This window comes from Miniopterus schreibersii (genome assembly GCF_964146895.1).
Source record: "Miniopterus schreibersii genome assembly, chromosome: 16".
In the NCBI taxonomy this organism is placed as follows: Eukaryota; Metazoa; Chordata; class Mammalia; order Chiroptera; family Miniopteridae; genus Miniopterus; species Miniopterus schreibersii.
In genome coordinates, this window is record NC_138116.1 from 30,466,574 (window position 1) to 30,588,474 (window position 121,901).

Here is a 121,901-nt window from a genome sequence, read left to right on the forward strand (position 1 = left end):
CACTGCTTTCCCCTGCGTGGTGAAACGGGATGGTACTGACTGGCTGTCTTCCCACTCTCATTGCCCTCCTCCCCTTTACCATAGGGCCTGATTTCCACTTGGGGATGCGTGTAGTTCTTGGGAATCAGACCCCATCCCTGGCCCCAGCAATGGGGTTCATATCCTAAGCTAAGCCGACCAGCTTACACCGGCTCCCTGGCCATGGTGATTGGTTTAGGGGTACGCATGTGACCTAAGCTGATCCAATGTGAGTGAAACCCAGCAAAATTGACAAGACAAAAGCATCCTCTGTTTCTCGCTCAGTATGAATGAGAAAGCATGTGGCTTTGGGAGCTTCTGGCAGCCCTCTTGGGACCACAAGGGGAGTCAGGCTTAGAATAAATTCAACATTGTAGAAGGCAGGGCCAAGGGACAAAAAAGAAAGCAGGTGCTTGGTGACCATTCAGCCACAGGATAAAGCTGTGCTTGAATCCAGACTTCTCCTGTGAGCCAATAAATTCCATTTATTATTCAGACTGGAATGACTCAGGTTTTCTGATATGTACGACAGCAAATATTTGATACCTGCTCCCCTCCCACTCTGCCTCGTGAGAATAGAACTGCTGTCCACTTGGTGCCGGCTAATAGTCTTTGGGAAATACAGGCCAAAATCACCGTCATGGCCTCATGATTGGGCTGCAGCCTATCTGTGCCCTAGAAACAGGTTTAACTAAAATTTAAAACAGAATAGGCCCGCCTAACCAAGAACAAATTTTGAAAGAGATTTTGATAAACATCTTTAGTTTCTTTTTGGTCTGGAAAGATAAAGACTCCAAGGAAGTAAGAGCAAACTCTGTAAAAACAATAAATAAAAAGCCCAACTAAACAACAACAAAAACATAAAGCAAAATGTATTCCACCTAAGCCGTAGAGGGAAATACTATGGAGTTACATCGTACCGGGCTGTCTTAAGGCAGCTTCTTTAGAATCACAGTCTGAGAAAGGGACTCTTGTGTGAGTGATTTATTGAGGGAGTGCCCTTAAGAGAAACCTAGAAGGGGTTAAGGGGAACAAGATAGGGGAAGAAGGTAAGCAAGGGTGAAAGGACTCTTACCTCGGTCTCATTCCACAGCAAGCTCTGACAGCATTAATTGCTCCAAAGTTTGTCCCATCCAGAAGCAAGGGACCCTGCATCTGTGGGACTGTAGGAGGACCCTGGTGATAACAGGGGGCAGAAGGGAGGGCAGAGTGCAAGCAGTGTGTGTGACCTTGCAGGAATTTCTGGCAAAGCAGCTCCTGCTCACTAAGGACAATCTTCCGAAGAATAGTACAGATGCAAGCAGCCCGCTGGAGGGGCAGGCTGGCCTGGTAAAGAGGATCTGGGCTGGGGAACCAAGAGCACCGGCAAGAAGCGACGTGGTTGAAGTTTCTCTTGAAAATGCCCTTAATTCGTCCGTTTTCAGACTTCATGCCATTGAAAACAAATTCCTCTTCAGAAATCAAATCATTCTTGTTTTTTGCTGCTTAGGACACATCAGCTAATTTTTGAAAATCCTAATTGGACGCTGCTTGGTGTTCTCATCACCCTTGTCTCCTGTAGACAACTTTTTGTCAGTTCCTCTAATTCTTTAAGTTACTGTGTCTCTTCGCCCTTGGTTAATTCTTCCGTTTCTTCCTCCACAGGCATTAACCATGTGTCTGGTCACCTGAATAACGCATTTCATTTCTTTGTTAATGATTAGTGGTAAACCCTTAAAATTATTCCTGCATTCTTTCCACGGTTTTCACTAACATATACTTCTGTTTTAGGTGTGGTCACTTATTGCTTTTTCTCACTTGCTCTCATTGTAAATTAGATGGGCACACCACGTGCATGTAGCTCAGGCTGAGTTAAGCGCAATGAACCCCGGCATGTGATGACAGGAGCTCTGAAAAGATTTTGCAAATAGGGCTGCAGTTCCCAGCTCTGCTGTGTGTCTAGCTGGTTAGTGGCAGCTTAAAATTAGAACCTTTCTAGTCCTCAGAGCTGTTGTGAGCATTAAATAACAATACAGGAAATGCAGGTAAACGTATAAGGTGGTATTATTATATGCCCCAGACTGTGATTGACAAGATATTTATCTTTCACATCCCAAATTGAATTTCAGATGGTTGCTTTTAGGTTCTGAGGTGACTTAATCTCTTATTAGTGTTTCTTAGGCTGCAGGTTGCTAGGACTTGACTTTCTACTGCAGAGGCAATCCAGAGCAAGGGGCCACCGTCTAGGTGAGTTAACACTAGGGGGCCCTGAGCACGGAGCAAAACTGGAATGGAGGTTTTTAACTGTGATCCGGTCTTTCCTCTCCCTTGTCTATGTTCATCTTCTCGGGGACCTCCTAGCCCCACAGCTGGCTTTTCAGAACCCAATTATTTGGACTGCAACCACACTTTTCATGTTCCCAGACAGCCTCCTCAAAAACAAACCAAAACAAAACACCCACAAAAAAACCAAACAAACCCTCTGTTCCATGTCCTATTAGCTCTCAGCTCTAGATAACATGTGAGAAAACTGCTTCTTGGTCCCTATTGTCAATAGCTGAAAACTATTATTACGCTTCATTTCTCTCTTCCACTCTTTGAAGTGATTATTTCATAGTTTCTCCCTCTCCTCAAGCTTCCAACACCTACTCTAGGGCCCTTACTCTCAGCTGATGGCCTTACTTCCCATTTCATTAAGAAAATAAAGGCAATCAGCAAAGGACATCACCAGCTCCCACACTTGCCTACCCACTTACTTGTACCTGCGCCCATCTATTCTGTCTTTCCACCTGTGCTCCTACCTAAGACCAGTCCTCCCACTAGTATATTAGATCCTTTCCCTTCTCAGTGATTCATATTCAAAGGCATGGCTCCAGCAATTTCCCCCCCCCTCTCTAATGTATCATCAAATTTTCCCTCTACTAGATCATTCCCATCAGTATATAAACAACCCTTGATTTCTCCCCCCTCCCAGACCCAAACCCCGAAAAAACTCCCTGGGCCTTTCCATCTCCATAGAGCTTTCTCCCATTTTTTTTACTCCCCTTTATAGCAGGACGCCCAAAAGAATTCTTTCATCACCTCCACTTCATGACCTTCTTATCTCTCTTGAATCCACTCCATTCAGATTTTCCCTGGGCCATTCTATGACAACTGCTCTTATAAAGGTCATCAGCAACCTCTGCATTGCGAACCCAGTGGCCAATTCAATCTAGTCCACATCTCTGCTTCAAGTGCTCTTTTCTCCACTTTTTTTCCTGTTTGAGAATTCTTATCTAAAAAAAAGATAAAATTAATGATTTCTGAAAGCTTGTCATATGCTAACAAGCATTCCGTTAAAGGTTATAGGCCTATTATCACATTTAATTCTCAGAAAAATGAAATAACTTTCCCAAGTTAAAGCAGCTAGGAAATGGTCGATCTAAAATTTGAGTTCTGATGCCAAAACTCATGATCTAATGGTATTGGCAAAGCTTCCTCTGGCTTATCATAATTAGTTGTTTTTTATCTCTGTGTTCCAATAACATTTTTTTTTTTTTAATTTCGCTACATAGAACCAATTTTATTATAGAGATTAATCACACAGACTCTGAAGCCAGGCCCCCTGGGTTTGAGTCCTGGATCTGTGGCTTGCCCACTGTGAGACCTTGTGCCTCAGTCTCTTTATCTTTGAAATGAGAATAGGACCTACCTCAGGATTGTTGTGGGGATAAAGTGTATCAACCAATGTAAAAGGTTTAGCACGGTGCCTATCAAGTAGCACTGGCCCTGCAGACACATCCTGCCCTGTCTATGTTCTGTTTCCCCCTCTAGACTCTGGCCTCTTGGGGACAGAATCCCTCATTCATTTTCCAATCCTCCTGCACACAGTCCAGCAGACCTTTCACTAGAGGGGGTGCCCCATAAACATTTGTCAAGTTGAATGTGTCAGTCTGTGGGTGTTTCTGCCAGACAATGTGATATTTACAAGTTCAATTACCTACGAGTCTTGAAGGAAGTGGTTACGGAAGTCATGCAGGCCATCCAACAGCTCTGCCCCGTTTTCAAAAATCCAAGTCATAACCTCTCTGCTTCTGTGAACAACTTTGCCCTAAGTTTCCTTGCGTGTGAAGCCAAGACTTTGCTTGACCGGGGGGAAGAAAGGGATACCTGTCACAAGGTTCAAGACTTTTCAGGGGCAGCTGGAGGTGTTTAGTTTGGGGTTTCCCCTCTAGTGAGCAGTGACGAGGTCAGGGGCTGTGGGTTTCACTTCAAACCACTGGTAGGGTGTAGCAAGGATGGAGGCCCCAGACCCCAAAGAGGCTGCAAACGGACCACCTGAGGCCTGAGGGTTCCTGGGAGGCTGCAGGCTCAAGTTACTTCATATTATTTCACTGCCTTGGTGCTTGTTTATTTACATTTCAAGCCTGTCTCACTAGGTGAGGCTGTAGGAGTGATGTGGCAGGAAGAGGTTTCAAAGGTGACTGAGAATGCTAGAAAAGGAAATATTTGATTAGAGGTTAACATGTCCCCGGGGGCTTCTTTGATTTGGATTATTGTCAAAATGCATAGCGTAATGATTAAGCACTCTCGGGGGAGAGTGGTCTCTGCACAGAGTTGGTTTTGTTGTTGTTGTTGAATTGCAGCTGCTGTGTACGATCCAGACTAAGCCAACGGGGCATGGGGAAGCAGCAATCATAGGCCAGAGTCACTGTGCTAAGCTCAACAGCTTCACCTAAGCCCGTGCTTTCTCCTTGTCCTAAAAACCCTCAGGGAACACCTGCAAGTTGCTCAGGCTGTAACCTGGAGTCAGCCTACAATCCTCTCTGCCACCAGATCCTGTCCACTTTCCCTTGTAAATGTCTTTTCATTTTCACTTCCCTCTCTCCGCCTCCACTGACACTGCCCTCGGGGGTTCAGAGTCTCATAATGTCTCCTTGGATTATATCATTCTTCCCGCTTTCTCAGTCTTGAGTCTTAGGCCTTCTACGCCCCGCCATTCTCCGTGTTACTGTCACAGTGATTTTTCTAAACTAGCCTAAAATCTATCAGTGGCTCTCCACGGTCTTCTGGATCAAGTGCTCCCCAGGCCCCGGCGTGTGAGTTTCTTTAGGTCTGGTCCTGCTTTTTCTGCCTTGTGTCCTGCCAGGCCACTCGCACACCTATGAGCTCCTTCACGTCAGAAATCCAGACCTGTGCCCTGGCCGGCTCCGTTGGTTGGAGCATCCTCCCACACACCAAAAGGTTTCAGGTTCGATCTCCGGTCCGGGAGCATACGGGAGGCAACCAATCCATGTTTCTCTCTCTCTCCAGCCCTCCTCTCTCTCTAAAAATCAATAAACATTTCCTCCGGTGAGAAGAAAGAAAGGAAAGAAAGGAAGAAAGGAAGAAAGGAAGAAAGAAGGAAAGAAGGAAAGAAGGAAAGAAGGAAAGAAGGAAAGAAAGGAAGAAAGGAAGGAAGGAAGGAAGGAAGGAAGGAAGGAAGGAAGGAAGGAAGGAAGAAAGAAAGAAAGAAAGAAAGAAAGAAAGAAAGAAAGAAAGAAAGAAAGGATTCCTGATCTGCATGCAGCTGCCAGAACGTGCAGTATTTGCTCTCCAGCCTTGCAGCTGTTGGTCTGTGCTCCTCTTTCTGTCCAGAACTCCTCCCACCCCCGCTTCCTCTCCTTCCTTCCTTCCTCCTCAGGTTGAAGGAGGTTTCGCTGACCTGGGGCCCCCATATCTCCAACGGTAGCACGCATCACAAACTGTATCCAACCTCCAACTGCGTACAATGAATTGCTTACCAGACCCTGACTCTGGCGCACAGTAGTTGCTCAATAAATATTTGATAAATGACCCAAAGAGCTCTTTATTAGTCATATTAGGGTTTAACCATAGTTCAAGGAAGGGGCAGTGAACCGCCTGGCTCTGAAAGAAGGAAATACAAATTATTGCAATTATGTCGTTAAATGGGTAGGATTTCACACTTGATAAGAGGATTGTGAGGGTTTTTTGGTGTGTCTTCAAGCTAAACTGGTCTAAAGACCAGTTTAAAGGCCTGTTCAGAATGTAAAACATTGTATTCGCCTGCTCTGACAGCACACTGAGGAGTTCAGGAATCATACTCACCAAGCAAGCGTGTCCTGAAAGGTCATACCTGCTGCTTTTTAAAATGTCATTCTTATATTACACTTGGCTCGCTCAGGGGGGTTGTGAGAGGTGGCCGAGCGAGCTAGGACACGAAATCTGCCTGCAGAGGGCTGACACCAAGCACACCCAGGGACGAGTGGCCGTGAAATAATCTGGGGTGACACCACAGAGCTATATAAATGAACACAAAGGGAGCCTACTCCACAGCAGACATCCGCTAAACATAAAAGGAGACACCTTCGTTCGACACGGCAACGAAAATTGGAACGGGCTGCTTTGTGAGGTAGTGAGCCTTCTGCCGCTCGGAGCGTCCCAGCCTCTTCCGCGGCTTGCAGGGCGCTGGGCTCACGCCGAGGCAGAAGGACTCGGCTGAAAGGCGAAGGGCGGAAAGGGCTACGGCTTCCTTAGGCTTTCCCGAGGCACATTCTTTCGAACCTTCTGATTCTTTTGGATTCTCGGTTCTAAGCGTTCAAGAGCAGCCGGGGAAAAACTGTAACGAAGACGGTAAGGGAGCTAGTAAAAAGTACAGGGGAAGGGGTGAGCCGTAAGGAGCCTGAGCCAGGAGAGGAGGCGCGGAGAAAAAATGCGGGACGGACACTGGGGAGGAGGGAGAGAGAGCGAGGGGAACCTCGGGGAAGCTGGAGAGTAACCAAACTCTTCCCGGACAAGGGGAAGGCAGGAACCACGGGAATCGGCCGCTTTAAGGAAAGCCCCGCCCCCCGCGTGACGCCACAGAAGGCCCTTCCGCGATTGGCTGAGAGCGGAGGGTTGCTAGGCGCGGAGGGGAACCAGCCGGCCGCGGCTGCCCGGAGCTCGGAGCCGCGGGAGCGGAGCGGGGCTGGGCTGTGCGGCTGGAAGATGGCGAGCGGATGGGGCGCGCGGCCGCGCTGGCGGCCAGGGCGCCTCCCGCCGCTGTTGTGTCTTTTGCTGCTGCTGGGAAGCCCTGCGCGGGCAGCGCACATCAAGAAGGCGGAGGCGACGAGCGCGGGCTCCGAGGCGGGCGAGGGCCAGTTCGACCGCTACTACCACGAAGAGGAGCTGGGCTGGGCTCTGAGGGAGGCGGCGGCCGCGGGGCCCCCGGGCCTGGCCCGCCTCTTCAGCATAGGCACGTCGGTGGAGGGCCGGCCGCTGTGGGTGCTGCGCCTCACGGCCGGCCTGGGGCCGCCGCCCTCGGACGGGGCCGCGGGGCCGGACGCGGCGGGGCCGCTGCTGCCCGGCCGGCCGCAGGTGAAGCTGGTGGGCAACATGCACGGCGACGAGACGGTGTCGCGCCAGGTGCTGGTCTACCTGGCCCGCGAGCTGGCGGCCGGCTACCGCCGCGGCGACCCGCGCCTCGTCCGCCTGCTGAACACCACGGACGTGTACGTGCTGCCCAGCCTCAACCCCGATGGCTTCGAGCGCGCCCGCGAGGGCGAGTGCGACTTCGGCGACGGGGGACCTGCCGGGCCCAGCGGCCGCGACAATAGCCGGGGCCGCGACCTCAACCGCAGCTTCCCGGACCAGTTCAGCACAGGGGAGGCCCCGGCCCTGGACGAGGTGCCCGAGGTGCGCGCCCTCATCGACTGGATCCGCAGGAACAAGTGAGTGGCGCCCCCTACCCCACCCCACCCCACCCCCTCTCCGCACCATCCGCGCGGGTCTCGGGGCCGAGGCAGGGGGGCCCGCGCTCGGCCGATACTCGCAGCTTGGGGACCCAGCATAGGGGCGGAGGGCGACCGCCCTGCAGCGGCCCGGGGCCCAGGCCGCGTGGCCGCCGGTGCGCTCAGTGCCCCAGCAGCTCTGCCTGGAGGCTGTCATTTCCTTCAGCCGCTGGGAAGAGAGCAGTTTGGCTCGGGGAAGACTCCGCTCTGGCGGTCTGGTCCCTGTTTCCACAGGACCCTGGAATGAGAGTGATGGAAGAGACCTTAAGGACGACCTAGGTCAGCTCACTCATTTTACAGATAAGCTGTCAGGGCCGCGGTGAGCTCACTACCGTAGGCGCGGTGCTGAGCCCTTGCAGTGGCCACCACCTGATGGGACGGACACCATTAATATTCCTGTTTTCCATATGGGGAAATCGAGGGTCAGGTTGGTTCAGTAATTCACCTAGTACGGAGTGCAGCTGGGACTTAGACTCAGGCAGGTTGTTAGTTAGAGCTCTGAGCAGCCATAGAGGGAGACTGTGGCCCAGAAATGATAAAGGACACTCCCCAGGATCTTGCTCTTGGTTATTTCCCAGAGACTGGTTCTCTTCCAGTCTTGACTCCCTCTGACTCAGCTAAGGAGCATATGGATATGGCTGGAGAACTTGCACAGATCTGGAACCCTCACCTACACGCGGCTTCATTTTAAACTCTCCGAAGGGTTTCTGATGTCACATTTAACACACACCTGAAGTGTTATCGAGGTCCTTAAAACGACCTCAAGAAATTGGTGTATAACAAGAGAATATTATAAATATATGTGGGGGTGGGGGTGGTGTTTATGTACCCAGTAAAACTTCCTAGGAATTGTTCCTACTGCGACTGTGTGTGGGTTACAGTAATATGGATCATCCCTGTGGAAGGCTTAGGACTTATCCTGAGTCTTGAGCGATGGGTAGGATTTTCAGCAAAACAGAGGTAAGGAATGAAGGAAGAGGGAACTTGCTCCAGAGGCAGTAATGTCTGAAGTGAGCGCGCACCCCCTCCCTTTATCGAGGATCAGCTTTGCTAGCATGTTCCCATTTTGTTGTGTATCTTCGTGAGGCTAGTTACTCTTCCCATCTTGATTTGAAGAAGATCTTGGAGTGGCAGACAACGATAAAAGTAATAATCAGCGAAGAAGTTTCTCCGTGGGAGTTGGAATCATCTCTTCTCCAAGATTTCCGTATATAGAGCACCTAGAAAATGTGTGGGCAGTGTGACAATTCTAGATTCTTCTGCCTTCCATACATGCCCCAACCCTGGGTGGACTGAACCCGGAACTTGGGTATATATATGTCCTGCTGGGAATCGAACCCACCACTTTTTGGTGTATGGGGCAACGTTCCCACCAACCGAGCCGCACGGACCAGGGCGAACTTAATGTACATCTTATTGTCAGAAGCTGTGATGGCCAGGGCTTTTCTGAGATGTATCAAATGCACTGTTTGCATTGCTCTTTTTTTTTTTTTTTAAATCCTCACCCGAGGATATGCTTTCAGTGATTCCACAGAGAGAGGAAGGAAGGGGGGAAGAGGTGGAAAGAGAGAAAAACATGGATGTGAGAGAGAAACATTGATCGGTTGACTTCCTCCCAACCCTGACTGGGGATTGAACTGGCAACCTGGGTATGTGCCCTGATCAGGAATCAAACCCCCGACCCTTCGGTGCACCTGGGAGGATGCTCCAACCAACTGAGCCACACCAGCCAGGGCCATCACAGCTTAAGTGACATGTTTAAAATGCCCTGTCACAACCTTTGCAGGGATGTAAATTCTGTGACTAACAGATTCTTCAGTTCACTGTTGGTTCTGTTGTGACCAGAAATGAAAATGAGCTTTGTCTTGGTTCAAGTCACCTTGAGGCTATACAGAAAGCTTTAAACTTTAAAATTTGGAACCCAAAATGCACACTCTGGTTAACACTTTCATATCCCCTGTATTTAATGTTTATCAATTATGGTCTGGGCTAGTTGGTTCAATGATAGGAGCTTGTGAGAATTTTAAAAGCTCGTCTGTCTCAGTATTACATAGCAAGTCATTTTGTTCTGTGCCTATGGACTGCTCTAATCATACCCAACCATTCTTCAAACGTAGCTCTGATTAGAAGTGAAAGTAGGTGACTATATATAGGATGAAAAGTACACCCATCCATCGTCAGTTTTCAAAAATTAACTCAAAATTCATATTCTTTAATGATGGATAGGAAAGGACATTGATATGTAAACAAAATTAAAAACAAGCACACAAACAATTTGAGACTAATGCCTAACTATTCAGTCAGCTTTATGGATAGGAAACTTAAAAACCACAGACATTAGTCTGCATGGGGAAATGACTTTTCAGTGTATTTGTGAAATAAATCATTTGAATAATTTCTTGATACCCTATTCACTTAGCTATCTTTGGAAAAGATTTTTGTTGTTATTTGGAATATGTAAAATTTTAAGACTTACTTCCTTCTGCTTGGAAAAGTGAAGTTTATTTTCTTTGTCTCACTTTAAACTTCATCCAGGGGGACTTTTTTTACTCTTGATAATTGAGACGTATACTTAGGAAACTATACAACATTTTAACTATTATTAAAATATTTTATAATTTACTTGACTCATATTTTTTTTGTCACACTATGTCTTTAATGAAAAATAGCTGCTTGGATTTTAACAGATTAGCATATACATTTTTTGGTATCTTTGTGAAAAGCATTATATTGTTGGGGGTGGGTGCAGATTACTTTTGGAGGATTGTGTGTATATCTACAGTTTCCTCAATCTTTAGAATTTAGTTTATCAGACATCAAGTTCTCTTAATTTTTAAAAGTTATTTATAGGGTTATCTGTAGAGCATAATAGAGTTAACGTAGAGATTTACATTTTAGTATCTATAAACTCTTGTTTATAATATAATATATTTAGCAGCTATTTTAAATCTTACACAACGAATGATATATGATGCTGAAGTCAAGTATGAGAAATACTTAAGAGAATCAATTTGAATGGGAACCATAAAATACCTTTCAAACAAAATTGGATTGATATGCAAAGTTGTTTTGACAAAGAGTGGTATCGGCACTTGTAAATCTGTAAATAGAGTAAGGAAAATCTAATAATTGAATTTTATCATTCTAGTACATTGCAGATATTTCATTTTTTCTAAAAGTACCATATTTGGTGAGGCCATTTCTAAGAAGTTGCAAGAATTGTGGAACAAAGTAAAAAAACAGCATTTAGTAGAGAATCTTGGAATTTCAAGTTTTAATTAAAAATATGTAATTAAAATTGTATCTATCAGTTCTTTAGAATATTTATAGTTATTCATTTTATGTCACTGGAATATGAATGCCTTGAGGGCATTTTTGTGTCTGTTTCTTCACTGAGGTGTTCCCTAGCATGTTGAACGTTTGGTACATAGTTGACACGCATGAAAATTTGTTCCTGAATGGATTGCCTGAACTGGGCCCCTTCTTATAACTTTCCCAAAGTCAGTGGGGGGGAAATTATTTAAATTATTTTAGGCAGGCAAACCAGAAAGTAAATTGTTAATACCTTAAACTGTGGGGGAGGGATGATTAAGATAGAGTCAGAATGTTAGAATATGTAATTAGTTTTTGTTTCTGTATCATTGTGTCACCCAAGGTCTGAAGGTGGTACTGAGGAGTAGAACGATAGTCTGTAAGGCAGGGATTCCCCAAGCAAGATGCTAGATCTCTCCAAAACTTGAAATTCTATTTGTTGAGCAGGTGCTAAAACACAGTTGTTTTACTGGAGATGTTTCATGTGTATTATTTTATTTAATTTTTATAACAACCATGGGAAGCAGGTAGCATTAATCCCCATTTTGCAGATGAGAGAGAAACGGGGGTTCAACGAATGCAGCGGCAGTAACTTCTGATCATATTTTTAGTGAGACAGGTCTGGGAGACCGAGTGTTCTTACGCACATTTGGCTGGCTCCGTAGCCTGTGCTATCGCAGCTCTACCAAGTGGCATTCTCCTGTGGTGTCTGGAAGAGTGCTAATTATAATAATATTAGTTTTTAATTAGTCTCTTTTCATAGTCTATTTTAGTATTTAATCACTGTCTTAGTGGCTGAGTTCTTTCTACTGATGGACAGATTCCGTGTAATTTTCATTGTTTGATCTCTTCTGAGACATACCATAGGTTTAGTTTTCTTTCAAGCATATAGAAATAAATGCTATTTATCAACCGCCTTTAGAATTTCTGCATGTCAGTTCATTTCAACCACAAAAAAGCAGAATCGAGAAAATCCAGTTTCAAGTACAAAGAGAAAAGTAAGTGTTTAATCTCCACTTACAGTGTTGGTTTGAACTGTTAAATGAGGGATAGATGTATAAATAGGACTTCAGCCTGTTTTTGCCTTTAGCTTTCACCACAAAAGGAGTATTTCTGTATCTATAAATTTGACCAGATTGTAAATGGGTTCACTTAAAAGTAGAAACATAAAAAGGTAAAAATGTTTCTTTTATAGGAGCAGTTTTGTCTCCCTGTCAGTTTATTTTCTAATGGGCCAATCAGGAACCTTGGTCCTAGAAAGAGCTGCTTTTACAGTGATGCAATGGAGGACTAGTCTTTTATGTGCTGTATTGTTTTTCTCTGAAAGCAGCTCAGTGTATCTGGTTCCTTCCCCTACTCCCCACTCCCCCCCCTCCCCCACCACCAGTCTTCTCAGCTGTGGCTTTTCTCTTAAAAATGTAGTGTATGTAGTGTATTGTGAACCTGGAGCGAGGCAAAACACATCCTGTTTCGAATTAGACTCCCTATCTTAAAAAAGCATGGAAGTTATTAACCTAACTAATGTATTCAACAGATATTTCTTTATATACATCATGCTTTCTTTGAAATTAACACATTATGATATATAAGTTTTTGGTTGAACTATATGAAATTGTCATTTTTGTGGGTCAAAAAATGATTGAATATTGGCAAATTCATATTGTTTGACCTAACTACATATATTTAGAATTCCCTCAATGTCTCCTGAAAACATTAATTTATACTGTGCTATCCAGCTACTTTTTTAATGATGGGAAAATTTTTAAAGTTATTCGAAGTTAATTTGAATTGTAAAAACTATTTAAAATTTGTTAAATTGATAATGCTTTCTTTCCCTTTTTTGTTGTTGACCTACTTAGAACACTGATAGAATTGTCTTCTAGGTGTCAAGAGCGATACTGAACTTATTTATGAAAGATGTAAAAATGTTTTTTTAATCCTCACCTGAGGATATGCTTATTGATTTTAGAGAGAGTAGGAGGGAAGGAAAGAGAGAGAGAGAAAGCATCAATGTGAGAGAGAACATTGATTGGTTGTCTTCTTTACATGCCCAGACTCGACCAGGGATCAAACTCACAACCTAGGTATGTGCCCTGACCGGGGATTGAGCCCACAACCTAGGTATGTGCCTTGATCAGGAATCAAACCCACAACCTTCTAGTATATGAGATGATGCTCCAACCTACTGAGCTACACGGGCCAAAGCTGAACGATGTAAAATTTTTCAATGCATGGTGTTTTCTGTGTGTTGTTTTTTTTTTTGGTGACATGTGATTTGGTTGTATTTTCAAAGGTTCGTGCTTTCTGGAAATCTGCATGGTGGCTCAGTGGTAGCAAGCTATCCTTTTGATGATTCTCCAGAACATAAGGCCACTGGAATCTATAGCAAAACCTCAGATGATGAAGTATTTAAGTACTTGGCAAAAGCCTATGCTTCAAACCACCCTATCATGAAAACTGGGGCGCCTCATTGCCCCGGAGATGAAGACGAGACTTTCAAAGATGGGATCACGAATGGTGCACATTGGTATGATGTAGAAGGTATGTAGAGCACTGAATTTGCTATATTTTCCCCTTTGTTCATTTAGCTTCCTTAAGTATACTCTCAGTGGAAAAGAATTCTAATTTTTCTAATTTTTTTTTTATTTTTAAATTTTCAAACCCACAGTAAAATTGAAAGAAAATTGCCTGAGCACCTATATGTCCTTCATTTGAATTCACTATTATCTTACCCCAGATGTTCCAGCGTGCTCTCTCCCTCCCTCCCCAGCCTCTTATTCTCTTTTGTCAAACCTTCCAAAAGTAGTTGCAGATTTTGTGACACTGCACCTGTAAGTACCTCAGCATGTATTTCCTAAGTACAAGGACATTCTCTTGTATAACCATTATGCCATTACTATAAGTGAGAAATCCCACATGGTGCCTGTTATCTCCAGAACATTCTTTATAGCTCCTTTTCCTGCAGATCAGATCCAGTCAGGGTTCAAAAACTGCACTTGGCTCTTGTGGGTTTTTGTGGGGTTTTTTTTGGTTTCCCCAATCTACAACAGTCATCTCAACTCTCTTTTTTCTTAATGATGGTGAATCCTTTGAAGAGTCTAGGCCAGTTGTCCTACAGAACATTCCATATTCTAGATTTGTCACTTTCTTCATGATAAGATTCAGGTTAAGTTTTCCAATAAGATCATTATATAGATCACATCAGGAGGCACATCAAGTCAGGCTCCCAGTGCCCAAGGTGGACAGCTTGGTTAATGGTGATGACCACCAGTTCTCTCCATTTTATATAAAGGCACACTTTCCTTTTGTATTTTAGTCCATGTGGTGATCGTGGAATGCTGTTGTTTTAAAAAAAATTGTGGTAGTGTATGTATAGATCCAGATACATAAATATGTAAGTCATAAAATTTGCTGTTTTTACCATTTTATTTTTTAAATATATCTTTATTGATTTCAGAGAGAGAAAGAGTGAGTGAGAGAGAGAGAGAGAGAGAGAGAGAAACATCAATGATGAGAGAGTCGTCATTGATCGGCTGCCTCCTGCATGCCCTTGACCGGGGATTGAGCCCACAATCTGGGAGTGTGCCCTGACCGGACCGGGGATTGAGCCCACAATCTGGGAGTGTGCCCTGACCGTGGATTGAACCATGATCTCCTGGATCCTAGGATGATGTTCAACCCCAGAGCAACACCTGGCTGGGCCCGTTTTTACCATTTTTAAATGTAGAATTAAGTGGCATTAATTTATTCATCATGTGCAACTGTATCGCCACTGTCTATGAATAAAACCATTTCATCACCCCAAACAGAGAAACTGTAATCATTAGACATTAAGTACCTATTTCCTTCTCCCCAGCCCCTGGTAATTTTTTTTGAATTGTTCAGTTTATAATTGGCATACAATATTAGTTTCAGGTGTAGTATATAGTGATTAGACATTTATACACTGGTACCTCTAATCTTTCTATCTTTATAAATTTGCCTATTTTAGATATTACATAAAGCTGGAATCGTGTATTTGTCCTGCGTCTGCTTATTTCACTTAGCATAAAGTTTTCAAGGTTCATCCATTTTGTAGCATGTATCAGAACTTCTTTCCTATTTACGACTGAGAAATATTCCATTGTTATATATATGTATACTACGTTTTCTTCATTCATCTGTTGATGAGCACAGGGTCGTTTTCACCTTTTGGCTACTGTGAATAATGCTGCTATGAATGTTGGTGTACAAGTATCTGTTTAAGTCCTTATTTTTAAATATTTTGGGTATATACTCAGGAGTTGAGTTGCTGGGTCATATGGTAATTCTATGTCTAGCTTTTAAGGAACTGCCAAACTGTTTACCACATTAGCTGCACCATTTTATATTCTCACCAGCAATGTACAAGGCTCCCAATTTCTCATGGAATGCTATATTTAAAAGAATTGTTACAGTAAGCTTGAATTGTTTACCTTTTCTTTTAAATGTTATAAAAACAGCTATTGTTGACTTTAAACTTTTGGTATCCTTTGAATAATAACTTTTTTGTTTTTGTACACAGGCTTAGACTGTTTAATTAAGAGTAGCCAGAAAGAACATGTCAACCCGTGGAAATGTAATCAGTGTAAACTTTTTATCTTTTTAGAATTTGCCCGTGATGAAATGCCTTAGGTTTTCTTTTGTTTTTATTGGCAGTCACATTATAAAGCAGCTGATGACATTTCTCTTAATGTGCCTTATTTAAACTTTTAAATTATTCTTTGACTTTTTATGTCAAGCTATGTGTACACAGATTGGACCCTACGTGTGAGGACTCTGTACTTTTAGAGTTTTCTGATTCCCCTATAGTTTCTACCAATGTTTCTTATACAGGGTGGGGCAAAAGTAGGCTTACAGTTGTTTGTATGGAAAATAATACAGTAATAAATAATAATACAAAAATAAACTCTGTGTTTTGTGTACTCTCAACTGTAAACCTATCTTTGCCCCACCATGTATATAATAAGCTTCCGCAGAGAGTTTTGAAATATTTAGAAGTAAAACTTTCTGCCGTTAAGTATTTCTACAATAAATATAATTTCTACAATTATTTCTACTTAGAGGTGATTTGAAAACTATTTAAATTTTGTATGGATAAAGAACATAGTTTAATTCCATTTCAGTCTTCAGCAGGTATATTTAATAAAACCTGACTTCATGAACTAGTGACTTTGTGAGATAGTTAAGGTGTTCCATTATTTGAGATATTATTTAAAATAATGAGTTAAAAATAATGTATTTTTTCTTTTTGGAGAACATTGTAAAAGGTTAGGAAGTAATTTCTAATTAACAATTAATTATAGGAGATAAACCTCTGTTATACTATTTTAAAAATGTGTCTGTCCTTACAGTAAGATTATTTGGTTAAACCAGCTAACAGATTTTTCTCATTTTTCAAACATCTGAAGAAGCTAAATTTTGATGCTGCTATTGTTATTGTTTTTATGAGCATCACCTTCTCTCCTGTTTAAGCTGATTGTCAGGTATATTTTATGTTATATTATTTCTACAATAGCTAGCTTTTATTTCTTCCCACCTCAGCAGTATCAAGCCAGTTAAGTATTTTCAACAGGGCGAATTTGTTATTTATCTATGTGGGATTGCAGAAGTAAGATGTTGTAAGATGTATGAAACCTCGTGACTAGGCATGTATTCAGACCTGGATGTCGAAGAGTAATTTTACTGATGCTTTATATAATGTATTTGGAAATTCTAGCTCAAAGAAGTATGACTTTTAGAGCTGAAAGTGAATATATTGATCTAGTCCAACCCTTGTGCATTATAGGAAATCAAGGGCGGAGAGAAGAAACATTTTGTGAATAATCTGTGCAATATTCACTTAGCAACTATTTACTGAGTGCTTTACCTCCATGTCCCATACACTTTATTAGGTGATGGGAATCCAGTGGGAGCAAAACAGAAACATCTCCTGCTCTCAAGAATCAGACAGTATGTTAGTAGTGTGGATTCGAGGTGATCTGGTCCCACTTTCCTCACCTTCATCGCCAGTGTTGACTCAGCATATCTAGCTGCCTCTCTGAGTCAGCCTTGCTTCTCTCAACATGTCTCCCAAACCTACAGGATCCATTTAGGGAGTGATTATCCTAATAAGGCCTGTAAGTAGTTGTGTTCCTTTGCTAAAGCTTGTTATTGCGGGAGCCTAAGCTGAACTTATTCAGGGAACAGACCTTCCTTAAAACCACAGTGTACTGATTTATATGCCTTTTGTCTGCCACTCTTTATTATTTTTTTTCCTTCATGGAAAATATAAAAATCATCTGATGGTTTAGTATGTTCATTCCAAAGTAAATTTAATGAAACTGAATTGTAGTTTAAGTCAACATTTAAGAATTGCCTTGTTCAAACTTAGAAAATTTTTAAAAGGACAAGTAATCCCACTTTATTTTCCTGAAGATAGAAGGACTCTGGAAGGCAGTGTAGTATAGTGGCTAAGAGGAGAGCTTTGGAATCCTGCTGCCTTGGGTTTGAGTCCCAGCTCTGCCATTGAGTAACTGTGCGCGCGCGCGCGCGTGTGTGTGTGTGTGTGAGAGAGAGAGAGAGAGAGAGAGAGAGAGAGAGAGAGAGAGAGAGAGAGAGAGAGATGGAGATCTTAGACAAGTTAAATATGTGTCTGGTTCTATTGGTGTTTGTGTTACTTTGTTTAAAATTACATATTAAAAACAAGGTAGCGCCCGGCCAGTGTAGCTTAGTAGTTGAGCGTCCACCCATTCACCAAGAGATCACCAGTTCAATTCCCAGTCAGGGCACATGTCTGGGTTGTGGGCTCGATCCCCAGTAAGGGGCTTGCAGGAAGCAGCTGATTGATGTTGATGTTTCTCTCTCATCAGTGTTTCCAGCTCTCTTTCCCTCTCACTTCCTCTCTCTCTAAAATCAATAAAAACATTTTTAAAAAGCAACAAAGTAGCGAACATGCAAAAACTTAAAGCCTTCTTATATATTTGCTTTTCTCACATTTCAATAGGATCAAATCTAAACCTCTCTAGCATGACACTAAAGGTCTCACAGTCTGACCCAAGCATGCATTTCCAGTCTTCTCTCCTACTTCTTTCCTGTCACTGAACTTTTGTCCTTACCCAAAATGTGAACCTTCACACATTGGTCTGTTCTCAGTCTGGAATGCTCTTCCGCAGTTCAGCTGTAACCTCTGAAAGCTCCCCTGTAGTAACTGTTACTCTCTTGCTTTCAGAGAGCTTTTTGTTTTTACCATCAGTATAATGCTTATCCAATTACATTGTTAATAGTTTTTTGTGTCTTCTGCTGGAGTGTGAATTCTTTGATAATAAGGACAGTGTAGGGCTTTTCATTTTGGTGTTGTCTTTATATAAAATGTAATGGCAGGGAAGAAGTCCTAGAGGGAGAAAGACTAGGGAGATTTTACATCATTTGATGTGAGGCCTTTTTTGGAGATTAGAGCTTTATCTAGAGCAGCAATTTTCAACTTTTTTCATCTCATGGCACACATAAACTAGTTACTAAAATTCCGTGGCACCCCAAAAAATATATTTTTTGCTGATCTGACAAAAAATAAGTATAATTTTTTTTTTTTATCCTCACTCGATATTTTTTCCATTGCTTTTTAGAGAGAATGGAAAGGAGAAAGAAAGAAAGAGAGAGAAACATCGATGTGAGAGAGACATCAATGGTTGCCTCCTGCACTGCCCCCGACCATGGCTGGGGATTGAGCCTGCAACCGAGGCACATGCCCTTGGCCTGAATTGAACCCGGGACCCTTCAGTCTGCAGGCCGATGCTCCAACTGCTGACCCAAACCGGCCAGGGCCAGTCTGATTTTGATTCATTCACACTGAATGGCTACTGTTGGGTTGGCTGTTGTCATTTTTTTAAATTTGACAGTCTAAGGGGAAAAGAGATCAGTGCCCTTGACTAAATAGATATTGCATGTTTTAAAAATTCTTGTGGCGCACCAGTGTGTCTCCTGCAGCACACTGGTTGAAAATTGCTGATCTAGAGGGATGCTGTGGGAATGAAAAGGGAATATGAGATAGTATATAAAAAATTGTGTAAGAAAAATTAAGGATTGACCATCAGTTATATGGTAGAAAAGTGTCAAGGAAAAGAAGGGCCCAAAAATAAAACTTTGAAGTTTTGGAATTAGATAAGTAAGAATGATAATGGATTGGGGAAAAAGTAATTGGAAGAATGTGTGTGTGCGTGTGTGTGTGTGTGTGTGTGTCTGTGTGTGTTCCCTTTAGCTGGGAAAGGAGTCAAAATTGGAGGTGGTACTTGATATAATAGTTACAAGTACCCAATGGGCAGTTGGGAAATAGGCTCTGGAGCTTGAGGGGGAGTTCAAGGTGATAAAGAGATTTAGGAGTTATGAGGGATGTGGGAAGCAGATGGCAGTATATGTGATTTCGAAAATTGAATTGATATTGTTTCCTGGAGCCAGAAATTTATACACACACACAAACACACACACAGAGTTATGTGCTGTATAATTATGTTTAGGACAATGACAGGCCACATATGTGATGGTGTTCCCATAAGATTCTGATGGAGCTAAAATAGCGATGTTGTCGCCGTTGTAACATCGTAGTTCATTACTCCTTTGTTTGTGGTGATGCTGGTATAAACGAACCTACTGTGCTGCCAGCTGTATAAAAGTAGAGCACATACAACTATGTATAATACATAATGCTTTATAAGGATAGTAAGCAACTTTGTTACTGGCTTATTTATTTACTGTCCTATACAGTCAAACCTTGGTTCTTGAACATCTCCCATCTCGAACATTTTGGTTCTCGACCAAGTGGTTCACAGAAAGTTCACAGTTGTTAAACAACTTTGGTTCTTAACCCAACTACCCTTTCATGCTGATACCTGTATGATCAGTCACGTGTCTCTCAGGTGACAAAGTAGAGAATGCCCAAGTATCAGTCAATTTACTGCTAAACCTTGAGTTGTTAACATCTCAGGAAATTGTACTGTGCATATTTATTGAGAAATATCTGCCTTACAAAGAAGTAGCAAACCATGTGATAAACTTGTTCAATGACAATGCAGTGTTTCACTTCAGGCGAATGTTAAAATGCAGGCAAAAACAAACATCATTGGACATTAAAGATGGCATTGGACTGAGTGGGAGCTACACTGACACTGTCCAGGGACCAAACTGGAATTACACCTAAAATATAGAAAAACCATCCTAAATAATCAACTGCAACTGAAGATGAGCTGGAGAGCACCCTCATAACCAAGGAGGAAAAGTGAAGACCACATAGAGACTGGTAGGAAGTGTGAAGGTGCCAGAGGGCTGGCTGGGCTCCCACAGGCAGCAGCTGAAGGTCCCGAGCGATATCTCAGCTGTGGGGGGTTCCCCAGGATGGGCTTCCCAACCAAGAGTACCAGATCTGAGAAAGGTGCCCACATAACATCTGGCTGTGAAAAGCAGCAGGGTTTCTGTTTGCCAGGGAGATACAGCTGGAAATGCAGGCACCCTCTTAAAGGGACAATGCAAAAAGTTTTGTGTGCAGCCACTCACCTTGGGCTCTAGCAGAGGGAGGGAAGAGTGGACTGGAGCTGTGTGAGGAGAATCTAGGGTTGTGGGCTCTGGAGATAGAGATCATAAGGCACCCCCTGGATTTCTGTGCTGAGTCATTTCCCCATACTGCAGAGGATGTCTTTCCCAGACAGACATTTACTTTCCAAGCAGCTTTTGCCTGGGGGAGGGGGGCAGTTGCCCCACCCTGCTGGAAAACCTCTTGCCCTACCCAGAGGAGTTTCTACAGTTGAGACTCATAACAGTAGCCCCACCCTGTGGAGTTTCTATAGCCTGAGGCTCATTAAGAGAATCAGATTAATCAGCCTACAGCCAGAGGCAGACCTCAGAGTGCTTTGAGTCTTTGCCTGATCTGCTTCTGGACCTGGGCCTTCGAAAAGCAGACTTGGTGGGCATCTTGGTCCTGTCCAACTGCACCCAGCCCCAGCAGAGGAGACCTCAAGCCCAGTGTTGTTGATAGCTCCAAACAGGGTACTCAGGGCCAGTCACAAACTGTGTCTGACATTAGCCTGCATCAGAGACCCTCCAAAAAGACTGAGTGTCCTAGCAGATCTACCTGATACATAGAAGGAAACCCAAACAGGCAGCCAGAATGGGGAGACAAAAAAACCCTAAATGAAAGAGCAAGAGAAGTCTCCAGAAAAAGAGATAAATGAAATGGAGATAAGCAATCTACCAGATATAGAGTTCAGAATACTGATTGTAAGGATGCTCAACAGCATGAAAAAAAGATATGGAAACTATGAAGGAAATTAAGAATGACATAGCAGAAATAAAGAATACATTGGAAGGAATAAACAGCTGATTAGAGGAAGCTGAGGATCAGATCAGTGAATTAGAAGATAAGGGAGAAAAAAATTACTCAGAGAACCAAAAAGAAAAATCAATTTAAAAACCGGAGGACAGTCTAAGGGAGTTGTGGGACAACATGAAACGTAACAACATTCACATCATAGGAGTACCAGAAGATGTCAAAAGCAAGCAGGAGTTAAAGAATCTGCTTGAAGAAATAATGGCAGAAAACTTCCCTAACCTGGCCAAGGAAAAAAAATCACACAAGTTCAGGAGGAACAGAGTCCCAAGCAAGAAGAACCCAAAGAGGCTGATGTGCAGACACATCATAATTAAAATGCCAAAAATTTAAGACAGAATATTAAGGGCAGTAAGAGAAAAGCAATCTGTTACCTACAAAGGAGCCCCCGTAAGGTTGTCAGCTGACTTCTCATCAGAAACTCTACTGGCCAGAAGGGAATGGCATGAAGTATTCAAGGTAATGCAAAACAAGGATCTGAAACCAAGACTACTCTATCCAGCAAGGCTATCATTCAAAATAGATGGTGAAATAAAAAGCTTCCCAGACACAGAAAGGCTAAAGGAGTTTATCACCACCAAACCAGCATTGCAAGAAATGTTAAAGGGACTGATGTAATACGAAGAAGAAATAGAGAAACATAGGCATAAAGAATTAAAATGGCAACAAATAAGGACCTATCAATAATAACCTTAAGGACTTTTAAGGGAGAAACCAACAGCAATACAGTCACAGTCATGGACTTTATCACCCTACTGACTTCACTGGATAGATCTTCCAGACAAAAAGTCAACACAGAAACAGTGACTCTAAATGGCACACTAGATCAGATGGATTTAATTGATATTTACAGAACATTTCACCCCAAAGCTGCAGAATATACATTCCTCTCAAGTGCACGTGGATCATGCTCAAAGATAAGACCACATGTTTGGGCACAAAACAAGTCTCTACAAATTCAAGAAGATTGAAATAGCAAGCATCTCAGATCACAATGGCATGAAATTAGAAATCAACTACAGTTAAAACACTCAAAAACATTAAAACGCATGGAGGCTAAATAGCATGTTATTAAACAATAAATGGGTTACTAGTAAGATCAAGAGAGAAATCAAAAACTTCCTGGAAACAAATGAAAATGAACACACAGCCACCTAAAATTTATGGGACAAAGTGAAAGCAGTCCTAAGAGGGAAGTTCATAGCACTGCAGGCCTACCTCAAAGAGCAAGAAAAATTTTTAGTAAACTAACCCTACAACTTAAAGAATTAGAAAGCTCCCCTGTGAGGCCATCTGGACCAGAGCTTTTGTTTGCTGCGAGTTTTTTTAATTACTGCTTCGATTTCATCACTTGTTATTAGCCTATTCAGGTTTTCTGATTCTTCCTGATTCAGTTTTACATGGTCTCACTCATATGTGGAATCTAATAAACAAAATAGACCCAGAGACATAGAAGTATGGAACAGACTGACAAATCTCAGTGGGAAGGTGGGGGCAGGGGAGTGGGTGGGGAGAGATTAACCAAAGAATTTATTTGCACATATGCATAACCCATGGACACAGACAATAGTGTGGTAAAGACCTGGGGAGGGGGGGAGGGGCTGCAGGGTTGAGGGGGGTCAATGGGTGAAAAAAAGGGGGATATCTGTAATACTTTCAACAGTAAAGATAAATTTAAAAAAACAACACAACATTGGATAGGTTTTTAGTGAGAGAGACCCAGTGAGCCTGAAGCAAGTTCTAGTGGAGCAGAGACAAAAGAGAGAAAGAACCCCAGGAGAAGAACTACTTGATGTTTTTATGGAAGGGGACTCCCCTTCCAAACAACAGCATCCCTCCATCCCCCTACCCCTCCTCTCCGTAGTCATCAATAGCCCTCAACATTAAAGATAAGTTCTAATATGTATGTAAATTTTCATTTTTTACTATACATTTCATGTCCTTTTTGTTAAACAGTACATTAGACATGTATTGTATGTAAGAAAGGTTAAAACGGAATCATTTGGGGGTCTGGAATGGATTAATTCAATTTACATTATTTCTAATGGGAAAAAATGATTCAATTTTCTAACAAATCGCTTCTCGAACAGCCTCCTGGAACGAATTAGATTTGAGCAACTGAGGTTCCACGGTACTTTTTATCATTATTTTAGAGTGTACTCTTCCTACTTATAACAGGTTTGCTGTAAAACAGCATACCCTGTTACACTGGAGGCAGCCTCATGCATCAGGTGCTTACTAAGTTTCTCGATTGCATCATTTTTCTGTGCTTGATTTAATCTCGTGCTGTTTTGTATAGTAACATTCTGTACAGGTTTGTAGCGTAGGAGCAATAGGCTGTACTACATAGCCTAGTTGTGTAGTAGGCTAGACCATTTGGGTTTGTGTAAGTGCACCCTATGATGTCTGCACAATAAAATCACCTAACAACACATCTCTCAGGATGTATACCCATCATTAAGCAGCACATGACTGTCTGTCTGTCTGAGACTGTATATATATGTAATATACACACACGCACACTTACACATACACATACACACATGGGTGCCTTTTCACCTCCAAAGTGAATGTACTGGCATTTTATACTGGGGTATTTTCTTTAAAGAATGTGATCTAAAAAATAAAAGAGAATCCTGATAGTTCAGTCCTGGCTGGCATGGCTCATTTGATTGGGCATTGTCCTGTGCCCCAAAAGGTTGCCCGTTTGATTCCCAGCCAGGGCATGTGCCTGGGTTGTGGGCTCAATCCCCAGTGGAGCACGTGCCTGAGGCAGCCAATCGATGTTTCGTTCTCACATCAGTGTTTCTCTCTCTCCCTCTCCCTTCCTCTCTCTAAACGGCAATAAATCAATAAAACTATTGTTTTAAAAGAATGCCGGTAGTTCAGGTATTCTCAGCCTGTTCATTTTTTAAGAATATTATTGATAAATGTGCATTAATAAAGTGCATTTGGTCTCACCTGATCTTATACATTAAGGAGCTGATTGGATCTCCTTCTTCCTGTTTCTGTCTTACTCAGAGTGCCACCTAATTTAAAAGGAAAACAGGTTAAAGCAACACTCAGAAGATTTGCTTCTGTTTGAGTCATGAGTTTGCTTAGTAAATTGAAATAGAGCCTAATATAAAATCTGACCTCCAGGAGGAGTGTAGTTGTGTATTTGGTAATGTGGTCTTAAGACTTGCATGAAAGATTGAGAACCAAATGCTAAACAGCATTTTAGGATTTGGCTCCTACACCATCAGATCTGATGTCCAAAATCAGATGTGCTTTTCCCCCTATTTTCTATTTAACTCAGGTAGTAGAGAATTGGAAAGTACTTTTTTTTTTTTTTAATGAAAATGGAAAATTCAGTTCAGAGAACTGTGTGTGAGAGAGTGTTGACTTAGATAAAACTGAAAACAGATGCAGGACTGTGTAATTTAGTTTAACTTGGTAGAATCATATCATTAGCAAATATATGTTCAGTGGGAGTGGTGAAGGAGTGGGAGTGGTGAAGGAAGTAGATTTCCATAAGATAAGTTTCTCAGAATAGAAAAACCATGTGCAGTTCAGACTTGGTCAAAATGAAGTTGAATTTAAAGACCAAAAGTGTGGCATTTTTAAATTCTTTATTCTTTGCTGTTTCTCAGTCTGCTTGTTTTGTTGATTCCTGAGAGAGGAGTGTGAAGTCTGCAATCATAATTGTGGATTTGTCCATTTTTTCTTTTAGAACTATCAGTTTTTTATTTAATGTACTTTGAAGGTCTGTTGTTAGAACTGTTTGTTCTGTTCTGTTGGAGTTCCATTTAAGATTGTTATGTCATCTTGGTGAGTTGGCCTTTTATCACTGGGTAAATTTCCTCTTTATCCCTGCCACTTTTTCTTGCTCCTGAAGTCTACTTTGTCTGATAGCAATATACCCACACCTTTCTTTTGATTTGTGTTTGCATGGTGTTTTTTTTTTCATTCCTTTACTTTTTACTTGTCTATACCTTTATATTTAAGGTGAGTTTCTTGTAGACAGCAAGGGTCTTGTTTTTTAATTCTGTTTGACAGTTTCTGTCTTCTAGTTGGTGTAAATGTTTGCACCATTTACATTGGATATAATTATTGATATGTTTGGATTTAGATCTACCTTTTTATTTTTCTGTTTGTCACTCAGTTTTTTTTATTTCATTTCTTTCTATTTCCCTGCCTCCATTGGATTGCTTGAATGTTTAGTAGTTCTTTTTTTTCCTATAGTGTTTTTATTATACTGTATCTCTTTGTAGAGTTTGTTTTGGTGGTTGCTCTAGAATTACATACTTAAATTTTTGCAGTTCTACCTAGAATTAATGTTTTACCACTTCAAGGTAAATGTAGAAATCTTACCTCCACCCTTTACCTCTCCCCTTTATGTTGTAGTTGTCATATGTGTTATATGTATATACATAGAAAACCCCAGCAGACAATGTTACGGTTTTTGCCTTCACTGTCATACATATTTTAAAGAATTTTAGATGAGACAAATAGTTTACTATATATTTACCATTTCTTTTTTTTTTTAATACTCACCCGAGGACATGTTTATTGATTTGAGAGAGAGAGAAACATCGATTGGTTGCCTTCTGTATGGGCCCCTGCTGGGGATCGAACCCTCACCCTAGGTATGTGCCCTGACAGGGAATCGTACCCACAACCTTTTTGTGTACAGGACAGTGCTCCAGTCAACGGAGCCACCTGGCTGGGGCTACCTTTTTTGTTGTTGTTGTTGCAGTTCCAAGTTTTTCTCTGGCATCATTCTCTTCTGCCTGAAGTACGTTCTTTAGCATTTCTTTAAAACAGGTCTGCTTGTGGCAGATGCTTGTGGTTTTCCTTCACTGAGAATGTCTTTTTGCCTGCGTTCCCTGAAAGATAGTTTCACTGAATATAAAACTGTGTTCTGGGTTGACGATTCTGATTCTTTTTCTACTTTTTTCTTTTTAAAAAAACATGTGCCTTCTGGCCTCTGATGAGGAATTCACTGTCATTTTCATTGTTATTCCCTTTATAAACATAGCATTTTCTCTACTTTTAAGATTTTCCCCCCTTTATCTTTAGTTTTCAGCAGTTTGATTGTGAAGTATCTAGGCATGAATTTCTTTGAGTTTATCCTGGTTGGGATTTGCTGAGCTGCTTGAAATGTAAGTCTTTGTCTTTTGCCAAATTTGGGGAGTTTTTAGCCATATTTCTTCCAATATATTTTTCACCATGGCACATTTTTCTCTCTTTCTAAGACTAATGACAAGAATGTTACACCTTTTGTTGTTACCCCTAAAACACTGTTTTTTAAAAAGATTTTCTCTTTCTCTGATGTGCAGAGTGGGTAATTTCTACTTACCTATCTTCAAGTGAACTCACTCTTTCCCCTTGTCATTTCCACTCCTCTGTTGAACTCATCCAGTAAATTTTAAAATTTTGGTTATTATAGTTGTGATTGTGGGGGGTGAGGGACATGGAGGTGGAAGAGGGTATAAGCAGGATAAATGGTGAAAGGGGGAGAAATAAAATAAACAATGAAATTTCCATTTTGTTGTTTTTTGTCTTCTGTTTCTTTTTTTCATTTCAAGAATGTTTAATCTTCCTTAGAGCATGGCTATCATAATTGCTTTAAAGGTTAGTCTGATAATTCCAACATCTGTGTCATCTTGGGGTTGTTATCTATTGATTATTTTTTCCTTGCAAGTTGTTGACATTTTCATGGTTCTTTGAATGTCAAATAATTTTGGATTATACCCTGGACATTTTGAGTCTTGTGAGAGCTGAGCCTTGTTTAAGTATTATAGAAACTAGTAATGTTTCTGTTAGTGCGTCCTAGCAGTGAATGGCCCAGTTAGGTTTTGCGAGTTTTGACTCACCTTCTGTGGGCTGCAGTTCTCACATCAGCTCAGGTTTCAAAGCCTTTGTGCCGCCTGTTCAGGCCTGTCCTGTGTATGTACCACCCAGACCAGCCTGGGGTAGGGGCAGTGGCCTGTACTGCACTTCAGTGCTTTTGGTGTGCTCTTCAGTCTGACCCACGCGTGCATTTCAGGGTTGAGCCCAGGAGTTCATAGAAAACTTCACCCGATCCCGTTCTTGGGCCCCCTCCTCTCTATAATCTCACTTGTGGTCTGTGGTTTCCAGGGTCTTCCAAAATAGATGATAAGTAAACGCATGAGAGGGGAATACAGGTTAAAACCACAGTGAGATGTTACTACAGCCCCACGAGTGTACTTAAAATGGAAAGGGCTGGTGACCAGTTGCTTGACCATCTTGTTGGAGGAGTTGCAGAGCAACTGGAACATTCGTACATTGCTGATGGGAATGTGAAATAACACAGCCACTTTCGAAAGCAGTGTGTGATCTCGGACTAGTGACCTCTCAATATAGTTTCCTCTCTTGGAATTAAGTCTTTTTTTAAAAAAAACTTCTGTCCTTCCCTACCCCCTATCCTGGGAGTATGTTGGTTTGAATCATTGATTGGAGCTGGCTAGTTACAATCCTATTAAGTTACTCTAAAAGGCTGATTAGATAACACTATGACTGTAAACTTAGTCTTCTTATTGCTCTTAGCTATTATTTCTTAAATTGTTACTGAAGTGAAACAATTAAGAGAGAGAGAAAAGAATGCTAGGGCTCACACCTGGTGATTATAGTGTTATAAGTAGTCTACTGCCTCTGGCATAATTAAAATGTGAATTCACCATTTTTGTAATTTAGCATAGCTATTAAGTTTTACATATGCAGAAAACTTAGATTAGTTCACACTTACATTGCTCTGAAATTGTCATTTTTGTGTTCTGTGTTCTGTTTCCTCACTAAGACTCTAAACTCTGAAAGTATGTTTATTTATACATCTCTATAATCTTAGTATAATGTGTTATACACAGTGACCATTGTATTGTGACTAATATCATAATAAAATAGAAAAGATTAATAAATATGTACAATGAATAGCATGTATATGTCCATATGTGTACATACAAGTAAGAGTTAGCAAAGATTATTTTAGGTCAACTATGACTAAACGTGACTAACATCACTTAATGAATAATATGACTGGGTAGGGATATGAAACTCAGCATCTCACCAGTTTCCTGCGAGACCCAAAGTGAGTGCAAGATAATAGAATATAAGAGAAAGCCAAAAGATGGGTACTTTGCTTCTAATAAAAAAAGGTTACTGAGCTTGTGGTGGTTATAAACCTGCATGTGTATATTCTGGGAAGAGGAAGTCTATTTGATATCTCCACATGGGTGCTTACTGGGCATCTCAAATTTAATACATTCAAAACAGAAGTCTTACTTTCCCACTGCCTTCTACTTACTTTTCCCACTACTTTTTTTTTTCTTCAATTTATTGATTTAAGAGAGAGAGAGAAACACTTATTTGTTGTTTCACTTATGCATTCACTGGTTGGTTTCTTGTATGTGCCCTGACTGGAGATTGAATCTGCAATCTTGGCATTCTAGAACGATTCTCTAACCAACTGAGCTATCCGGCCAGGTATTTCCACTACTTACTTTCATTCCTCCAACAAATATTTATTGAAGAACTACTATGTGCCAGGTACTGTTCTAGTGTTTGGAATATCCATAGTGGGCATAACAAATGTCTCCACCCTTGCTTAAAATCTAGCAAGGAAAAACAGGCAGTAAATAATAAACATAGTAGGTAAATTATTAAGTATTATAGAAAAAATACAAAAGTAGAAAAGTGTGAGAGGAATTCCGAGTGTTGATGGGATGGGCCTTGGATAGTCATGGGAAGAAGTAACTAGCAACTTTAAATGAGGAGGTAAAGGTAAGGCTCATTGTCAAGTTGAAATTAGAGCAAAGAGCTGGAGGTGAGGGAGTCAAGTATGGATATCTGGGGGGAAAGCATTCCAGACAAAGGAAACAGAGCAAAGACCCAAAGTTAAGAGGTACCTGGTCTATCCGGTGAACAGCAAGGAGGCCATGTGGCTGGTGCCAAGCCAGTAGTGGAACAGTAAGGTTAAAGATGGGAGGGGGTGTCGGAGGACAAATCCCGTAGGGCTTTAGGCCACTGTGAAGACTTTGGCTTTTAGTCTGAGTGAAATAGGAAGTCGCTGTACAGAGGAGTAGCATCTGACTTATATTTCAACAGAATTACTCTGGCATCTCCTTTGAGAAGAGACTATAGAGAGCAAGGGCAGGAACAGGAAGGTCTATTAAGAGTGATTGCAGAGTCCAACTGGGGAAAGGAAACGGTGGCTTGTACCAGAGCAGCGGCAGTGGGAATCAGGAGAAACACAAATCTTTAGGTTCTGGGTATACTGGCCTGAGCAACTAGAAGGGTGGAAGTGCTGTTAACCACGATGGGAGGGACTGGGTGGGCAGGTTTGGGGAAGATGAGGATATGTGGAGTTTGCAGTTTCCAAGTAGGAATATTGAAGACGCAATTAGATGTACAAGACTGGAGTCTGGGAAAGAGGCCTAGACTGGAGATAGAAATTTGAGAGTTGTCAGTTTCTCAATCCAAAATCCTAGAAGTCATCCTTGATTCCCTACAAACAAGTCCTTTGAACACCCAGATCTGTTCACTTCATCTCCACTACCACCAGCCTAGTCTAAGTCACCATACTCTTCTAATCCATCTTTCTTCTTCCCTTTGTGCACCCCCAGTGATTTTCCACCCAGCAGTCAGAATGATCGTTTAAAAAGGCAGTTCAGATCATACCACACCTCTTCTCAGAACCTTCAGTGTTCTGTGCAGCAAAGGAAACAATCAACAGAGTAAAAGCAACTTAGGGAAAATATTTGCAAACCATATATCTGATAGGGGGTTAATATTCAGAATATATAAAGAACTACAACTCAACAACCACAAAAAACAAGTAATCCAATTAATGCACGAGCAAAGGACGTGAATAGGCATTTCTTCAAAGAAGATATACAGATGGACAAGAAGCATATGAAAAGATGCTTAGCATCATTAATCATCAGGGAATTGCAAATCAAAACCACGATGAGATATCACCTCTAAGGATGGCCACTATAAAAACAAAACAGAACAAAAAAAACACACCAAGTGTTGGTGAGGATGTGGAGAATTTGGAATTCTTGGCATGGCTGGTGGAAATATAAAAACAGTGCAGCCACTATGGAAAACAGTATGGAACTGGCTCACAAAGTTAAAAATAGAATTATCATATGATTCAGCAATCCCAATATATACAGAAGAATTGAAAATAGCACCTTGAAAAGATATTCGCACACCCATGTTGACAGTACCATTATTCACAATTGCCAAGAAGCAACCTAAATGTGTATTGACATATGAATGGAAAAAAATGCAGTATATGCATAAAATGGAATGTTATTCAGCCCCCAAACAAAGAAAATCACATCTGATAAAGGGCTTATCCAAAATATACAAAAAAAAACCCTAACAATAAAAAAAAACAAACCCACCAGGCCCTGGCCAGGTAGCTCAGTTGGTTAGAGTGTCGTTCCAGTACACCAAGGTTGCGGGTTTTATCCCCAATCAGGGCACATACAAGAAACAACCAATGAATATCAATAAGTGGAACAACAAATCTATGTTTCGATGTTTTCCTCTCTCTCTCTCCCCCCCCTCGTTAATCCTCACCGGAGGATATTTTTTCCACAGATTTTTTTTTTTTTAAGAGAGAGTGGAAGGGAGGGTGAGGGGAGAGAGAGGGAGAGAAACATGAATGTGTCAAATCGGTTGGTTGCCTCCCACACACACCCTGATCAGTGTGGAGGAAGGAACTGGAAACCCAGGTACGTGCCCTTGATCACACTGGCTAGGGCTCGCTCTCTTTCTCTCTCCTCTTCGACCCACCCTGTCTCTAAAATCAATAAGAAAAAACCACCAGATTTTAAAACAGGCCAAAGGCATTAACAGACTCCTCACCAAAACGATATACAGATGGCAAATAAACATGAAGATGGCTCTGAGCAGCTGGCTCTCTGAGGGTCACCGGCACCAAGATCTTCCCCATGACAATGTCTTCCATTAAGATTGAGTGTGTCCTGCCTGAGAACTGCTGGTATGGGGAGTCTCCGGTGTGGGAGGAAGAGTCCAGCTTTCTGCTTTTCATAGATATTCCTGTAAAAAAGTTTGCCATTGGGATTCTCTCAGCAAGCAAGGTCAGCAAGTGATCTCTGCATGCCCCAGTCAGCTCTGTGGCCCTCTGCCGATCGCCAGTTGGGAGGCTTCGTTACCACAATTGGAACAAAGTTCTGTGCTTTGAGCTGGGAAGATCATTCAGCCATTGTCCTGGCCACAGTAGATAAAGACAAGAAAAACAATCTGATAGGAAGGTGGGTCCTGCTGGGAGATACTTTGCTGACACCAAGCCTGAGGAAACAGCCCTAGCAGTTCTGGAGCTGTATTCCCTCTTTACTGACCACCATGTGTAAAAGTGCTTTGACCAGGTGGATATCTCCAATGAGTTGGATTGGTTCCTGGACCACAAAATCTTCTGTTGCATTGATAGCCTGTCCTACTCTGTGGATGCCTTTGACTGTGACCTGCAGACAGGAAAGATCTCCAATCAGAAGTGTTTAACAAGCTGGAGAAAGAAGAACAAATCCCAGATGTAATGTGTATTGATGCTGATGGGAAGCTCTGGGTGGCCTGTTACAATGGAGGAAGAGTGATTCGTTTAGATCCTGAGAGGGAAAAGACTTCAAGCTGTAAAGCTCTCTGGAAATACTTCAGAGGAAAGGATTCTGAAATGTACGTGACACTGTGCCTGGGATGGAATGGACCCTGAGGGTCTATTGTGGCAATCTGGACGCTGGTGGAGTTTTCAGTTTTCAAAATAACTGGCCTGGAGGTCAAAAGAATTCCTCCCTACCCTTATGTAGGATAAGTGACAGGCCTTCTTTCCTACTAGAGGAAACTTTGAAGACAACTAGAAAATTCTGGAGCTGAAATATCAATCTAGTTCCCAAAAAATGAGGCAATTATATAATGGTTAAGTTTTTATTTACTATTTTTAAAATGTAGAGATTTTTAAGAAGGGTGGCAGGTGGGTTTGATAATATGCTATATATAAGGCCTTCTGCAAAGTTCCTATAGAAATGCCAAAAGTTGTTCAGTTCTCAGCCAGCCTCTTGATTCTTTGCAAATTGGTGGTGGGCAGGGGGAAAGGGAAGAGCCTACCTGTTCTTTATTCCGCATTCCGTACTTACTATACCTAAAGCTTCAGACAAACTAATAAATAGTAACCTGGTAATAACTTATTTAAAAAAAGAGGACACCACTCCACATTGTATGTCATTAGGGAAATGCAAATTAAAACAATGAGTTACCACTACACACCTGTCAGAATAGCCAAAATCTGGGACACTGCCAACAAGCAAACGCTGGCGAGGATTTGAGCAACAGAATTCTCACTCTTTGGAGGAAATGCAAAATGGTACAGACACTTTGGAAGACAGTTTGGTTGTTTCTTACAAAACTAACATTCTTACCATACAATCCAGCAGTTGAGCTCCTTGGTATTCACCCAAAGGAATTGGAAACTTATATCCACACAAAAACCTGCATGCAGATGTTTATAGCAGCTTTGTTCATAATTTCGAAAACGTGGAAACAACCAAGATGTCCTTCAGTAGGTGAATGAGTAAACAAACTGTGGTACACCCAAACAATGGTGTATTATTCAGCACTAAAAGAAATGAGCTATCGAGCCATAAAAAGACGTGGAGGAACCTTAAGTACTTATTACCAAATGAAAGAGACCAATGTGAAAAGGTTACATGCTGTATGATTCCATCTATATGACATTCTGGAAAAGGCAAAACCATATGGAGATAGTAAAAAGATCAGTGGTTGGCAAGGTTAGGGGGAGGGAGGGGTGATAGGCAGAGCACAGAGGATTTTTAGGGCAGTGAAACTACTCTGTATGGTGCTATACTGGTGGAAACATGGCATTATACATTTGTCCAAACCCATAGAATGTACAAGAGTGAGCCCTAGTACAAACAGTGGACTTTGGGTGGTAGTGATGTATCGATGTAGGTTCATCAGTTGTAACAAGTGTACCTTCTGGTGGGGGTGGGGGTAATGGAGACTCTGCGTGTGTGGGAGCAGGGGGGTTAGGAAAAATCTCTGTACCTTCTGCCTCAGTTTTCCTGTGAACCTAAAATTGCCCTAAAAAAGCCTATTTTAAAGAATCAAGTGACAGGAATGATAGAGTAATAGGCTTTCTACAGAATGAATGTATGGGCTCATAAAGGCGTTAGAGGTAGTGAAGGTGGCCGACTGTGGGTGCTTATGCCCCTTTTTGCTTCCCTCTTTCATTAAACACATTTTGAAAGGGTTGTGTCTCCCTCCCCCCCAATTTGTATAGCTGTACCACCCTATATACAGCCTTTTTTTTTCTTTTGCCACCTTGATAAAAGTAGGACAGTTAGAATGGTAGGCACTTAATAATGCTTTGGCATGAATATCCTTGACAACTTTAAGATCAATCACATGGTACCCTTCATGTTCTTTCTGTCAAAAACCTTAACCTGTCTGTGCCTCACATTTGTAAAATGGGGGAAATGATCATACCTACCTCAAGCTTGCAGAACATGCCTGGCATGTAGAGCTGTTATCATTATTGCTATTGTTATTAACTGATACGTTCATGCTATTAAAACTCTTTATTCTGTCAATCAGATATTTTCCTTTATGCATATTCATTTTCAATGTATATGCCTTTAACCTTCCTTCTTCGTCTCCTCTGTAACTCAAGAACCTTCTCTAAGTTCAAACCATTTCATGAAAATTTGTACGAGCAGAGATGGCAGGTTTAGTTTCTTTGGTCTTTTTGAGAGTAGACTCCTGAGAGTAAAGTATTTTTCCCTTCATGTTACAGGTGGAATGCAGGATTATAACTATGTGTGGGCCAGCTGTTTTGAGATCACATTAGAACTGTCTTGTTGCAAGTACCCACCTGCTTCGCAGCTTCTACAGGAATGGGAGAACAATCGTGAGTCTTTGATCACGTTGATTGAAAAGGTAAAGCAGCTGACTGGAAGGTTTGGAAGGGAGGGATATGGAAATAATGGGCTAAATAAGGGGGAAAATCAGTTGTATATGAACAACAATCTAAACTAGATACCCTTTATCTGTTTTGATTATTTAAAGTTGTAGATTATCTTTAGAAACTGTTAAGTTAGCAATCTGTTACAACATATTTTAGTTGTGCCTCCTTGCCCTCTCCCCCAGCTCTTTTCCTCCTTAGCGTTTCCTTTGTCTTAGAACACTTTTGCAAACTGAAATAATTAACCAGGTTCTTACAATGTCATGTGATTTTTTTTTTTTTTAATGTTTTTATTTCAGAGAGAAGAAGGGAGAGGAAGAGGGAGAGAGAGAAACATCAGTGATGGGAGAGAATCATTGATCGGCTGCCTCCTGCATGCCCCCTACTGGGGATTGAGCCTGCAACCCAGGCATGTGCCCTGACCGGGAATCAAACTTTGATCTCCTGGTTCACGGGTCAATGCTCAACCGCTGTACCACGCTTGCTGCGCTCATGTGATCATATTTGCTAGAGAGCTTTTATCACTATAGGCTCCATGAACATAAGTTTAATTTTAAACATCAGGCAGGCTAATACACTAGTGTATATATCAGAAATGATTACTTATGCCTTGTTGAGAAAATTAGAAGTCTGGCTTTGAACAGAGAAAATTTCAAAAGCATATTACCAGTGTAGTTTTCAGGCACATATGATTTAAGTTTAAGGATTTAATATTTTTGTCTACAGTTTTTTTTAACTTGGAGGGATTGAAAACTATTTCTGGGAGATAGAGGAGTTAACTTATTTTTTTTAGGAATTCTATATCAACACAAAGAGGTTATGCTCTCTTACCTTCCAAATTGATTGTCTCTGAGCAGTCTGCTTTGATTCTTATTATTTCAGGTCCACATTGGAGTTGCAGGATTTGTTAAAGATTCAGTAACGGGATCTGGCTTAGAGAATGCAACCATCTCAGTGGCTGGTATTGATCATAATATTACAACAGGCAGATTTGGTGATTTCCATAGATTACTTGTTCCTGGAACTTATAACATTACAGCAGCTTTAACTGGGTAAGAATTTAAATTAGGATCATTAAATACCAAATCTTTGTTTATATGTAAGACAGAAATATAGTCTAGGAAATGTTATTTATTGTATCTGGCTTTTATTTTTCCTTGTTTTCTGATTTTTCTCCCCTTTTATAATGAGAAAATACTATCGTGGAGTCTTTTGTCATATAGTAGAATAGTACAGCTAAATAGGAAGCATAACTGAAAAACTGGGAAGAAAGACAGTTTTAAAAGCTTGGAAAGATGGTGATCTGTGGAGAGCACTGCTCGAAGGCTAACTGAATGCCAGAGTACAAGAAGCTCAGAGCTCTGGAAAAGGCATTTTGAGAGTTGTCTTTATCATGTGCTTTCTAATATATGAAATGAGTGGCAGTGGCTCCTTACCTCCCCTGGAAACCTTCCTGTACGATCACTTTGCTAAGGATGTAGTTGATAACCTTTCATTTAATTTTTAGCTTTCCTATTTGGAATAGTTGGAATGTCAGTTTATAAGGTACTGCAAAGAACTGGGTAATTTGCCCCTTCTTTGAGTATTGTAGCAGTGGTTACAGCGGATTAATGACCTCCATCCCTCATCATATTCTCTCCTTGGAATGTGAGCTTTTGGTAGTGTTCTAATCTGTGGTACCTGGGATGATGGCAAGAGAAATAGTTCTCTAAAGATGTAATTGGGGATTTTCTGTGAGATAATATTCTCAAAGTCTTGAATTTACACATTTATGTTTATGTAGTTGAGTTTTGATAGACCACCAAGTGCTAGAGTATGAAAAGTGTTGTGAGTATTGTGCTTTTATAATGTTAAAGCAGTGTGTGTTTTAATTTAACTCCAAGCCATCTACTTTTTCAAATATATATTTTTTCAGATATATGCCACTGACTATTAATAATATAATAGTGAAAGAAGGCCCAGCTACAAAGGTGAATTTTACCCTTCGATCAACTGCGGCTTCAGCAATCCCTGACACAACTGAGGTTGTAGCAACTGCTAGCACAGTTGCTCTACTTAATCTTTCTCCTGGAACACAGTCCTCCCACCAGCCAATTCAGCCAAAGGACTTTCGCCACCACCACTTCCCTGATATGGAAATCTTCTTGAGAAGGTTTGCCAATGAATATCCTAACATCACCCGGCTTTATTCATTGGGTAAATCAGTAGAGTCAAGAGAACTTTATGTAATGGAGATATCTGATAATCCAGGTGTCCATGAACCAGGTAATTGGTGTGGTCTTATACATAATTTTAGTAGTGCCTCTCAGATCTATGTAATACAGTATTGCTATGTTTCGTCTGAAAGGTCACATATAGTATATATAACTGAAACAAAGAAAATGTAACCAATCTTGCCAGAAAATAAAATTCATTTAATATGTATTAGGCACAGTATTTAACATATTGCATAGATCTGATTCTTTCTGCTAATAGTACTTTTATTTTCATAGCATATGGCTTATATACATGGTTTGAGCTTGCTCAGACATATATATTAGTAAGGAAGCTGCTTTATAACATGTTTTTTTCTTGCTGCTTTTATTGAAATATATCTTTTTTTAACAGCTACAATTTTTATTTATTTTTATTTTTAATTTTTATTTTTATATATCTTTATTGATTTCAGAGAGAGGAAGGGAAAGGGGGAGAGAGAGGTAGAAACATCAGTGATGAGAGAGACATTGATTGGCTGCCTCCTGCACGCCCCAGACTGGGGATCGAGCCTGCAACCTGGGCATGTGCCCTGACCAGGAAGCGAACCATAATCTCCTGGATCCTAGGTCAATGCTCAACCGCTGAGCCACACCTGACTGGGCAAAATATATCTTTTCTTAAATTTTTGGTTCAGTGTCTTTGCATACGTTGGGGGAAAAGTAGAGTTCATGATAAATGGAAAGAAAAAAGTCTTCTATGTAATTATTTTGTTTTCAGGTGAACCAGAATTTAAGTACATTGGAAACATGCATGGAAATGAAGTGGTTGGCAGAGAATTGCTGTTGAACCTCATCGAATACCTTTGTAAGAACTTTGGAACAGACCCTGAAGTTACAGATTTGGTTCGTAGCACTAGAATTCACCTTATGCCATCCATGAATCCTGATGGGTACGAAAAGGCCCAGGAAGGTAAAGAATAGCTGTTTATTAATGCTTCATCTTTATTATTATTATATGGTAAGAGAATTTGAATTGGTTGTTTCCCTTGAATTTCTTCCTATTTTATTCTTATAGCTTATAATTGGTTCCAGCTTTTATATTCTTGTAAGACCAGTTCCTTCAACAATAATGTGATCAAGTTTATTTAAATGGAGTTCTCTACTTTGGTAATTTCTCTTATCTACTAAAAATAATTAAGGTTTTTACAAATTGTTTCACTTTAACACTCATTATTGTTTAATTATTATATCAGGAACTTTTATCATAAGTAAAAACTCAAACCAAATATCTTTTGAAGCAGGTGACTCTGTTTTGAGTCCCATTTCTACTCATGCACATTTTAAATCTGTTGAGTTATCGACTTTCCATTCTTCTGCCTCCTCTGGGCTAGCCCATCTCTCCTGGGGCCCCGAGAGCAACTTGCTCACACAGGCCACCTTATGCAGAACACTGGGAGAGAGAGAACCCATCTTTCCCATTTCCCAGGCTGTGGTTCCTTCCAGGCAGTGACACCAGTGAGTAGAATATGTACCACAGTATGAATACGCAGCCACGTGATTTATTACTCTCCCTGACTGCCCACTGAATCAACTAATGAATCACTAGGTTAGCTCTTAGATATATATTATTCAGATTCCTTCCCTCAGGACCTCATCGTTTGTAGCTTCACAAATCCCTCTCACATTCCTCCCTTGAGACCTTACCAGAAGGTGGAACTACTTACTACTAGTAAGCCCTCCAGCATGTCTTCTTCATTCACTTGCAGTTATTTTCTCGTTATAAGAACAATAATAGGGCTCCCATAAAATGGAATAAACTTGAATTAAACCCTTTCTCCCCGATCAGGTTAAACTTCCAACTATATTCTTGGCTGACTTTACCTTTTTGTGATCACTTTAATGTGATCCACAGTTTTCTTCTTTTTAAATCGTCTGTTTCTTTATGCTGTTTTAGTCACCTGTATACCAGTACAGTAGAGTCCCCGTCGGATCAGTCATGCCCACTCAGTATCATGATCACGTCATTGTATGTGGACTGCTGATAGTTGAGCAGTACTTTAATATAATGTGTATAGTTGGATTCCACTCTCCCAAAGTATGAACAGAGGGCAGGAACGAAAAGAAAATGGTTTTACATCTCTGTTCAAAAGATTTGGAAGAGGTAGATTTTTAAAGTGTATAATATAAAAAAGATGTGAATTTTAATTATAGTGTGATAGATCATAGTGAAGCCTGATGTGTTCACACTTACCTTTGAGTTAAGATAGCTGAAGCAGTATGTGTTTGATCAAACTGTAAGTGAAACATGGCTTAAATTTTAATCCTTTATCATATAGGAGATTCAATAAGTGTAATCGGCAGAAACAACAGCAACAACTTTGACTTGAACCGAAATTTCCCAGACCAGTTTGTTCAGATCGCAGATCCTACCCAACCAGAAACTATTGCTGTAATGAGCTGGATGAAGGCCTATCCATTTGTACTATCAGCAAACCTGCATGGAGGTAATAGCAACTTGATACTCTACTAATTAATTCTCGTTGAGAGCATTTGAAAATCCTGGTGGAATTTTATCTATTTATAGTTTTAGGCTGTCTTAAAATGGGTATCCTGTTATTGCTTTTATGGCAGACAACAATGAAGTTCCCTTTTATTACTTTTTAAGCCAATTTCCTGGCTGCTTTGCCCCTCCCCTCCCCTCTCCTCCCCTTCCCTCCCCTCCCCTCCCCTCCCTTCCCCTCTCCTCCCCTCCCCTCTGGTACTGCACCCGCCTTGGGTTCTGCTTTCACACTCTCCTCACCTCCCCCGCCTTCTCTCTCTCTCTCTCTCTCTTTCTCTCTCACTTAGTTCTTCAAGTGTTTTATATTTATCCCTCACAAGTGTTTTATATTTATCTCTGCACTGGGAGTTTGGTAACATTCTTTTTGTCACCTATAAACGTAAACACTAGGAGAGCCAGATGTTTAGTCCTCTTTGTCCCTGACGTTTTAATAAGCTCGTCTGTGTAGGTTTAAATTGTGACGTGTGCTTATCTGTTACTTGCTGTGTATATTGAACTGCAGCACAGTGGCCTCATGCTCATGCAGTGTTCATGTAGCTCAGCAGGAGCTGATCAGTTGACGGGGATGAGAGGTGACGATGAAAAGTCACCACAGCGTCCAGCTAGGGTTGTGTGAACAGGGCCACAGTGTCAGCACCCGCAGAACTGAACCCATGTCCACACATAAACTTGTACGTGAATGTTCGTCGTAGCATTCAGATTTAAGAAGTAAATCGAGAGTCTCTAAAAATTGCCTTGAAAGCTTGCCAGTAGTAGGAAAAAATACTGCCACAGTTGGTAATCATGGGTGATTCTCAAAGACCCAACCGGTAATTGTGAAGTTACAGCCTGTTTGGCACAATAACTTTAAAAAATATTTTATGCCATATTTGATAGAAAATATTTTTTTCATTTTTAGCTTTTAAAAATAATCTCAGAATGCATCACATGTCATGTTGGCTAAATTTGAAAACTTAATTACTAGTTACATTCCAGCGAAAATAATTTTCAAATTTACACATGTGTTATCAAGACCTTAGCATGGTGGGAGATTCACCTTCAATCATGTAGACATGTTTCTTTCCATGACATGTTTTGTTTTCTCATCTTAAAATCTTGAAATGGGTTTTGGAATATTGCTCAAGAAATTTAAAAGAGGATTTCATTTTAGAAGGCTAGTGAAGGAATATAGAGAAAAGTAAGGTTCCTTTTTGTAAATTTTTAATTTTTTATTGAGGTGAAATTTATATAACAAAATTAACCATGTTAAAGTGAACAACTCAGTAATGTTTTTAGTGAACTCACAGTGTTGTGCAACTGCCATCTCTATCCAGTTCCGCAGCGTTTTTCTCTCCTTTCCCGTTAAGCAGTTGCTTCTACTCCCCCTTCACTCGAGCCCTGTTCTGTCTCTGTGGACTTGCCTATTTGGTTATTTCACAGAAATGGAATCATACAATATGTCACCTTTGTTGTCTGTCTTCTTTCATTTAGCATAATGTTTTCAAGGTTTGTTTACATTGTAGCATGTATTAGTACTTTATTCCTTTTTATGGCTGAATAATGTCCCATTGTATGCTTATACCACAATTTCTTTATTTATTTCTATGTCGGTGGATATATAGGCTGTTTCTACTTTTTTAGTATTATGAATAATACTGTTGTGGACATTGGCATACAGTATCTAGTTGAATTTCTGTTTTCAATTCTTTTGGGTAATTTTATGTTTAGCTTTTCAGGCACTGCGAAACTGTTTTCCACAGTAACTGAACTATTTTACATTTCAACTAGCAATGCATAAAAGTTTCAGTTACTCCACATCTTCACATTTTCACCAATACTTGTTGTTTTTCTTTCTTTTTTTTTTATTATAGCAATTCTAGTGGGTGAAAAGTAGTATCTCATTATGGTTTTTTAAAATTGGTTTTAGAGAGAGAGTGAAACATCGATTTGTTGTTCCACTTATTGATGCACTCATTGGTTGCTTCTTGTGTGTGCCCTGACTGCAGATGGAACCCGCTACCTTGGCATAACGGGATGACCCTCTAACCAGCTGAGCTACCCTGCCAGGGCCTCTCATTATGGCTTTGATTTTAATTTCCCTATTGACTAAATATGTTGAACATCTCCTCATATGCTTGTGGGACATTTGGATATCTTATTTGGAGACATAGCTGTTCAAGTCTTTTGCCTACTTTTAATTTTTTTTTGTCTTGTTGAGTTGTAATAGTTCTTTATATAGTCTGGATTCTATAACCTTGTCAGATTGCTGATTTGAAAATATTTTCTCCTGTTCCATAGGCTGTATTTTTACTTTCTAATAATGTCCTGTGATACACAAAAGTTCTTAATTATGATGAAGTCAAGTTTTGCTATTTTTCCTTTTGTTGCTCATCCTTTTTATGTCGATACTAATATTTTTTTAAAATAAACTGTTTTGTAGCATTATTTTAAGTCTTTTATAACCTCTTTTTTATCCATTTGAAAGACAGTATTGAGTAGGAGTTGACTTTTTTTTTGTTTGAATTTTTAAATGTGGGTCATAGGTCCACGGTGAAATTAAATTTTTTCAGAAATTTGTTTAAGGTGTTGAAGTACACTTGTTCTTGTTAGAATTATCTGGGGAAATAGAATGAGCATAGTTCTTCATACTTGCTTCTTAAAGAACATTTTAAAAAATATATAAATGTTTACTGGTATTTGATATCACAGAATTACCTCATCTGAGTTCAAGTTGAATATGTTCCTTCATTTCCGTTTTCATGAAGTGGCATGGTAAACTTAAAAAAAGGCAAAGGTGAATGGCTCAGTAGAGGCAGAATAAATGGACAGATGGACAAAGGAAAATAGTGTGACTAATAGGAAAATAAAGGATTCCATCCTGTGGTGGGGGAGTGGGCGTGGGTAGCTCAGGGCTCTTCTCTGAGAAGCACCCTGCTTTATGCCCTGTGGGGAGCATGAAGGGAATTGATACCCTTTACACATGTCTTAAAGCATCACTTTCTTTACTGTAGGTCATGAATAATCATAGGATATAATTCCAATTGACTGATTTTTCATGTGAGCATAAGATATTTTTAGCTTTTTTTTTCTGAGTATAGGTCAGAGCTGGCTCTACTCTCCATACATAGTCCAATTACCTCTCTGTTTTAGATTCCATATTGTCAAAATGAGATGGGAGGATTAATTGGACATCAAGGGCCCCCCCCGCTTTTTTTTACCCCGAGTTCAGCTCTTTATTGAACATGTCACAAAAGAGGTTTAGTCAAAAAGACTAAGACCCTTGTCATCATCAGACTCCTCAGATTCTTCTTTCTTTGCCTCTCCTTTCTTCCCCTCAGCAGGGCAGCAGCAGTGGAGGGGGCAGGGCCTCCTGCTCTTGCAGCACCAGCTGCTGGGGCAGGTCCACCAGCCCCTACATTGCAGATGAGGCTCCTGATGTTGACATTGGCCAGCGCCTTTGCAAACAAGCCTGGCCAGAAAGGTTCAACATTTACACTGGCTGCTTTAATGAGGACATTGATCTTATCCTTTGTCATTGTCACCTCATGGTCATGCAGGATGAGGGCTGAGGGTCCCAGTAGATGTAGGTGAGCTCTGCTAGAAGGAGGCCATGGTCTGGGTGAGTGCTGGGCTAGTGCCTGGCAGCCTGATGAAGTGAGGGCCTCAGGCCAGTGTGGCCTTGGCTTCCTCAGAAGAACCAAGCACCTTACTGGCAGCTGAGGAAAGGAGCCAAGGATTCCTTATTTTAAAATGTCATGGCCTTATAAATGTCTGAATTTTACTGAGAAAATATCAAATTTTGCTCAATTTTTCTAATCCTAAGTATTATAAAAGTAAAATTGTTTAAATTAAGCCTGTATACTTCTGGTTTCTGCTTTGACATGTAAATTATACCTACAAGTTCCCAAGACCTTTCCAGTTAAGACAACCTTTAATAGCTACTTACTATTTTACTTATCTACTTTGATTTTCTGTTGAGGAAATTTGCCTTGGAAAATTGTTTTTGTTTCCTGTCTCTAGCAGTATTGTGAAAAGTTTATGTTAATGATTCATCTTGAAACAGATAACATGATACCTTTTCCTCTCTCTTCTTGTAGGTTCTCTGGTGGTTAACTACCCTTTTGATGATGATGAACAAGGGATTGCCACGTACAGTAAATCACCAGATGATGCTGTGTTTCAACAGATAGCACTTTCTTATTCCAAGGTAGGCTTGTGCTTAGACATAACATGCTGTATAACTAACTTTGTCATTTAAAAATTAATGTGAGAGCAAAATATCTATTGGCTGCCTCCTGCATGCCCCCCACCAGGAATTGAGCCCACAACCAGGGCATGGGCCCTGACTGGGAATCAAACCATGACCTCCTGGTTCATGGACCTACATCCACTGAGCCACACTGGCTGGGTGGCTTTGGTCCATTTTTACCATTATTATCAGAATAAACTTCCTAGTGCCATGAATATATCACCCTTTCTTCAGATATCTTCGTTGGCTTCTTATTGCTCTGAGAATAAAGTCGAAATGTTAGTACTGCCTAGAACTATGGTGTCCAGAATGGGATTTATACTAGATCATCTAGTAAAATGTAGAAGGGTATAGTAGAAAATCTATTATTTTAAAATTTATTCTTAAAAATTTTTTTATTTTTATGCAGGTTTATAATATATATATATTAGTACAGTAATATATAAATAATTTATAATTAGATTGATATATAGACATTGATGGAAATGGAGATAGACACACAGAAGATGTATGCAAGTCTTTAGTGGAAAAACCAGGAAGCAAGAGAGCATCACAGTAATCTAAAATAATTTTTTTTTGATAAGAAAGCATTGGGATCATAAGCCTGTAATTGGTATGTTAAACTTATGGGAGTTGTTTATATGTTTTTAAAGTTAAATGGTTAATTCTCAGTGGTGGAAAATGGGAAATTGTTATTTTTCCCCTATGCTTTTTTCTAGTTTTCTGTTTCCAAAAGAGAAAAATGAAGTGTTGACTATCTTTTAAGGCTTATTTTCTTCAGAGAACTTCCCCTGCCACTCTAGTCAGAAGTAATCTTTCTCTTTTCTAGATTTCGGTAGCATATATTTGTGCCTCCATGGCAGTTTTGTTGTTTACTCTTCATTGCGCAAGGTGTTATTGCACATGTATGATGCTACACACTGTGCTAGATACTGAGCACACCAAGACAACTGTTTTGAGGAGTAGTGTATTTTCTTTAGGGGAAAAAGGGTGCAACCAGTTGTAACAGGATAAGATAATTATACAGAGTGGAGTCAAAGCATAGAGGGGCTGTCTTAGCCCCCCTCAAGACTTTGCATAGAGGGGCCACCTTAGCCCCCCTCAAGTCAGAGAAAGCTGCCTACTACATGTTGTATGTGAATTCTCTTTTCTGGACTTTAAGGTTCTTGAAAGTATGAAATGAAAATATGAATATGAAGTCTTTTTTTAGAGGAGTTGTGTTGGTTTACGTACTTTAATTGTGAGTGAGAAATAAAATCCAATTTTTTTACAGAGCACATTTAATTTTGATTCAGTAAATAGACAATAAAATTGTACATCAAAAATCAAAATGGCATAGAAAGCTATGCATTGAAAAGCCTCATTGCTTCCTATGGCTCCATGCATCTCATTTTCACCCCCACATACACCCTATTAGTAACTACTTTTTTTTTCATTATTTTCCTGTGTTTTTGATACATATACAAATACAAATAAAGATTCTATTTTCCCCCCTCAGGAAAATTCCCAGATGTTTCAAGGTAGACCTTGCAAGAATATATACCCTAATGAATACTTTCCTCATGGAATAACAAATGGAGCTAATTGGTATAATGTCCCAGGTAAACATTCTTTTATATTAAGGTCATATAATTTGATGGATTTTCTGTTCCCCTGGATGGTACTGCTTTGTTACTAATTTTTTAATTTGGGGGAAAGAATCATTCCTTTAAAGATATTGTTTAAATAGTTTACAACATTCAAATAACCTTTTCAACTGTTTTTACATTTGGTGCACATTGAATAAAAATAATGTTCTAAAACTTGATAAAAGTATTTTTTTATCTGGCTATTTTAGTTCTGGCTATACAAAGAACCTTAGACGAGGGTAAGCTGTGCTTGAATTCTTAAACATGAAAGTACGAGTGTTTTACCTGTACCACAAGCATCAAACAGCTCTCAAATGAACACATTACTGCTTTTCAGCCGATGCTGAGGAAAAATGAATTTGGTTTTTCCCTGGGAATGTTGCTTACCTTTTGGGATCTGAGCTGGTTAGAATTTCTTCAGTGAATGATTTTAATTTTTTATCCTTTAGGTGGTATGCAGGACTGGAACTATTTACAAACAAATTGCTTAGAAGTGACTATTGAACTAGGTTGTGTGAAATACCCGTTTGAGAAGGATCTGCCAAAATTTTGGGAACAGAACCGAAGATCTCTAATCCAGTTTATGAAACAGGTGAGTACTCAGGAGCGAAGTATGAAATCTCTCCCAAGAACAAGGAGGTACATGTGGTTTTCATGCCGTGATTTTAAAATATACCCTTTTGAATTCCAGTTTGGCCTGACCTTGTTTTAGTACATTTATCTAGAAAATTCGTGGATGGAAATTAGTTTAATTTGTGTGCATGGGGGTTGAAAATGATTAAACAGTGTAGTGATGTTTTGCTCTTAATGGTCAGTGGTCACTTTTTACCCTGTCTTTATAAAAGGCTAACTTTAATTGGATACGCACATAAGCATTTGTCAAGTGATAGAAAGATGGGTTATGGGGTTAATATTTTTATTTATTTATTATTTATTTATTTATTTATTTATTTTAATATTTATTGATTGATTTCAGACAGAGGAAGGGAGAGGGAGAGAGAGATAGAAACATCAATGATGAGAGAGTCATTGATCGGCTGCCTCCTGCATGCCCCTGACTAGGGATCGAGCCCGCAACCCGGGCATGCGCCCTGACCAGGAATCGAACCCTGATCGCCTGGATCCTAGGTCGACACTCAACCTCTGAGCCATGCCCGGCCAGGCAATATTTTTTTTTCCCCCCAGTGGTTTAATGTGAAATGATTTATTTCCTTTTGTTTGGATATTCATGGTGGCCAATAGGTAAAGGCTATAAGAAATATGCTAATAATGGTTAATTATTAGGAAAATCGAACTAATGCTTTTATGTCAGTACTTTTCTGCTTTATTCTTTTTGCTGAGTGGAATGGCATAAAGGCTCTGTGTTTGCATACTAATTTTTAAGAACATCTTATTCTAAAAAATTTTAAATATACAGATGTTATAAGACAAATACAATAAACACTATTATTCCTTCACCTAGATTTAACAATTTTTAACATTTTGCTATATTTGCTTTATTTAATATAAATTATACACACACACATTTTTGCTGTACTATTTCAGTGTAAATTACAGCTGTTATGATATTTTACACCTAAATATTTCATAATGCATCTTCTGAAAGTAAGGATATTCTCCTATATGCCATCCCCAAGTACCATTATCTCACCTAAGATAATTAACAGTAATTCCCTGCTATTACCTAGTACCTAGTCTATATTTAAATTTCTCCTTCTTGTCCCCCAAACACTTTCTTATAGCTATATATTAGAACCAGAATCAAGTCAAGTTTCATGCATTACATTTGATTATTACATCTTTTACTCTCTTTAATCTAGAATAATCCTTCTATTTTTTCAAATGACATTTTTCTTTTAAAGAAGCCAGGCCAGTTTCTTGTAGAATGTCTGTATTCTGAAATTGTCAGATGTGCTGAAGTTTAAACTGTATTTTGTAATCCTTGTGATAAAGACAAATCTAGCCTATGAAAAATTGGCCTTTCAGAAACTAAAATATTTTGTTCAACGGGCATTTACATTAAGCTTTACTTTGAACTCCTAAATTCCTTTTTGTTCCACATGTTTACATTATCAACAATCTGTTATTTTGGATATGAGCTCTCAAAATAATAACAATAGATAATGATTTTGGGGTCCTTGTACTTCTATCCAGGTTCACCAGGGTGTCAAAGGATTTGTCCTAGATGCCACAGATGGCAGGGGTATATTTAATGCCACCATTAGTGTTGCTGAAATCAATCACCCAGTGACTACTTACAAAACTGGAGATTACTGGCGTCTCTTGGTTCCAGGAACTTACAAAATCACAGCATCTGCTCAAGGGTGAGTAACTGAATACTTTGAAATTGAGCGCTTGGGAACAAGACAAACATAGTTCCATTCTGCAAGATTATTGCAGGAAAGCCCTAAAGAGGTTAAGCAACCTTGAGTTTAACACTGGGAAGTTTAGAGCTGGTTACACATTTGACTCTCCTCTGTTTGCAAAGTGAGTATACAAACTATCAGATGTAAGAAATCTGTGAAATTATGCACCTTGAACAGTGGCCTCATCAGCCCTCCCCCTCTCAGATCAGCTGCCCCGTCCAGATGTAAAGCCATATAGTAAGTGATTTCCTTCACTATTGGTAACTATTCTGGGAAGTACCTGTTCGTTGGGGGAAAAAGACTCCTGTTCTGCTGCATACTTTAATCATGTAGTCCAATAAATACTATTTCATAGGCAAAAATTTATTATTGTACATTTAATGCCTTATTGCTTCAGTGAAATTTTATTTCTTATTGCATATTCTCTAAGAAAGGCCATTTTAATCTTTTTTTACAGGTTTTCTTTCCACAAAGATATATTTACTTAAAAAGAGAAAATGAACTTATGACTTTTATTTTCTTGGAAGAAAATTAATTTTTTTTATTTCCCCCTCCTTTACAAACAGAATTGGAACCACCTGACTGTTCAATCTGAAGCTTAACATTTTTACCCTCATAGTTTTCTTTTTTATATTTTGATAAGAGTAGATATTACCACAGGATATTTTTCCCTCCCCCAGTAGCTGTCTTATTTCTAAAGAGTTAGTCTGAACACCTGTTGAAGTAAGGGTAAGTATATGAAAACATTTATATTATCATCACCTTTTTTAAAAAAATGACTTTCAAATATCTAGTAGTCCATAAGTTGATGGGTTAGAACTTCTCACTAATGAGTAAGAGGTCTTTTCTATTTTTCTTCCTTTTTGGCATAGCATTGGAAAAACTAAAGCAGCCAGGTATTTGAAAAATAGGGTGAGAATCATGTGTTTGGTAGACAATGTGCTAAGTTAGTACCTCAAACTTTTTCAACCATATGTACTGATGACGGACTAAAGTGAAATTCCAATTCTAGGAGACATGGGGTATCCAGTGCAAGTGCAAACTTGCTTTTGAAGTCATATATTTAAACTTAAGAACTCATTTATATTTTATAGTCTACCCATGCCTGTTCTTTGTTTAATGTTTGAAATAAATATTAAATTATCACAGAGTTAAAAATTTGACTCTTTTAGGAAGATGTGCCACGTTTATCTCAAGGATTCACATGTCATCTGCACCTCTATTTCCCCAGGGCTGGTGCACTCCAGCTGCAGAAATGGGGCTCTGACCTATCTCCTTTATCACAGGTATAATCCACTTACCAAGAATGTGACAGTGAAGAGTGAAGGTGCTGTTCAGGTCAACTTCACACTCGTTCGATCTTCAACAAACATTGAATCAAAGAAAGGAAAGGGAGCTAGCACCAACACTGACGATTCCAGTGACCCAACTACCAAAGAGTTTGAAACTTTAATTAAAGACCTTTCAGCTGAGAATGGTTTGGAAGGCCTCATGTTACGCTCGTCCTCAAACCTGGCTCTTTATCGATATCATTCATACAAAGACTTATCAGAGTTTTTGAGAGGACTTGTGATGAACTATCCACATATTACAAATCTTACCAAGTAAGTATCACCTTCTTACTGCCTACCTTTTTCTTTCTTTCTTTTTTTTCCAAAAAAAGAATTTACATTCAGCATAAGCTATGTTGAATGGTTCTTGTAATTTATTTGGGAGCTTAATGTATAGAGAGTCAGAGTTCACTTATTTTGAAACATATTTGCTTTCTAACAGTGAATCTTGGAAACTTTTATGAGGAACTTTGGAGAATTACTTGCTAGATTAGCAATGCATGTCTTGTGCCTCCAGGAAATGTAAAATTGCTCTTTTTAATGATTGCTTTGACTGATTTAAAACCCCTTTTCACTTCTTAGCTGCAGATTCATGTTCTAACTACTTATTACTTAGTTTGTTTTATTTTGCTGGGGCAAGGGGCAAATTTGGAACTATGAGGGATCATCTTTTTTTCCAGTTAGAAAATGAAGCCTGGTTACTGTCATTTTCTGTACTCTAGTCCAGTGATTTTCAACCAGTGTGTCACGAGAATTTTTAAAACATGCAGTACCCGACTATTTATTCAGGGCACTGACTTCTAATCCCTTAGACTGTCAAAGAAAAAAATAATAATAGTAACAGCCAACACAATAATAGCCATCTGGTATGAATGAATCAAAATTATACCTATTTTTGTCAGATTGGCAAAAAATAAAATATATTTTCGGTGTGCTGCAGAATTTATTAGTTAATTCATGTGGACAATGAGAGGAAGGCTGAAAATCAATGCTCTAATCTATTCACAGTTGAACATATGCTATCCCCTGAGGCCTTAGGGACACATGTGAATGACGATCTCGGGAAAATATGCGGTACTGCCTTATGTAGAACTGGTGGCTGAGACAGCCTTTACCTTCACTTTCTGGACTTTATCTCCCTTTCACTGTTTCATTAAAATCCTCTTTAGGTCTTGTTACAGTTACTCTAAAATTATTTCCTTGATTTGTTGATTTCTGTTGTTTGCCTGTTGAGGGTCTTTACATGCTGCTTGCATTTATAGTTCCCGGCTATAGACCTAATGAATATTGTCTAGCTTGTGACTTCTTCGCTTTCTTTTTCTTCATTGGTCCTTTTCATTTTACCAGCAAATTTAGTTCCTCAGATTCTGGTTGATAATCTTCATGGATGCAAGGAGTGATATTTACTTTGGCAACATCAATTATCTCTCTTTCTCAACTGATTCTTGAATATTACTATACTACCCTGTTTAGGTTTTTAAAAAAATATTTTTTGAATTTTAGAGAGAGAGAGAGGAAGGCAGAGGGAGAAAGAAAAACATCAATGTGAGAGCTGAACATTGATCGGCTGCCTCCTGCACGTCCCCAACCAGGGATCAAGCCTGAAACCTGGGCTGCGCCCCAACCGGGAATCAAACCAGCAACCTTTTGGTGCCCGGGATGATGCCCAGCCATCTGAGCCACACCAGCTAGGGCCTAGTTTAGGTTTTAATATTGTCTGTCTTAGTATCATATAGAGATTGTAGACTTTCTTATTTTTAAAATATAAAATAGGAAATTATTTTGCTATCCATTTACTTAGTTCATTCAAGTTTTTTTTACCTTCCAATTCAAGATAACTTTTTAGTTAAATATTTCCCCCAAAATATACAATACCTGCCAATGGTGGGCCACAAGATAGTTTTAGGTGGCCCACCAAACGATGCTAGGTATCATTGAATAGCATTGTCAGAAAGCAATAATTTTTCTATTTTATTAATACTTCTTAATTTAATGTGAATATATTTTTTTCTATCTCTTATAAGTCTCCCTTTATATCAAAGAAAGCAGGCCATAAAATCAGAGCTCTTGGGCAAGCAGAGCATTTTAAATCATTTTTAATGTGATACTGGTATTGCCTTTTTAGTAAAGTATAAAGTGTCTAAATTTAGATTTAAAAAGTAAGATTTTCTGTATTTGTCAATATTTATATTTTTGCACAATAAAAATTTAAGTGAGTTAATGTAAAAGACATGTTAACTAAATATTAGTGTGGATTGTAGAGGATAGAGATATTGTGAAAATGGTATGGGAATGACTGAATTTGGAGGATTGCCAAACTAAATCATAATCTTTGTCACTTCTCTTTGGTCAATGAAAACTAATTTTCTTAAGGTCTTCTGGCACAATGATTTATTCTTTAAAGACTTTTCATGTTTTATTTTCATTTCTTGTTTTAAAAAATTTTATGTCAGCATTAACATTATGTAATGCTTGATTACTTGATGAATTTTTGTTTCTGATTTTTGAAAGTCTGGGACACAGTGCTGAATATCGTCAAATTTGGTCCCTTGAAATATCCAATAAGCCCAACGTATCTGAGCCTGAAGAACCAAAGATTCGCTTTGTTGCTGGTATCCATGGAAATGCTCCAGTTGGAACTGAACTGCTTTTGGCTCTGGCAGAATTTCTCTGCCTAAACTACAAAAGGAACCCAGCTGTTACCCAAGTAAGAGGATAGCCTGTTTTGACATGTTTTAAAAGGGAAAAGCTCAGTGATAAACACTGATATCAAGGCACCATTTTGAAAATTTAATTTGTTAGATTTTACACAGAGGCACTTTTAGTGCATTATAAACTTTACTCTTTAAAAACAGACCATCTTTTATATACTCATTGTTAATAGTGTCTATTATATGTCTTTGGATACAAAATATTAAAGATGGTCATTCAGTTCTCTACTCGCTTATTTGTCAACCTGTCCTTCCAGTCTTACAGTCTCGTACATTCTAACTTGTGGGACGTCCATTCCTAATTACTTATAACCAGGATACTATAGTGAAAAATGAGGAAAAGACAGTTTTCCCTTTTCTTTTCATTTAATAAATTCAGAATTGTTGGACATCTTGGCTGACTAGAGATTTTAGAAAAAGCAATATGATATCGTCCACTTTAACCATCCATGACTACAAAAAAGAACTTTGATTCATAGGCTTGGTCGTGTATGATTAAGCAACCTACTTCTGTGCTGTCCTGGAGAATGGAAGGAAAGAGTGCCTCCGACTAGAACACTCACTCATTGGCACTATCATATAGAATTTAGGAAAGAAGAAAGGAACTAGTATTTGTCTAATACCTACTGTCTGCCAGGTTCTATATCAAGTACTTTACATCCATCATAATTTAATCATCAACCCTGTAATTATGTTATCTCCATTTCTTACATGCAAAAACTGAGACACAGATGTTTGATAACTTACAGGAGGTCACACAGCCAGTAAGTGGTAAAACTGGGATTTAACCCAGTTGTGTCTCACTCTGAAGCCTGTGCTGTTTTGTTATACCATACTGCCTCCCCTAAAAGATTTTGGAAAGAACTGATGTCATAATTAGGACCAGAAGGAAACTGTGGGATTAAGTGAGATTAATTTATATCAGACTCGATCAAAAAGTATTTTACAATCTTTGGCAAAGTCAATTCCATTGACTTTGCCATGTGAGTTGCAAGGAGTATCTCAAAGACATTTTTTTTTTTTTTTTAATCCTCACTCCAGGATATTTTTTCATTGCTTTTCAGAGAGAGTGGAAGGGAGAGAGAGAAAGAGAGAGAGAAACATCGATGTGAGAGAGAGAGATCAATTGGTTTCCTCCCTCATGTGTCCTGACCGAGGCCGGCGATTGAACCTGCAGCCAAGGTATATGCCCTTGGCTAGAATCGAATCCGGGACCCTTCAGTCAGTGGGCAGACGCTCTAACCACTGAGCCACACCGGCCAGGGCTTTTGTTCTTTTTTTAAAATGAGAGAATACCTAGGACAGTGGTTCTCAACCCTGCTACACATTGGAAACATCTGGGAAGTTTTTAAAAATACCCATGACTGGGCCCCACCCCCAGAGGCATCAGTATTCCTTGAAAAGCTACATAGGTTATTCTAATATTTGGGCAGATTTTCTACTTAACCTACTGATCTTATGATTATAGGAGACTATTCCCTAAGGTAAAACACCTACCAGGAATTTCAGAACCCCTCGTTTATGAGAATTTTCCTCACTGGTCTTATTGGGCTTAAACTAGATCACTTTAGATTATCATTTGTTTTGAGCTAAGGGTCAGAATTGTCTGGCAAGTTCAAGAAATTGTACACATAGCCAGAGACCTGGGGTGAAGCTAAAGTATGTATACTTCAGGGAAAAAATCTCCCTGGAAGAGAGATTTAAGAACCAATTAATTAAAGGGTCTCAAATATTTTCAATCTATAGACTATTTTACCAGAATAAATAAACCAGGGATCACTTATTCTGATTTTCTGTTAGAAATGTATAGGATGAAGTATATCAGAAATTAGTTCATGCCACATATGTAGCTACTGATGCCTATAAAGTATCTAGAGAAGAAATTATTGTGGGTAAGACAGATCTCCTCCTCTCTTCCTCTCTTCCTTCTTCATACTGATTTCAACTCTTTGTCTCATTGTTTCCAAACATACATTGATATTTGTCAGATTATACATTCCAGTTTTTAACCTGGAAAATACAGCCTTACCATTATTATTGATTTAAGCCTGTGGTCAGCAAACTTTTTCTACAAAGGGCCACATAGTATATATTTCAGGCTTTGTGGGGCAGATGTTCTGTTACAGCTACTCAGCTTGACCCTTGCAGCACAAAAGTGTCATGGCATGGGCATGACTATGTGCCAATAAAACTTCATTTACAATAGCTAACAACAGGCTGAAGTTAGCCTGCAGGCAGTGGTTTCTCACCCCTGTTGAAAGTCATCAGGAAGTCTCTGTGAACATTAGTTCTATGATAGTTTTTTGTTTCTTTTTTTAACGTACCTTAAGCAAGAGATAATTTTATTTTTATTTTTTTAGTTTTGCCATTTAAATCTGTGTTTAAAACAATAAAGATTTTCCATTTGAGGCATGGTAGGTACCTTTTGATTCCACATACAGCTAATAAACTCATTGACTTCTGTTTCTGTTTTAGTTGGTTGACAGGACTAGAATTGTGATTGTCCCTTCTCTAAATCCAGATGGACGAGAGAGAGCACAAGAGAAAGACTGTACTTCAAAGATAGGACAAGCAAATGCTCGTGACAAAGACCTGGATACAGACTTTACAAGTAAGACTAATTTTTAGGCCAGTAAAGTACTTTGCAATAATTTTATTTCTCTTTGCTAAGATATCAGTTGATCCTATTTTGTAGATGAGTAATGTATACTTTTTTCTAGGTGATAGATGTAAGGTATAAATAAATACAGACATCTGAAAAAATTTTCGAGTTTATCTTTTATAATTTGCAAAAGTAATTCAAGTTCTTTCTTAGAAATTTAATCAGTAATATTGGGGGTTCCATCATTAGTCACACAGTCATGTTTATTATCTCTCTCTACCCTCCCACATATGTGCGTGCACACAGATGTGTGTATGTTGATTTGAAGGGGCCTGTTTCTTTCTTACTTAGATAGGGTCACCTACTATACATATTGTTCTGCAACCTTTTTCATTGACTGTATCATGGACATCTTTTCATTTTAGTACTTATAGATCTCTAACATTCTTACTAATGGCGTCTTGGTGTGCTGTTAACGTGTAGCAGCACTATAGTTCATGCAACCATTTCTGTACTGATAGACATTTAGTTTCTTTTTAATTATTTGCCCTTGGAAACAATGCTGCAGAAAACACCCTGCTTTCTGAAAATATTTTCCTTCAAAGATAGGTTATATATTCCCTAAATTACTTTTGTTTATTTTCTTAATCCTCACCCAAGGATATGCTTTTGTTGATTTTAGAGAGAGAGGGAGGGGGGAGAGGGGGAGAGAGAGACAGAGAGAGAGGAAGAGAGAAAAACATCAATGTGAGAGAGAAACGCTGACTGGTTGCCTCCCGTATACGCCCCAGCCAGGGATGGGACCCGCAATCTAGGCATGTGCCCTGGCTAGGACTCGAACCCACAACCTTCTGGTGTACAGATGGTGCTCCAACTGACTGAGCCACCGGCTGGGCTCCCTAAATGATCTTTTAAAGAGGGATATGTTTCTCCCTTTTTGTTTCCAGTAAGAATTTTCTTAAACTTGCTTAGAGTCATTAATCTTTCCACAATTATCTTGAAGTATGTAAACTCAAAATAACCTGCCTTTTGAAATGAATCCTTCTTACTCGAGATAGTGGCCTATGGAGTAATAAAGTATTCACTACAGATTTTGTAAGTTAGTCCTCTGATTGTGTTCAAGTAGAGAATATTTTCTTAGCTACTCATACTAAAATTTTAAAACTTATTTGATATTTTACTTTTTTGTTTTTTAGATAATGCTTCCCAGCCTGAGACCAAAGCCATCATTGAAAATTTGATTCAAAAACAGGACTTCAGTCTTTCCGTGGCTTTAGATGGTGGTTCAGTGCTGGTCACATACCCATATGACAAGCCAGTACAAACAGGTATGTAGACTATCACTTTACATATGTACTGTTTGAACTTTGATAGGAAATTCCAATTAAGTAATGTCCCTTCAAAATTTTTTTAAATGGCGAGCATTTGAGCACACTCCCTGAGCAAATAACCAACCTGATATGATTATAGATATATCAACAGTTTAGACAGTTCCTTGTAAGAGAGAGGTCAGACCTAATGATGGCCTGGCTTTGTTGAGTGTAGCCCTCTTTGCACATCTGTTCAATTTAGTCCACAAGCATTTATAGATCAATTATTATGACTGTATACATTGGGAATATAAAAGTGAATGAGACACAATGCCTGCCTCAAGAAATGCCTCTGTAACCAAATATTAACAATACAGAATTGCCCTTCCCTGCTTTAAACCTTGACTGACTGGTTGTACCTTATGGTGAGTTAAGCAATTGCTTGTTCACTCTCTTTGGGGCCACTGTATGTGGAGACAGTTTGTGTCATTTTCAATGCAGCTTACAAGGAAATATTATTATTAGACCACAGTTGCCCCAAAATGTAATAAAACAGACCAAAGCAAGTTTTATTTTGGTGTGATAGCCTGTTTCCTAAACTAACCACTAGTGCCTTTTAATGTAAGGAAGATGTGTGTCTTTCTAGTCTGATGATTTTTAGCTAAACAGAACCATGTGGCTAATTCCAATAACCCTTCAATAAACTTCAGTGGGGTGCAAGGAGGAGAGAAAGATGACTTGTATTCATGAAGTTGAACTTGGAGAAAAACCTTTTAGATTTCTCCACTGCTGAATTTTTCTTTTGTAGTGGAAAACAAAGAGACTCTGAAGCATTTGGCATCGCTTTATGCAAATAATCACCCATCGATGCACTTGGGTCAGCCCAGTTGCCCAAATAAGTCAGGTAGGTATTTTCCCTACCCCTTCTTATTGTCGTCGCTGCTTTGGGCAGGGGAAGGGGTCTTGCCGTATGTTTTGTTGATCCTACATCTCTTAATGCTTCTATAGATGAGAATATTCCAGGAGGAGTTATGCGTGGAGCGGAATGGCACAGTCACCTGGGCAGCATGAAGGTATGCTTTATAGAATACAGTGAGCATGGGATTATAAATATTGGCCATTGAGTTTTCTGATACAAGCAAAATAAATGACATCTGCTTCATGGGTTTCTTGACATGATTGCCCTCAATTTAATCTATGATGGCATTTGTGGGGTTTTTGGCATTTTAATAATTTTTAATTGTGCAATTTAGTGACATTAATTACATTTACAATGCTGTGCAGTCATCACCGGTCCAAACCATGTATTTCCAAAACTTTTCCATTACCCCCAAGAGAAACTTTGCACCCACTAAGCAATAGCTCCTCGTTCCCCTCAGGCCGTTAACCTCCAGTCTACTTTCTATCTCTATGTGTGTTCCTAGTCTAGATATTTTATATAAGTGGAATCATACAATATTTGTCTTTTTGTGTCTGGCTTCTTTCACTTAGCATAATGTTTTCAGAGTTCATTTCTTTGATAGCATGTATTACTTTATTCCTCTTTAGCTGAATAGTGTTCTGTTGTACGTATACACCACAAGTTGTTCATGAGTTCCTCTGTTGATGGATACTTGAGTTGTTTCCACCTTTTGTCTCTTGACAGTAATGCTGCAGTGGACATTTGTGTACAAGTATCTGTCTGAACCTGTGTTTTTAATTCTTTCGGGTATATACCTGGAAGTGGAATTGCTGGTCATATTCTAATACTAAGTTTAACTCTTTGAGGAACCACCAAACTGTTTTTCATATCAGCCAAACCATTTTACATTCCCACCAGTAGCGTACAGGGTTTCCAGTTTCTTCACATCCTCGCCAGTACTTTCTATTTTCTGTTTTTTAAATTATAGTCCTTCTTGTGAGCATGAAGTAGTACCTTGTTATCGTTTTGGTTTGCTTTTCTATGACGTCTGATGGTGTTGAGCATCTTTTCATGTGCTCATTGGCCACATGTATATCTTCTTTGGGAAATCTATTCAGATCTATTGCCCATTTTAAAATTGGGTTGTTTTTCTTTTTGTTGAGTTATAAGAATTCTTTATATATTTTGGATTTAAACCCTTATCAGATGTTTGATATTTCAGTTGTTTGTTCCATTTTATAGGTTGTTTCACTTTATTGATAATGTCCTTTGATGCACAAAAGTTTTTAATTTTGATTAAGTCATACTTAACTATTTTTTTCTTTTGTTGCTCATACTTTTGTTATATCTAAGAATTCATTGCGAAATCTAAGGTAATGAAGTTTTACCCCTATGTTTTCTTCTAGTGAGTTTTATGGATGTAGCTCTTATATTTGAGTTGAGTTGATTTTTGTGTATGATATGAAGTAGGAGTTCAACTTCATTTATTTGTATGTAGAAATCTAGTTATTTGAGCACCATTTGTTGAAAAGACTATTCTTTCCCCATTGAATGGTCTTGGCACCCTTCTCAAAAATCAGTTGACCATAGATAAACCCCCTCTACCTGCCAGACACTGTGGGAAGCACTGGAGATAGAAAAATGAATTAGACATAGTCCTTGGTTTCAATGGCCCTTTTAGGAGCAGCCATGTTGGTGACTGATTACAATACAGAGTGATTTATTTATCTTTGCTGTAAAATGCTTTACTGATTCTTTATTTATATCACCCAGGTTTTCTTTTTATTCTGTTTCTTCTATTTGTTGCATTACAAAGCCTCACTCTTATTAATTTTCTTACATTTGCTTTTGAATTTTATATTCCAGGATTATAGTGTCACCTATGGCCACTGTCCGGAAATCACAGTATACACAAGCTGCTGCTACTTTCCTAGCGCAACACAGCTCCCTTCCTTGTGGGCAGAAAATAAAAAATCTCTTCTTAGCATGTTGGTCGAGGTGAGTCTCTTCTTTTAACTAGAAGCAAACTCCCAGGACTGTGTTCAGTGAAAAGCCGTATCAAAACATTTTCTTAATCGTTTACCAAAAGTTTATATTATTTATTTTAAATGTGTATAGAGAGGAGAATTTTGTTGCATTTATATTGCCTAAATAGATGCCCCGAGTTCACATATCTGGAATCTGCTGTCATCTAAGTGATTTAACCCTGAGAGATGTCACAGGTTCTTTCACTTGAATATCACACAGAGCTACTGGAGACAGTGAACTGTGGTGGGAAGTAAATCATTAAAGTCCTCAGAAGATTTGCGCTCTAAAACCTTTGGCTTTGACTCCGTTAAGGTTCTCTTCTCCCTTATCTATCTCTGTGCCTCTGAGCAGCGGAAGAGTAGCAAACAAGGTCAGAGTCCTCGGGGAAGGACAGAAAAACCCCTCTTATGGGGATTTTCATTTTGTTTGTAAATATTTTTTCAGGTTCACAAGGGAGTTCATGGATTTGTTAAAGATAAGACTGGAAAACCAATCTCTAATGCAGTCATTGTACTCAATGAAGGAATAAAGGTCCACACAAAAGAAGGAGGCCACTTCCACGTCCTGTTAGCCCCAGGTGTCCATAACATCAATGCCATCGCAGATGGGTATCAGCAACAACATTCGCAGGTAAGAGACTCAAGCTGAGTGGTATCATGTAAATACTTACTCTTAATAGTACTTTGTTTTGAAACTCTTATTAGAAAGCTTGTGAGGAAATAAATAAAAAGCATGACCAACTCTTGATTATAATATCTTGCTATCTTTCTATCTTTTAGCAACAAAAGGGACATTTTTATAGCATTTTGTATACTTTAGATGACAATTTCTTTGGTTTGCTATAAAGGCCCTAGGAATACAGCAGGGATACAATATACCTTAAATAAACTTTTTCATGATTCTTGTACTTATCTTTCTAGGTCTTTGTGCATCATGATGCAGCTAGTTCTGTGGTCATAGTCTTTGACACAGATAACCAGATATTTGGTTTGCCACGGGAGCTCGTGGTAACTGTATCAGGTAAAGAAACTTAAATTTTTGGTAGTTGAAATTAACACCAGTTCTGACATTTTGAGAGTGGATCACCTCTCTAATCACCTGAAGCTAATCCCTTTTCTTCTAATGTCTCCTTATCTCAACATGTTTTTTTCTGGAACAGTGTTCTCCCATGTGTTTTCATGGCTTGCTTCCTCACGTTTTCAGGTCTGTACTCAAATGTCATCTCCACAGAGAGGCCTTCCCTGATCACCCTAGGTAAAATAGTACCCCTGTCACTATCTCCAACCCACTTGCTTCTGTTATAGCATTTATCACTACCTGACATTATATTTTATATTTAATCATTTATTTATCTGTATTCAGTCTCTCCCACTAAAACATAAGTTCTGAGAGAGCAGGGAGTTTACCTGCATCCCCAGTGCCTAGAACCATGATTGCCATGTAGTGGGTCTTAATGAAGAGTTGTTGACTCAATGATTTGCTTTATATTAAGATCATAAGCCCCTTGGACTATGACATATATTATTTCTGTTTTTCCATGATCCTGGAAGGAGGAAATAGTTGTTTTCTCCAAGATTAATGTGTGCCATTGCTTGAATTACTGAAAGGTTAGAAATAAAAAATTATGTGGTAAAATAAGTATTGTGTCATATCTTTTTGACACAAAGAGCCTTGGTTCATTTCTAAGAGCTACTTGGATTTGACACAAAATAACCAAGTTTTATTACAGGGTGTGTGGGGGAGAGATCCCTAGTTGAAGGAGAGTGGTATATTGGAAACATGGTCATATCATAGGGCCTGTTGTGGAGTGTTTAAAGTAAAGATTTGTTAGCTTGAACCAAATAAAGTATGGATCACTTAGTGGTTAGAAACACAGGAGGATTCAGCCATGGTTTAAATCTGGCTCTGCCACCTATTTGCTGTCATGAACTTGATTTAAATTATGATTTTATTATTTCATGTTATTAAGACTTATTCTGATAACCTTATGTACAAATCTTTTAAAAAATGAGGTGTTTTAGATGACTTGAAAATTTACTGGAAAGGAAAAGAAGCCTCTGATAAATTGCAGAACGGTGGACACCATTTGATTTAATTTTGGTAAAATGTATATACACACACATGCATGAAGAAAAATCTGGAAAAATATGCACTAGGGTTGTTAAAAATGATCTTGAGGTAACAGAAATGTGAAGCTGTGGGGTTTTGGGTTTGGGTTTTTAGCATTTTTGCTATCTGTGCTTTTCAGATTTTGCATACTATAAATATACTACTTCTGTAATAATAAAAGGTTGTTTTTAAGTACATGAAATAAAATAAAATAAATGAATGGCATATTATTAAAAGTGTCACTGTAAGTAGCTGTTTGCTTATATCCTTAAAGTAAAACACCATGTGGTGGTTTGTTTGGCAGGTGCCACCATGTCGGCATTGGTCCTAACAGCTTGCATCATTTGGTGCATCTGCTCAATCAAGTCTAACAGACACAAGGATGGCTTCCACCGGCTCAGGCAGCACCACGATGAGTATGAAGACGAAATTCGCTTGATGTCGACCGGCTCCAAGAAGTCCCTCTTAAGCCACGAGTTCCAGGATGAAACGGACACTGAAGAGGAAACGTTATATTCTAGCAAACATTGAAACACACGCCTTGCATATCTCCCAGCGTAAGAACCAAGCAAAATCACAGTTCCTTTGGGGAGACACTGCATTAAGAAGAGAGACTATCTTGCTGCTTCAAAGAGCTTTGGGAAGTTAACTTGCTAAATTTGCATTCTCTGTGAAGTTGGCTGGCAGTTTTGAACTTCCCCTCCTTAAAGTACTCTTACTTTTCTTTAAAAAAAAAAAAAAAACCTGCTTTCTATTCATGCAGCAGAGATGGGACAGCACTTTATTTTTCTTCTTTTTAATTTAAGATGAGCTGTTTGGAGCTTATGTTATAACTGCATAAAGCCAACTGGTGGATGTTGTATTTTGCACATCAAGTATTTCCTAGTGGCTTTAGCTTTTGTTCTTTATTTTAAATGGCCAAAAGAATCCAGAAACATTAAGGCAGGGACAGCAGTCAGAATCTGACATAAAGCTTTAAAACTCAAGGTTTTCTCAACCTACTGAGGAGTACTTTTCTCTAGTTATTAAATAGCTGGAGTTTCTCTTATTATTCAGGTTTAGTGGAGGCTGAGTTGATTTTTAAACATATAACATTAGGAAATGAATAAATGGGCTTCCGCATTTGCTTTCTACCTGTTCCAAGGCTAGATCAGAACTGGTGGCCTGTGCTCTCAGCAGGATTTCACTACCTCTCGTGTAAGGTTTAGCAAAGTTTTAAAGATCCCCATTTTCAGGGAGAACTTGCTGACTTTGTTGTAAAAGATCTAAATGTCCGTTTGAATGGAGCTAAGAGGAAGATCTAGCAAAAGCTAAAACTCATGTTGCCTATCTTTTAACTTGGTAAAAACCCATAGGTGCTGCTGCGTTTATCTGTGAAACACTAGTTATTCTAGGAATGCCTAATTCTTTAATATTCCCAAAATTGGAACCTTTTTCTATGTTTTACATGTACGGTTTTCAGATTACCCAGCAATCTACAAGATCTGAATTCTACTGAAAGTATCTGGAAGTGTGGAAGAAACCTACTTGGCACATTCTTAACCTGTATTTTAACACAAAATATCGACACTTCATGCTGTAATAGCATACTGTTATTGAGATGGCTTGGCCAGTCTAATCCATATAGACCTCTGCAGGTGATTGGGTTCTTTGTCCTAATGTTTCATTTGACAGTCTCTTTTTTTTATTAACCAATTTTGTTAAAAGTTAAGTTGAAATCATTTAAATATGGCTTTCCATTAAAAAACAACAACTATGAACCGCTGTGCAATATAAAAAGTATCATCTTCACTGCCAGTTGGGTTATTGCAAAGACCTGAAAGATTTGCATTTTATTGTGTCTGTAATATCATGTTATTCAGTGGAAATGATGCTTTTTTTAAGTATGAGTCTTACCAATGATCTAATGGTTTGAATGTTTTAACAGCCAAGTTGCTGCTGAACTTGTACCAAATCAGGGGATCAAAAAACTTGCTCTCATCTTTTTAAATTGTATCCTATATCCATTGATGTATCAGTCATCCCAAAGCCTTCGTGTGGAGTTTACCATCCACCTAAGTAATTCAGCCAAGTTTTGTGAGGAATGCACCCAAAATGCTTTATAAAAAGCAGAGATTTGGTTCCACAGGAATAATGAAGTCATGACATTTATTAATGAGTACCTGTGATACACTTGGGGGGTTCAAGGTTAGCCATTCTGGTGTTAATCCTGTTATTAGCAACTCTAAATTTTGAGCCCTTGCCATTCCATTCTTGCCCTACCACATACATAGAACACTGTTTGTGGGGTGTTAATACTTAATGAGATGTATATGATTTAATTTCTCCTAATAATACCTTTCATTTCCCTTAAGAGGTTGATGCGGTGATATTGCTGTTTTCAGCTTTCTTTTTAAGAATGAAAACTCAGAAAACCAACAAAGGGCCTATGAGTGGCCGGCTCTGCTTGACACATTGCAGGAAGAAATTAAAGTTGATGTGACAGCCTTTGCTTAATTAGGTCTTCACTCAAGGATACCTTTTAAAGTCACATCTCTCCTGAATTAAACGTGTCTTTAACTGTACATCACAATGGCTGGAGTCCATGCCTTTTAAACATGTGTAAATTTTTTTAGAAATGAACGTACAAGTATTTCTTTTCATAATTTTTCCTGAAAAGAAAACCAAATTCTGCTATAAATCTTTAATCTTGAATGAATTTCTAAATAATGCATTGTTCTGGAAAACAAGGCCTCTCAGCCTGCATTACCTATTAACATGAATGTACAGGATCATGACTACTAAGACAGTGTTCTCTGCCCTGCTTTGTTTTTTACTTGTGAATCTAATCTGGTAATAGACCACATTAACTGCATAAGGCATTGAAGCCATATGGGATGGGGAATGCATTTTTCAGTGTTTCTCCCAGAGACTTTCCATTTCCTTGGAGTCATGGAGGCAAGTAAGTATTATGAAATTTGACCAAACCTGAGTTGTGCCTTTCTTTACTCAGAAGGCATGTTTTCCCCCCCCGATGATCAGTTTGTAAACCTCCTTCCCTCCCAGCTCCTTAATAAAAGCAAAGTAATTGAGCAGGTAATGTTCAAAGTGTCTGCCTGTGTAAATGTATTGATTATGCAGTTCAGTAAGATGGACTTAAGTTCATTTCAGGAGGAAAAACCCTTTGGTTTTGATGTATTTTGCTGAACATTTGGATAGTGATTGGGATCCCATCCTGTTGAGGAATGCTTGCAACTCTCAATGGAAGGAATTTGCTTTGGGACTGTCATCCTCCAGAAAGGAAACATAATGTATAGTTGGCCCAGCGTGATTGATCGGTTTACCTTTGGTAACTCACCTGAATGGGATTTGCTGAATCAATGAATATTGGACTTAAAACTAATTATGAGTTGACAAATAAAGAAAAGGTAGTGCTTATGCCTGAGCTTATTTTGTTTCTGAGCTAACACCAGGTTACTCAGTAACAGTGACCTGTTCCTCCATTTTCATTTATTCTTAGCAGTAAATAGTTTTATCTTCTTATTGCCAGAAATGCACTTGTACCAGTTTTTGTCCCCGCTATATTAAAAGCTTCTTGGCTGTGAATGCTGTACCTAGTGCCCTATGTTATGGTTCTCTGGTAGAATTGTTTTTAACAGAAGCAACTTTATTATTATTACAAAAAAAATTCTGTGTTTGATGTTCAGTGATTTTCTATCTAGCAACTTTTTGATAACTCTCTGGGTTTCTGATTTGTTTTAATTAAAGCAGACTTTTGGGGGGCGATTAGGGTCCTTGACTAATGTCAACTGAACTTGTATTTATAATTCATGAATATCTCCTAACACCCATTTCTTTTGTGTTTTAGCAATAATTAATACTCCACTTGACTTTCAGAACATTGTCCTAGTTGGTTTTGATTTGACAGAATATATTACGATATTTGAAAGTAGACTACCATTTTTAGGCCATTGGGCAAAAATTATGTAAAAGTATGACTATGACTTTTATAAATGGCATAACGTGAGTGTCCTAGCTACATTCTATGTTGGCCATGCTGCAGATTTTATGGAGGTATGACATAATGGTATTTTTTTATACTCAGATTAAAAATCCATTTTTCACCTCCATTTTTTTCAGTGACATTCCCCAATTCCAGAAAAATCTATAGCTATTTATATGAGGTGCCTAACACTCATTCATCTCAAGTGCTTCTGTCTTTGGTTTATTTCATGCACTGTGCCTTCAAAATGAAAATCTTAAAAGGGACTTTAAACAAAGTTGAATCGTAGTTTTAAAAAGTCAATCTGTGTAATTTATGTGAAATCTAACTGTAATGAGGTCCTTTCTGTTTTTTTATATGTAAACAGATCTAATCCTGTATAAAAGTTATTTTATGATGTTTGTCTATTTTGTGTTTTGTCTCATAATCTCTTTTCAAAAGCAATAGTCCAGGAAAAGTTGTTGTTCCAACTTGAAAGTTTGTATTTAGCTTTTCTACCTATTACTAGGAGAAAAATAGGACCAGGCCAGAAATACAGGGGGTTACCTGTAGAGTATGTCTGTCTCAAATTGACTCAAAAGAAACCTAGTTTTCTGAAATAATTACATCAGCCCCGGCTGGTTTGGCTCAGTGGTTAGAGCATCGGCCCGTGGACCGAAGGGTCCCAGCTTCGATTCCGGCCAAGGGCACGTACCTCAGTTGGAGGCTTGATCCCCGGCCCCAGTCAGGGCGCGATCGGGAGGCAGCGAATCCATGTCTCTCACATCGATGTTTCTCTCTCCCCCTCCTTCCACTCTCTCCGTAAAGCAATGGAAAAAATACCCTCAGGTGAGGATTAAAAAACAACAAAGTAGAATGAAATAATTACATCATATAGTAGCCACATTTCTCCCTCCTGTTTGTAGCCCAGCTGGGTTGATATATGTCTAATTACACAACGAACACCGAAAAACTGGCCTTGAAAGGTTTATGTGCCCATTTTAAACTTGTTTGTTAAAAATGTAGTCTTTTATACAAATGAGCTCAGTTAGAATAATTTGTCTTGGCGTTTCTCTGCACAGTGGAGATGAATTCATTTTGCAATAATATGTTGATACTGTTGTTCTAGTAAGAACTGGGAAAGCAAATTTATACAAGGAACATGTGCTCTGCTGACAAGGAACTAAGTCCAGACCAGAGAAAGAGAAATGGAACTAAGCTGTCTGTGCATAGTGACTAGTCCCTTTAAAAAGAAAGTCTGCTCTAGAAGAAGTATAGCATAGAGATAGAGCATGGACTTTGGAGCTGGATCAATCTGTGATTGATTCTTGGCTCTGCTACTTGCTCCCTATGAGACTTTGTTTTGTAAAAGTTTCTGAACATTCTCTGAGCCTCGATCTCTGTACTGGTTAAGGAATAATTCCTGATAGGATTGGAATGGGAACTAAGTGAAATAATGTTAGCAAAGGGCCCAACGTAATAGTTTACTCAGAACTGAGTAACCGTGGTAACCAGTATCATTTGCTGTTTCCTGATCCCTTTGAGAGAAAGTTACTCTATCAACTATATGAACAAACAAAGATCTGTGTATGAGGTAGTCTTTTTAATTTAGAAGAAATCCCTAGATATGAATACTTAAGAAAAACCAAAAAGCTATGAAATTTTCCATTATGTGATCCCATAGATTGTCTACAGCATGGCAGTAAAGTTTTTAAAATTGTGTTCATATTTGTTTATAAATAAGACTGCATTTATGCTTAGTTAGTAAAAACAGCCTTAACTGCTGCAAGACGTCTGAACAGTGATGATGTTTCTTTGTCCCCCAGTGTTTGAAATGCTTTCCTGAATTTTTGTCAGGAGTTTTCTCATAACTAAATCAAGACCCTTTTGATTTGTAACACGAACAGTAATCTGGTTATGTTCGGTTTTTCAGATTTCTAGAAGCTGATTGTTCTCAGCAAACGTGAGTGCTCAGTGCTAATACACTACTCAGCTGTGAATAAATGCCATCGTGTAGGTCTTCATCTCTTACTCTCACTCACAGAATGCTAATGGTTCCATGGTACTTATTGCATACCTCAGATAAATACATCATTATTTATTACCCACAGTTGAAAAGCAAACATATAAAGCCCAGTTTTTAACTTTGATATTATAATTTCCACCTTACATTAATCAGTAGACTGTTAAAAGAAAGCATGATATTTCTTTGGCATTTTGGCTGGAGTTGGATGGAACCCTATTTCCTATTACTGTGTAAACAAATGTAGACAAGGCAAGCAAGAACTGGAGTAGAAAGGTGTTCGAGGCTAGAGGCCAGCCTGGAAGAAGTTTGACTACAGGAGGGTGGGAAGGTTGATTAGACTGAAAAATTTGGTAACTGGTAGGGGGAGTGCTATGTTGAGATAGAGGCCTCATTAGAAGCAATATGAAGAGGCCATGATATAGTTCAAACTGTAGGTAGGAAATAAAAGCAGGTGGAGAAATCTTTAATGGAACATGTACAAAGAGATTGCAGATTAAATGGAAATTGTTAATGGATTATACTCTGTGATTGAGCCAAAGTGAAGGGGTAAAGGGGGAGGTCTAGATTGCTAGATCTGAACCACCATTAATTTTAAGTTATTCCAACATTTACAATTATTATTGGCACACTGTATTGTATGGTTTCTAGCAGAGTTTTCAAGATCAGAGAGGTTTTTTGTTTTGCACTTGAAAGATGCTTAGGGAATTGATAGGGAATGGGATGGATGGGGAGTGGACTGATAATGGTAATGGCTGAATTGGACGACTGCTGGATTTTTAAAAAATAATTTTGGAATAGTTTTTGATTTGCAAAAAAAAATAGTTGCAAAGATAATACAGAGTTGGCTGCTGAGTTTTCATTTGAAGAATATGGATGTTGGAAGGGCAAAAGAGGAAGGGATGTACCTACAGCTTTCTATCCAGGAGGACTGGCCCGGGACACACCTGAAAGGGGCTGGGCGTAGGAAACGTCTAGAGCCCAGCCAGGCACGCGTAGCCTAGGTGGTCCGCGTAGCCGAAAACATTAGCGGCAACCTAAGCTACCTGTCTCCTGATATTTCATTACAAAATAATGCTAAAAACAAGAAGGGAAAAGTAAATTTACAGAAATCACGTTCAGTATAACTTAAACTCAGAATTCTGGAAACATCAAACTGACTTAGTAAAATGAGAAAAACCACCAAATCTCAGCATGTACTCTTGCCTGCCTGCCCCAGGCAGACGGAAACAAACTGCAGGAAAGACAGAAGAGGGACGCCAGGAAAAGGGCTTAAAGTTGGTCTAAAACTACTGCCAGAAAGAGTAACTCCACCTTGAGTCTGAATGATCTAAAAATCACGTCCATGCAGGTCAGAGCACAAAGCTCCAGAAGGGACTTCAAAGTGAGCAGGCCTGCTTTAAGGGGCAGTCTTTGATAGCTTCTGGGGAAGGAAAACCGTGAAAAAGAATGGAGAGGCACCCCTTGACTGTTAGGTGATGAAAGAGAAAAGAAACAGAAGAGGAAAACTTAGAGTCCTGCAAGATAAATGAGAACTGCAAAATAGGAGCACTTCCCATTCCTCCCTCCCACCAAAACAAGCAGAAACCACACTCCAGGACCTAAACTTCGCTATATTGACAGAAGAGATCTCAGCCACGAACCCTGAAAATATAAACAACATATCATTGGTAAGGGAGAAACACATTTGTTATTACTGGTAGGTAGAATTGTGTGTGCGGAAAATAAAATAACCTACAGGTGAATTAGAAATAAGATAATTCAGTTCTCCTTCCAGCTATGAGTGTATTGGATTGAAACAGAAACACCTTCCCATCAAGAATAATTAGAAAAGCTGGATTTAAAAAAAACACAACTGAAGGATTGGAGAGCTACTAAGGTAACAAGGACGGATGGGGTCTAGATGTAAACGGAGTTCAGGTTCAGGTGAAGTTTTCTCCTTGAGGCACTTGTTGATTCGTAAGTGGTGACTAAGAGGACGCCTGGCAGCAGAGAAGCTGGCAAGAGGCGGAGAACAAGCAGAAGCTTTAGGCAGTGTGGGTGGGTCACGGGAAATAGGCGTTCAGGGCCTATCGAACAGGGCGCTGATCAACAGACTTCCAGTTAGGACACGTAAGTGGCTACACATGAGAAGTAAGGGCTCATCAGAAACAGACCCATTTGGACAGAAATACAATTCCACCTGGTCTTAGTCCCACCCCTTACTGGTAAGCTGATGAGCCCCTACCTGAACTCCTGCAAGAAGTAGCAGTAAACGGCCTGGAGGAAGATAGTATCTGAAGCCTCAAGTGTTATTGCTACAAAATTTATAATATACAGCATCCAAGCAAAAGGTACTTTTATTATCAAAAGACAATATCAAATAATGAAAGATCAGGGGAAAAATAGGGACAGTCCCACAGGGGTTACAGATTTCTCAGTTATCAGTCAGAAACTTTAAAATAATGGTGATGAATACAAGAAAATAGAAGACATGAGGAATTTTAGCAGAGAATTAAAATATATTAAAAATTAAATGGAGGCTTTTATTCTGGACAAAAATGGAGTAGATGTATTTCTCTTCTATTCCACCCACTGAGCACAGCAAAAAATCGTTATACGTTATACGGGGGGGGCAAAAGTAGGTTAACAGTTGTGCGTATGGAAAATAATAATAATACAAGAGTAAACTCTGTGTTTCACTTACAACTGTAAAGCTACTTTTGCCCCACCCTGTATATAAAACAAAAAATAAGACTCAGAATGGTGGAGAGAAGACGACAGAATAGCTAGGGACCTCAGGATCCAAGAAACGACACAGTGGTGAGTTCTCTGAGTTATCTCTTACCTCATATATCCCCCATAATGGGTACTAGAGAAACTGGCAACCCAGAAATGCCAAAGAGTGCAGACCAAAAAAAAAAAAAAAGCCTACAGAAAAGACTTAGCTGGCCAAAGAACCAGGAAAGGGGCAGCCTTCCAAGACAGGGTAGTTTTAGAGAATTGCATTACTCCAGCTATATTCTCGGGGGGAAAACTGAGGCCTGTCTCTACCCCTGGCAGCAAAGGCTGAGTGGGGAGCCTACACTCCATGCTCACCTGGCGGTAATGAAGGCATTCCTCCCCACCTCCTGGGTGGTGTCGAAGAAGGCCAAGTGAGGAACTAGGACTTCCACGGTCACACGGGTAAGGAGGCCTCCTGCCACGGTGTCAGTGGAGGCCATGTGGGGAGCAGTAACAAGGCACCCACCCTCCTGGGGTATCAAGAGGCCAAGGGAAAGCCTGAACTTCCACTCCCCCCTGCTAGTAACAAGGAAGTTCCCCACCTCCCCTACAAGCACACAGTCAGAGAAGTTCTGCTTAAATGGAGATTTAAATAAGGTCCAGAGTCGTCTTATACCTCAAATATCCAGGATACAATTTTCAAAATCATTATACTAAGAACCCCCCAAATTTCAACTTGAATGGAAAAAGACAATCAACAGATGCCAACATCAAGATGACACAGATGTTGGAATCATCTGACAAGGCTATAATAAAACTAAGCAATTAGAAATAAACTTAGGAAAAAATAATAGTGTCTCAGCAAAGAAACAGAAGATACAAGGAACCACATGGAAATTTTAGATCTGAAAAATACAATAATTAAAAAAACTCAGTGAATGGGCTCAACAGCAGAATAGAGGGGACAGAGGAAAGACATGCCTGTCAGTGAACATGAAGACAAAGAAAAAAAGAAAATGATAAAAGAAGAAATACTGGAACATCAGGAAGAAAGAAAAACGGAAAGAGTAAAATAGGGATAAACACCTTGGCAGGGGGGCTTTCCTTCTCTTCGGATTCTATCAATTATGTCTGACAGTTGAAACAAAATATATAACATCTGAAGTAGTTCTCAATGCACGTAGAGAAAAATATTAAAGACAAGTATAGATGGGAGTGGGTAAAGGGACAAGCGTGATCCGAATACATTTACAGGATGTAAGGTTTCTACATTTCGCTGGAACTGGTAAAATGTGGACCCGAGTAGGCTGTGATCATTTATGCATCTATAAAGGATGGGTTTGGACAGCCGATTTTAACAGGTCGAGGTGTCAGGATGAGGCACATGGAAGCAATCAGCACACACTTTCTAGATCTGGGGGCTGGAAAGGAAGGGGGGCTGGGGCTGTGCCTACCGCAGACAGAGGCGAAGGCGGCCAGGGGAGAAGAGCAAGCGTGTCAGAGACCCCGGGATAAGCGAGGCCTTGCGAGAAGGTGAGGCCGACAGGGAGTTGTGTCTGCGGGTCCTGCTGAGAGAGGGGTTAAGCCGAGATGAAGGCGATGATGCGATGATGAAACGAGCGCAGAGAATGGATGTGAGCCCCAGACAGACAGGGAGAGTCAGGCGCCAAGCCTGAGATGGTCAGTCTCCCTACTCCAAAGGTGTAAAACGATCCGTTGACCACCAGATGGCGGTGTCTGTGGAAGCTCACGTATCCCATCGGCCCTGGCGCCAGGGCGGAAGAAGGCGCGGAGGTGACTCTCTGGCTCGCAGCCCCTCTACTCTCCTGTCCCCACTGACGTTGGACAACAAAGATGGCGGCAGGAACCAGCAATTACTGGGAAGGTAAGGGCGAGGCCTCCGGGTGGGTCTCGCCTAGGGGCAGGGGGGCTGAGTGAGGATGGGCCTGCGGCGAGGCAGCAGAGGAAAGAGGCCGGCCTCCGGAGCGGCCGAGCTGAGGCGCAGGGCCGGCTAGTGGGAGCCCGAGGCCTGGGGGGTTGAGGGGAGCGAACGGTCTGGGGCAAGGGGCTGACCCGGGAGGCAGCGGGACCTGCGGCCGAGAGAGGCCTGAGCAGGGATGGAGAGGAAGACGGGCCCGAGGAGCCGGAGCTAGGTTGAGAGGGTAGCGGAGCTCGGACGGGGGGGTTTGGGGTATGAACTCTGAGGTCGGAGAGGAGACGAGTGTTGGGCGAGACTGTGCCGGGTCCGGGAGCCCGGAGGAGTCGGCGCCTCAGGCGACTGAGTGGGAAAAGAGAAAGGAGGAACTCGTCGGTCCGGTCCATCGAGGGGAAGTTGGATGAGCGGCATGGCTCCTCCTGGGTCCGCTCGGCTGCTTCAGGCTGGGACTTCGAGGGTCGGGTGTCGACTCGCGGTCGGGGGCCGAGGAAATCATTGTACCCTCTGTTCCGGAGATCCGTGTTGTTCCGCAGAGGACGCTGAGAGAACCAGTGTGCATTGTAATTATTGCATTTGCTATACCTTCCTCCTTCCACCAGAAAAAAGAAGAAAAAAAAATCATCTTGTGATTTGACTAGTTATGTTTATGTAATTCCTGAAAATGTGGTGGGGCAAAGTGGGCTCGTGTAAAAGCCATTTCCTGGACCGCGATGGTAACAAAGATTCTTTCAAGTGTCTCTCTGCTTTACTGCAACACAGAAACTGCTCTCCGAATTCTTTTTTTCCCTTTTAACCCAGTTCTTGTTGCGACCCCCCTGAAGCCTCTGGAAACCACCACACAAATAGCAGTATAGCCAAGATAACGTAGTGCTAAGATACTTAATGCTAAGTTCACCCATACTTGCCTGTTGTGCTTCCAGAATGCTTTTTACTTGACGTTTTCTACTGGCGAAGACAGTTACTAATTACAGAGAAGTGGGCGTTAGTTTAAAACGTATTTAAAAGAGCCATTTGAAATGTGCATACTAGCTAGAAAATATTTTTAAATTATGTATGTAGAAGTGGCTGTTGGTATCTTTAACACTAGTCATTGGGCTGTAGTTTTTTGAAGCATCAGGCTGTAATAATTATAGCAGCTTATTATTGACAACCTACTCTGTGCCAGGTGCTTCAAATACATGATTTCTAAGGCACAGAAAACCCCTGAAGATAGAGGTGGGAAAAGACAAAAAGCTGAGGTTTATAGGTTAAGTAGATTGTCAATAATTCTCAGAGCCCAGTTCTCAGAATCTCAGAACTTTAGGTTTGGTGTCTGGGAAAATATGCTCCACTGTATTACGCTGCTTCCTGCATCTGGTTGCTGATAAGCATATTGAAATAATGTTTTTTATTCCTTGTTACTGAAGGATGAGATCCTTAACACGATTCTTCCTATGTTTCAGCCCCTTCATTTTGACTTACACTTCACCATGAATGAGTTTACTTACTTCTAGATGGGGGGTCTTGAACTGCACCTTCTCTCACTCAACCGCTTAGACGCCAAACTCCGATACCAATTTCTCTACTTGCGTGTTTGCTTTGGTTCTTTTAAAACTTACGCTGTTATTTTGCTAAACCTACATTTGTCCTTGTTGGTAGCACATTATCGTCTTTCATTTCAGCGTCTCCAAATTTGAGTAAGCTTATTGAAAGACAATTTTTTTGTCTTTGTCAGTGATTATTTTTTCTTTATGCTTAATCACTAAGTCATTCTACTGTTAAGAATTTCATAATCCTAATAAAGTTTTGGCACATAAAGAGATAGAAAAATCCCTGTCAAAAACAGTGATGGTTTCTTTTTTATAAAGTTAGATGGTAAATTGATATAATGCTGGTCATAAACCATAGTCAGTTTCTTTGTGATTTGTACTTTCTTGTGTTTTCCCCTGAATTACAAAAGTTATTGCTATAGAAATAATTTCAGGAATGTTAGAACAACATTTGTTGTCTAGTTGTCTTTGGGATAAAGTCAAAAATTTGTGTTCCCTCCCCTTTTTGCCCCACCTGAAGTTTAAAATAACTGACAGTTTGCTTTGCTGGGTACATCTTTTTTTTTTTTTTCCTTTTAAAACTTTTCTTTATTGAACCTAGATCAATATGTGATCATTTTCATATTTTGTTTTCTTCAGAATAGTTTTGTGAGTTTTATGTCTACTGATGGACTTTTTGTGTCTAAATTATTTGCTTTTATAATTTTGTTAAAGATCTCCGGAAACAGGCTCGACAGCTGGAAAATGAACTTGACCTGAAACTAGTTTCTTTCAGTAAACTGTGTACGAGTTACAGTCACAGCAGTGCCCGAGATGGAAGACGCGACAGGTATAGGTACTACCAAATTCTCTTTTATGCCTTAAACTATATACTGTTTTTAAAGCATTAAAAAATAAACTAAAATATATAACTGTAATTTGTTATATTGGTGAATTTTGGGTATTTTATTTTATGTTATTGTTTTGTTTTTAGTGATCTATAAAAATTCTTAATCCTTGAGACTAGCATTTATTTGGCATTCTTAGGCAAAGATTGTCACAGTGTCAGGAGGAAAAGGCTAAGGCTTAAGAATGAGCTTGTGTCAGAAATAAGTTTCTAGGTCAGTCATTTCATTTTAAGAAAATGTGGTTGAATTGTCCACATTGTTTTTCATTCTTTTTTTTTTTTTTTTTATATAATAATGTTTTTATTAATTTTTTGAGAGAGGAAGGGAGGAAGAGAGAGAAACATCAATGAGAAACACTGATCGGCCGCCTCCTGCATGCCCCCTACTGGGGATCAAGCAACCTGGGCACCTGCCCTGACCAGGAATCGAACCATTGACCTCTTGGTTCATGGGTCGGTTCTCAACCACTGAGCCACACTGGCTGGGCCACATTATATTTCTTATATCTTCTGATTGCTATATGGATGTGAGGAACTACACATATGCCAAGTATATATCCTGCTATTCTAGTGTTTTGAATTAATCTAATGCAGTGTGTATCCTCGCTATTAATCATCTAAGCTATTTTTAATTTTGGTTCTTTTATGAGAAACCAATATACTACTATATTGAACATATAGAAAATGTTTTTTAATTGAGGTAACATTGATAACATTATATAAGCTTCAGATGTACAATATTATAATTAGATATCTGTGTGCACTATAATGTGTTCACTACCAAAAGTCTAGTTTCCGTCCATCACCATACATTTAACCCCCTTTACCCATGTTTGCCCTCCTCCTACTCTCCTTTCTCTCTGTTAACTGCCCATCTGTTGTCTGTATCTATGAGTGTTTGTTTGTTTGTTTTGTTTGTTGGTTTCTTTTTTGTTTTTTACTTTACATATGAGTGAAATCATATGGTTTTTGTCCTTTTCAGCCTGACTTAATTCACTTAGCATAATACCCTCAAGGTCCATCCATGTTGCCATAAATGGCAGTAGCCCATCTTTTTCATGGCTGAATAGTATTCCATTGAGTACATACACCACATTTTCTTTATTCATTCATCAGTGGACACTTAGATTATTTCCTCTATTGTAAATAATGCTGCAGTGAACATGGGGATGCATATATCTTTTCAAATTGTTTTCATGTTCTTCAGAGAAATACCCAGAAGAGGAATTGCTGGGTCATATGGCAGTTTTGTTGGAAAGTGTATTCTTATCTTTGAATCTTATGCTCACTTTAGGCCCTTTCACTTGTTTCAAAAAGTATTAGGAAATATTTAAGACACATGGAAAGATATAAAGCAATAAAAATACCTCAGTTGAGGATTAAAAATAAAGAGCTAGATACTTTGATATATTTTAAGGGAAATAAACTGAAATGTTTCAAGAAGAAATAAAAATTTGGACCTAGTTAAATATTTTGACATAAAATTGTTATTAGCTACTTTTTGGCTGTTTCATTGCTTGTTATTATTGCTATAAAAGGTATATGATATGGAGAACGAAAGTGGTAGTAGCTAAAGTACTTTTTATGTTGAACTGATAACTTATATTTTCATTTGCCATACATACACAATCACTGTCACAGGGCAGGACAAAGTCTTCAGTAAGATTGGAAAGTATAGCCATTGCTTGGGTATTTATCTGTGTTCATTATAATTAAGATCTGTATTGAGCTGCTTATGTGATAATACATACCACTTGGAGATCTAATGAAGTTTAGTGGTCTTTCAGGACATGGTTTTCCGTGCTGGACATACTCTGTCAAATATAAGTTTCACTTGTAAAAAGATTTTTTTTACTGACCATTCAGGTTTTAAAAGATAGTTCAGGCCCTGGCCGGGTAGCTCAGTTGGTTAGAGTGTCATCCTGATACCAGGGTTGGGTAACCTTTTTTCTACCAAGGGCCATTTGGATATTTATAACATCATTTGTAGGCCATACAAAATTATCAACTTAAAAATCAACTATGAAAAAAGCTCCTAGATTTGTTGGATTTCGAGTTCCGCCTGTGGTTGCCTTGGCAGGGCAAGACCTATTCGGCCCATGGGCCGGATGTCCCCCACCCCTGCTATACATCAAGATTGCAAGTTTGATCCCTGGTCAGGGCACATATAAGAATCAGCCAATGAATGCATAAATAAGTGAAACAACAAATTGATGTTTCTCTGTTCCCCCCCCTTTCTCTAAAATCAGTCAAATAAAAAATTTTTAAAAAGGTAGTTCAACACATTTTTGCAAAACAAAACTGAAACAATTGTGTAATATAAGTGGAAATGTGGAGGGTTGGTACTAAAATTTCCGTGCTGGACATACATAGCTATCTATATTAGACTTAAAGCCCGTTCCTAATTATTTAATAACTAATTATCCAATCTGTGGATCATTTAAATCGCTTTTATTTCTTCTTGGTAAGAGTCAAGGAAAGAAGCAAGAACTTAACATAAGGTCTAAATAACCATAGTTGCTTTGGGGTATAAATTTTAAAGATTATTTCTGACAGATCCCAAAGCATAATTTATAATACATTTTGTGGCTCCCATCATATGACATACTACATAGTTCTACAGTTTTTTTTCAGATAATTTTTTCTTTTACAGTCAGCATTTAATTGAGCACTGCCATAGCTTAGTTTAAGTTACTTCCATTTGGGAAACAGTAAAAAGCTTTGGGAATTTCTTTACGTTACTAAGATTGAATGTATTCAAGCTTGGGAAAATCTTACATTCAGTTATATTTTATATAATGAATTTAATATTTAGGATATGTGTGATCTGTATAGGAAAACTTCTACAAAAACCGTTATCTTCTGCCCTGATCAGTGTGGCTCAGTTGGATGTCATCCCGTGTACCTGCGGGTTGCCGGTTCGATTCCTGGTCTTGGTACATGCTCAGGTTGCCAGCTCAATACCTGGTGGTGGGGCATGCAGGAGGCAGCTGATCAGTGTTCCACTCTCACATTGATGTTTTTCTCTCTCTTCTCCTTTCCCTCTAAAAATCAATGGGGAAAAAAATCTTAAGAAACAGAAAGAGTGTCTTAGGGATTCTACTTGACCTTTTTAAGGATAATTACACTATTTTAAGTATCTTTTAAAGGATTAGGTTTAAGTGATGGATTCTCTTTATTTGAACTTCTCTTTAGCTCTGACACAACACCCCTTTTAAATGGATCAAGCCAAGACAGAATGTTTGAAACAATGGCAATTGAGATTGAACAACTTTTGGCAAGGGTAAGCACTCTCTGTTAATTGGCTATTTTGCTAGTAACTGTGTACTTGTTAGATGTGATACTAGATTATATTAATGTAGACATGTTTATTGAAGTCACTCTTTGAAGATGTGTGCTTCCCAGACCACTTGAATTTTGATGACAGGCATTTCTATGTCCCATGAGAGTTATTTTAGCTTTTATATATTACTTGGTGGAAGTGCTTTCTAAAATATTTTTAATATATATTTTTTCCTTTCTCTTTTTTTGTTTTTTAGCTTACAGGAATAAATGATAAAATGGCAGAATATACCAACAGCGCGGGCGTCCCCTCCTTGAATGCGGCACTGATGCATACATTACAGCGACATAGAGACATATTACAGGTGATGTATTGAGCTTGAGATTTTTATGTTATAGGGTTTTCTAAATCCCTGAATAGAATACATCACATGTATTTAAGAGAACAAAAGGGAAAATCTTCTGAGAGGATAAATGCCATGCTATAGAAGTTTGTCTTGTTTTACTTTTTTTTCTTGGTATTATAAAATTCTGAAACTGTCTAATACCTAAGAGCTCTTACTTTTGCCTGGTAAAACTGAATAATAATCATTGGTATGTAAATATTTCATGGGACACCTCACTAACTCTCACAGTGCAATAGCCAGTGGTCATGCAAAGGCAATAATGAGGTGGTTTAGAGTATACTTGCATTAGCCTTCAAAGATAACATGGGTGAGGAGAATTTACCATATTTAGTATATTGTTTGAGAAAGTATTAAAAGTGTATCAATAAAATGAAATAAACTCATAAAGATTTATATATGAAGTGTTAATATATAGTATACAAATAGGAAGGCAAATCTTTTTAATATTGAAAAAATTCAGCAACCATTTCTAATTTTAAAAACTCTTGTTAAAAATAGGAATAGAAGGATACTTTAGTTGCCTAATGCAAAACTGTGTATATCAGATTAAAAGCTAGCATCATGCTTAATAATAGAGCGCTAAAAGTATTCCCATTAAAGAAAAATAAAAACAAGAATACCCACTATCACCACGATGTTTAACATTGTTTTGAAAGTTCTTTGTGGTGCAATTAGACAGTAAAAAGAAATAAGATAAAGGAAGAGACAAAATTTGTATTATGTGGCAGTGATAAGATTATATAGCTAATACAACCAAGAAAACGAAAAAATACATTAGAAACAAATTCAATGAGACGGTAGATCACATAAATTAATATATAAAAGCAAGTAGTTTTTCTCATATAAACAATAACCTGTTAGAAAATACAATGGAAGAAACTAAAATCCTATGTATAAATTTAATAAGAATGTATAGGGCCCAGCCGGCATGGCTCAGCGGTTGAGCATCAACCTATGATCCAGGAGATCACGGTTCGATTCCCAGTCAGGGTACATGCCCGGGGTTTGGGCTCAATCCCCAGCAGAGGGCGTGCAGGAAGCAGCCAATCATGACTCTATCTCATCATTGATGTTACTGTCTCTCTCTCCCTCTCCCTTCCTCTCTCTGAAATCAATAAAAACATTAAAAAAAAAAAAAAAAAAGGTATACAGCAGAATATAGTATGATTTCTTTAGCATAAATGAAATAATAGATAAGCTTATTTATGCAAATACATATTTCCTGAAAGAAAATTAAAGTGATGATAATGTTAGAAACTGTGGAACAGAATGGTTTTTACTTCTATTTTTTTGGTGCTCTTTTAATATTCTCCCCATGTTCATGTATTATTTTTGGTTTTTAAAGGATCAATAGGGACTTTCTGGGAGATGGGATTGATTTTCATCTCTTTATACTTCTCTGATTTTAAAAAAATAATTAATAATCCTTAATAATTTTAAAGTATGGTAGTAGAAAAAGAAAGTATTTAAAGCTTATTTTGTTCTTTACGTTTCTCTTGCTTCTGTTCTTCCTTTGATTGGTTTAAAAATTAAATTTCTGTGGGAGTTCCAAAAGGGTGAGCTTTTAAAATAAGCCTGTTGGGTGCACTAGTGAGTAGAAAAAGCCCCTTAAGTTTTATCCTAGGCTGTTTGAAGTTATTTTATCTTAGAATTGTTTTTTACCTCACAACTCTGGTACATAAGACAAGGTAATAGAAGATACGAAGGATAGTGATTTAGCAGCACTGTTACCTTACTACCATTCAGGAAAGTGATTATAATGTTATTTTTACCTCTTGGTAGTTTGATTTCTTAAATAGCAGTTTTCTTGACAGAAGTTTATAATATAACAATACATAACTGGTTCAGTAAGATGAAAATATATAATTAGCTTACATTGAGACTGGATATTGATTTATTGCAGGATTATACACATGAATTCCATAAAACCAAAGCAAACTTTATGGCGATACGGGAAAGGGAAAATCTAATGGGATCAGTACGAAAGGATATTGAGTAAGTTACCTTTTATATTGTTTTGTAGGATATTTGTTCAGATTTAGATTTAGAGTATACCCATGATGATTTGCAAATTGAGTAACAGAATCATGGTTTAGATTTCAAGGTTTCTAATGTTCATTTCACTGTTCTTTAAACATTGCTGCTACAATATGGTCCTAGTTTACTTTGCTGGTCTTAACTCCAGCTTCCCCTAGTTTTATCATTGTTCCTGCCAACCTTGGCTTTCCTGTCTTAATTCAAAGTCCAGCTTAGATGATGACATCTTCATGAATTTTTCTCTGATCCCCTACCACCCACCTTAAGAATTATAACATTACCAGTAACTGAAGCTCTCTGTGTTTTCCTCCCTGATGACCACCTATCTTTCTACCTTGCCCCTACAATTATATATTCAGGTAACTATCAAAGTAGCTTTTACTTTCCTGGAATCTGAAATATCTGTTTTTTCCCCCTGATTTTATACAAACTCATAGCCTTATGTAAAATTATTTAAGGACTCCTAGTGTTTTTATGCTGATCTCAATCCATAATTTTAAAGATTGGTTCTTTTCTTACATCCCTTTATCTCACCTTCAATAATATATTCTAGCACTTCATACACATTTTTGACATTTTTTTCCACAACTGAACACAGCCAACAAGGCTGAATCTGTTGAGCATCTAATTAAAGCTGAAGACTTCCCACTTTTGGACCATCTATTGATGCCTCTCATTGTCTCACTTGTAATAAGTTTATGATACTTATATTTCATAAGCATGGTACTTATGTTTCATAAACTATGATATACATTACCAGTCATAAGCTGATATAAATCGTGTACTCTGAGAAACATTTTCCTCAAGATTATTTTGTAACAGTAAGACAGTTTTGCAGCAGAAATAATTTAATTCTCATCGCATTCAAAACTTTTGTTCATAACTCTAACCCAGGATTATCCAGCCATCAAAGTTATATTTCTACCTCCAGAAATTATTAGAAAAATAATTTTTACTGATTGTCTCTGTTTTATTTATGTTTTTATTTTTAGTCGTATGTACTTTGTGTAACATATAGGAGTTAGAAAACTAAACATTTTTAACATAATTAGGAATTTTGTAATATTTTAGTTCTTAGGAACATATAACTCTTGTGTTTAATTTCTGTACAGCCTATTTACATATATCTCTTAAGGAATGCCTTGAGGACCAGTGTAGGGAACAGCCTTTAATATATAGGCATTTAGCTCCCTTGCAGTTTGTGGAAATGTCTAGAATACAGCCCACTATAATAACTTGCTTTCTGAAAGATGATGATAAAAGAAACATGTTCATTTTCATTAAACTATTTTCTGATTATCAACCATGAGTAAGACACTATGTCAGTCACTGTAAAGGTAGAAATGAAAAGACCAACTCTGCCCTCTAGGTGTTTATAATCTGGGTATTAGAGGGCAGTAAGGCACTCCCTCAAATTAACATAATACGAGGCAGAATACAATTAGTGAGAGGAGATATAGTAGTAATGAATGACATTTTCAAGTTTTTTGCAATTACATGCCACTTTTTTGGTTTCTTATAATATTTTGGTATTTATAGCAATTATTAGTTCTGTTTTATAAAACTAGATATTAAGAGACTTGTCTAAGGTTGTTAACTGGCTAATAAGTGATGGAATTTGGACTTAAATCTAAGCCATCAGTCTTCAAAGTCCAATGTGTTCTAGTTATAACATTCTGCTTTTCCTGGTGGAAAAGGCTTCAGTTGATGAACTGCATGTACCATTGTGAAGGAAACATTCTATTTCAGTAGCTTTTCCATCCCATGTGTTGTATAATAATCAGTCCAAGTTTTACTTCCACTTGGAGGAAATAAAGATACTGTATAGGAGATAATAGACAAAGAAAGGAAAAGTAAGATTTTTGTTTGTTTAAGAATGTTGAGTTATTTTGGTAAAAAGTAATAAACTCTTAAGTCCTAAATTAGAGTGGTCCATTCATATTTATTTAAAATAGATGTCATTTTTAGAAGAAGATGAAAAGGAATATGCATTTTAATTGTTAATTTGAAACTATGGAGAGGCTCAGTTTGTCCACTTTGGATATTACTAGAGTTAGTCACTTAATCTTTTTTTTTTTTTTTTTGCAGTGTCTGCCAAAAAATGTTCTTGAATCTGCCACGAATGTTCTCAAATTTTCTCTATTTTGTTCTAGGTCATATAAAAGTGGATCTGGAGTAAACAACAGAAGAACTGAACTATTTTTGAAAGAACACGAGCACCTTCGAAAGTAGGTATTACTGAATATATGCATACTATGTAGTTTCCCATACTTATTAATTCACTTGCTTATATAAGAAATTTTAGTGGTGTTTATTATAATAAGTGCTTTATCAGTGCTAATTCATTTAATTCTTCTAACTGACCCTGCTCAGTAGAAATGGAATTGCGACTGGTTCCGACCGTAATTAGGAAAGATATGCAGTCAATATCAAAAATCTGCATTCACATCACTTAATTGTTACCTGAAATGTCTTTTATTGCCTGTTTTTTTTTCTTTAGCACGTCTATTGCTCTAATAATTTTGACCACTTCTATAGGTTATTAGTAATAATAATGGTAATAATACTGATGACTTATGTTTGAATGGCCTGATGCCACTTATCTATGTCAAGAAGTGTTATAAAGGGTAATTAGCCATCCATCAAATGCAAAGAAAATATCTTATTTTCTAAGAATTCAAAAGAAAAACCCTAAAAACTTGAATAAACTTTATATCTTAATGCAAGTCACCATACTCTGTCCCTGCTTCATCTATTTTTTTCTCTGATATGTTATGATTTCTTTATTTATTTTCTCTTTGTTATAGAACTTTTAAGGGTCAGAAAATTACTTACTTTGTGAGCTCAGCCTCTAAGCACTTGAGCCGCTAGTATCCATGATGGTTAAATGTTATGAATTATGTTGATATTTGCTGCTGAATGTCATAAATTAGTCATGTTCACATGAACTTAATGTACTGTTCAATTTTTTTTTTTTTTTTAAGATTACCTCTTTAAGTATAAACTTGAAATCAGAACATGGAAAGATCAAGACCTTTTTAGAAGTCTGGGTGCTTCTAGTGTCAGAAATAGTTTTTCATGTTCTTAATCTGTTGAATATTATTGATTGGCACAAGGGGGCAGTCTTTCCTAGAGTATGTTTAGTTTATAGTTATTCATAGCTTGGGTTGATAAAGACCACCATAAAGAGATTTTTTTTTTTTTTTTTTTTTTTTTTTTTTTTTAGTATATCTTTATTGATTTCACAGAGAGGGAGGGAGAGAGAGAGATAGAAACATCAATGATGAGGGAGTTGTCATTGATGGGCTGCCTCCTGCATTCCCCCTACTAGTGATCAAGCCCACAACCCAGGCATGTGCCCTGACTGGGAATCGAACCACGATTTCCTGGATCCTTGGTCAGTGCTCAACCGCTGAGCTACACCTGGCTAGGCAAGAGAATTTTTGCATTATATTTATTAATAATGTTAACCTAGATTGCTTAGTTAAGGTGGTATTTGCTAGGTCTCTCCACTATAAATTTCCTATTGTAATTAATTAATATAGGGAAAGATGCTTTGAGACTGTATAAATACTCTGTTTCTCCTCAAACTTCTTCCACTAATTTTAGCATCTTGCTTCCTGAGTTATTACTGTGGTGCTTGCCTACTGATGATTTTCTATTTCCATCAGTCCTTGCACACTTATTAATTATAATTCTATGAGGAAGAGCTAGCTGTTCTTTCTTCATTATTTTATTATCAGTGTGGCATACAATTATTTTCTTTCCTTAATGAGTTGAGGGTTTTTGCATTTTCACTTAAAGGAAGCACTCTACAGCCTCTCTTTGGCATGTCCTAATTGCCAGCATTACTACTCGAATTTTGGGGCCATTATTAAGTAAACTAAGGGTTACTTGAACATTAGCATTGCATTCCATGACAGTCAATCTGATAACCGGAATGGCTACTAAGAGATTAACAGGTGGGTAGCATGTAAGAGACTCATGGGTGGATAGCATTATAGAGCATGGATATACTGGACAGAGGGATAATTCACATCCCAGGTGGGACAGAGCAAACAAAGCAAGATTTCATCATGCTTTTCAGCATGCAATTTAAAACTTATGAATTAATTATTTCTGGAATTTTCCATTTAATATTTTCAGACCATGGTTGACCATGGGTAACTGAAACTGCAAAAGTAAAACCATGCATAAGTGGGGACTGCTGTATATGTCCTCCTCACCCCCCCATGGAAATTTATAAGGATTATTTCAGTGTTTACTCTGATTGCTGTTTTATTATTCTAACAAGTGTCTCATTCATTCATTCATTTATTAAGTATTTAATGAGTGTCCCCTGTGTGCTAGGTCTTGTACTAGACTCTGGGGAATCAAAGATGAATCATACTCAGTCTCTATCCCATGGAAACTCATTCTGGTTAGAGAAATAATAAACATATGATATTCTGTGAAATATATTTTTTAAAGCATTAAGTGAGATAATGTATATGGAAAAACTGAAATTTTGCAAATTTAAGATATTTTTCCTCCAGCACATATTTCAATGTCTGACATATCTTAAATGCTTGTTATATTCTTGAATGAGTTGATGAAGAGCAAAGAACATGAAAACACAGTATTATAAAGAGGAATTAGTTCTGCCTGGATGTATAGATGGAATGGGGAAGGCTTCACAAAGGGTGTAACTTTTGAGCTGGACTTTGAAATATAAGTAATTTCTGTTGAGAATTAGGAAAGGGGATGGCAGAACAAGAGACTATGAGACAAAAAATTACTTTAATCTATGTCAACCATATAACTGTAGACTTACACGGTTTACAAGATGCTTTTGTTTACATTATCTCTTTTGAGTCTTATAACAGTCCCATGAGGCAGGTTCATACAGTGAAGTGCTTGAGCCTTGACTAAAACTCAGATTCTAGGGCGTAAGAGAGCATAACTAGTCATTTTATTCTTTATAGTTTCATGAATGTCATGATTGCTAATACTGAATTTCTATGATTATATTTATTTAAAAATTTTTTCTGAGTTACAAGTATGTGAAAGAAACATATAATGAAATATATAGTGTCTTTTTTTTATGTAAGCAGATTAACTTTATTGATACACATGTTGTTTTTTAGAGGTTTCAGAAACAAATTAGAAAATGCTTACTAAATATTTCATAGATTCTTTATGATTCAGGTAGTTTTTAAGGATTTCAATCCTCCTTATACCATTTATCTAAAGGACAACAAATGGCATCTGTGATTCCCCGCATTATTTCTTATGCTTCCTGCTTCTACTATAGTTGAACAAATTCTTTGACATAAAAAATTTATTTGCACCAAAATGTTTGGTTAAAATACTTTGGGGAAAAAAGAAATAAAAACTTCTTCCCCACTTAAACTTGATTTCCTGTTGCATATATGTTGTATGTAATCAAGACAGTGTGACATTGTTGAAAGAATACCCAAATAGATCAACGAACAGAATAGAGAGAGCTCAGATAACCAAAATTGATAGAGCCAGCATGCAGTAGTCACACAGTCTGGCTCTTAATCCTTTGAAATTCTTAATTATAGGATTTATATAAGATATTTATGACATTTTTGAAGCTCATCTTTGTTCCCTACTTCATGCAGTAAATTAGATTTCCTGGTCCACTATTTTATAATGAAACTTCAACCTCTTGGTTTATAGAAAGACTGTATTTATTTATTTATTTATTTTTGAGGTGACAGTTATATAACTTTAAGGATTATATTATAATTTGATGTATACTGTATACTGGAGCTTGCTCGCTACTAAAAGTCTAGTTTCCATCCGTCGCCATATATTTGAACCCCTCTAGCCATTTCACCCCAGCCCCTTCTCTGGTAACCACAATCTGTTGTCCATACCTATGAGTTAGTTTTTGTTTTGTTTTGTTTAGAAATTCTTTTGGAAAGAAGTATTTGGAAAAAATATGCAAGTATTTATTTGAATGCCTACTGTTTACCATGCACCGTGCCAAATGGATACAGATATCTAGGAGTTATTTCCCTACTTTCTGTTTGTAAAGCTGCCCCTTTTACCAAACTTAGCTACCTATAAATTCCTCCCTAAAATAGCTTCTTGGAGGAATTCCTTTCTTTCCAGTGTGTGATGCAAAAGGCAAACATTTTACAGATCAAAGGAGCACTTGTTTTCTTTATTCAGATTCTAAAGTGTAATAAGCTGAGGTTTGGTTTAGTTTCCCAGAAAAGGAAGGAACTTTAAGGTGTAAATAATTACTAGTTATAGCCATCAGAACTGTATTTACCTATCCTGCCTCAACAAGTTGGTTATAATTCTTAAGCTTAGAATAGATAATAGTGACAGCTTTGAGCTATCTAAATTAAAGAAGTTCCATTTATTTATGCTGACACTAAAACTGTCCTGATTTCAAGTTTCTCTGTGGAAGAAATAGAGTTAAGCCAACAAATAAAAGTAAGATGAAAATTATATATGTGGATAAATTAAATTTTATTTCAGAGTCTAGAATCTTCTTGAGATGTTTTCAAAAGTCTGGATATTTTGTTTAATAAATGGCTAGAAAGTTAATCTACCAAGAAAATCAAGAAAAATTAAGTACAAGTTTTAAATGTGCTTTTAATAATTCCAGAATTTGAATTTTCTTTTTATTGCAGCTCAGATCGTCTGATAGAAGAGACAATAAGGTAGGAATAATTTTTTGTTTTACTTTATTGTGGTTTTTTGTTTGCATGTAAATGAACAGATCAGGTTAACTCCAACTAGAGCTGAAGTTAATTTATCCTCTTTAAAGATGAGAATTTAATTAGCTCTTCATGTATTTTTACTATATTTTTTTCTGTAAGAGACATTTGAAGCCCAGGCTGTTTTACTTAGGTTGACTTTTCTGATTAATTTATACTCAGTTTTTTTCAGCCTCAATCTTTTTATTCTCATTTTTTAATGGAAAACAATCTTAAACATGTGATTTGGTAAATGTCTTATTTATACCATTTATGTGGACTTCGTTTCAGTGGCTGTAGAGAATCTACTTCAGTAATATTTAGTGTTACCTGTAATAACATTAAAGTAGTTTCTTAATAAGTTCTAACCTTTTATAATACAAAGTCATGTCGTGGAATTTTGTTTAAATTGCATGCACTTGAGTTTTCCATCTGAACTTAGTTTTCATAGAATTGCCTGTCAACTGAAGTATCTTCTTGTGATGCTTTTCTTTTCATCAGCACATAAAGTCAGATCACATTTTGCCAGAGATTTTTTTAATTTAACCCTTTTCTTTTTTTTCTTTCTTTTTTCCCCCTCCTCTTTCTGCCTGATCTTCTAGGGCCAGGCTGCCTTAATAAGGTTTTAAATTCAAAGCTGGCCTATAAAAATGTGGAGTACTTCATAGGACAGGAACATTTGAGAACCATTGAATCACTGCTACTATATTATTTTGCTAATTAAAAAGCAAAAAAACACCCTGGCTGGTGTGGCTCAGTTGGCTAGAGAGTCATCTGATGCGCCAAAGGGTCACGAGTTTGATTCCCAGTCAGGTCACATGCCCAGGTTTCGGGTTCCATCCCTGGTCGGGACTCTTATGAGAGGCAACCAATCTATTTTTCTCTTTCTCTCTCACTCTCTCTTCTCCTCCCCCTTTTTCTCCCCCCCCCCCAAAACCAATTACAAACAAGGATGATTAAAAAAAAAAAGCAAAAAACATGTAACTAGAAGGTCTTTTATTTCACTAGTTCCCTTTGTGTCAAAATATGATGGGTATCACAAGTGAAATTTCACTGAATATAAAGCTAATTATGATTACTTATGGATAATATAAAATTTTTGTATCAAATAATTTTTACATGTTCTATATGTAAAAAGTTACTTTTTCTTTTTGGAGATACATTTTAAAAGTAAGTGCACAACTGATTATAAACTTTAGCATCAATCTATTGAAAAGAACTAATATTTTTAATATTTATAAATTCTTAAGCTTTAAATGTATAACTAGTATTGTCTTTTGTTGAAAAAATATGTGTCTGAGTAGTTCACAAAACAGGTAAGAAAGCTTAAGTTCCAGTAAGCACATCAATGATTTATTATTTTAAAAGCATTATATATTATTTGGAGCTTATGTTTTGCCTCTTAGTATTTGACCCTTGAAGTAATAACAGCCTACATTCCGCTCAGCTTGACTGTAGATGGTCCGAGATGGGAAAGTATGTTTAGATATACTTTGTGTGGTACTGGAAATCATGCATATTCAACAAGATAATAACATAATGTATGTTGATAATATCCATTCTCCAAGGAATACAAAGTGCTTTGCAGAAATTACTTTTTAATCTTCTCTATCTACTTCTGAGTCAGAGTGCATGGTAGTTGGTGGTAGTCCCAGTTTAAAAAGCAGAGGTATATATGATTCAAAGATTGGCCTTAGATTACTCAGCCCAGTTTTGAATTCTTTTATACAAAACCATAATATTAATTTTGAAATACCTTGTAAATTTATTTTAAAACAGCCACATTTTAAATGTATCACATGTTGTCATACACTTAAATTGAAAAATTATGAGTAAGAACTAATGACACAAAGGACATTGTTAGTTTGACTCTTCTTGAGCTCTTTTGGTTTTTGGATCTAAAATCCAATATATTACTGCCTGCTTCCTTCTGTTCTAATCTTTTTTTTTTTTTTTTTTTTAGAACTCTCTTTTTTTTCCTTTTAATCCTCAACCGAGGATATGTTTTTATTGATTTTTTGAGAGAGAGAGAAAACATCAATCGATTGCCTCCCGTATGCGTCCCATCTGAGGATCAACTTGACCTGGAATCGAACCTGCAACCTTTTGGTGTATGGGACGATGCTCCAACCAACTGAGCCACGCAGCCGGGGCCCTTCTGCTCTAATCTTTACTGTTTGTTCCTGTTTATACTATTTTGGTCCTGTGATGTCCTTTCACCAGTACCCTAAACTAATCTCCTTTACCAGAGGAGTATTTCTTGGTTTAGGTGTATTTCTTGGATTTTGTGTCTTCCACCTTCTTAGTTTATTCCCTCGTTATGCCGAACCATGTCCTTTAGTAGCTTCCTGAGAAAGAACAGGAAGTAAATTTTTTGGACTTCCCACACCTACATCTAAAAAAATCTTTATTCTCGCCATATCCTTGTTCATTGTTTAGCTAAGGTATAGAATTCTAGGTTGGAAATCATTTTGAAGTTTTGAAGGCATTGTTTCTAGTATGGCTTTTTAAGTCCAATGCCAGTTACAATTTCTGATCCTTTGTATATGATAAGCTTTTTTCCTCTGAAACCTTTTGGGGTCATCCCTTTTCCCCTGTGTATTTGTTTGTTTTTAACCTCACCATGATGAGCTTAGTAGGCATCTTTTTCAGTCCATTGCACTAGGCTTCTGGTAGGCTCTTGTAACCTGGAAACTCATCTTCAATTCTGGGAAATTTTCTTAGGTTTATAATTTTTTCCCCTTCTTTTTCTTACTTTTTCTGTTTCCACGTACCTTTTTGTCTACCTTCTGGGAGGCTTACTTAGTTTATTCTTCCAACACTTCCTATTACGTTTTTATTTCCACTCTTTTTTTTCTCTTTTAAATTTACACGAGCTCTCCTAAGGGATGGGTACGCACATACACATATATTTATATGTTTACATGTTTCATGGATGTGATATCTTCTTTTATCTCTTTGAAGACATTAAATATAATTTTAGTTTCCTGGGCTTTCTTTATTGCCTCTATTTCTTCAGACTCACTTTCCTGTTTGCTGGTTGGTTTATTTAGATCTCCCCTCTTATGTTAGAGGCTCTCCTCAAATGTCTGGTTATTCTTGGCTCTTTGTTCATATTTAAGGGTGAGGCTCCAAAATCCCATGATGAGAAGCTTATTCTGTGTGTGGTAGTGGGACTTGTTGAGTGGTAGGCCTCACAGTGGGTGATCAGGAAGAGACCTGGCTATTTCATAGAGATCTTCAAAATGTCAGTGTCTCTGGTCTCTTCTCCTAAGTTAGGTCTTCTTCTGTACTGGGGCAGTCATCTGACTGCATGGTTTGGGAGGTAATTTAGGGTTCTGACAACTCTGTACAAATTTCCACACGTTTCCACTTTTAGCCCTGTTCCACACTTCCCTCTTCAGATATTCCCGATCCCTTCAATTCTTGAGCTTTTCCGGGATCTGGAGAAAACCTTTATGTATGAATCATTATCTGACTTATGGTGGTACTGAGGTGAATAGCACTAGTAGATTTGGTGCTGGTAATGTTATTAACTTTCCTTAGTCACTCAGGTAGAATCCCTCTAATTTTATTTATTCAATATTTACATATAATAAAAGTACAGTGTTCTTACTGTAACAATTTAAACAATTCTAACAGGTTTATTTTATTTTAATATATCTTTATTGATTTCAGAGAGAGGAAAGGAGAGGGAGAGAGAGAGATAGAAACATCAATAGTGAGAGAGTCATTGATCGAGCCCGCAACCCGGGCATGTGCCCTGACCGGGAATTGAACCCTGATCGCCTGGATCCCAGGTCGACGCTCAACTGCTGAGCCACGCCCAGCAGGGCTAAACAATTCTATAAATATATAAGGTTCATCTCCTGGTAGTGCTCCTCCATTCCTTCTCCCCAAAGTAACTTCTATTAACTGACAGTTGTGTGTCTAATACTTTTCTTACTGTCATACAAATATACACAAGAATGTTTTGTTTCTTAAAATAGAAAAAGACACATACTACTCATAGTGTACACATTCTGTGGCTTGCTTAAATCATTTAGCATGTCATAAACATCCCTCCAGGTTAATAGAAATAATACCAACTCATTCTTAATAACCAAATATTATTTTTTAATTCGGTTGTATCATAATATACTAAACTATTCTAGTGTTTCCAATTTTTTTATTTTGTCTTTTACTGTTCCTAATAATGCTTCAATAAATATCTGTTTATATATCTTCCTACACACTTTTGTTTCTCCTTTGCCTTCTCAAATCTTGAAGTTTCAGTTTTGATTCATTTGTCATTTGCTTAGAGTACTTTCTCTAGCATTTTCCTTCAATAGGATTACCAGGACTTGCCTATCCAAAAATGTGTTTGGTCAGCTTTGTGATTGTCAGGCTATTAGAAACCCTAAAGCAGTGACATACCGGGTGGTAGTGGATGGCCCAGCAGTTTTTCCTCCTAGCAGCTGGGTATCACTCAAGCTGGAAGACTGAACTCTCTGCTTGTAGGTCTCTCTGGTTGTATGTGACAGTCCTTTTCCAGCTGCAGGGACTGGGAGCTTTTTTTCAGTCCATCACTGTAGCCCTGTATCTTCCATTGTCTGGGCTCCTCAGAATGCAGTGAAACAGATAGGTCTTTGCCCCAGGCTGGAGGAAAAATCTAGTCTTCCCTGCCATCAGTTCCCTGCTTCTTCCCTCACTTGAGAGAGTGTAGCCCTCCCTGGCTTTCTTCCCTTGGAGAGCTCAGGAGGATTTTGGCCCTCAGAGGGACCTTCCCCAGCATGTCTGCTTTGTTCTTGTATTTCCCCCAGGAGGTAGTTGGGCCAGAGATGAGGTCAGGAATTTGTGCTCAGACCACCATCTTCCCAGAATCTCTTCAGAAGCAATAGGCTTTTTCACATTTTCAGAATTACTCAAATACATTCTCTTTCCTATTGCTTTTTATAATGTCAATATCAGAAACACTCCTCTGTGTGTTGCCTATGAAAATGGATACTGATCCTGCCCTGTAGGATTTTAATGTCCAAGGAGATAAGACTGTTGAAAGTTAATAATCTGGGCAGTGATAGCAAAAATGTATTAACTGAGATTCTTTTTAAAAGGACATCAAAGTAGTCACATGGAAGAGACTGTACCTACAGTCACTTTTTTCCTTCTCTCTCAGTCGTTTAATGACCTTTGTCACCTGGCTTAGAAATCCAGCATAATGTGGCATGTGTGTCCTAAAATCTGCTCCGTTGGTTCTCAAGTAGACTTTTGGAACATGATCTTTTCATAAATTGAGGTCAGGTTGTGGGAATGTTTTGTGATATGTTACACTTTTGGTTCTACTTTTATGATTATAATTCCCTACTTCCCCTCCACAGTTTTTCCTGATTAAGGATATTGTAGTAGCTGGCCCCTTTTACAACCATTATAAGAAGCTCTTCTAGTATGTGATTTGTCTGTTACTGTCTTTATTTTGTTTGTTACTTTGAAGAGAAAAAAAAACCCACAGAAAATGGCTTACTGCCTTGCCCAAAAAGACACCAGAGGATAGCAGTGGGGATGTCGTGGTCATTTAGAAAATGGTCAGTGAGAAGGTGACTTGGGAAGTGATCTTTTTTCTTTTATTCTCCTACCCAGTGCTTTTCAAGATGATATTGTTCACCTTAGTTTTCTGTTCACTTTTAAGGGTATGATGGATCCATGTAGGATAATCTTAAATGCCAGTTTAATTTGCTTCTCTCTTTTCTCCCTTGCAGCATTGCTATGGCAACAAAAGAAAATATGACTTCACAGAGAGGAATGTTGAAATCGATTCAGAGCAAAATGAACACTTTGGCCAGTATCCTTTTTGAAAGTTGGAAAGTTGTGGCTCTTACGGGGGCACAAGTCTGTGTGTGCTTTCCTCTCACCCCCCAACCCCCAGCAGGTTGCTGTTGTCAGTGGCAATGGAGGCCATCGCTAATGACGTAATATGAGTGTACCCTGCACTCTGACTTTGTGAAAGTGCATATTGTTTAGTACCATTTCTAAAAGATCCCACACCAAAAGTTTATTATTATTAGATTGAGAAAAAATTATAAATGTGAATTTTCAGATTGTTCACCAAACTATTTTACTTTTCAAAAGTGCTCATATCCGCGTTAGAACTCCACAGTATAAACTCTTCTTACCTAAGCATCATAAACTACATGCTTTTTCTTTCGTCGATTTGGAGAGTGAGTCAGTGGCAGATGCCTAGAAGGGGAAGGGAGGGGCCAGGCACGCAGGTGAGTTGTAACTGCTGAGAGTGTTTTCACTGTGAAGTGTTAATGTATAAGCTGAACTCTAGGGTAGATTCACTGTTTGTTTGTTGTGACCTCTACCTTTTTAATGCTTTCATCATCATTCTTCAGTTTCCAAAGTTAAATTAGTATTACTGAGAAATCCAGGGGGGAAACTGATAAGCCTGCTACTCTGAAACATTCTGTTTACTCTCTAAGGAATCAAGCCTTTTAGGGGAAGATGTTTTCCTCCCCAGTCACTAAGGGGAAAGGACCTATATAATTTTCAAAAGTTTAGTATCTTCTCATCTTGGGTAATTTAAAGTCACATTTAGTTTAATACCTTAGTTGCCTAGAGAAAAGAAAATTCTGACGTGTGGGGGTATTTTCCAGTTTTTTTTATGAATTTTCTTCTCTAAAACCACACATCCAAAATCATTTCTATTTTATATAGAGCTATACAGTTTACAGAATACTGTCGTATACATTATCTCATTTTATCATTATTACAAATTACAATCATTCCCAAAGGATGTGTGTTTAAAAAGTCAAATAAGCCCGGCCAGGCGTGGCTCGACGGTTGAGCATTGACCTAGGATCCAGGCTATCGGGGTTCAATTCCCGGTCAGGGCACATGCCCAGGTTGTGGGTTTGATCAATGACTCTCTCATCATTGATGTTTCTATCTCTCTCTCTCCCTCTCCTTTCCTCTCTCTGAAATCAATAAAGATATTTTTTTTAAAAAATTTAAAAAAAGTCAAATAAAGTGGGTGTGAGTTCGTCAGGACTCCATAGAGAAGTAGTGACAGAAACCAAATTCAGACTTACTTAAGGGGGCAGAGGAGGGAATTAATTTATTCATATATCTGTAAAATTCAGGGGTAGAATTTGGCTTATGGCATGGCTAGATTCAGGGCCTCAGGTTTTATTATCAAGAATCTGCCTTTCCTCTCTCTGTACCCCACGTATGCCATTTCTTATTTCTGTTTTCCTGTGTGTTGGCTTCATTTTCTGGCATGTTTTCTCCCCATGGTGATAAAGATGACCGTAGGAGTCACCTCCTGCCACTATAAAATTCCCCAGGGAAAAAGGGTGTCTTTTCTAACAGCTGTGGAAAATGTCCCAAGAGGACTGTGGTTTCCCCCAGCTTGAGTCACTGCCTATTTCTAACCCAGCCACTGGCCAAGGGGAGGGAGTATTCTTCCTGGCCAGTCCTGAGATTGTATGTACACCTGATGGCAGAGGACAAGGTGAGCTCCATCCTTTTACGTGGACTGAACTAGATTATCACAGAAAGGAAAAGGGGGAGGTGCCCTACAGGCAAACTGGACAGAAATATGTCCACTGTAGATAGGGTTTCCTCATTCTAGAAGTTTTCATATTTGCTCTCAGGAGATTGGTGATCCTTCTTTTACCAAGCAAGGAAAGATTAAGCATTTGTTCTACATGAGATTTGTACCTTGTAAAAGTTTTTGCCTGTTCATGCTTCCTGCCTGTCTACATTTTAAGAATTATTTCTTCAAATTGTTCTTTTTTCATTACTTAATTCAAAAAACACAGTAAGCCCTGGCTGATGTGGCTCAGTTGGTTGGAGCATCGTCCCATACAACGAAAGGTCAAGAGTTCGATTTCCAGTCAAGGCACATACCTAGGTTGCGGGCTTTGTCCCCAGTCAGGGCACATATGGGAGGCAAGCGATTGATGTTCCTCATTCTCTCTCTCTCTAAAAACAAAAAGAAACAAAAACACATTAATGTGTAAAGTATATAAAGCTCTATTCTAGATGCACGGGGAAGTTAAAGATTAGAAGAAAACATGGTCCTGATCATACAATATGTAGAATATTTAAGTACACAAATAGAGTCTCTGCTGGGAGGCATTTTGTTTCAGGAAAACGCAGTGAGGATTCAGAAGTAGTAGGGATTGTTCCTACTCTCTAGTATCCTGGGTGATCTTGGTGGGGTTTCCTGACCTTGATATAATACCTCTACTAACAAAAGGTGCCCCTGCAGGTATATAGTCAGAAACCACTGGTAGAAATGCAAAACAATATGGGATGTAATTTGGTCTATAACATACAAACAAGGGTATGAAGATATTTTAAAATACTAAGGAAAATACGGTTGTAACTGCTATAAAACCTCTAAAATTGAAAATTTCCTTTCTTTCCCTTTTATATGTTCCACAAATAGGACAGCTAGAGCAGTTTATAACCCATTTTCCTACCATGTCCTACCTACTGATACAAAGTAAATAAAAATTTTTTAATAATTAACAGTGCCTGATTATACAGATCCTAGAGTTGGTTCCCATCAATTACCTGAATCCAAGGGAGTTTATCACCTTGTGGGGAGAGAAAGGGTACGCTTCAAAACCCTCAGCAAAACTTTTCAGTCTCCTAGAGAAGGGATAAAGAGAGGGACGGGTGTGTGTGTGTGTGTGTGTGTGTGTGTGTGAGAGAGAGAGAGAGAGGAGGGGGAGGGAGGAGGAGAGGAAGAATGGTGGATGGAATGGGGATGGTGGTGGTGGTAGCTGGCTGTGCCTTTGCCTCCCTGCCCAGCGTGGTTCCTCTGTTTCTGATGGCCCTGACCTGAAGCCTGGCAGTAATCCCTTAACGCATGGTAGCTGTCATTATTATTATCCCCCCCCCCCCCCCCCCGTTACTTCTTTTTATTCTTACTTGTGTACTGCAGTGTGCAGGGAGACTTGAATTTGTTTGGGACCTGGACATTTCCAGTTTTGTTTGCTAATGGATGCACGCCCTCAGTGTGATTTCCCCCCCCATTACTTATTGTTTCTGGACTCTACTGATCTCTGTTTTTGTGAATTCTGAGACTTTTCACTAAAGAAGCTTCCAAATATGACCTTAATAAAGATTTCCCAAAGATCGTTTTCCTGCTGTAAACAGCCTGATCCAGCGGATCAACCTTAGGAAGCGGCGAGACTCACTCATCCTGGGTGGTGTTATTGGTGTCTGTACCATCCTATTGCTGCTGTATGCTTTCCATTGATGGGACACCTCCAGGGACTCTCGACAACTACCGCGTTCAGGCCCTGATCTGGAATAAGGGAACGTAGGAAGGAGAAATTGACTGTCCTGATAATTAGCTGGACCAGCAGGATCAATTCAGGACTGATAGTGATGGACTCTGTGACATGGTCAGGTTGAGCTGAAGCCACAGTTTTTCTGTGCTGTTTTTTCTAACACACTTCCTTCTGTTTTTAGTTTTAAAAAAAGAAAAATAAGAAAAAGTTTTCAGTTGCTTTTGTCTCCCCAGGAGGTAAGTAAACCAATCGGAAACAGAGTTTCTGTGCTTCAGTGATAGTGTCGGAGGCTGATGGCAAGCCAGGTCTCATAGCTGGACCGTCAGAAAAGCAGGTCTCTACATCCAAAGACTGCTTTCCGCTTAGCGGCTGGGTTGGGTTGTGAATAAAAGTAGTTCTTATCCTTTTATTTTACACTCATGATGAAAATCACAAGTCACTTTTTGATAATATGTGCTATAAATTTCTACTCTGTGTCCCCAACTCTTTTGGTATTCAAGGAAAATTCCATTTTTCACAAATTATTTGAGATACTGACAGGCCAGCTTCAACAGAGTTGAGGTTGTCTGAAATGAGAAACACTGCAAAACAGTTTTCTTTTTCTTTTTTAAATTCTAACCCGAGGATATGTTTTTATTGCCTTTTAGAGAATGAGGAAGGTGGGAGGAGAGAAACATTCATCGATTGCCTCCTACCTGTGCCCTGACTGGGAATCTGGGAATCAGACCCACGTTTTTTGGTGTATGGGACGATGCTCCAACTGACTGAGCCACCAGGCCAGGGCTTTTTTATGTTTTTTTAACTTGTGCACACTGGGATTAAATATATTGCTGGAAAAACATCAAGAATGACAGGCTTTTTTTAAGGAATCAATTTTGTTTTGATGTTTATCTTTTCCATTGGGTTAATATTTGCTACTATAAGAAAATGGAATCTTAGTTCTACCAGGACAAAAGAAACTAATAGCCAGTGTCCATCAATGCCCCCAACTATTCCTCATCGTTTCAGGATTGACACTGATAACTGAGTGAGGGGACTGCTCAGTTTTCAGTGAGATCCATTGAACACGCCACATGTAAAAAGACATTGATTGAGGGGTCACCATTCAGATAATTCCATTTGTAAATGCTCCATGATTTATGAGCAAAAGTTTTAAGAACTACCGCCTGAAGTAACAGGAATTCTGTGTTCTGTGAAAATCTATTCATTCCAAATCCGTTAAGCTTTTTCAGACATCCAGAGAACAGTTTCACTGTTGAAGACACATGTGACAGAATCTGTCTCTATCTGCACCTGTCTACTCTTATCCCTGGACAATGGCAAAATCCTAAACCATCCACCAGAATTATTTTCAAGTTTAACCATTTCTCGGTTTCTGTAAATTCATTACTTGTCTAACTGAACTACCACAAATACTTTGAAGACTCCTAACATCTGCGCGCACCAAGGAAGAAGGCTGCGTTAGCTTTTCACCATTGGAATTTATTAAGGTATTTACAGTATTGGCTTCAGACTGTCCCGCCGGGAGTGAAAGGATCTTAGCGTGTAGTTCTTAGTACATCATAATGTGTTGGCGCGTGTTGTTCGGATGAACGTGACGTAAAGGCTGATGGGTAGACTGGCCCATGGTCTAGTACAGAGACCGAGAGGTTTTTCATTCTGGTGTCAAAGTTTTGTTGTATTCTGGGTATGAAAGGCATTTGATATTTTTTTTAACTATGGGGTTTATTTTTCTAAATATGGGTTGATTGATCAGTAGTTGATTGGGGATGCCCTTAAAAGAAAGCTTACGTTTTCTCAGTGTGAGCCTTCAAGGATCAGGGAAGGTCATTCATTAAATTTTGTTGGGAGGATGGGACTTTCCCCCCTGACACTTCATTACCTTTGATTTCTCAAAGGGCCTTGATGGGTGGTTGTACCTCAGCTAGAATTTATGGGACTTTGGTTGCTATATAATTGGCATTTATAAAATCTGAAGTTTCATAAATAAAATTATTTATTTAATTATACTACCAGTCTTTTTTACTGGTCTGATTATTTGGTGCACTCATCGAAGCTGGCTGTGACAGTGAAACGAGGGCCTGGGCTACTCCAGCGCACTGCGGCTGCGCAAGCAAACACTGTTGGTGACTGACGAGCCTTTCCATTGGGGTTCTGCCTAAATGGAGTAACAGAATCATGTTGGTTATTTTCTTTACAAAGATAAAGAAATGAGTTCTTCCAAGGAAGTTGAAAAAGCGTGGTGTAGATGTTGGTGTCAGGTAGGTCTGACTAACCTCCCAGTGCTGTAGCCCATAGTGAGGTGACCGGGGCCAAATGTAGATGCTAGGACGGTGCTCATCCTCTCCTCTGCGGCTCCTTTATTTGTAAAAATGAGACCTAGAGCGAGGAAGAAGTGTGGCGTCGACAAGCAGAGGCTCAACTTGGATCCCGTGGTAGCTGATTTAAGAACTCCGTTTCATGTTAGTTTACTTTTCTTTTTAACCCTCTTGGTTTTTCTCTTCTTTTTGGCTGTCCTCACAGACCTGTTGATAGGCTCAGGAGCCAACCCTAAGCTACTCTTAGAGCAAGTCAGAGCAGAAGGAACTTCTGTTTCGAGTCCCAAATGTTGCCTCTTGGGGGAAGTCGTCTCCCTCAGCCATTGTATTATATAATGATCTTTCCTTTTGGGATCTTTTTTGTAACCACTCAAAACTTTCCATTTCACTAAAAAGCATGAAAAACCAAGGCAGCATAAAGGCAAAAAACTCCAAAAAGTATACTCCTGAGATTTTGTTTTAATGTGTGCTGGTAACTTTAGTAAAAGTTTAAACAAGTCTCTTACTAAAGTTCGAGCCCAAATATCCAAGTGCTTTAGTCAGTCCATCCTGGCTATCTCTACATTCTTTTTATATGCTGAAGGATTCTCTGTAACCTGCACTCCTCACCCTTTATTTGTCACACCCTTTATTTGTCTCCACTCTTCCTCCTTTATACCAAAATTCCCTTTACAAAGAATGCCGTTTCCCATACTGCCCAGGACTCAGATCAGGCGTGGGAGTAAAATCCTGAGCGTGGAGACAGGTGAGGAGAGGAGAGGCATCGTGAGGACACTTTGTACCTACAACCAAATATCTTTACTTTAGTTCTTTCCTATTGGATGCTGAATACGTCTGACTAGAGAAGTGTACCTGTTGAGCCTTTCGACCTCAGGAATTGAGGCACCCTGGACTTGCGTTCCTGCCATTAATTTTCTGTTTCACTGTTAATAATCTCAACTTGGTGAAGAGACTTTAAAGAACTGGACTAGCCTTTGGGTTTCTAATACCTTACGCTTGGTCATCACCAGATACGATTTCTTGGAAATTGAGTTTTCTGACTTGCAATATTAAGCTGATGAGGGTAAATGGTCATGTCTCGTGTTACACTGAATTTTGTGGCAGATGTAACTAAAAACAAATGGATTCACTCGGAGAATTAAAATGGTTGCATTCCAGTTCTCCTTTTGGGTTAGAGGTCATGTAGCCTGGTCTCCAAGAAGATGCAGAGCTTTACATCATGGTCCTTATGAGCGAATCTTGCTTTTCCTTTATCAGTCCGCATATCCTTATGTCTTACGGGGGAAAGGAAGGGAGGCAGGAACAAGGGGCTCTTAAGGATGTTAATTGGATAAGAAGTTGAGCCATGTCTTTCTCATTTTCTCTATACATAAGGTCTCACTTTAGTATCAAAGTATTTGCATTTATGGCCATCCTCTTAGCTCTAAGAGAGGGACGGAAATCGATTCCAATCACACTTTACCATGATGGAAGATGTTTCCTCGTGAAAATTGCCAATACAGATTTTTTAAAAACCTATTCCAAATGCACTTTCTAATTTTTTTGCTTTTAAAATGGCTTCTTGGAACCAATTTAATTGTATTTGTATTTAATTTTTGTTCTCATCTAAATGTGCATTTTCTGACTGTAAAGAAGAAGCTTTGTTATGTAATTTAATAATAAATGAGAAATCTAAATGGTTGTGTGCCTATGGTGGTTTGTATGGGAATGGTACCATCAAGGCAGCCTGGGGCGGTGGTTAGGAAATCCTTGGTTTTGATAAATATTTCTCACGATGCTGCGAAACCCAGGGTGAACAGTGCAGGAACTGAAAATCCGTCACCTGTGACTCCAGAACATCATGTGAGAAATCATTTAGCCCAAGGAGTGAGAGAATTCTCTTATCAAAGCGAAACTTCAGGATGTAGGCTGGGAATGTAAAATGTAGAATTTAGCAAGAGAAATGTTCCTGCCCTCCCTAAATAATGACTTTTTATCCTGCAGATCAGAACTTGATTCTCCACCCCGCCGGAGAACTGGGAAATTCCCCATTTCCCATTACCTCTCCAAATGCTATGCTTTCTGGATCCTTTTAAAAAATAACAGTATAATTCACATGCCATAAAATTCACCCTTTTAAAATGTACTGATGGGTTTTAGTGTATTTATTGTGCAACCAGCACCAGTATCTAACTTCAGGATGTTTTCATCACCTGGAAAAGAAACGTCCCCATTCGTGACTGTCCGTCCCCCTCTCCCTCTTTATCTGAGCACACTGCCCGCCCTTTCTCGGCCACCCCAGCCCTCCCCTTCCGGCTACCTGACGTGTGTCCCCAGCCCTGTGCACACCTCCACGGACTCAAAGGCCAGCACCACTCAGCGAGGCAGCCCTCTCTTTTTACAGACAAAGGAAGACGCCCAGGAGGATTAACTAATTTGCTCAAAACCACAGTGAACAGTAAAGCAAGGTTTTGAATCTTGAGGGCTCTTTGATCCAACAAATCTTACGATAGTTCCACAAAATACACTTGGAATCCTGCTGTGTGATTAGGAGAGAAGCTATAAAAGAACCACCAATTTTGCCTGTTTAAAGGCAACGCATTTAGAATCTATTCAAAGCCCTGCGGCTTATTTTCAAAGAAGGCCAACTACGAGCTAAAATTGAGCTAGTAGCTAAATGCCTAATAAAAAGGACTCATTTGTAAACCTCTTTTCCTCTACAAGAGCTAATGCACTGAAGTTGTGGAAAATGTTTTTCTAGTGACTTGACTTTAAACCAAACTTCCTGCCCAACTCTGTACCTTCTAGTTTAGAACCACAGAGGTCGGCCCTGGACAGGTAGCTGCCCTGAAACACCAAGGTTGTGGGTTCGATCCCCGGTCAGGGCACATACAAGAATCAACCGATGAATACAGAAATAATTGAAACAACCTCCCCCCTTTCTTTCTCTCCCCCTTTCCTCTCTAATATTTTTTTAAAGCCCGCGGAGGCCTTCCTGGAGGTGGCCAACAAAGCACCTCAGCACATCCTCAGCCAGGGCCCCAGCTGAGGGCGGCGGGGCATTTCCCCTCCAGGTGGAATGGCTCCGACAGGCTGCCACTCCTCCTGAACCTGGCCTTTCCCCGGAAGGGGTCTGAGGCCGCCCCTGCCTTGTCTGCTATCAGAGCTGCCTGGAGGTAAAGACAGGCGGGCAGCTGGCTGGAGGCTCACTGAAGACCGTTGCTGCCAGGGCATTTCCTCTTGTTCCTCTGAAGCAAAGGCCAGGAGAGAGCATGTTCCTCCTGAAGCTGCAGGCTTGCTGGCCGAGTTGGAGCAGGGGAATGGATGCACTTTAGCCTGATGCCTTCCGCTCCCCTCGGCTGAGCTTTCCCCCCTTGGCAGAGCTGCTCAGCTTGCAAAGCTCTTTATTACTTACTCTCCAAAGACGCTTAAAAGCTAAGAAGATTGGGTGCTCAACGTCGGTAACTTTCTGCTTAGAGGGATCCCAGAGATCGCTTGACAGTGTTCTCCTCACCCTTGTAACATTACCTCTAATTTGTTACCCTGACCATTTTCCCTCCTTTGAGATATAAAGCTCTTAGGAAACACTTTCTCATAATTAGTATATATCTTTTAGAAATTTTCAAACATTCAATTGGTCTTTTACTAATGAAATTGCTTCCAGCTGCAGGGAGAGCAGGCAAAGATAGTTGGTACTTGCAACTCAGTCCCAAAAATGTGCGGTTTAAATACAGTCATTTCCCCCAAGGTGACAAGTTACCTCTAAACAAATGTGGCACTTAATTCTTACGATTTTCTCTCTTGTCGTGGACAATATGCTGAGAATATGGCATTTTGTGTTTTTCACTCTGGAATGAGCCCTCAGTCCTCTCCATTCCTTTCTCCGACCCCACGCTGCTTGTCCCGGCGCTGGGGCCCTGTTCGTTCATTCCTGGGCTTGCATGTAACCGCCCCCCTGTGACCCGGGTGCCCCGCCTCTCACCTCACCCCGCTTAACTGCTCTGCGTAGCTGCGTAGTTTATCTTCCTAAACAACTTCCAGCCGCTGCTTGTTCTGTCCAAGACTGCCTGGCAGCTCCCTGTCATCTGTGCCAGTGTGTTACCGCGAGTCAACGCGTGGAAGGTACGGCCAGCGCTTAGCTTTGTTCATACATGTGCACATGTACACCTACATACATACAAAAACATACAAACAAAATCCTGTTCACTTAGGGAGGTGGTATTGTCCTGTTTTAGGTAAGAAACAAGCCCAGGAGATCAGAGTACAGCAGGTCCTCAACATCGTTTTGTTCAATGTCACTTGGTTATAATGTTGATAGATGCCATAGCAATTTAACTTTTTTTTTAATCCCCACCAGAGAGAGAAACATCAATGTGAGAGAGACACATTGATTGGTTCCCTCCTGAACCCTCCCTGACCAGGGCCCGGGATCAAGCCTGCAACCCAGGTACATGCTCTTGACCAGAAATTGAACCCAGGACCCTTCAGTCCGCTGGCTGACACTGTAACTGAACCAAACCGGCTGGGGCACAACTTAACAATTTTTTTTTTTTTTTACATCAATTAATTAGCCTATGGTAAAATTGGTTTCATTATACATTATTTGCTTAAAGTCTCAGCCTGTATCAACGTTAAGTGAGGAATAAGTGTCCTGATAGCTACCAGCTGCCGTTTGCCTAACCAGAGTCTGCTTGTCCTTCTGAACTACAATCAGCTGTGAAAAGAAGGAGGCTCGGAGCCCTGGCCGGTGTGGCTCAGTGGTTAGAGCGTCGGCCTGTGGGCTGAAGGGTCCCAGGTTGAATCCCAGCCGAGGGCATGTACCTCGGTTGCAGGCTCGATCCCCGGACCCAGTCAGGGCAAGTGCAGGAGGCAACCAATCGATGTGTCTCTTTCACACCGATATTTCTCTCTCTCTCTCTCTACCTCCACTCTCTGTGAAAAGCAATGGAAAAAGTATCCTAGGGTGAGGATTTTTTAAAAAAGGCTTAGAGTCCGAAGTCCTGCATCCTGGCTCTGGATCTGATACTTTTAGGCCATGGGCAATCGCTAAATCACTAAGTTCAGTTTTCTCATCTGCAAAATTGACCCTAGCAACTTTATGTAGCTGTAGAAATCAAATCAAATGAAATCAAATATGACAATAGTATATAATTGGAATGTCCTCAACAAGTAATGTGGGAGCTGGTTAGGGGGTGGGGTCCATTAGACTCCAAGTCCCTGGAGAGCCAGGGCAGTCAGTGTTCTGTTCGTCTTTATATCGTGTGTATGAACTTTGGAACCATCACCGATCTCTTCTTCTAAATTCAGAGCCCCCATCCTACTGGCTTAGCAAAAAACAAAAACAAAAACACCAGTCTTGGTCATAATGGAATCTCCTGCCCTTTGCCTCTTGGGTTTTACAAAGCTCCCAAGGGTAGCTCACAGCCCGGAACATTGGGCCCAGCGCTCTAGTCCACAGTGGGTGCCGCTGAGATGCTCGCCAGATGAGCCCACGAAGTCCTTGAAGTCACCAGCTGCTCCGCCTCTGTCACCCTTGGGCGCAGGGATCTTAGCCAAGGAGCTCCTGGGCCTGGGGTTCAGCCTCCCTGGTACCCCCCACCCTACAGCCATTCCCCTGAGGTGCTGCCACCCCCAGGAGCACTGGAGAGACTGGGACGCTAGCAGGGAGCAAGGCACCAGCTGATCCCAGCGACCCCCTCGCCTCATCAGATGCCATGGCCTCCTCATTACCTGTCGCCTCATTGTTTCACGGCGGCCAGCCCTTCAGTTTCCTTTCCCTGAGATGGGTCAGGTCACATGGGCACCACGGAACAGGGCGCCTGACTTCCCACAACTATTTCAAGGCGATGCTGGTGCCAAAGAGAGCTTGGAAACAGCGATCGCAGCCCGGGACCGCCGTCGGCGCGACCGAGGGGACCCCTGCGTGGCCCTGTGAGAAAAATGGGGCAGTGGCGTAGTATCTGTAAAAATCCTAAAGTAATATAACCTTTGGCTCGGCAATTCCACATTTAAAACTATCTTATGGATGCAAAAATCTGTATATCTAAGGATGTTCACAGCAGCACTGGCCGTAAAAGAAAGGCTGGAAGTCAGCAGCCTGCGAGAGCTCCCGTCAGCCACGTCCCCACCCTTGGGTGCTGTCTTTTAAGTTTCAGCCACTCTCACGGGTGTGCAGTGACGATGTCTCGTGGTTTTAATCTGCATTTTCCTCATAACGAATGATGTTGAGCATTTTTCATGTTTGTCACCTATATATATCTTTTTTTGGTGAAATGTCCAGATCTTTTTAATCAGCTGAGGATATGCTTTCATTGATTTTAGAGGGAGAGGAAGGGAGAGAGAGAGAGAGAGAGAGAGAGAGAGAGAGAGAAACATCAATGTGAGAGAGAAACATTGATCGGTTGCCTCTGAAACCACCCCGCCCGGCGATAGAAGCGGAGCCTGGGCCTGAGCCCTGACTGGGAATCAAACCCTCAGCCTTCTGCTGGATGGGACAGCGCCCAACTGAGCCACACCGGCCACGGTGAAATGTCTAAATCTTGTGCCCATTTCTTATGGGTTGTTTCTTTTATACGTAGAATATTAGTGAAAGACAGTAAGAAGATGGTATGAGCGTTTGCCTCTGGGAATGAGCAGACTGGAGGTTACGGATGCAAAGGGCTCTTAACTTCTCACCCTGCGTATAGTGCAGTGTTTAACTGTTTGCATTGTAGTTTTAAAAAAAGAAATAGGCTGCTTTGAGAAATGTCAGTATATAAATATGTTTTTAATGGATGGATGGAGGCTGTCCTGCAGACACTCCGCCCTGGTGGGCATTGGAGCGCCGAAGCATTAGCAGAACCGTGAGCATTTCACATCCTACCATGTTTAATCATTTATGGTCGTGCACGAGTGGCAATGATGATGCCTGGGCTCTGGCTCCTCTAAGACCCCATCAAACAGGACGTGGTATTTATATTTAAGTGGATACTGTTCCAGCGTTTTCATTTCCTCCCTCTCCCCTGCTGAAGGTGACCTATGGACAGAGAACCCGAGTGGCTCTCCCAGCTTATCTGTGATAAAAAATTTAGTAATGTTTCCTCCCCACAGCCTGCTTTCTGCTCCCAGCCCAGCTCCCACCTGGGACATGACTTAGGTTTGTAGGTGTGCGTCAGGCCCTGGGGAGGTAAGTGCCTCATCCCAGTTCGTGTCCTTTTAGGGAAGCAGTGGTGAATTAACAAGAAATGCTTAATCTCCTAAGACCTCTTTGTGACTCTGTTCTGGTTCTGCTCTTTGATCCAACCCACTGATCAGTTCATAAAAGTTTCACATAAACTAAAATTTATTTCCTAGACTGGGCTGGGTTCTATCTGATTAATATTTAACTCCATGGAAACATGGGCCTTTGCCTTAAAGAAGTTCTTTATTCCAGGGAAAGATTTATATATTGTTGTCATCATTTGAATGTCATTGACTATTCTATGAAATTTTACTTTAGCCAAAACCTCTCTGTACCCTTCTGTTGAAAATGGAAAATTCTTACGGATCAATTCACTGGTTCAACATCTAAGTTTTTTTTATTACATTTTTTTCTGACAAAATTAATGTGTATTTATTAGAGAAATAAGGATCCAATAGAAAAATGCAAGGGAAATAAAAATTACCTATTTCCCCAACATTCTGTGAGAGTGGCTATTAACACTTGGAATGTTCTTTATTTTTTAAATACCTAAACTCTTATGTGCATTTTTAGACATGGAGATACATATTTGTGATCGTTTTTTTTCATGTGGTGCAGCGTGCACAGCTTCCCAGGTCATTATATTTTCATGTGCAGCATACTTTGCAATGGCTGCACTGAATTTCATTATGCAGACACCCAATTCCTGACTTTAATTGTACAAATATAACCAACGCCCTATTTTTAAATTATAAAGTGGTTTCCAGTTTTTATCCCATTATAAGCAACACTTAATTTTCCTTTTTAAAAATCTGCAAAGCAGGATACATTCTGCCAACTCCCAGACTACTCATATGTCTGCAGCCTCTTGGTTTTTCCCACCCCACCCTACTCTGTTGATGTGTGTATTTGTTCGTTTTTTGAATTGGACCCAGTTGAGCTCCCCAATTTGCCGTGAGGAATGTCTAGGCTATTTATTGTAATTATAAGAAGAAGGGAGCCCAAGATGGTGCTAGAGTGGAGAGAGTAGCACTCACCCATTTAGAGTGGGCCAGGAATAGTGTTCATGGAAGCAGGGCTGACTAAATGGCCTCCCCTGAAAGGTCCCTTTTAAAACTCTAAGTCTCATGGTTTCCCAGTGTGGCCTATACCTTGGAACACTCCACCTCCTGTCTGTTGATTTATTACTGTGGTCATTCTGAATCCTTGTTGTGTATCATAATCATAAACCCTGGGAAAAGGGTTTAAAAATATATGTATACCAGACCTACCCCCAAGAAGTCTTGATCCAATTGAACTGGGGTGGAGCCCAGACTTCAGAATTTATTTTTATTGATTTGAGAGAGGGAGGGAGGGAGGGAGAGAAACACTGACCTGTAGTTCCACCTATTTATGCATTCATTGGGTGCTCCTTGTATGTGCCCTGACCAGGGATGGAACCCATAACCTTGGCGCATTGGGTCAATGCTCTAACTAACAGAGCTCCCCAGCCAGGGCCAGAATTTAAAGTTCTCTGGTGGTTCCAACTTGCAGCCAGGGCTGAGAACCTCCTTTTTATGGCTTCTTAGCCTCCCATAGAGTCTTCAATCTCTGGCCTTGGTGCTGAATCTCTTCAGGCCACAGTTTGCTCTTGGGGTGTCCCCATTTCCCATTGGGCTCTGCCAAAGCCATAAAAGTAGCTGTTTCCAAAAAGCTGATACATGGAGTAAGCAACATCCTAGCTCACCCTGAGTGATTAGGCTGGAGGATCAGCATTTCCCTGCAGCTGTGTCCACCTCCCCAGACACCCAATTACCTGCAGGAACAACAGACACTGCCTGAAGGAGCTCTTTCAGGGCTGAGCTTTTAATGCCCAAAAGAACATTATGTCACTAAACAACACTATCTTCGCATCAAGCAAGCACGTCTTGCTTTGGGTTACAGTATTTGGTTCCTGGAGAAAGAGGGATTCACCTTGGACTGGAACTCAGTAGCACCTGGAGAGGAGGGAGGAGCACGCTGGCATTCTGGGGGTGCAACCAGCTATGGAGGAAGGAACATTAGACCCAGAGTCAGAAGATGTGGGTATGAATCTCATCTCTACTTTTGCCCAGCAGCATGACCTTGCAATAAACCAGCTAATGGTCAATAAAACGGAGCTAAAGATGCTACCATAATTATGCTCTAATTACGCTGTCATTATGTGAAGCAATGCTCGTAAGTATATCAACAAAGTCAGGGACGCAGGCCTGGCTGCTAGACAGAGATTTGCGTGTTTGTGCTAATGGTCAGAAACCAGGCCTCCTCTTATGCGTCCGTAGCCCCATCTCTTGCTGATGTGGGGGAGGAGAGAACACTCAGGGGTGGCAGGCAGCCACCTTCCACTATGATAAGGGCAGCTAAGGGGAAGAAATGTGAGCCGTGTTCTGCGTGGTGCCAGGGGACAGGCAGGTGGAGCCCAGCAATCAGTCGTCTAACAAGCCCTGCGGGTGACTCTGAATCTCACCAACGCCTGAGAACCCCTGCTCTGGAGTATTCCATCGTCTGAATGTCCGCCTTCTATTTCGCCATTCTACTGCAGATGGATAATTTTTATTTTAAGTTTGGAACCATTACAAATTGTGCTGCTCTGAGCATTCTTGAACAGGGGTTTGGAGATACATGCATACACTTTTCTGTTGGTTATGTACACCTACGAGTAGGCTTGTTGGATTATAGGTTATGCATGTGTTCAGCTTTAGTAGATGCTGTCAAACAGTTTTCCAAAATAATTGCACCAGTTTCCACCCCCATCAGCAGTTTCTCTACATCTTCATCAGCACTTGGGGTTACCGGCCTGAATTTGCATTCCCCTGATGACTACGAGGTTGAGTGGTTTTATACGCTCAACCTATTAGGATGGCCTTTATATAGTACCCCTCAAGTTTTTGCACATACATTAATTGAATTCTTTTTCCAATTAAACTGCCATTATTAAATAAATATATTGCAAATATACTCTCCCATTCTGTGGCTTTCTTCTTACTTTTTTTTTTTTTAAATATGTCTTTATTGATTTCAGAGAGAGGAAAGGAGAGGGAGAGAGAGAGATAGAAACATCAATTATGAGAGAGTCACTGATCGAGCCCACAACTGGGGCATGTGCCCTGACCAGGAATCGAACCCCGATCGCCTGGATCCTAGGTCTACGCTCAACTGCTGAGCCACGCCTGGCTGGGCGTCTTTTTACTTTCTTAATGGTGGTATTGATGAATAGTTCTTAATTTGAATGTAACCCGATTTATCAATTTTTTTCCTTTATACTTGTTTGTGGGGTGTTTTTGTTTGTTGGTATCCTGTTAAGAAATCTTTGCCTACTCGCAAGGCCAGGAAGATGTTCTGCATTATTTTTTTCTAGAAGTCATGTTATTTTACTTTCATATTCAGAACTGTAATTACTCTGCATTTGATTTCCATTCATGATATGAGGTAGCAAGATCCATTTTCCGCATGGGTGTGCAGTCGGTCCAGCATCTTTATTGAAAAGGCCTTACTTTCCTCGCTGCACGGGTGTGTCGACCTCATCAAAATCACATAACCACTTATGTGTGGACCTTCGTTCTGTTCCATTGGCCCATTTTTGCTCTCCTGAGTCAATACCATCCTCTCTTAATCCCTGAATTTTATAATAAATCTGATAGTATAAGTCCTGCAGATTTGTCATTTTCCTCAAAATCATCTTGGCTATTTTGGGTCCTCTGCATTTTTATATAAATTTCAGAATCGCTTTGTCAGCTTCCACAAAAAGCCTGCTAGATTTTGATTGATATTTTGACTGAAAATATATAGACTAATCAAAACTTTGAATCCATGTGCATGATAGTTCCCTCCATTTATTTAGGCCTTGTTAGTATTTTAGCGCCTTTTACCGGCAGATCCTAATGTCCGTCCGATCACTGTCCATGTGAATGGAGCCCCTCTCCCTTTTCACCCACCCTGTTATAGGAGACAGAGAGCGGGATATACAACTGTGGGCTTACACCTCACACCCATTAGGGGGGTTACTATTAAAAAGGAAAGAACGGGTGTTGTCGAGAATGTGGAGAAATTGGATCCCTTGTGCACAGCTGGTAATAATGTAAAACGGAAAGCAGTGTTGCAGTTCCTCAAAAAATTAAAAATAAAATTACCATGTGACCCAACAACTCTGTTTCTGGGTACATACCCAAAAGAATTGGAATCAAGGACTCTAAGCAGCCATGTTCACTGAAGCATTATTCACCATAGCCAAACGGTGGAAGCACCCCAAGTCTCTATTGATGGATGAAATGCATCGATGAGACGTGGTACGTATGTACAATGGCATATTATTTAGCCATGAAAAGGAAGGAAGCCCTGACATGCTGCATCATGGATGAACCATGAGGATACTATGCTAAGTGAAAGAAGCCAGTCGCAAAAAGACAAACATTGTTTGATTCCACTTATATGAGGTACCTAGAGCAGTCAAATCCTTAGAGACAGAAAGTAGAATGTTGGTTGCCAAGGACTGGGGTGGGGGGTGGGTAATAGGGAATTAATATTTAATGGATACAGAGTTTCAGTTTTGCAAGATGCAAAGAGTTTGGGGCATGGATCATAGCGATGGCTGCACAGCAACGTGAATGTACATGACACTGCTGAACTGTACACTAAAAAATGAGTAAGAAGGTAAATTTTATGTTTTTTACCACAATTTATTATTATTTTCTTTTTAAACTGTGGGCTTAAAACTGATTTAGGAGAGATCCTTTGCCGTCAGGGTGCAAGGCAAAGACGTCAGTTCTTATTCCCCAGTGGTCATGGCTATGTGTCCTTGGATAAGAACTTCAACATTTGTAAGCCTTTGTTTTCTCATCTGTGAAATGGGAAGACTCATCCTTATATAAAATAGATCGTGATGTCATGAGGATCACAGGAGATATTTATGTGAAAGCAAGAGGCACATAGTAGATGTTCAATAAGTGTTAGTTGAGTATGAATTTGTTCATCTAGAATAGAGCTTCTGAGAGGAGCGGAGTACCTCATGCTTTTCCCTCGGGTAATTAGCATTAAGCATGAGACTGAAGTTTTTGGTGAAAATGAAAATCTGCAGTTTACTATAGGTTTAATTCACCTGTGCTTTGCCTGTCTGCCCTCTGTTAGCCATCTGTAAGGGGGTGACTTTTTCATACCTGTTTGCTCTCTAATCACATGATAATGTCCCCAGATGGAGGATTTTCTTAATTTCTGCATCATTGAATCCCTCCTTTGAGCAAGGCGAAGGCTGAAGGGAGGTGACTTTCCTTCCCTGCAGGACCACATATCCCCTTGAGAATGAGCCTCCAGGGCTCAGATCCCACCACCTCCCCCACCTCCCATACCTCTGATCTGCCCTGGAGAGATGCCTCTTTTTGAGGGGGCATCCTGGGCAGAGGGCTGTCTGGGGAGCACAGCCTGCTGGGGCCTGGGTTCCTCAAGGAGGCTCCTTGGGCAGGTGGGACTTTGCCCTTGTGGATGGGCCGATCAGGGCTGTCACCGGGGCCAGGACTGAGCTGGAGGACTCTTTTAGAAACAGACTCCCCAGAAACATGAGCACGGAGCATGCAATTCAGAAATGAGAACCCCAAGGCTTCTCATTAAAATGATGGTTTGGCCCTTGAAGTTAAATTCATACCAGATATAGTTCTGGCTGGGTAAATGCTGATGGCTGTAGGTGACCAGAAAGAAGGCTGACAGCTGGGAAAGAGCCAAGATTTGGGGGACAGAAAAATTTGCACTGGATTTTGAACTAGAAGCTGTCAGAGGCCCTTTGTGGGCTCACACTTGTAAACAGTTGCTTGTGGGAGACAGTGAATTGCAATACTCATCTCAAAAGCTCTCTGAGAGAGTTCTAGTTTTGAAAGAACAAAGACCCAGAGAGGTGAGATCATTTATTTTTTAATTAAAAGTGGGACTTGATATTTCATTTCATTTGAAGTGATGAATATATACAATTGATGAACTATTACCATCTCCTGCCTTAGTTTTTCTTACGATTATCTAAAATATGTTTAATGAACGTAGAGCTTTGCGTTTTGGATGGGTTAAAGCAAACTCTGACATTAAACCAATCAGACAGCGAGACAAGAACGAAGGGTCACCCAGTTTTACATCCCGCAAGACCTTTGCCTCGGTTAATGAATCAGCCAACAGAGCCTCTGCTGGATTCGTCCTTGCGAAACCCGTTTTCTTATCGGCACAGACGGAGGCTTTTGCAGTGTCAAATGGAAAGGACATTGAGGTCCCCAAGATGTGCGTCAGAGCTGCTTTTTAATTAAAAGCCTTCTTAAAATGTAATCCATATTTCTGATATGATATGGGTTTTTTTTCTTTAAAAAAAAACCCACAAAGCTTGTATTATTATATTTCCCCACAAAGCTTGTATTATTATATTTTATATTATATTATTATTGTATCTGCAATTCCAGGTCTAACTCCATTGCTGACCATCTGTGAGACCTTCAGCAAATTCAAACAACCTCTCAGATTTCTGTGCAAACCACCCCAAAGATGAGCTGCCCTCCAGCACCGGGCCTGGCACAGAGCTGCCCCTCTGCCCTCGCTCTGCCCGCCTCGGGGCTGCTCTCCAGCAGACGTGGAATCGGACATCCTCGCTATTGCCTGACTTCTCTGTGCCTCCCCAGTCCTCTCTGTGCCCAGCCTGAGACCAGGACCCCCCCCTTCCCCCCCCCATGAAGAACATAAAGAAATCAGTATATAAAATAGCATGAACTGGGTGATTACAATGGAGGGAAAACATACACATTGCCCTGGACTCATTCATCGACATGCAGTAAAGCACCTACTATGTGCCCAGCCCAGTCCTGGACCCTGGGCTTTAGCTGTATACAAGAGAGACTTAAGACAGACTCTTTCTTGGGCTTCTCTACAACTCAACTTGTGTATACCATGTGCCATACAACCAGCCAAACCAAAACCTAACAGCAAACACACAAAAAAGAGAGAGACTTAGGCAGTGGGGGAGAAACAGACAGTAAACGAACCAGCCATCAGGATGAGTCAGCGGTGCTGGTGCTCTGCAGAAAATAAGTCCACTCCACATGAAAGAGTGTCTGGGGTATGCAATTTGGGGACATTTTTGTTTTGTTCATTGCACTCGTTGCGTTTTTCCAAGACAATGAGGCTGTCTTAATTTTGTAATGAGATGAAATTAAAGAAGGAAACCGCTCCATACTCCGGAGGAAGTAACTCAGGAGGACAGCGAGCACGCACACAGGTAGTGCGAGTGTGGAGGCGGCTGGTGAGAGGCTCCCCCCACCCCCACCCCAACTCCCCCCTTTCTGTCCTGTCGTCATTATGTGGCGCTTATAATTGAACCCGCTGCACGGGGAGTCACTGTCCCCGGCGCCTCGGTGCGTGTTTACCTCCCGCCTATTTAACCAGCACAGAAGCGGCTCCCACGGGCCATGATCAAAACATGAGTTCACGGAGCTTGGGTCTCCTGGGAGGGCAACCCAGCCCTGCCTGGAGCTGTGTGGTCCCCCTCCCTCTCCAGGGGATGTCCTGAGACCCTAGGATGTCTTACCCCACCGACCCACCAGAGTTGGGACCTCCCGTTTGCTTCCCAAAGCCCTCAACCGACAGATGGGCTTGGGGAGGGCTGAGGGGCCTGGTTTGAGGGATAAAAGGAAATCACACAGGACTAATCTTACAACCAGGTTCAAAACTATTATGTGGACTTTCTGGCATCCAAGTGGCCCTTAAATGGACATCTTGCTACAGACACAGGTCCTCAGGAAGGTCAGCAAATAGAAAGGGGGCTCTGCCCTCAGCAGGGGAAGGAGGTACCCGAAGCATCTGCAAAGGGAAACGGGGGGCGGGGCTGGGGGGAGATCCTGGAGACAAGCGCCGGATGCGAGCATCCAGTTCTAGGATGAAGGCCAAGAGCAAGAATTGAATCAAAAGCAAAGGTCAGCAGAAGTGGATCCTGGGAGGCCCCTGGAGGAAATGCCAAGGGAGGGAGCTTTTCTGGAGACCTGCCCGGTCAGTCAGAGAAGGGAGAGAGTGCCCATGGGCTTCTAGCCCCTCTGAAAACACCTGCTCCGTCCCCCCCACACTGTGTCCCTTCTGTGTGAGGCTGGCAGGTGCGAAGAGGTAGGTTAGGGGGGAGCTGAAGGGGCCTGTTCCTTAAAAACACTGTGAAGTCCGCTGCAATGCAAAGTGCCCTTTTATTATAAAGTGACTGTTGCTGTATATTAAACACAAATTCCTTTATAAAAACCTGAAAGAAAAATGCTCAATATCCCCATTGATTGCCTTGGCTAAATGGATTATGGGGAATATTTTCCCTCTCTCATCCATTCCTATTTTTAAAAAATTAAATTCTAAATTTTAAAAGTAATACAGAAGTAAATGCTTGTCCTAAGATTCTGAGGATACGAGGTGCATGGAATAAAAACTGGAAGGCTGGCCCTAGCCGGTTTTGCTCAGTGGCTAGAGCACTGGGTCAGTGGACTGAAGGGTCCCAGGTCCGATTCCAGCCAAGGGCATGTATCTCGGTTGCAGACTGGATCCCTAGCCCTGGTCGGTGGGGGAGCAGGAGGCAACCAACCACTGTGTCTCTGAGACACATCGACGTTTCTCTCTCTCTGTCTCTCACCCCCCTTCCACTCTCTGAAAAGTGATGGAAAAAATATCCTCCAGTGAGGATTTTTAAAATAATAACTAAATAACTGGAAGGCTGGCTTGATCGCTCCCCACTCTGTGGGTGACTGCTGAAAGCAGTTTGGTGTATATAACTTGTATTCTTTTTATATTTTTTTAAGGTTTAAAGAATGAATATTGCATGGGCTGGGGGCACAGAAAGTCCTTGTGAAGGAGGGTTGCTTAACCACATTTGTGTGACTGCGAGTAGGGGCGAGCATTGCGCCACCTGAAGCCCCTGGGACACTGGTCCTTGCGCCACGTCCGTCTGCTCGCTGCATTCCTGGGAGGGTCCCAGTAAGACCAGGTCTCCTCTCACCCAGAAACCTCTTCGCCTGGCAGGCGACTGTGCACAAGGGGATCCTTGTGAGAGCTTCCTTGAGGAGCCGAGCATTCAAATCAAATTCAGAACCGTGTGGAAGAAAACCCTCCATCCAGTGACAAACAAGCGGAGGAGCTTTGGAGAAACGGGAGCAAACTGAGGCAAGAATGAAGGCTAACCTGCCCCCAACGGCCACCTTCCTGCTCCGACCTCTGCCTCCCACTGTGACCCAGAGACAGGCTCACAGGGAGGCCCGGCGGCCTGGTGCTGTGGAAGCCGCGGAGAAAGGAAAGGCAGCTCAGGGGCCCATCCCTCAGTCCCAGGGGTTCCCCGCAGTCAGGTCTGGTCAGCCTCAGCCCCCAGCTCCCAGCTGCCCGGCCCTGGGAGCTTCCTGGCCCAGCTCTACCTGCCCGCCGCCCCCCTCTCACTGCCACGACCACTAGTCAGCTGCCCCTGGGGGAGGGGAGGCTCTTCCCCTGGCTCCCGACCCCCAGAGCACCTTCAGAGTATGTTCCTCTAGTGCTTAAGCCCTGTTTCTAAATTATAGGCAAGAAAAAAGTTGGAGAGAGGAAAACTGGACAACTATGTGCCCAGCAATGGGAGAAACAGTACTGAATAAATAGATGGTTTATATATAGTATACAGCCACTAAAAAGGATATTCACAAAGAGACTTTAATAATATAGGGGAATGCTTGGCTCAGCAAATCTAAAGGAGATTTGCAAAAAAATACTCCTCCAAGAGAGGGCTTGATGGTACACTAAATTTAACAGACACTGCATCTCTACCCTGCCTCGGAGAGTCATGTTGCATGTTGGTGTATTAAAGGCTCTGAGGTCTTACAGTCAAACGACCACCATGTTGGGTCTTATTTAATTCAGTGCTTTCCTGGTCTATTGGATGACAGGGGCCTTTTCTATAGAGCCCCCTGTCCCAGCTACAGGGCCAAGATGTGTCTCCCTGCCTCGTAGTCTCCCTGTTGGTCACTGTGTCTCCAGCAAATGGCTAGCTCCCCACACCTCCCTGGAGGCCCAGGAGCTCCTCGATGCCCCTGATTCCCACCCCATGGCCTGGCACATGCAGTAAGAGCTTTTGGGTTTGGTGTGCAGTAAGAGTTTAGGTCCTCGGGTTCTGACTTTTCCTTCCTTCTCCTATAAATGGTGTTTATCACAGATGTTATTGTAAGAATGAGCAATTAATTAACCCCACAACTGTCTTAACCTACCTATAATCACTACCTGGGGAGGAGCCAGGTGCACTAACTGGCCTTCCCGACACTGCTGTGAGATGAGCTCAGCACTTTCTCACCTGGACCTTGGCCCATGCCACACACAAAAAGCCACTTCCTGCCACAGAAACTAACATACTGAATGGGTTTAGAGCCGAGGTCAGCAGCAGACGCTGGCCCAGGGGCCAAGTCCAGTAGGCCACGTTTTGGTAAATAACGCTTTGTCGCAAGCCAGCCGTGCTCATTCATTTCCATACAGGTGTGCTCGGAGCTGTGGCAGGTGCAGTTTCCAGGCCACCGCAATAAAGCGAGCACTGTCACAGAGTCAGCCAGAACGTTTCGCTGGGAGGGCCTTGCCTTCGGTTTGTAAAGAGCACGATAAAGCGGTGTGTGCCCGCCTTGTCTATGCTCCTCCGGGGCTACGGTGGCAGCCCTGGTTAGTTGCACAGATACCACATGGCCGACAAAGCCTAAAATATTTACTGTCTGGCCTCTCAGAAGAAAGTCTGCCAATTCCTGATTTAGAGGATTTCCAAAAAAGTTTTATGATTACTTCACCCTGTGCAATAAGGAAGAAGTGTCAAGTCTGACAGTGTATCCCAAATACTGTTTCTTTCCTTTCTTTTTTTATTGGTTGGTGAGAGAGAGAGAGAGAGAGACAGAGAAACATCGATTTGCTGTTCCACTTAGTTATGCATCATCGGTTGATTCTTGCCTGCGCCCTGACCGGGGATTGAACCTGCAACCCTGGCCTATCGGGACGGCACTCTACCCAACTGAGCTACCCATCAGGGCCACAAATATTATTTCAAAGCAAGAAAAAAGTAACTTTGTACTTTTTATTTATTTTCTTTCTTTATTTTTCTTGTTGACACTATTACACAGGCCTCCGTTTTCCTCGCCACACTGAATTATCCCTGGGCCTACAAGAGGGCAGAGGAGCCGTGGAGCGGGAGCTGTGACAGAAGTGGGGACTGAGGGTTGACTCGGCAGCCACCTGCAGGGCTCAGGACAATGGAATGAGGATGTCTCCTCGGGGACAGCGAGGACCAGATTGTTGCCACCCTGTCCTGGACACTTCAGCCTGCTGTAATCTCCAGGAAAAGGGAAAGAAAGCTGAGCCCACTGAGCTTAAGTTTCTGCCGCCATGCAGAATGGGGGCAAAGGGGAAATTAAAGTTGGTTACAAAGAAGGGTAGTAAACACTTCTTGCACACCTGGGTTAGCCTGAGGTTGTACATGGCACAGCACCCTTAATTAATGCGGGTTAAATGGGCTGTTGAACAGAACTGAGCCCCAGGTCCCAGCATCAGGGCTGAGCTGGTGGACTCCCAATACCTGCAGTCCCTCCGCACCCAGCGCTCCCCTCGCTTTCCTGGCTGCTTCGAAGCCCCTGAGACTATCATTTGGAAAAGTCTGGTCAGAGAGGAAAAGTCACTGTAGAAATCCTGAATAATTCTTTTTTTTTTTTTTTTTTTAATATATCTTTATTGCTTTCAGAGAGAGGAAAGGAGAGGGAGAGAGAGATAGAAACATCAATGATGAGAGAGTCATTGATCGGCTGTAGCCCACAACCGGGGCATGTGCCCTGACCGGGAATCGAATCCTGATCGCCTGGATCCGAGGTCTACGCTTAACCGCTGAGCCACGCCCGGCCGGGCAGAAATCCTGAATAATTCTTTCAGTGTCCTCCAACCACTGCCTCCTGTCGCACACCGCCAGCCCCACTCACCTGCACCCACACCCAGAGGTCCCACACCCTTGAAGCTCTGCCCGAGCCCCACCTGCTTACCTGTCATCCAGCGCCCAATCCCTTCCCAGCTGGTGCCCTCAGCCCTTCACCAAAACATTGGCAACAATGAAAGAAACCACCATTTATTATAAATGACATCAATACTGACAGTTGGTGTTTGCTGAGCGGGTGCTGCAGGTCAGCACGCTGTTAGGTCCTTCTCATACATAAAGCATGCCACCTAATCAGCGAGGTCAAAGGGCTCAGCATGCAAGTCAGGCTGTGTGACTCAGGTGACCAGAAGCATGGCTAGGATGGGCACTGGTTTCTGGAGCTGAGGGCAGCTCTATTTGGGCTGGGACAGGTTCAGTGCAACCCAAACCCATGAGGCCTTTCCTGGGCCTGCCCTGTGGGCAGGGGAGAAACTTGAGATTCAGCCGAAGCCCCATAAGCAAAGAAAAGCAAGCCCTGAGCTGGGAGCGGGGGAGGAGCCCGGATGCCTCCAGTTTGCAATCCTCAGCACTTCCTTCCCCTAATGAATTATTCACATCCATGGCCAGGGGGCAGATCAATAATGCAGAAGGCAGAAGCCCTGGCAGGGCCCAGCTTCCAGTTGACCGGCTCTGCTCCCAGCTCCGGAGAGGTACTCTCTCAGGCCTCTGGGCCTGGGCCTCTGAAATCGTCTGTCCTCAGGGCACCAGGCTGCAAACATGCCCAGAAAGGGGAACTTTGGACAATTTCAGCACCTCCTCTGCCTGAAGGGACCCATTTAGTTCATTGCACAAAGGAACCATATATACCTGGGCTGACCCTGAGCGTAGGAATTCCTGCCCTAGGACAAGAGTGCAAGAGCCATAATAGCATCTCAAGGCCCTCCCTCTGCTCTTCCTCCCAGGCCCAGAGTCTGGGGATGGAGACCCAGGAGAACCAGGGTGTTCATTTTGGTTGTGAGTAGAAGTTTCCACCCAAGCAGCTTTAAGGCACCTGCTTGACTTTTCTCCATCCTTGAGCAGGTCCTAGGAGGTCCACACTGGGGGGCCAGAGGCTGGGGGAGGGGGAAGGGGAAGGGTCCGTGCTTCCTTGGACACACCCATGTGCAGGCTGCAGCTTCCCTGGCAAACACTCTTGGAAGTAGGGTGCAGACCCTTCTGCTATGAGAGCCCCTAAACTCCTGTGGGGCGTCTCTCTTTGTTCTCTTTGCTTCTCAGCATTGCCTAGTTTTCTCGTTTGCTACAATAGATTTTTAGAGGTGCGACCCAAGACCACTGGAGAAAGTGTGCAGCTGAGCTTCGGCTGAGCTGGCCCCTCAGCTTCAGGCCTAGCCAGGAGCGTCCCCAGCTTAAAGTGCAGAGAACCACCTGAGTATCTCCTTAAAGGGCAGATATTTTGAGTCATGACATGAGGTCTGACTGCTGCCTGAGTTTCTGCTTTTTTAAAAAAATTTATCTTTATTGTTGAGAGTATTACAGGTGTCCCATTTTTTCCCAATTGACCCCCTCTACTTTGCTCCCACCCCCTCCCAAGGCCTTCATCCTGTTATTGACTGTGTCCATGGGTTATGCATATATGCAGATAACTTCTTTGGTTAATCTCTTTCCACCCTCCACCTCCCTTCCCTCTTTCCTCTGAAATATGATCATCTGTTGCCTGCGTTAATGTCTCTGGATCTATTTAGTTCGTCAGGTTCTTTTGTTCATTAGCTTCTTCTTAAAGAAGACCCTTCAACTTTTCCTGTAGTGCTGGTGATAAACTCCTTTAGCTTTTTCTTATCTGTGAAGCTCTTTATCTGACCTTCAATTCTAAATGCTAGCTTTGCTGGCTAAAGCAATCTTGGTTGTAGTTCCATGTTTTTCATCACTTTGAATATTTATTGCCACTCCCTTCTGGCCTGCAAGGTTTCTGTTGAGAAATCAGCTGACATTCGTACGGGTGCTCCCTTGTAGGTAACTAACTGCTTTTCTCTTGCTGCTTTTAAGAGTCTCTCTTTGTCTTTAACCTTTGGCATTTTAATTATGATGTGTCTTGCTGTGGTCCTCTTTGGGTTCCTCTTGTTTGGGACCCTCTGTGCTTCCTGGACTTGTAAGTCTATTTCTTTCCCCAGGTAGGGGACGTTTTCTGTCATTATTTTTTCAAGTAGGTTTTCAATTTCTTGGTCTCTTTCTTCCCCTTCTGGCACCCCAATAATACAAATGTTGGGACTCTTGAACTTGTCCCAGAGGCTCCTTAAACTATCTTCATATTTCTGCATTTTTTTTCTTTTTGCTCCTCTGGTTGGGTGTTTTTTGTTTCCTCATGTTCCAAATTGCTGATTTGATTCTCAGCGTCCTCTACTCTACTGTTGATTCCCTGTAAATTATTCTTCATTTCAGTTTGTGTAGCCTTCATTTCAAATTGATACTTTATTATGTTATAGATTTTCTCAGTTATTTCCCTAATAGTATACTTAAACATCCTTGTAAACAAAATTCTGAACTCTGTATCTGTTAGCTTGCTTGGATCTATTTCATTTAGTTCCTCTTCTAGAGATTTCTTCTGTTTTTTTCCTTTGTGACATGTTTCTTTGCCTCCACATTTTGGCGGCTTCCAGGTGTTTGTTTCTATGTATTAGGTAGAACTGCTATGTCTCCTAGAATTTGTAGAGTGGCTTTATGTAGTAGGTGTCCCTAGTCACATGAGCTGGGCCTTCTAGGTGCTCCCCTGTGTGGGCTGTGTGTACTGTCCTGTTGTAGTTGAGCCTTGGTTGCTGTTGGCGTCCCTGGGAGGAACTGACCCCCAGGCCAATCAGCTGTGAGGACCAGCTGAAAGTACAGCCAAACAGCTGCTGTGCTGGAGACACCCCTATGGATCAGGATTTACTTCAGTGGAGCTTTGGTGTTCACCAAGTGTGCCCCTTGAGTGTGTCACTCGTGGATGTGGTAGGGTTGTAATCCAGCGTGGTCGAGTCTGACCATCAGGTGCACTGTCTCTGGGGCCTCCCGGGAGGTGCAAAGTCAGCCTGTGCCAGTGCCTTGCCCAGGACCACCCAGCGTGAGCTACACAGCAAACCGTAGTTGGCTGCTACTTGTGCTGGGCTTGGAGGTGTCTAGGAGAGGCCAAGCCATGAGCCAATGCAGGCTGCCACTGGTGCCAGGCCTGGGGCCGCTTATCAAGCCGTATGGGGCCCACTGCTGCTTGTTTGAGAGATTTTAGGAAAGTCCTAAGCATGAGGCTCGAGAGGCCCCTTGCACAGAAAAGCCCCTGGAAATGGCCTGGATGAGCTGCAGGTGGGGAGGGCGGGGCCTCCGGGAATCACGGGGCGGGGCCAAAGGTGCGAGTCAGGTGCTGGCGAATCAAACATGGCGCCTGCCTGACGGCTGTGTGCGGGTAAGACTGGTCACAGGAGCCATGGCCTCCGCCAGCCCTTCTGCCTGGGAGGAAGCCGCCCCTCCAGCTGTCACCCCGACTTCAGGCAGGTTAGTTCCTCCCCGAGTGTCCCGGGTCCTTTCAGGCTGCTCCGGGCGCTGGGCTCAGGGGGAGCGTCCGAGTGAGTACGTGCGCCGGCCCTTTAGAGGAGCTGCTGGGGCTCCCGCGGCCTCCGCGACCCTCAGCGACAGTCCCCGCTGGTTTCACAGCCCGAAGTTGTGGGGACGTCTCTTCCCAGCTCTGGAGCCCTGGGCTGGGGGCCTGCTGTGGGGCTGGGACCCCTCACTCCTCCGGGAAACCCCCGCCGCCGCCGAGATTCCCTCCCGCGTTTAGCCCGCGGCACCGGGTGTGGGCCCGCGGCCGAGTCTCCAGGATTCAGCCCCGACCCGCCCGCGTCTCCGCCCCTCCTCCCGGCCTCGGTCCTTCTTCAGGTCCCTGGTTGTGGGGCTTCTGTTCAGCCAGATCTCAGGAGGTTCCGCGCGATGGTGGTTCTGTATTTTAGTTGTAATTTTGATGTGGTTGCGGGAGGCGGCGGGGACAGCTGCGACCTACGCCGCCATCTTGTTTCTCTCCGAGTTTCTGCATTTTTGACAGCGCCTGTGATGCCCACGCTAATGGTCCAGGGATCACACTTTGAGTAGCAAGAGCCTAGAGTCTAGCCCAGTGGCCCCCAACCTCAAATGACCATTGGGATCGCCTGAAAAGCTCCTTAAAAACCCAATGCTCAGGCCACACCCCAGGTCACTTAAACCAGATTCTCTAGGCGTGGCAGACAGGCATCCGTAGTTTTCAGAGTTCCCAGGTGATCCTCATGTGCAGCCAGGACTGAGAAGCCTGCTCTAGACAAGCTCACTCCTTTACCTGGGGAGACTGAGGCCCAGAGAGAGCTGGGGCCTGCCCAAGATGACACGGCCAATGGGTAGAAGGGCCAGCGAGCTCCTTGTCTTCTCTGGCAGCAGGAAGCGGAGGGAAGGGCTGGGAATGGAGGCGAGCAGAGGCTCAAGGGTCGCCTGGAGTGCCCAGAACCTCCCAGATTCTGGGGTGCTCTCCAGGCCGTGTCCCAGGAAATTGTTATTTGTGTCCCCCACGTGTGTCCAGCCCTCAGGGTTCACCAGGAAGTGCCATCAGGCCTCCCACACCCTGTGGGTGTGCAGAGCAGATCATCACCCCGTTTGCAGGTGGGGGGTCAGTGCTCAAAGAGGACAGGCTGCTTCTCTGGACACAGCCGTCAGTCATCTGAAGCCTCCTGCATTATGGAAGCTCCAACTTTTCTTACTGATTCTAAGACACATGTATCCTTGTTTCCTCCATTTTAAAGTTTCTAAAATTGGGTTGTGTCTGACAAATGATGCCAACAAAACATTCAGACCAAGCTGGACAGTGAGTCCGTGAGCAATGTGATGTTCCTGGTATTGCCCGTGTGAGAAGGTGGCAGGGAATCTGAGTGTTACTAAGTTGGTAGCGTTACACTGGTGATGGTTCATCTTAACTTAGACCCCCAGGTGGTGCTTCAAATGCCTTTGAAAAGGTCACAGTGCAGCACCCAAGCACAAAGCTGTAGAGAAAACTACGACTGTCATAGTGGTGCAGTTAAAGGCCAGTGATATGGCCAGCTCCCTTGGAATAGCTCAGACTTTTTAAGGCAGAGGAGGCTCCTGCCACCAAAGCATCCGCAAAGGGCTGTCCTGCTTCACGTTGTCCTGACTGCATGACCTTGGGCAAGTCACCGGACCTCTCTAACCTTCGTTTTCTTCTCAGGGATGACACATGAGATGTTGTGAGGATTAAATGAGATAATATACACAAACTGAAGAGCCCAGCACCTGGCACATGGGAAGTGCTCCCCTGGCCCCTATTCTGGTTGAAAGGAATTTCCTCAAGAGGACTCAGCTAATATGTGGCCAGG

The 121,901-nt window shown here is 40.5% G+C and overlaps 2 protein-coding genes and 1 pseudogene across 9 annotated transcripts; all 3 read left to right on the top strand.

Annotated features, from left to right (window-relative positions):
* The first annotated feature begins 6,889 nt into the window (after window positions 1–6,889).
* Window positions 6,890–64,789, top strand: CPD (carboxypeptidase D). The gene is made up of 21 exons (XM_081116230.1): window positions 6,890–7,685; window positions 13,351–13,598; window positions 34,271–34,413; window positions 35,321–35,490; window positions 36,354–36,703; window positions 37,412–37,603; window positions 38,970–39,137; window positions 43,270–43,379; window positions 44,920–45,022; window positions 45,499–45,641; window positions 47,204–47,373; window positions 48,702–49,019; window positions 51,258–51,453; window positions 53,933–54,068; window positions 55,256–55,387; window positions 56,178–56,273; window positions 56,378–56,442; window positions 58,137–58,268; window positions 58,743–58,928; window positions 59,219–59,318; window positions 60,712–64,789. Exons 1-21 carry the CDS (start codon window positions 6,964–6,966, stop codon window positions 60,936–60,938), a joined length of 4,107 nt encoding a protein of 1,368 aa, XP_080972356.1. The 5' UTR covers window positions 6,890–6,963; the 3' UTR covers window positions 60,939–64,789.
* Window positions 31,401–32,225, top strand: LOC308568743 (regucalcin pseudogene; annotated as a pseudogene). The gene has a single exon. The product of its transcript is annotated as a regucalcin pseudogene (transcript).
* Window positions 64,790–70,872: 6,083 nt separating the features above from the next.
* On the top strand, window positions 70,873–97,183 carry GOSR1 (golgi SNAP receptor complex member 1). Of its 7 annotated transcripts, none has more exons than XM_081116105.1 (9): window positions 70,873–70,979; window positions 73,274–73,394; window positions 76,641–76,728; window positions 76,985–77,092; window positions 79,038–79,129; window positions 81,325–81,399; window positions 85,825–85,854; window positions 91,626–91,708; window positions 95,016–97,183. In XM_081116105.1, the coding sequence occupies exons 1-9, from the start codon at window positions 70,949–70,951 to the stop codon at window positions 95,138–95,140; spliced, it is 753 nt and encodes a 250-aa protein (XP_080972231.1). In that variant the 5' UTR covers window positions 70,873–70,948; the 3' UTR covers window positions 95,141–97,183. The 7 variants fall into 7 exon arrangements, with proteins under 7 accessions (XP_080972231.1, XP_080972232.1, XP_080972233.1 ...); XM_081116106.1 differs by having other exon boundaries at window positions 70,911–70,979; window positions 73,274–73,388; XM_081116107.1 differs by lacking the exon at window positions 95,016–97,183 and adding an exon at window positions 93,690–94,420 and having other exon boundaries at window positions 70,911–70,979.
* The last annotated feature ends 24,718 nt before the right edge of the window (window positions 97,184–121,901 follow it).

Coding starts and splice junctions, on each gene's coding strand:
- CPD (XM_081116230.1), top strand. CDS start 6,964: ATGGCGAGCGGATGGGGCGCGCGGCCGCGCTGGCGGCCAGGGCGCCTC. Junction 47,374..48,701: donor ATCACAGCATCTGCTCAAGG/GTGAGTAACTGA, acceptor CCTTTATCACAG/GTATAATCCACTTACCAAGA. Junction 49,020..51,257: donor CATATTACAAATCTTACCAA/GTAAGTATCACC, acceptor GATTTTTGAAAG/TCTGGGACACAGTGCTGAAT.
- GOSR1 (XM_081116102.1), top strand. CDS start 71,431: ATGAGCGGCATGGCTCCTCCTGGGTCCGCTCGGCTGCTTCAGGCTGGG. Junction 77,093..79,037: donor GACATAGAGACATATTACAG/GTGATGTATTGA, acceptor GATTTATTGCAG/GATTATACACATGAATTCCA. Junction 91,709..95,015: donor CAAAATGAACACTTTGGCCA/GTATCCTTTTTG, acceptor GATTTCCCAAAG/ATCGTTTTCCTGCTGTAAAC.